This window comes from Brienomyrus brachyistius, chromosome 7 (genome assembly GCF_023856365.1).
Source record: "Brienomyrus brachyistius isolate T26 chromosome 7, BBRACH_0.4, whole genome shotgun sequence".
In the NCBI taxonomy this organism is placed as follows: Eukaryota; Metazoa; Chordata; class Actinopteri; order Osteoglossiformes; family Mormyridae; genus Brienomyrus; species Brienomyrus brachyistius.
Window position 1 is genome coordinate 7,466,302 of NC_064539.1, and position 141,573 is coordinate 7,607,874.

Here is a 141,573-nt window from a genome sequence, read left to right on the forward strand (position 1 = left end):
GAACCAATCCTGTCATGTAGGAGAATTGCCCAAGTCTCGAGCCATGCAGCGCCACCTGGTGGTAAACTGACAGACAGCCCTTGTTTTGCTGTTTTTGTCTCCACTGCCTGGATGATCTCTGGAGCCCATTAAAATAAACATCTCCAGATGGGAAGCTAAGATAGGCTGCAACAAATGAGGTAACCTCACACCTCCAAGCCTGATCTGGAGTTTGCCGAAGGATTTTTTTTCCTCCAGACCAGTTGGTTTTCCCCCCACAGCAGAACAGTGTGATATTGGGTTTAATTGATGACTGTTTTAAATAGATGTTTTAGTGCTTCCTGCCTTCACCCTGTGCTTCCTGTAGAAGGCACTTTTCACCATGACCCTGGTTCTGTAAACATACATCCATTTTTTTATACCCACTTGTCCTGTTTAGGGTCACAAGGGTCTGGAACCTATGGACACAAGGCAAGGAATAACCCAGGATAGGGTACCGACCCATCACAGGGCACAAGGCAAGGAATAACCCAGGATAGGGTACCGACCCATCACAGGGCACAAGGCAAGGAATAACCCAGGATAGGGTACCGACCCATCACAGGGCACAAGGCAAGGAATAACCCAGGATAGGGTACCGACCCACCACAGGGCACAAGGCAAGGAATAACCCAGGATAGGGTACCGACCCACCACAGGGCACAAGGCAAGGAATAACCCAGGATAGGGTACCGACCCACCACAGGGCTCACTCACACACACAGACAATTTGATAGCTCCAGTTAACCTCAGCATGTTTTTGGACTGTGGGAGAAACCAGATGAAACCCTACAAGGACACGAGGAGAAGATGGATACTCGGGAGTCATGGCAGAGACTCGAGGCCCTTAGCCTCAGAGGAGTGAGGCAGCCGTGCAAATCACTGCACCACTCTGCCCCCCGTCTGTAAACAATTATTTATAATGGGCTGACAAGCCAGACAGAAATCACAAATTGGTTAAAAGGTAAACAATAAAACGGAGTGAAAGGGTGACTTTCTTTTGCGCTTGAAGGATCCCACTGGTGTCATACTACTGTGTGGGGGGATGTACAGCCAATATTTGTGTCTCTCCTTCCAGCTTTGGTTACGATCATCCTATAAAAAATCCTGCTTAACAACCGGGGGCGGGGGGGAGTGGGATTTAAATGGATGGCCGCACAGCGTGGTGAGTTTGCCCTGCAGCCCAAACAGCTGCCTGGTTAGAGTTGCTGCTGCCCATATGCTCAGCTCTGGCCAGGCTGAGACAAAGTGAATCTGTTGGGGTCGTAGTTACGATTCTGATCCACCACTTACCACTATGGAGAAAAAAATCAGTATAGAACAGGGGTGGGCAATCTTATCCCAGAGGGCCGGTGTGTATGCAGGCTTTTGAGATAATCTTTAGGTCAGCTGCTCAAACCCAGGTGTGAGGACTCTTCAGCGAATCAGTCCCCTAATTAGCAATCTAATTAGGGAGTTACAGAAAAAACCTGCATACCCAACGGCCCTTTCTGGGTAAGACTGCCCACCCCTGGTATAGACCCTCATGGTCTTTGTTAGCGTTTAATACAAAATCAGCACTTTTGTTTTGCAAGGACCACCCAATAGCAACCCGTTTCCAGGAAGGGGAAAAACCAATGTTTAAATGTGTCGCCCACAGCTGGGATTGGTAGCCGTCTCCAGCTACGGGCAAATGAAAAGGTTAAGTGATATTTGTTCTGTGAGCACTAGAGGGAGACAAACGTATCGAACGGATAATGTTTGCTTTTCGTTCCTGTAGCTTTACTTGGAGTTAAATATCAGGACGTTGAGCTGGTCCGTGATTTAGTGATGTCAGCTGAGTCTAATTTTTAATCATTTTAAATATTGAGATGTTTTATTTAAGGATACACTGTGTTTCTACTTAATAAGTATTTATTCTATAAATATCGTTCATCTTTGTGTTAATCTTTTATGACATATTTCCACAAATTTATTTTCTGATTACTGACATTTTATATTAATGTGATTCCGGCCTATTATTCTTGATTGTTTCAAATTGTTACATTTGAGAATTTCACAATTTGTAGCCGCATAAACCCAGGCTGCTGGGCTGCACTCAGCCCTCTGTGGATATTAGTGAATTCAGATTCAGGATTCAGATTCTCCTGGGTTTCATTTTTGTCCTTTAAACCCCCCCCCCCCCCCCCCCCTCCTGTGCAATTTCTATATTTGTGCCCCGGAGTCCATAATGTGTCTGTAACTTCACACTCTTCGCTAAGCCTGTTTGTTGTTGATTGTTGCATTTTAGCCGGGATATTTGTGTGGAGATCACCGTATTTTTTCAGAGGTAGAGTCTAATTCTGGCAAGGCTGCCCCCCTGTCCCCTGTGCATGGCGGCAGTAGTGATTAGAGTTTCATGTGTACTGTTCATGCAGAGAAGTTGTACCCTAGGCACTGTATACTTGCAAGGCATTCTGGGAAGCAAACGGTCAATGTCATTCGGCATAATGACTTGGTGTTAGATGCTTGGTTTCTCGCTTTGTTTCATTTCTTCTGAATCTCTAATGATATTAATGTAACACATATAAATAGTCATTCGCAGAGAGTTTTCTCTCACCATTGGTGAGTGGATTAGTAGGCCAGTATAGCTTGGTGGACTGCCATTTTACACGTGTACTCATTCATTTATATCAGCTTATGGAATCTCATTTCTAAAAATGTCCATCACTTGTTTTAAGTGCCAATGATTTGGTGAATGTTACTATGTATTTTATCAATGAGTTGAGGTGTGATATTGGCTTGTTAAGTGAAGCTTGGTCAGTAGGACTTTATGGTTCATGGGTGTATTAAAAGTGAACATTGAATTCATTGAAGGTGTCAGTGACGAGCATCTGCTGTTCATTTCATTCAGTAAATTGCTTCATGTGTTAAACACTTGAAAATACACAAGTATCTTCTATGTGCCAGATTTCCTTCCTCTTCAGGAATGGTTGTTAACTGGCAAACGTGGGCGTTCTAACTGCTTCCTGGTCAGATGTTTTTAGGTGTATCTCTCTCTCTCTTTTTTAGAAGGCTTTGTGTATTAAGTATTCTGTTTACCAGTACCAGATGATATGACGTAAATGTTGTACTTTATTATGTGTGTTACCAAGAAGGAAAACCACATTCCCCTTGCAAACAGCTACTGTTTACTCTTGAGTATCCTCATGAAGGAAAAATTTGGACTTTGATCACATGTCGTTTCGTATTATCGTACCGTGGGACACAATAATTCAGGGAGCAGGTCTGCTTTGTTAAACGGCCTGTATCTGTTATATATAACAGTGGTTTCATGGAATGAGTCTGTCAACAGATACTAGATGAATGTCCGTAAGTTTTGGGGATTTGTTTTTCCTTTTCTTAATTTTTCAATGGAAACTAAAATAAAAAGGTAAACGTACATTAAAAAGTAGTTAGAATAAGATTCTGTTATTTATTTTTATTCAGCGCCATAAACAGGAAGTTAAGACATGGCAATATTGCACACATGTATGTTACATAAGCACGCAAGAGGTCTTCACTATGGGCGTAAATTATGGGGGAATTGGGGTTTGTATTAGCCGGTTTTGATGTTTTTGTTTTTTTTTTTTTTGGGGGGGGTGAGGGTTACGCCCATGTATGTACATATCCCCATTGTTCCTTCTGTGCCTGATCATCGATGATCCAAATAACTGGGACGTTATTCTGGTCTGGAAAAAGACGTGGAAGTGCTGTCCCCGTTGGTCTGTTTGGCAGCCCTTTGTCTGACGGGATTGGTTCCAGAGAACAGATGTGATGGAAATGAGATGGGAGATTCCCTCTGATTTGGGGGGGGGGCAACAGCGGCTGGGCAAGGTGAGTAAGGATAATAATCTGCTAATAAACCATTAAAGGAGGCTTTTTTACTGGTCTAGACTCTGAGTCATCTTCCCACAGGACACCCCCCCCCCCATTCATGCCAGACTCGCTAAGATCATTACCGCTAACTTTTTTTTTAATCACTGAGATCCTTTTTATTTGTGCTATGATTTCAGAGTTCAGAGTTTGACTCTGACCACACAGAGAGAGGAGGCTCTTTTGAAAATGGATCAAAGTCCGTAATCGGTCTGCTCTATAGTTTCAGATGGAGACATCACTAAAGTGATCGCTGGAGTGTTTCATGTAACAGGGGTGTCCGCTGATCCCGGAGGTGATGTTGAAGCTTTAGAGCTGCTGTGTCCTTTTTTTTCGTTTGATTTGTGTTGGCTGGGTCAGGGTCAGCGCTAGCAGACCTCAAGATGCAACAAACTCTCCTTAGTTTGACTTTCAGCTTTTCCTGTGCAGGAAGCAGGTACAACGGGGGTCCTTCTGTGATCCCAGCGAGGTGATACACTATGGTGGGGAGAGGGTATATATCCCCCAGATTAGGGACGGGTCTATGGGGTGGCCTAGCCCCCGCCAGATTGACAGCTGGGCCCCCCATTGCGATTAATGAAAAATTATTATTATTATTATTAGTATTGTCACGCCTGGCTCGTATGATCCTCGTGTGTGCCACGCCCCCTGATTATCCACGTGTGCTTCCCCAATCGTACCCAGCTGTACCTTGTTATTTCACCATGTCTTCCGTGTGTTTAGTCCACGTCTTGCCCTGCCTTGTGGTCGGTCATTGATGTTAGTTAATGTTAGTGGATGTCCTGTTCCTTTCTCCGTTCCGATCCCTAATAAACCCTGAATTCCCTGCCTGCCTCCTTGCCCGCCTGATCCTTCCCCGCTTCCTGCTCGCTTGTCCACCCGCAACCCTGACAATTATTATTATTAACTAATTACATTGATTGTGAATTGTTTTTTTTTCTTGGGAATTATTATAATTATGTATTAATAAAAAAATGTATATAACTAACCAAACCTTATTATGTCATTCTTTAACTCCTACTCCTAACTATATAACAGTGGTCAATATGACTGAATATGTGAGCTCCCTCTTGTGGTGCTTTTCAGGTAGGACACCATGGTCATGGCTGCAATATTGTTGCTGTCACCATGTTGTAAAGATCCAAGACTTTATAAGGGAACGCGTGGTGATGAGCTTCACTCGGGCCCACCCATCAGCCACTTTCTGTATCTGCCACTGCCCCCAAAGACACTGGGGCATTGACCTGTCTTTCTCACAACCCTTACCTGGGGTCCTCCAAGTTTTCTAATGACGTTGCTGAATGCTGAATCCAGACTGTGCCTTCCCCGCCGTCCTCTCTATGGTAAAGCCAGGGCTCCGTGGCTTAGTACTACTGCGTGCTTAGCTGCGCGACTGTAATTCTCATTTTTGCCAACCGAAAGGCTTATTACGGATGTGATCTGCTGCATTTGTGTCGGTGCAAAGGAACAGGGATTACGCAGAGTCAGGGATTCTCTGGGCACTTCTGGTTACCCAGGAAGCTGTGGTGAGATGAGTGGCAAGATGGCCGCCTTCACCTAGAGCGACGCAGGAAATAAGTGAGGGAGGACTGAAGGGTAGACATTAGCTTCCTGACAGCAGTGGTAACTTCATCGTTTCTGTATACGTGGATACGTGAATAATGCTCCGGTTCTATGCGTGAACTCTGCTGATGTCCTCTCAGAGATTCTCTGGACCCAGAGGTCAGTGCTGAGGTAGAGTTGCATGCAAAGCGTGGCCTGTAGGAGAAGGATTAAGTCAGTGGAGGTGAGGAGTAATTTGCGATCACGGGGCTGGTTTTCTTTCTCTTCTCTTTAAGGAACTTGTGTTTCATCAGATGCTGAGAACAAAAAGTAAACAATGGAGACATGTGACAGAGACCAGGGAAGACCGGCGGTGTCCCGGCTAACAGGCCAGACCTGTGACCCAAACGTTAAGCTACAGGACTTCGGAATGTGACTGTGCTCGCATGCGTGAGTCAAGTAATCGTCAGAATTAACGTCAGGCGAACGAAGAATGTAAATAGCGGAATGAAAAGTCTGCTTTAGCTTTCAAGGACTTTTCGTGATCTGAACACGGCAGCACGCCCTCGTCCGTCTCAGGGTACATGTCCGTGTGGGGTGGGTTTGGAAGTAACAGCTGGCGAAACAGGCTTAACCGTGGTGCCAGAAACTCCGTCAGGAGGCTCTCTGATGACTAAACACATCCGGAAAGACCTCACCGGCACTGAAAGGCTAATTCGTTCCCGCTTGGTCTTCTCCGGTCTGACTCAGCCACCTCCAAGCATCCCCAAGCTGGGAGTGCATGCAGTTGGCGGGCCGGAAAGATGGCATGGGCCACCCTCTTTGATGGCAGGGACTGTGCCCTCCACTGATGGAAGGAGCGCCCCCTACCTGCGAGGAATACCTACAGCAGCTAAGGAACTTAAAAAAAATGGTGGTAGGTGGTCTGTTTTGGGTTGGGGTCCAGCACTCAGATAGCACTGAAATAAACAGATGCGGAGTAAGTGACACCCACAAAAGTGTGAGCCAAGCGATGTAAGGGTTATCCGGCCTTCATTTGAGCCACTGGAATAGTATTCCTATGACTGAATTATGATTTCTATTGTGGTGTTTTGAGACATGATTTGGGGCCATCAGAGACATGTGACATGGGGATAGGAGGAAGAAGTGAGGGCTTGATTATACCATGGGGATGGGCTTTTAGATGGGGGGGGGGGGCTGGGTTCGAACATCAAGATATGTGGGCACATTTTCTGGGGTTGAGAGAAACACACAGTCACATGACCAGAAAGGCGCAGGAGAAGTGAAGGGATGTGATTGTCAGATAAATTAACCCCCTTCTTACGAGCATCTTCTGACTGCCAGTTATGTGGGTAATAAGGTCCTGAGAGAAGCAGTCCACAGATGTAAAGTCTTAAATCCCCCCCCCCACTGAGGATCACACACATAAGGTAGCTGACTCCAGCTACGTGAACGATTAAGGTTATATCAATCAACGGACACAACAGCAGAGCTCGTTCTGAGGCTGAATCCCTTCCCTGCAATTAGATCCCTTCAGAGTGACATGCAAGTCTGTTAGGCTAGACGTGAGCCTGTTCCCGTTAACACCACTCCTCATTCTCCGTAACATCGCATCTTGTCACGCCTCATTTCCCCAGCCATGCAAACTTGGTCACAATTAGAAGGCCATTTCTAGCAGAGAGCGGGCAGCAGCGCTGATGTCCCTTTTCCATCGGAGCCTTTTGCTCCGACAGCCAAGATGCTCACCACCCCTGCCCCCCCCCCCCCTTCCGCACGCTGTCCTCTTTGCAGCTGTTTATAAGATGCCGGGATAGCAGCCCGCCAGCGAAAAGGACCTCAGCCAGGAGGTCACTTACGTAAACGGGAGAGCGCAGCCTGTTTACAGCACACACCGAGTGCCGGACGTTCTTGGACGGGAAGGTAATGCACCTAATGTAACCTTTGTTTACCGCAATGCGTTGGTGATGCTGCAATGGTACGCTCCAGGAGAAAACCCCCCCATCGCCGCAATGAAGTCGGGCTGAACCACTTTTTGGACAAAGGTGGGTTTGTGGCTCACCCTGAATGCTGCTCGGTTTATTGGTGATAGTGATATTTTGCTATTTGTATGTAGTACTTCCTAAGTTTTCACATAACCCATCTTTCAGGTCTGATCCAGATCGGGGTCACAGCCAGGGGAGGACACTGATCAGAGAACAGGGACAACGATTTTTTTTTATGGAGGGGGGGTTAAGGACCTAACATTGACTTGATCACTGTCAACAATTGGATTCAAACTGGCAATCTTCCGACCATCAGTTCTGAATTGTAAAGTTTTACACCACATGAATGTTTCCATCAAATGCAATAAATCGGCATAAAATCCTACAACATTACATTTTAATTTTTCCTCAATGTAATGAATGTCTCTATGTCAGAATTAATCTATATAAATAATGTATGGGTATGATTCAAACTGAGAGAAATGATTTGACTTCCTTTTGACCTATTTCTCTTTTTTCCCTTGATTTCATTCAATTTGAAGAAAGAAATTCAAACACAACAGATTGAACAGCTCCCCAGTGTCCTTTCCTCTGAATTTACCCTAATTGTGTGCCTCTTTTCAAGCAGTTAAAAAATGGTGATAATGTCCCTTTTACTCTGAATGGTTTAGATGGTGGTACAGAGATCGTACATGTTTTACAGTCTTAAAGATATTTTATCCTTTTAAAACAAAACTCCCATAGCAGCTGTAGACACTCATAGAATTGGAAACGGAAAAAAAAATGTTCTCCAAGGAACATTCTGGAATGGTAAATTATGTTAATGTAATTTAATTTTATCTTTTGTAGAGCCAAACCAAACTCCAATTTTAAGGGCCTCCATTAACTCTTGGCTGCATTCGGAGACCATAAAGCTACAGCGATGACATCCTTTGATGGAAGCGAGAGATCACGGCAGGCGATTGTGCTCCACTTTGAAGTGCCCTTCAATAATTTAGCTAATTAATAGTCAGAAGTAAGAGTGGCTGGAATGTGAGGTAAGTGCCTGAACTGCAGTACACAGCCTGATAGCACAGATGGCGATGGCAGGTAAGGGGTCAGTGTTCGTGTTTTCTTTCGTGACCCCCTGGTTTTCAGCCTGTATTGCTTAGCTGCTGCATAGACGAGCTAGGCAGGGGGGGGGTGGGGGGTTGTTGAGAGCCCCTGTGTGAGGTAGGTTAAGGCAGGAAGCCAGGATGCCCTGGATGGGGTTTATATATATATATATCAGCGGCGACTGCTCGAAGACTACCAGGGAAGCACCACCCCTAAAGTGTCACAAAAATTTTTGTCAAATATGTACTGTTCCATTTGTATCGCTATTATAAAGAGCGTGCTACAATATGTTCAACTTCATGGTTAGTTTGTTCAGGATGAGCAATAATTTCTCGCGGGTCCTCTAGCATGGCTTTTTTCTCACGCATTACATTCCCGTCGTGGCACGATCCAATAAAACCCATTGAAGTGCAGGACGTTCCAGCAAAGCTCAGTGTCTCTGGGAGTAAATGGGGCAGTGGGCGGGGCAGGACCCCTGGGCTGCTGCATGATAATTGGAGGAACTGTCAAAGGGGCTGCACCTCTATGTGATTGACATTTGATTGGCGTTTCGGAATTATACTTCGGCAACAGAGTATTTCAAGTTCAATTCCATGCAGATTTTCAGCAAATGACATCGTTTCATTTTTTCCATTTTCATTTGAACATATCATACTGTAAATAAAAACATAAATATAGCCTCCTTGAGTTTGCTCCTTTTGTTAGTTTCGTTAGTAAGACTTGTTCAGTAGTAGGATAGTAAAGTTCGTTTCAAAGTAGATCTTGGGGGGGGCTTGCCCTGTTTGAAAGACCACCAGCCGCCACTGACTATACAATACATATCCATTATTTATACTTTCTTGCACTACCTGTCACTTTACTGCTACCTGTAATTGCACACTATGAATATTTATGCTGCCCCATCCTGGGTTTGTGCCTCATCCTGGGTTGTTCCCTGCCTGCCTTGCTGTATTGGATAACAGTTACAGTAAACAGATGGATGGATATTTAGGACAATTGTTTAATGTTTAATCCCATGTCTTTTAGTACATGTGTCTCTTAAACGTACATCCCCTGTTCACATCCTGGAGCTTCGCATCTCACTGCAAATTGTACTGAATTGTGTATATGACAAATGAAACTTAGAACTTTGTCAAGTTAGCTAGCAATGATGATCTCAAATAGCCATTGTGACACGTGTGTGGCCAGTGGATAGATCTCCATGGGCTGTGACCGACAGTTCAGATGTTTCACTGATGCTGTAATAGAGTCATACCGTACGGTATGAAAGCCTAAACTCCTGAATTTGGTTTGTGTGGTTATGACTCGCGCTGCCTCTCTCACTTCATCAGCTGCGCGTTTCGGCACTGATCGATTGAGTAAAATCCAAAGGAATGTTGAGTGTTTATGAAAAGAAGCTATTTCTCGGCCACGTATTTACCCGAACTGTCGCTATCGGGAATGCCTGCGCTTTTTCATGGAAAAAGTTGCGTGGCTGCGTGCAGGTTCCTCTATCTGCATCGCATGTGTCCTGTATCCTTGGTTACTGTTTGGATTCCGGCGGAAGCCAAAATGCACATTTTCCACCGGCTAGGGAATGTGGACATACATCATCCTTTCGTTTTTGCGTTTATTGCACTCTGATGATCCCCACAGCAACAGATGGAAACAATTTATTTTCTAAATTAAGACTTACGCATAAACGGAAGGATTATAACTGGTCATCCTGTGCATTACAACCAGATTGATGAGAAATATACTGGTGGTTTTAAGGCCCAGTTTATGTTTTCAGATAATTGCTGCTATGACATGGGAACTGGAAGTATATCTAGCCGTCCAATGGCCAATAAAAGACCTATGACTAGCTGCTATTAGAAGATCATCATCCCAACTTAGCTGCCAATGGTTGGCCAGTACTTGTTCGTTATAGATCTACACTCCTTTTTAATAAGATCTTGCAGGAATGATAAATATTATTCTTGCGAAGGGACGTCTCATTTTCTGGAAAAAACGTAACAGTGATTGCTGTTGACTACTGGGTTAATACAAGTCGCATTTCCTAATCTATGTTGATATTGATGTCCGTTAGTTATATGCAGCTGGAAAAATTACACTCAAATGGAAATTTGTGACGGACTGGCATCCCTACCCTGCTGTCACTCTGCAGTTCATAAATAATAATAGGAAATGGATAAGATGCTGGATGAGTGATGGCACATGTTACTCCTTTTGTCCCGTCAGTTGCCAGAAATTTATTACTGATGTGCTTTTTTAGTCAAATTTTCTTAATCATCCATCCATCCATCCATCTTCCAAACCGCTTATCTTACTGGGTTTCGGGGGGTCCAGAGCCTATCCCGGAAGCAATGGACTGTGGAATACCTGGAGGAAACCCCACGACGACATAGGGAGAACATGCAAACTCCACACACATGTGACCCAGGTGGAGACTCGAACCCGGGTCCCAGAGGTGTGAGGCAACAGTGCTAACCACTGCACCACCATGCCACCCCCCTTTTCTTAATCATTTTATTATTATTTTATTATGTTTCTTGCAGCATGATGGAAGCATTTACAAATTGTAAACCAACTGAAATAAATAACAATTGTTTTAACAAATTGTTCCCAGTGCTCATTATCTCTCATTTTTCATGTTATGATAACGCATTCCAATTCTGCAAACAATGCCCCTTTTATGCTGGTAAAGAAGACAATTATTGTTAATTTAAATGCAGATTGACTCAGCATTGATAGAGAATTTGGTTGTGAGATGGGGTTGTAGTCATCTGGGGGGTGGGGGGGTGGAGCTACAGTATGGCCCTGCAGCTGTTCATGATTGATTTATTCCGCCTGTCCCTCATTTCCCTGTACACTGATTGGCCAGAGCAGATATTTTTAAAACTAACCAGCAAATAAAATCACACCGCTCTGTCATCAAGAAGATAATCCATTTTACTTCTCACTCACTATTGTTGAAATCTATTTGATTAAATTGATCAAATAGTATTAATGTGTGATGGACTGGTGGCCTCTTCAGCGTGTCCCCTGCCAGGTGCCCACTGCTACCCTGTGTTGGATAAGGGGTCATGCAAGATGGATGAGTTCTGTTTAATATAGTCACAGCCAACCAGATGGCATTTTCAAAAGCAAATCACGTTTGTTTAACATTTGCGAAGATGTTTAATAATACAGAACTGCTGAGTGAAGTGTGTATACACATTTATATATGCCGTACCCAGAATGAATGATGAGTCTATTAACCAACTTTCTATGTTTAAGCAATAAGTGTGTGTGTGTGTGTCTGTGTGGGGGGGTGGGGTGGGCGAAGTAGGGCTGGATGGAAACAGAAGCTTCTAAATCTGAGCTAGACAAAAAAAAAAACGTACAAAATGAATCATCACATAGGATGGCTTAGGAACAGGAGTGTTGCCATGGCACCAGGGATGCCCCATCATCTGCTCCCATCAGCGTGGTTTCCAGCACTCACCCAGCCTAGCCGGTTACGTACGCCGTCCTAGTTCAGACCAGCTGGGGTCATTTCTCTGGCTGGAAACCCCCCCCCCCCCCACTGTGGAGTGGATGCAGCGTGATGGAAACGGCTAATTCGGCCCTGTGTTTTGGTATAAAGCCTTTGGGAACAGGGAGGTTCCTTTCAATAAATGAGTGATTTGACATTAATGCACATCCGTCTTTCAGCAATTTTTCCCTTGATAACTGTTTACTTTGGGGCTTTGGCTCCATTTGCTGGGAAACATACATGGGGAAGGTATGACGGTGTTCAGCTCATTCTGGTTACTAGAATTTCCATGTAAAGGCCCTGATCCTGGGGGCCGATGCCCATGTAAAGGCCCTGATCCTGGGGGCCGATGCCCATGTAAAGGCCCAGAGCCTGGGGGCCGATGCCCATGTAAAGGCCCTGATCTTGGGGGCCGATGCCCATGTAAAGGCCCTGATCCTGGGGGCCGATGCCCATGTAAAGGCCCTGATCCTGGGGGCCGATGCCCATGTAAAGGCCCTGATCCTGGGGGCCGATGCCCATGTAAAGGCCCAGAGCCTGGGGGCCGATGCCCATGTAAAGGCCCAGAGCCTGGGGGCCGATGCCCATGTAAAGGCGCAGAGCCTGGGGGCCGATGCCCATGTAAAGGCCCAGAGCCTGGGGGCCGATGCCCATGTAAAGGCCCTAATCCTGGGGGCCGATGCCCATTTAAAGGCCCTGATCCTGGGGGCCGATGCCCATGTAAAGGCCCTGATCCTGGGGGCCGATGCCCATGTAAAGGCGCAGAGCCTGGGGGCCGATGCCCATGTAAAGGCCCAGAGCCTGGGGGCCGATGCCCATGTAAAGGCCCTGATCCTGGGGGCCGATGCCCATTTAAAGGCCCTGATCCTGGGGGCCGATGCCCATGTAAAGGCCCAGAGCCTGGGGGCCGATGCCCATGTAAAGGCCCTGATCCTGGGGGCCGATGCCCATTTAAAGGCCCAGAGCCTGGGGGCCGATGCCCATGTAAAGACCCTGATCCTGGGTGCCGATGCCCATGTAAAGGCCCTGATCCTGGAAAGGCACCCTCTTGTTCACATGACCTATATGTACACTAGGCCTTTCCATAACAACTTCTGACACCTGGATTGGAGTTGCACCAGAGCAGTAGCCATCGTCCACACGTGGACCTTTGGGTCCCAGGTGTTGACAGCCCTGACCCACCAGGTCCACCGTGCTCCCCCCCCTGTAGTGGGTAGATGGTAAAAGTTCCCAGAATCCACTCTGTCTCCTGACCCACTCTGGCATTTCTAATGGATAATAGATTGAAGTTTCTGTCTAATGTTACTGCTCATTTTCATTTTTGCCACATGTGCTGGTAATATTGCCTTGCTGAGAATAGCAAGGATGCTATTAAAACAGTAATATGTAGCTCAATGGGTTCTTAACCCGTGACTGGAAGGTCATGAACTCTAATACCCTGGCTGAGAGAGTGATTTTGCTGTGGGATCTTTGAGCACGACCCTTGACCCTAATTGCTCCAGGGACACCTGATGATCCTCCCCCTCATCTTACTTGTTTACATTTCTGTGAACAAAATCTCAACAAAACTCCAAAAGGAAAATATAAAGCAACAAGACCCAGTCATATTTGTGACTGGTGTTTTATATGTTTATCAGCCAATGCACAATATGACATTTATCATTGATAAAAGCAGGGGCTTTTAAAAGATGGGGCTTAATCATTATTGCTACTACCCAGCTAGGCTATTTCAGTAAAAAATGAAGCCTGATATACAATATTTTTATAACCAGCAGACTAGCATTCTGTCTTTTGTACTCACCCTTTCGTCTGAATGACTTGGGCAAGTGGAAGATCTTCATTTCCAGCCCTGGATATAAGGATTCACTTCAGCAATGCCTGGTTCTGCTTGTGATGATCTCATCTTTGTCCTTCTCTTGCCCCTTAGTAAGAGAGTAACACACCGCATCTTTCTTTAGATCCAGTGCCTGACGCAGCAGAATTGAACAGCTATGGCAAGCAGTGAAGCCTCATTGCAATCAGGTCAGCAGAGCCATGAGGTCACCACCCTGGGGTCAAGGGTCAGCTCAATAACCAATCAGGGAGCAAAGGAGCAACAGAGACACAGTGTCCCAGCTGGATGTGTCTGTAATGTGGTCTGATATCTGTATTAATGGTACTGAGCCTCTGTTCATGTATTGCAAATGCTTTGGCGATATTGTATTAACACTGTATGACAGGGCTGACCAAGGGAAGACACTGAAGTAGATTGAACAAAATCCATCCATCCATCCATTTTCCAAACCGCTTATCCTACTGGGTCTCGGGGGATCCGGAGCCTATCCCGGAAGCAATGGGCACGAGGCAGGGAACAACCCAGGATGGAGGGCCAGCCCATCGCAGGGCACACTCACACATTCACTCACACATTTGCACCTACGGGCAATTTAGCAAGTCCAATTAGCCTCAGCATGTTTTGGACTGTGGGGGGAAACCGGAGTACCCGGAGGAAACCCCACGACGACATGGGGAGAACATGCAAACTCCACACACATGTGACCCAGGCGGAGACTCACACTCAGAGGTGTGAGGAAACAGTGCTAACTACTGCACCACCATGCCGCCCCTTGAACAAAACCATTTTTCTTATAATATTTACTTTAAAATCCCACCAATGAATGTACTCCATGTGGTATAGAAATTGAGCACGCATAGCACCACCATAAACAAGAAAAGGAGGGAAAAGGTGTATGAGAGCCGAAATCACACACCAATTTCCATTAAATGAAGAATCAGACAGTGGAGTTTGTAAGTCTTCATTCTTTCTCTGTTCCCATACACAGCAATATTTGTATATGAAAACATTTCAGTGTAACTTATACAAATCTCACAGTATCTTATCCTTTAACATCATAGACACAAATGCAAAATAACATAAACAGTTAAATATAGTGAAACAATTTCCTTCTCACTTTTCCATTTGAAACATGATTGATGTTCTTTAATAGCCCAAATTTACTCAGCATGTGACAATTTGACTCCCGCCATGTTTATTTCTGCAGTCCAAGGCTCGGATCCAATCGTATTGTAGCACTACAGGTATCAGTCGGGCAGTACGGCATGCTGGACCCGTGCCTGTTGTGTATGTAATATAGTTAGTGTCTATTGTGCTGTTATTGTGTGCTCTGTAATGTATAGTGTAGATATACACACTTAATGCTGTGTATTGTGTATGTGTGTGTGCGCCTACTAGTCTGGACAGCATGGTAAGCAGAACGTGTCAAGGAAAAGTCATAAGGACCTAGGGAAAGACAACTGCAGTTTTAAAAGTGTTGCACTTACACTAGGCTATGCAATTATGTGACGCCGGATGTTATTGACGTGGGTCTGCTCTGTGAGGATACAATGCTCTGATGATGATGAACCAGCAATAGGGTGTCATTGCCCTGTGCATTCTCACTTAGTTGTAATTGATGACACAGCGCACAACAATGAAATGTGTCCTCTGCATTTAACCTGTATGTGACATAGCTGTGGGCAGCTAATTCAACACCCAGGGGGCTCTGCCTTGCTTAGGGTACCTAAGTGGTACTTTGCTGGTTGGCCATCCAAACTAGCACTCTTTTAATTACAAATGCACTTCCCTAACCGTTAGGCTACCACTGCCCCATTTACATCCCTTGTCACTCCTAGATTGTTTCAAGTGTGAATAGTGTGCTGATGGTGAGTCACAATGCTGCCGCCGCAAGGAACTGTTGGATGGCATTATCTGCGTAAAGGATAGTCCAGTGTATAATCTGCTAAGGGAGATAAGATAGGAAGCAGTGAAGCACCATTCCTGGGCATTTTAGAGAATTCGAACAACTCTTACTCTGTCTGCCACTTAGATACTTCTGGGTCATTTCACTCACTTAGGAACCTTCGTAAGCTAAAATTACCATTCAATTGGAGGCAGGTTTCACCAATTATTACTAAAGAACTTCATTACCCATAAGCCCTGTTTGGTTCACCTGGTGTCACTTCCATGCAGGTAAGCACACTGCATTTGTTTGTTAGTAAACTGTTGTCCTGTTTATTATGGGTTATGATTACACCCCGAAATCATATTGTAAATTTCAGCAGTCACCTTAGCTATCATCTCCTCATTAATAAAGAGGCCTCCTGCGGTCCTGGCTGCAGCATGTCATTCACATGGCCTGTATTGATTGTTTTCACCTTATAATAATAGCAAAGTGAAGTGCTTATATTTTATAATTGTGGGTTTGAAATGTCACCGTGTTTGCTTTGCGTGTCAACATTCATATTTTAAACGTGAAAGGAAACAGCACATTTCTAACATACCAAATTTCAGATCTGCAAAACTATTCATGCAGGTGAAGAAGAAAAGTTTGGCAGACAACCTGGAGATGTGATTTATGTTTAGGGGTTTTGTAAAGGTCACCAGTTCAGCATCACTGAAATGTTTTCTTTACAAAGATCCATGTCAAGTGCAATGGTTGAGGAGAAGGTGCAGGTGAAATCAGTCAAGAGTCAAGTAGCTAAGTCTACTGGGCTGATTGGTTCCTCCTGGCCCTTCTTCCCTGTGAATTATTGTGGCCATTCTTCAACACCTAACACCTTGGAGCCCGATCTTATTCCAAGCCCTTGCAACCCTGCAAGCAGGAGACTTCTGTTCTGGTACCAGAGCTCGTCAAACCCATTATGCAAAATAGGCAGCCGTCTAGGGCAGCGTTTCCCAACCCAGCCCTCAGGGAACCCCGGTCCACGTTTTTGTTCCCTCCCAGCCAATCAGGACCACCGAATACCTGTTACAGGTGCGCTGGGAGCTGAGAGGAAGCAAAAACGTGGACTGTCCAGGTTTCTGCGAGGGCTAAGTTGGGAAACACTACTCTAGGGTGCCATTTTCTGAGGAGGGTGGACTTAGCAAACCCTGCAAGAGGATGTGCAGTTTACCCACCAAATTCAAATACCTTTTTGTGTTTGCCTGTGTGCTGTCGGTTTTGCACCTACCTGACTCCATTTTACCAAATGCCCTTTGTTACGCAGTCTTGTATCACATGGGTCAGTTTGCTGTCCCACTCAAGCTGGTTCTCACATACTAGGGCCAAAGGTAAGTTTTAAAATGGGCCACCAATGTCTGTGTTTATTTTTCTTTCATTGGGATTTATTGGTTCTGCTTTCTGTAGCTGCCAAGACTGGTAATTGAAGGCGTCATGCTGATTGCAGGATGTTCTGTATCCTTACTGGATCTGTACAGACTGTGCTTACACTAAATACCCTCATTATGATTAAAGTTATTGTACAAGAAGGAGGAAGCAGCTGACGTACTGAGGGGCTTCCAGAACACGCTATTGTGCGAGTAAAATGTTTTGTTTAAGGTCCAAGAATGAGGAAAGTGTTTATTTTTTCTACTGTTAACTGGATTTGGTTATCAATTTAACTGATCCCCATGAACCTGACTGGTATAAGCAGCTGGAAGATGGGTGGATGGGATTTAAATTACTGATATTTGACAAGTGTTTTGGTAAAATATGAGTTCCTGTGTTTTCAAGGATGTGGAGTTTGCAGTCGCTAGGCAACAAGCACTGTCGCAAAGAGGACGTTCCCTGTGCGGAGTGTAAATGAGAAGCACCTTGCGTGTTCTCCATGGACATTCCCTTTGGACAGCACTGTCATCTAAGTGAACAAAAGACTCTCTCGCGTGAGGTTGTGGCATAGCGCCCCCTGCTTCCTGCTTGTGGATACAGCACGTTCCACCTGGTCTAGGCGGCCTGAATGGGGAAAATGATCCATCCATCAGTTTTCTTTCTGCTTTTCCTGGTCAGGGTCGTGGGAAGATTGCTAGCTTTTCTCTCCGAGAGTGGTTCCCATGAGCTATAAAGGGTGGTCTTGCTTTTCTGGGTCACCGGTATTTTTGCTGTCTCAGCGTTCCATGGTTGGGCTGGAGGAAGTGAAATATGGCGCCACAATCGTGTGTCAGCTGGCTTGGTCCAGTGGGCATGTTCACAGAGCAAATGCAACCCCCTCTGGGGATTGGTGCCAGCTTAATTTATGTACAGCTTGGTGATGGCGTCAACCAGCCTTCAGCCACTAGAGACCAGTGTTCGGAATTCACACCAAAGTGCTCATCTGCAACTAGTCATTCTGTCTCATCGTTTGACATTGTAGAGAGCGATGGTGCAATGGTCTCTCCATAAATACAATACACTAATGACTTCTGATTTTACCGCTGATCTGCTCCATGGTTGGGCAGTTTGCCTGCTCAGCGGTGAAATCAGTAGTCATTAGTATATTGTATTGTTACCGGATGGTTGCTGTGACTAGTCACCGATTCCTCACTAACGTCCATTTCAGTAACGTTTTGATCCCAGCTACACCAGCAGCGGCTGTCCGTGCTGCCTGAGAGCGGGCGGGGTAAGGTATGGTTGGGTTAGGGTGGAGGGGGGCTTCAGCTTCTAAGGGTAACACTTTGGACGCAGGGTTTCATAGAATAAACATGGACTCATTGTTAAACTTTGACCTTTATACTTTATATACAATTTTTCGCTGGTCTCGCAGGTTTTTTAACTTTTAAGCTGAAATGTGGCTGCATGCAATGAGTCGTTAGGTAAAACTTCAGCAAACCCTCTGTGAGTCATTGTGCTTTCCTCACACTTCAGGTAAATGTCGTCCCCATGGCGAAACGTGCCTGGGCTTGAGAACCATTTTAAAGTGCTTTATGGTAGCCGTTGTGTTCATTGGTTGTGCGTTTGCTAATAATCATTATTCGCATTCAGTGAGAATCGCTCTGGGAAAGAGTTTGGTTAGAGTTTTATTCGGGGTGTAAAGGTTCTGGAATCTAAAGAACCCAAACAGGCTTTGTGCTGCAGTGAAACTTGGGGTTGGACTCAAAACAGTGGATGGAGTTACTATGGGGGTGGAAAAACCGCAGCAACCTATACATTAGATTTCTGTTCAGAGTCAATTTTCAATCGCAAAACAACATTTCACGAACTTCGATGAATTAACAATGTTACGTAACTTAACGTAAAGACTGGTTTAACACTCGCTGGTAGGTTTGGCTCTCTGTCTTGTGGGGGGTATTGTGATGAGTTGTGTGTGTGTGTGATATTTTGCAGTTCTACATTGTACATTTGTACTTCAAGCCACGTTCAGCCCGTTTACAATAACCACATAGATTCATAAAGTGCATTTTCGGCTGCGTCAAACTTATAACTATGTTAATAGTGACAGCACTGGACACCCTGATCCCATCCCCATAATTCCATTTCTTCTTCAGTCTATTTTCGCTACTCCCACCAGCTGTTGGAACATGCTTGGGTTTGTTCCGGTGAAGAAGCACTTTTTCACAGATACCATAGCGTTTTCATTCCATAGTGTCTCTTTAACTGTACTTTAGTCATGTCTTCCTCATCATAACACAAACCTCAGCTGGTATTATTTATTACATGGATTAACCAGGGGATTTCCTGGTATCCTGGAATGTTTTCTTTGAAGAGCACATTCTTGGAAGATCATTGAAGATCACTTCCTGCCACCCTGGCCCCCCCCCACACACACAACTGTAGCATGCCTTGTTCCCTTGGCAACCAAACACAAACCCAATGTAAACACTGCAATGGCCGTTCTGATCCGATGAGTCTTGCAGGTGTCAATTCAAACAAAATATGAGTTTAATTTTCTACAGAAATATTGTCTTGTGCACTGAACTCCATCAATAGATTTTAGTTTATACACAATGTAAAAAGTTCTATTGATTACATTATTTTATGATTCTAGCTATTAGACTAGGGTTTGACAATGTTAGTTCATCGACCAGAATATGCTGGGCAGATAGTTTCTTGGGATTTAAATTCTCCCCAGTAAAGTTTGTGGGGAATTGAACCACAAGTCGATGGGATGTGTTTTTTAAGTAGACGCACTTGTCAAAATGTAAAATCGAATGAGTGCCTTTCCTGTGGTTGGACTTGACCCTATATAGTTAGAAACCAAACCCCAATTCTTCATGAATGAAATCCGTGGCATATCTACACTTTGTATATACCTTAGTAATGCTTTCTGGCAATAGCAGCCAATCTAATGGAATAATGATTACGACATCGTGGGAGGAAGGCAGGTGCTTCACTTGACAGATGTCTGCTTGTAATAATTCCCTAGAAGACAAATATCAGGCTTGCTGGGACCTCTTTGCTTAGATCTGCAGGAAAATCCTGCCCACAGAGCAGTGAAGCTGGGTTTGGAAAGGCAGACTTACTGCCTTATTTGAGTCATTTCCTAAATCAAATACTTTTTTTGCGCCCCCCCCCCCCAAAAAAAGTAAAGCTGTCAGTCTTTACAGTCTTAACAGAGTACAGTTCTGCCTGTTTCAGACCATAATTACTGATATCAAACAGTCTTTGTATTCCTGTGGGAGAAAACTTGCACAGGAAGTTTTTAGAATTTACCATGCTTTGGGGTTTCATGTAAAATAACCGGTTTACTTTGGTTTTCATGGAGAATTGTTTACATTGTTGGGGGGGTGGGGGTGCAGGGATGTGGGGTAAATCTTATACAGACAGTCACTGGCAAGGAGTTAAATCATTATCTGTGTAAACGGGGATCAGAGTGACCAAGGAAACCTTGCTAAAAATAGGGTTAAGCATTAATGTAAACTTGTCTTTGTTTTGACTAAATTGAAAGCAAGTTCCTTAAATAGATCTAAAAGTAAAAGTTATATTTGACTTTTTAGTGAAAATAAGTGACATTTGGTGCCTTGCTTAGAGGTTTCCATGGCAGCACATGGAGTGGTAGTCGTAGCCCTTTTGGTCATCAGTTCCGGTCACTAACAGGTTACCTCGAGTATCACCGTCCAATAAGGAGGGTCCTTACTGCCAACAGGACAGAGATTCCTTCAATTTTGTATTGAATTTAGCATAAATACAGCTGAGAGGTGACTGACTTACAGACACCACGATGTCAAACCAACTGATTCATTTCTAAATACAAGCCTTGACATTAATGCTATTGTGCATTGCCTTCTCCAGGGGGTATGCCAGGCACAATATACTTAATCTGTGCAGTTTTTGTATGTTTTTGGGCTGCATGTCCAGCCCAATTCCTTACAATAACAGTTAATAGATTTATCTGGTATACCTGACTCCGACAATGATCATGATCTCATGGAGATGCCAGTGGAGACCAGTGGAAGTTTGCAATAGAATTTTGGCTGCTTTTGAGTGTTTGATGTGAAGTCTACCGGGGTGATATTAAGCTGGAGTCAGGTTCAAAGCTAATTTAATTGCCGACTGCAGAGCCGAAACCTTTAGCCTAAATCAATTCAGGATGTGCCGCACTAATAATGTTCAAATTTTAACTACCCGGGATCAGCTGTGGGCTGAAATGTTGTACATGCTGGTCACCTGTTCTGTTGCATGCTGGGACTTCTCGATATTTGGCAGGAGGCGAGAGGGCGTGCAGCTCATCTGTAGAGTGAGGAGGTTTGGCTTTGAGCGAACTCCAATTATTACCTGTTTATTAAATTCTCTTTGTTGATATTATTAATGTAGACTTAATGGTAAATTAATGGTAAAATAATGTGACTATGTTTTGGGAGGATGCTGTTCAGTTGTCCCATGTGGTATTTTTCTACCTAAGGCGCTAGATTCACCATTGACTATATAGACATAGTGAATGGGGGTCAAGGGGGGGGGGAGGGTCAGAAAGCATGAGCTGTCACTTTGCCCCAGCTCTACGTCCCTGATAAACACCGGAATCCTGCATACTTCTCTGCACCTGGAAAATCACAGCCAGGCTTGTCTCTCGGGCCTGGTAGGGCATGAAAAGTGTTAGTCATATTATAATAACGATAAAGCAGCATTAAAGTCGGCCCCTAAGGGCCTTCTGGCTGTGGGTGTGTACGTCCTCAGTGGAGCAGGGTTTGACCGAGAGGCACATTTGCGAGCCTGGTTAATGCTCAGTGTGGTCAGGGGTGATTGAGATTCAGACGCTGCACACAGACCTTGTGGCTGATGTTGTCCTACGGTGCCTGGTCACATGACAAAAGCAACTCAGTTTAAAGTAAGGAGAGAAGAGATTAAAGCAGAAGGAAGGAGACAAGTGGAAATATAAGAACAAACGGAGTGTTTACTTAAGAAAGAGGCACAGAGCACCGGCAGCCAGCTGCTGCTTTTAGTGCCACACATGATATTTAGATGTTGTGCAAAGCCCATGAATCGCTTCAATGACTGGGTTACTAATTTGAGGTCCGCATATGAAAGCCGTGCCCTCTTTTTGTGTCACCTGCCCCGATCAGGTTATTGATCTGTGTAAGAAAGCCTGGGTACATGAGGGCAATGAAGAGCATGCTCCCCCCCCCCCCCCCCAAATAAAGTATTGTTTTTTAGGCAGTGAACAGTTGAGCGTGTCAGTGAGCAGGAAAGTGACTCCTCTCTCGCCTGTGAGGCTGGCCTAGTTATCTCCTGCTCTGTGTCAAGCTCATTCGAAAGACCCACCTCCCCCTCCCGGCAGACTTTGATACCCAGACAAAACACACTTCTGCTCCTAATGTCCCCCCCTCGCACCCCCAGTGAGAACGGCAACCTCCCAGCTAAGAGGAAGATGCAGGTTTGGCTCGGCCCCTGAATATACAAGGTACGCACTCGCAGTCTTTGTCGCTTCTGTTTATTTGTTTATTGGTTGAAACTGAATTGTTACCAGTGAATTGTCAGTTTCATTGACAACTTTGAACAGACTGAATCTTTTTATTGTTAGTCTTTTTGTCCTTTATCTAGTCTTTACATCATGCAGGAGTTGTCACAACATGCTGATGAGTGAGGGTGACATTTTCCTTATGTGATCACGTGATAACATTGTAGGAAGGCCAATCATAATCTCAAGCTTTATGCATTTAATTAGGTTCTAAAAGCAAAGAAGATTTATAAAAGTCATATTGCAGTATTTATTTATCTGTCTGCAAAATCAAATAAATGTGACCTACAGTATGACTGAGCTATATAAAATCTTAGAACTGATAGTCTTGATAAACAGGAAGTAATAAGACTGACAAATCAAATGCAGAGAACTGCAGCTTTAATTCCAGGCAGTATATTGATCTCTGCAAGGTCCTGAAACGTCAATGTTGGGCATTTCAGATCCAGTAGGATTTTGTTTCTATGAACCAGCTAAGCATAAAGAGTCACAGTCACAGAGTACTTAGTAGAACTGGTTAGTAGAAGGAAATTGGTGGTCTGTAGCTTCTGGACCTGAAATGCCCAACACTGTGAGATGTTATCTTTCCGGCTGATGGCACAAGGCTGTGCAAAGCTAGCTTTATTCATTTTTGAAAACTCTTTATGCCGGCCTTGGGGTGTTGTGAGGCTGACTGTTTCCCTAGTGGGGAATGATGGCGTACAGGGGTGAGTGAGCAAGACAAGAACTGGTGACGCAATCTAGATGAATTAGCTGGTTTGACAGGACATTGAAAAAATTTGAAGACAACAGCTGTGGGATGTGTAGAAGTATCCGGACTGAAATGGCTTCGCGTTCCCCTAATATTTTTGCTGGAATTTTTTAATGAGTTGTCATGGCGTTAGTGTTGGGAGTTACCCTAGTTCTGTTCTGGTTTCCAAAGGTTTTCGATTTGGACCCATGTTTTTCATCGCGTTTGGGCGGCACTGAGTATGACACAGGGCAGGGAAAGGCCCAGGGACCCCCCCCCCCACCCCCCGCCCTGTAGGAGGACCTGCCATCACTCTCACACCCTGCTCCCAGTACAGCTTACATGTATTAGATAATGCTTTTAACTTACAATTTGTTTGTCGTTTTTTTTTTGTCGTGCGGAGTAACGATGCGTGAAAACTAAAATTTTATATTAGACGGAATTCTTCTTGACAAGTTTTTCCCCAACTCGTGCCTTGCAGCTGCTGTTCGCTGCACGTCGTAAACGGCACAGCGGGAATTTGATCAGCGGCTGACACTTGGAAGGCAACGATGGACTCAGTTTCATAGCTCTCGAGCGACAGGACATACTCTGTGTCCCCGCAGTTTCCTGCATGTTTCGCTTTGTATCTCCCTCAGTCCAGAGCAAAAGCGCCCTTTAGCGACGCTGGTCTTGCCACCCGTCCCATATGTAGTGCTTTTGCCCTGTCCTGATCCAATGCAGAACATGACTTGTCCTGTATTTTTGCATCCCCCCCCCCCCCCCCCCCCCCCAATTTTATCATTAGAGACCCAGGCAGGTAGGATATTCCTTATTTCTTAAGATTAAAAGTGGCAGTGCAAAGCACAGCAGACGTGTACATGAACCGAAAATAGACAGGGTGCCTGAATGAGATCAAAACTCTAGCGGTTAACTTTAACTCAGTTAAATAGTGGCAGGTGAAACAATGACTTTAAATAACTTTTATTTTCCTGTACATAAGGCATTTGGTGTGTTCTATATTCTTTCAGGGTAAACAAAAAGAGACATACAGCAAACAGATGTAAAAATGAGGAACATGTGACTTTTGAGAGGATTTGGCTTTCCTCATATTTATGGGCATGAATATTTTTGTGTTTTTTATTATTATTTTCAGAGAACAAAGGGGATTGAAATGCTACTTTGGAGTTCTCTAGCTTCACAACACCTGTACCATTCTCTGACGCGGTGAATTCAGAAGAATTCTGTGTGTAATTCGTAGAGGTTACACACACGTGTACAAACGGATGACCTGCTGCTCTTCGGAAATGTCACAGCCCGTCTCCAATCTGACATACTGCTCTGCTTTGTCTCTATAGCGACTGGAATCCTGTAGTGTGTTCAGGCCACGTACAAAATTGAAGTGTTTCCATTAAGGTCGGGTCCTGTGATGACCTTGCTGGGCGAGTGAGAGTCTGGGCGCTTAGTGCCCTGGTTAGAATGCATCGAACTCCATCTTCTACTCTATCCATTTATTTCAGCCGTATGCTTTGAAGTCCAAAACAATTCATAATTAATTAAGCAATAACTGCCATCGTTTTTGCTAGCCTTTTAGCCTGTCGACAACTCTGGATATCTGGGGCAGCAGGCATCGTCACTATAGTAACGCAGATCGTTTTAGTTGTTTTGATCAGAGGGGCTTTGTGCCTCTAGTTTGTTAAATGTTTGCCTCACAAAGTCCAGATTTTTTCCATGGCACATTCATCCATTTGGCATCTGGGGGGGGGGGGGGGGGGGGGGGTAGTGGGGGTACGAGAGAGCTTCTGTTCCTTCGGACAGGAAAACACTTCGTTCCTACCCAAAAGTAGATCTTGGCAAGTAGTGATACAGTCAGTTCCCAACGTCAAATATTCTCATTAAAGTTAACTAAATTATAGAAGTGTTTCTCAGAGTCTGAATGAAAGATTATGTGCACCTTCTGACTGGCGGGACTAAACAGCCGTAAGTGTACGGCTGCAAGTTAAAGCCTCTTGCTTTGAATGTTGTGAGTTACTTCATGAAATACGGCGCTGAGAGACGAGTGTCAGTATAGAGTGAGAAATCACCACAGTGAAAAAATGCTGTCAGAGACGTAATGATTCACTGGAAATTCACTGAAAGTTCGTTTTAGGTTATGTAAGAAAGGGGGAGCATTTGGAGGTACGGTGCCTGAAGTGATGTTTCTGGACACTGTCAGTGCGATTCTTGCTTGACTGGTGCTGAAGAGGAACTACCCCGTAAAACAGCTCAGTGAAATGTCTCCTGTCTTAGAGCAAACGTTATGGAAATGGAGGTTGACTTATGATCATTTTTTAAAATATGCCTGGCTTTACAGTTCCCGTATTTTACCAGTTTCTTGCTGTATTTTAGAGTGTTTCGTTTATCTTGGTCAGGGATGATTCTAGGATTTTTTTTTTTTTTTGAAGCAGGGGCCATAATTTTTACAGAAGGGCCAATCTTCTCATTAGCGAAGGATGTGTTTTGAATCAGTGAGGGGACAGGAGAGGGGGGCACCCCGGGGGCCAGTCAGCTTTCGGCCGGGGCCAGGGCCCCTGTGACCCAGTATACAGATACAGATCTTGGTGCCTTAAACTGCTATGGTCGATATCGAGGCCCAACTCTGTGTGGGTGGTTTCTCTGTGCTGAATCAGTAACACTAAATTGACCTTTGTCTAAGAGGGACATACTGGTGTCCTGACCGGAGACCCACCCAGCCATGTTTCAATTCAGCTTCTGTTCTTCCTCTCAGACGTGCCTTACAACCATGATTTCGAGTTTTCAAAAAAGGTAAAAAAATGTCCGAAAGGTTTTATGTCTTTTACCATAACGGTTCAGAGTCATTCCCAGCTCTCGTTACAGAAAGTTAACTAGATCTCGGGCAGGGATTAAGTCACCTGATAAACATAATTAAGTGCTCTGAGGAGCCGTTAAAAACGTGGATGGAACTGAAAATGAAGGTAGTTATCAGTCATGAGGCAGCTGGTACCTGTGAGAGCCCCAGGGATAAACTGGGGCGTGAGTCACATTCAACTCTCACATTGTCCAAATAAAACCAAAATTGGCCGCCTATTCCATGTCTAAGGTGACTTAGTGTGTTTATATGACTGTATCCCCGGTCGTGTTCCCGTAACTTCAAAATCTAATTTCCTACACATTTGTTTCCAAGGTGAGAGGAACATAAAATCCTAGGAGTATTTAGTTGCCATTGGGCTGCTGTGAAGGTACTTTTGTGGGCATCCTGGTTTGTTTTCTGTGTTTATCAAGTCAGCCTGAAGTGGTCTATCCAAGTTATAAATAGTTTCCTTAATGCTCAGTTTATTATCAGGAGATACTCACTTAGTCATGGTTAGGATGTTTTGTTTAGTTACTGGTTTAAACCACCTATGGAGTCTAATACTCGTAACTTCAATAAGAGCCTAAAACACATTATAAAATGCGGCACCCCTCTTACTTCTCATCAGCTAGAATACATTATGCAATTGATTGATTTCATCCGTGAAAAACTGACTTAAAATTCAAGTTTTTTCAATGTTCTTTCAATTGTCCTCAACACTGAATAACAATGAGATCCATCCATACTTGGAATTTCAGTCTGATTCTTGAATTTGTAGGGTCCCGAGACTATGATCCTGCTACATCCTGAGCTAACGCTGCTTAGCTTGATAAGGCTGCCTAACCCCCCTAGGGTTCAAACAAACTGGGCCAGGCCTCAACATGGGCCACCTGTTTCGCTTTGGAGTATAATTTGTGGTTAAAGGAGAATAGACAGCTTTAATCTGCCTTTAATCGCCTGGTTACTTTATTTCCTCCATATTGCGCTCCTGCTAATCTTCTAATGCTAATGCTCTAGGGAAGGCACAGGACCTGCCAAATGGTCGATCTCCCTGAATGTCGGCTTCTTCCCAGCTCATGGAGCAAACACTCTCGCTATGTGGGGGCTATCCTGACCCCATGCTGCTGTTCCTCTGGAGCAGTGGTGTCGTACCCCAGTCCTGGGAGTACGCCACCAGGAGCTGTGTGGTAATTAGCATAAGGAGTTGAATCAGGTGTGTTAAATGAGGGTGAACCAAAAACTGTGCAGGGCTCCAGCCCCCCCAGGACTGGAGTTTGATAGCCCTGCTCTAGAGTCTTGTTGCTCAAGAGGGTCCCTGTGAAGGCATGATGCACTTGGTTAGCAGTGCGGCCGTAGGTTCGCCCCCAGAGCTCAGGGTTTCAGAGACGCTTCATGGCCTGGACTGTAATTTTGATTTTTATCATGTTTCGTTCCAGTTTTCTGTGCTTTTTGATTGTTTCATTTTTTGTTTTTTTTCTGCATTTGCAACATTCGAAGCATCCGTATCTGAAATGTGTCTAAGCGAAACGTGCCACTCGAATTTCCACTATGCTCTGGTGTTTTCGAAAATGAAATGGTAAGCATTCCGTATGGTAATTAGTCACAGTCCTTGTGACTGGTACCCAAGTGATCCAAGGATGGTCCAGCTGGTGGTAAGGGCACAGCCGAGTGCCATAACCTACGCTGCTTCACTTTTGATAAGGTTGTACCCAGGGCTGGATTAAGAGTATTAAGTGCTGCTGGGCAACAGATGACATCCTGCCAGAAAGAAATGGAGCTGATTGGTGGCTCACGATAAATCGGTAATGTATCAAACATAAGGAAAACTTCAAACAGACTTTCCAGTAAGTAGCATATTCAAAGGACAATATACAGACATATCAAATGTGTTTGGCATTAAATGACATTTTCTTAATAAGAGATGTGAATGGGACTGGTGGGCTGGCTTGGGGTGGGGGGGTGTTATCCTTAGTGCCGAGGATGTGGTACCCGCTGGCCATGTGCCCAAATGCCCATACGGTTTATCCAGGACAGGAATAACGTTGTTTTGTTTGCAACCCATGACTTTACATTTACTTTACATGTACTTGTATTTAGGAGAAGTTCTTCTCCAAAGCGACATACAAGTCAGGCAAACAGCACGTCATAAACATACAGTATGTCGTCGAAGGGTCACCCAGGCAGGAGTCGGGTTAAGCCTAGTTTCCGATGAAATGCCCAGATATAAGTATAAGCAATGTGGGAGCAGGAGCTATAAAACATCTTCTAAACCTAGCAAGAACCTAACAAGACTATTCATTGACCAGAAGTGGAACATTAAGAACATTCAGGGAACATAAGACCCATCTGTGGTGTTTCTTGAAGATGGAGGGAGAATCTGATGACCAGATGTGGTTTGGCAGCTCATTCCGCCATCGGGGAACCACACACAAGAAACGGCTGAAGTGCCACTTCTCACGTCTAACGGTTGCCATGGCGTTGAGCCTTCTTGGATTTCGATCTGGACAAGAAACATGGTGCTGTGTCAACAGTGGAGACCCCACAGGCTTTTATCTCAGGGATTTTTCTAGATGAGATGCTGGATGCCTGGGTTCCCACGATATGGGCATACTGAGTAAAACAAAGCACTTATTGTAAAGTTAGGGTTAGTGTTGCTTTTGCTAGCTGGTTGTTGAAGGACAGCATATGCATATGAAGATGGTCACGCTTGTAGAGCAAGGGAGGTTTTTACTGTCCCATGTTACATAAGCTTCCCTTCAGTACATGAGATGTTCATCATGAAGAACCGCAGCGAATATTAATAATAATACTTATAAACTTCTTAGTGTATTACTTAATTAAAACCATACCAACCAGCCCTGTCGATTTCTTTTTGTTCCAGTGTTAAGCTGAGTTGTTAGTCAAGATTTCAAAACACTAGAAGGAAAAAATAATTCCCATCAACAACTACAATTAAATATTTATACTGTTTGTCATGTTTTGTCTCTGAAAAAAAAAATGTAGTAGCCATTTATATTGCCATTTTTCAGAAATTTTGACCCAACGAATTGTAAAAGTTCTATTTTCAGCTAAGTGACTTTTCTCATGTTTTATGTCAATAATAATTCAATATTTGAATAAACAGCATGCAAAAAATTAATCGGAGAGAAATGATGGATTGATTGTTGACTTGACTTGACAGGAGAGCAACCGCTTGTTCGGTTTGTGTCAGGATGTCTTAAGATGAATCACAGCTGATGACCCTCTTTTGGCATAAATATTTAGATCCAAAATAAATCCTAGAAAATTTGTTCTCAGCAGAATGGCATGTCATTGAGTCTCAGTCTAGGCATGTATGAATGTCTCAGATTGAGCAAACATGACTGAACCGATCACCACGGGAGGCAAGACAGCTACCAGACACTGAAGATGATTTCAACACAAGGTGCCAATGCTTAGTATGGCTGTCTTGGGAAATCTGATTCTTTACCAATCCTCACATGGCAAATACTAGAGAAGTGCCCAGCAATGAGGCCGAGAATAATAGTCTGATTATGCCAATTTTTAATAACAAAAGCTACAAGGGTCTGGAACAGGATTTGTTGATTTCTAGAAGCCTTCAAGCTACCGTAGCAACAAGAACCACGATTCACAATTACGTGACCCATTGTCATTCTGTTTGGTACCCCATTCCACATCCAGATGCTTGCACTTTCGTCCATTTTAATATGTATGCTGAATTTCCCTCCATTGTTTGTCGAATAGTCATAAGCTCTTCACAACCCTCATCCCCACAAGGCATGTGAAATCGCAACAGACATCTAGTCTCCTCTGTGACACAGATGGACAGGGCACTGGCGGAGATTTCTGATTTCATGTCATCCAAAGCTCCAGACTCAGCAAGCTTCTCCTCTTTCTGGGAAGAATGCAGTCACATGCTAGTTGGCCTCTACTTGGGTTGTACCTGTTTTGCATATGAACAGAGGGTTCTTGTAATGTAATAATGGTATTTGAAGTTCTCTATGCTATACAACTGCTTTGTTGAAGCTGTACTGGGAGTTTAAGGCCTTGAGTGCACTGGTTAGTTGTCCTAGTGTAAAGGCTAAAACCCAGATTAGCACTTCAATTGGCAGCACTGTTCTGGTTGATGTTATCTTGCCAGCATATTCTCTGTGTTTGCAGCCTTGCGTCCACCATTTTTTGATGATATCCGACATGTTCGGCATTCCTGTTCATATACACATTCCATACAGGGCTAGCAAAATGTGAGTATTTGGGGTTACTTAGTAATGACTTCCACCAAAACTCAAGAATTAAAGTGAAAATGTGATGCATTATGAAGTTGCAGTTAAGGTGAAGTTTTACCCACTCTTCTTCACATACAGGTGGGGCTTTCGCCATATGGGGGTCTGTAAAACCAAGCTAGATTTGCATCCCAGTCTAAGAGGGGGGTGGTGGTTAGTTAGCTTTATTTAGGTAGGTCTGCGATGGTGAGCCACCGAATCTTGGAAGGCTTGTCCACGACGGCCCTCTTGAGCTGTTCTTTCTAGGGCTTTTTATGACGTTGCTCAATTTACATCCTTGCAACTAAATCAGTTGCCTGACCTAACCGTTTGCCCAGAGAGAGCAGCTGAATGATCTGCCGAAATGGAGCCTCCTCAGCCCTTTGCTGTCATTCAGCAATGGGTTTAAATCGGCTCTCTGCAGCCAGGCCTGTTGAGCAGTTCTTTGATGAAACGGTGGTGACAACTGCACCCAGTGCAGGGATTATTCCTGTATTTGTTCCTGTAGCCAATCTCCAGTGATGTTATTATTCCTTACCGAAGTGCTGGAGAGTGAGAATCACCAAAGAACATGGACTAAATAATCAATGTTGAAAATGATTCTACCCTGAGCAGTACTGATCCCATCCAATGTGGCGTTCTAGGCGAGCATCATCCATCCATCCATCCATTTTCCAAACCGCTTATCCTACTGGGTCACGGGAGGTCCGGAGCCTATCCCGGAAGTAATGGGCACGAGGCTGGGAACAACCCAGGATGGGGGGCCAGCCCATCGCAGGGCACACTCACACACCATGCACTCTCACATGCATTCCTACGGGCAATTTAGCAAGTCCAATTAGACTCAGCATGTTTTTAGACTGTGGGGGGAAACCGGAGTACCCGGAGGAAACCCCACGACGACATGGGGAGAACATGCAAACTCCACACACATGTGACCCAGGTGGAGATTCGAACCCTGGTCCCAGAGGTGTGAGGCAACAGTGCTAACCACTGCACCACCACGGGCGAGCATCATTACAAAGTGAAATTGGCTGGCAAATTGGCATACCTTCAGAAGCTGGCATCCTAGCAGGCCGACTATATCACTAGAATGAAAAATGATTGGCTTAGTGAGATAACCAATCAGATTGTAGAGAGGGTGGGTCCAAGCAACTGGACCCATTATTTTTCGTTCTGCCCTCAGAACATTTGTACATAAGTAAGACTCCCACAAGCTTAGGATTGACTTGCTCTAACCCAAAACAGCACCAATAAAATACCATATTAGTTATAATCTATAGCCCGTTAACCAGGAAGTGTCTGATATCTTCTGTTTTTACTATAGTTTTAGTTAATGTCAAAGTCAAGCGCCCATTGAAGACTGTGGCTCCCCACTTAAAGAGCGTTTTGTTAACTCCACCTGCTCTTGCCCCCCCCCCCCAAGACTGAATCTTACTGTGCTGATATTGCAGCCCCAAAATGTGGAATGTCCTGCTTCCTATTTGAAATTTTTAATTAAAGACCCTGTATGGAGGGATGTCAGGGGCTCCTAGTTGGAAGGGGGGTAAAAACTGTGTGTTACAGAAAGGAGAATCTGTGTTCCTTAGTTTATCTTCATTTATCACTAGATAATTTATTGACCCATTGACATTAGTGTGAAAAATCCCTTGTACTTTGATGTGCGGTGGACATATAGACACAAAGACGCCTAAAAATATCAGACTCGCTGAAAGAGCCCTTGATCCACACCAGATAAATGTTTACTGTTGCATTAAAATTGCTTTCTCAGTCAATTCAACAGAATACTATAGCGTCTGGTGTGGAAAAAGCCAGGCGTAATAAATTATTCAAAATATGTAAATATTTCTCAGCTCCAAGTCTGTTATTCTCTTACTTAACTAAATCTTAGCTCTGCACCTCTTTATATTTGTTAAGTCTTTAATGCTGCTTGTCCCGCAAACGTTTGTCTTTGTGGTCAGGATTGAGGAAAAGGGTGGAAAATGATTGCAGGAAACAACCTGAGGAGAAAGAGGTTCTGTACTGGACCCGTGTGTTTGACTGGTTCAGGTTTGGGTGGAATCTCTGCATGTGAGCAAGAATATAACTGGTTAAATCTATAATAGTGCATCATTAATAATAAAATTAATAGTTGTGTGTCTCCTGGCCCAGTACTGCTTACACTTGTAACTGGGCATTAATTGGAATCTCAGCCTACCTGTACTTGTGCCTGTAGTCGATTCTTTGACAGCCTCAACGTTTGTAATGTGCTGTTTGCCTCACTTGTATGCTGCTTTGGACAAACGCATCTGCCAAATAAACTAAATGTAAAAGCTATCAAGCCCGGTCTGCTTGGAATTTGCCTTGTGTGGCTCTTCTGTGTTTCCTTCTAGACCCCTTGGTTATAAGTTCTGTGCCATTAGAAGTTCCATGGAATTCGGTCTTGATGGTTCTGCCGAGATGAGCCCTCAGCCGTCCTGTAAATATTTAAATGCTTTGCGGCGTGATTCGGGCTCTCTCCACCGGCAGAGCCACTTAGAAATAATATCAGCCGTATATCTAATTATTTCCAATGATGGGTGTTTGAAACACAGGTGTAAATCTAATGGTTGCTCTCTCGGTGTTTTGGGAATATTGTGATTGTAGCTCTCCAGAGGCCTATAAAAGCAGTGCGAATCACTCTGGAAAAAAGTACAGGAGCACATGAATGGGCCTATGTGGTAATGGAGGCTCCTGTTCCGTGGTATGTAGTAATGACAGGGATATAAGAAGGATGTGGCTGAAATGTGCAAAGCTGAAGTGCCGTTTTAGCGAGTGTGAAAATGCCCATTAAGTTGCAAAGGCAATTTGCCCTTGATCCACTTGGTCTTCACTGTTGAATGATTGCTGCCTTGGCTGTTGTAGCCAATGCTTTTACATTAATCTTTCTGCTTGGAACATGTTCGGATAGTGTCTGGATCAAGTCCAGAGCAGATATTTATATCTAGTCGTTAGTTGTGTGAATGGGGTAATATTGCATGTACATATCACCCTTATAATTAAGCATAATATATTGTAAGGGCACGGTCTCCACACCAGCTCCAAGGCCATTTGGATTCCTGTCCTGGTCCTGGGTGTGTCCTCCATGAGTCAGAGGTCCTCTCTTTCTGGCAAGACGCCGTTGGGGTCTACACACCTACCGTATGGAGCGTACCTCCAGAACAATACTTCACCCATCTCTGAAGGAAATGAAATGCATAAATAATGTTTATAAGGTTCCTTATAAGGTTCTTAAAAAATGAATAACTTAGTATGAAAATTGAAAGAAAACAATAACATTATAGAGAAGGTTTTTTTGGATTTTTTTGGAAGCGCTATTCAAAGAAAAGTATTTCCAGAAGCATTAAATATAAGATGAATGGAGGAATTATTGTATTGTGCTACAAGCCATGTTGTCATGATCAGTGGTGAGATGTTCTCTATCCCACACCCGGGTAAATAACAGCTGTAGATTTGTGTGAATCAGCGATGTCCATGACAGAATTGTTCTCCTTTGTCTCTAACTACAAGGCACTGGTACCAAAACAAATCAGAGGGACCAAGAAGAGACAGCGAGTCTAACCCTCTTCACACCGACATATGAGAAGATCTGCAGTGCTTTTGGTGGACTGCTCACCTTAAATTTTTTCAGTTATAGGACAGGCTCTGGGCAAGTTTTTTATTTGAAGGATTATAACCTTGAAAAGAACCAAATGCTAACAGAGAATATTTATTACTTGAAAGGACAGCCACACATGCTGTGGCTTTGCGCACTGCAGATCACGGCTCGGACTGTTTTAATTCTTTGTTGGATCGTTCTGATGAGGGCTGTTGTTGTTTCTCTCATGCTTCTTTGAAATATTACTGTTATCGTAATATTTCTTTAAGAAGGGCCTGGATGTATTCAGCTGGCTGACATTTGCCTTTTTCGTTAGAGGCGCATAAACACCTGCTTATATACTGATAGCTGCCCTGGAATGTTTGGGTCTCCAGGCGGCTTTGAACCCCTGATAATTCCTATTCTAACCGTCTTCTTTCCTCCTCTGTTGTCTTCTTGTTCCATGTTAATATTTAGCATTGAATAATATTGTCTTGAATTAACTTTTTCTTTTTTTTTTTTATGTATGTTGCCGATTTTGTCATAAAATAAGCTTGTAAGGGTAATTCTAAGTGAAGCACTTTACGGCCACTATGTATTAAAATGAAATTGAATTAAATGGAATGAAAGAAATATGTCTTTTGAGAAACATTTTGTGCATAATTTAATAAGGCTCCTCACACAAGTATTTGTTCAGCGATATTAGTAGCATGTTTTTGTTTAGCGTTCTTTCCAAATGTCGCATGCATCAGCTGAAACGTTTTTTCCTCTGACATGTTTCTAAATGCCTTTTGTCTACAGAGAAGAAGGGGAGACATGGACCAGACGTAGACCTCAGCTTGTAAAGCCTCCGGTTCCTTGTCGCTATAAAGACGTGAGCTTAGGTTCACTCCGTGATTCGCCGGTTACTCTTATCAGTTGCGTGTTACATGGGAATCATATGGGAATCAATGCACGTCAAAAAAAAGACCTTGACAAAGAAAAGAGAGAGTGAACTACTTGGGTTTGTTACGTTTGCGGTTCGGTTTTTTGCTCCAGGGTTGAGAGGCAGAGAAGGACGGTATCAGTATGAGGAAGAGGAGGCCATAACCACAGCAACACGGGCGCTGTAAACGTCAAGATGAAAAGCATAATGAAAGCGCTCACACACTGAACATCAAGAACTAGAATCTAATATTTGGGGCTTAATGGTCTAAGATCACCAGGCAAAAACAGATATCAGCTATCCATCTCTGTTCCATAATGTCTTATCTGATGCAGGGTTGTGGTGAGGCTGTCGGAAGCCCATTGCAGAAGCAGGGCTTCCCCCGGATGGCAAGCTGGTCCATTACACAGCAAACACTGGCACCCAAAACTATAGACATAACCCGGCTGTCATATGTTTTATGCACCTAACCTCCAACTGCTTATCCACAGAGGTAATTCAGGTCCAGAGAGTAAAAGTCCAGACCGGGATTTTATTTCAACCAACCAGTTGAAAACTCTGTGACTGTGACTCTTTATGCTCAACTGGTTGGTTGAAACAAAATCCCAGTCTGGACTTTTTCTCTCTGGACCTGAAATAAACATCTCTGCTTATTCAATAGAGATTTGTATCTGTGTGTATTACATGTGTATTACATATTATATGTTTACTTCCTCCTTTATCTGCTTCCTGTTCCCTAGCAGCTTTGGCCAGTGTGTGGATGTGCTGCTTAAGACACTGTTAATTGGGTCAAAAGGTCAGCAGTTGCCGGTACAGTGATGTCACTGTCAGACCCTTAGCTCGAATTTATCCAGGAGCACTGGACAGTCTTTGACCCTGTACTCTGATTCCAAATTTGCACTCACTTGTATACATGTCTGTGTGTCTCATAGGGAGCGAGATATAAGGGTGTGGGGAAATCAATGAAATTTCCCTATTGGGAAGAACAAAGTATCGCTATTTTATTCTAATATTATTTAGCCCTGAATGAAATGTGGCTGTTGAACCACAACCCTTAGCAAGATAAGCAGTTCAGTTCTGCAGATGATGGATGAAAGTTAATATTCTCAAGCTGAGATTTGACTAGTTTAAAACTGGTAACTGTCCAGGTAACTGTCGTTTCTGTCATAAAGTTATTTGTTTTTTAATCTGCTGACCCAACAGCTTTTCCATGTACATCATGCACTCTAATATAAATGATAAGTCCTGGGGCTCTGTGGGGGTGTGTATTGATTAAACTCAATGTTCCCTTTTCAAGGATGCTGTCTGTAAATAGATGTGTTCATTCGATGAATGCAGAACCTTCAGGGTCTCCCCTGTTCCCTGGTGTGAGGATCCTAATTTTATTTGTCTTATTTGTTTGTTTAAAAGTTATGAAGCTCATTCCCCCTCCCAGTAATTTGCGAAGAGACTGATTGGTCACTCCAGTGCTGCAGGTTGCCAGTCATGCAGTTTGAGAATCACTTACGCTTGCTTACATTAGATGCCCATTAATGGTAATGCTGAGGTGTGAAGCAGACTATGGAAGTGGCCGGGTAAACCCATCATACCAGTTTAACAAGACATGAAATGTTCTATCTTGAAAATTCATATGACAGCAGCTTTCCCCTTTCCTGCTGTGAACATTAATCTTCCTCTGCTATAGAGGACTATTACAAAAATATATTTTTTTCTGAATATTTAATGCATTTGTGGTTTGATTTTTACTTTTTTATTTTGCATGTTTATTTTCACAGCAGGCCTATCTGACAAATTCAACTCTGCCATGAAGTACTTTAATAAGAGCTATTGCACAAAGTTTTACCTTTGCAGTTCACAGATGACTGGGGTCATTCCTGCTGAGTCCTTTTATGTTTGTCTAATGCTATAAATCGAGGTGTTCTGTTCTTCTTCAGTCCTTAGTAACATAGAATGTAGTGTTGATCCCTTCCCTATACAATCTAAACCAGGAAACCCCATCAGCATTCAATATGTGTCACATGTTCCAGTTTGATGTCCTGATTGGAGCAAACCATACAGACATATTTTACTAGTTCTTACAGACTTGCAAGATATTTTGGAAACCTCTTTCTACATCATTGATTAAATGGAATGAAAAGCAAAGTGCTGCATTTTAAGAGCTGCAGTAAACATGACATGGTTTAAATTTAATAGAATTCAAATGGAGTTGAAACTTCAGAATGAGGCACATACAGGCTAATCACCGGACCCAGAAATGTGCCTGTGTTGCATTTTTAAAAAAATTTAGGTTTTTTTTTTTTACATGTTGTTTTTAAGTTGATCTTCTATGGCTGAAAACTCCCTGTTCTTTGATCTCCTGTGTCCCAAGGGCTACCTCCATGTGGGACTCACTGAAATGTAAACAGCTGTGGTGGAACTCCAAATGTTTTCCTTTTGTTGTCCACTGGAGCACTTTGCGTTCTGAAAATATCGCCAGGGCCGCACACTGAAGGAGTTCTCCTGAGCTTCAGGGTTCACGAAGTGAACAACTAAAGAGATTGCCATATGAGCAGATTGTGTCGGGCAGTGTGTGTCTCTCTGTGCCTGTGTTCGCATGGTTGCCGGTTCAAATCCCATGGTCAGAAGGCTGCTGGTTACAGCCCCTTGATTGGGATTGGCACTGGGCCCTTAAGAAAAGCCCAAATTGAGCCTTGTATGCCTCTCTGTATGAAAGCATTTGCTAAATAAATACATGTAAATGTCAGTCCTGTTATTGTTGTGATAATTTCTTTAAAGCTGGTGAGGCTTAGCATAGTGAACATGCATGAGCATTATCCTAAGGATTTCATGGCTGGGAAAGGAACCTTAAGGCTCTTTTCCACTGAGGTCTCTATGGATATCAGTGAGGTTTCATTAGTAAGTATACTGGGGTGTCACACTCACCATGTTACCCATAATTTGTTCTGCAGGCTACAGTGGATGTGGCCAAAATGTTTCACCAGCTCACGTCTACCTGATCTCACGATTTGGACTCAAAAAGTCTCTAGTCCACATATGAATGGCCTTGGTCTTGTCATGCTTTCGGTTCAATTTACACTTGCCCTCCCTTGACTCAAGAAACCTTCCTAAGTACATCCAAGTCCTCAGCGTATGTATACGGTCCCCCCCCCCCCCGATTTCTTAGATTAGCTTCGGTGTTCTGCAACTTTATCTATGCACCCACATAGTTAACTCACAACCTCTTCATGCCTGCCAAGTTAGCAATTATCCATTTCCCTTGCATAAACCACAAGTGGCTTTATGTGGGATCTTCCTTTGCTCAGTTGGTTGGCATGACTTCCAATAGCTATTGACATCTGGGATCGAAGCGCAAAGACAAATACGCTATTTGCCAGTGATTTGTTTGTCAAGAGGCAATGACTGGCCAAATGTCCAACAAAAAAATAGTTTTACATGGTAATCTAGCAATATCAGCTAGCTAGTCAACATCTTATAAAAATAGCTATTGTATTTTATACAGCAATAGTTGTTGTTTATTGGACTAGAGAGAAACACAGGTGAAAGTGAACTTTGCAGTCAGAATCTGTCAATGTTTGGCACATCTGTGGTAGTTATGTTTAACGTATACTTACACTTATCCATCATGTACATAATTTTCAGTTCACAATGCGCACAGTAAATGAATACATATCTCGACAGGGACAGAACCTAAATTCACAAGTTCAACATGGGAAATGTTATGCTATTTGTGACTGTGAGTTGGTTGCAGCTAATGCTGGTTACAGTGAGTCATAACTGCCAAGAGAGTAGTTGATAAGACGAAGACTGTTGACTATAAACTGCTGGAAACACATACATCTCCTCACAGCATTTACGGCGCGTTGGCAGGACATTCAGACTGAGCTAAAAACATAAGAAGGGTGTTTATCACTACAGATTAGTAATGGGTGGTACCACTGGTTTTCTTTTTGATCTGATACCAAATATTGGGTGCCTGCCCAATCTTGACGATAAAAACTGAGGGGTGGCTGGGGGGGGGGGGGGGCACCAATCATCACTGGTAACACATTACTTGACGGGGCACAGATACCTAGTAGTAAGTTAGTTATTACCAAAAGTACAAATCATGAAACACATACAGTAGCTACTTGAGATAAAACATCAAGATTCGTTAGTGATGAACAAACGTAAGATCAGTATTTCACTTATTACTTTTTCCTTCAGTAGTTCTTCGGTAGTTTACAAAGATGTACCAAATTAACAGATGCAGTATCAAATATTGTATCTGCTTGGGATAAAACGTGTCATGATTCATTAATTATGAACAAATATGAGATTAGTGTGTAACTTGTGTTATTCATGACTTGTTCCCATGGTAGTTCCTTCAGTTCACAAAGGTTTACAGAATTAACAGATGTAGTAACAGATATGGTACCTGCTTGAGATAAAAGATGCATCACAATTTATGAATGATGAACATGAGATCAGTATGGAACTAAGAATTAGTGGTTAATTAATACATAATAACATAAAATGTTAAATCTCAATGTTACCTCATTTCTTAGATCTTCCCCATCGTTTCCTTTCTTGCTCCATGTGCAGCCCTAAAATAATCTAAACATTTATTTACCAGGTAAGAAAATAGTTGTTCTAAAGTTAGAATCGATTCTCAAAATGTAAATATTCTGATTGCAAGAATCAGTCCTTTATCACAGATGTGCATCCTCGGTATATTCAGTATTTAGGCAGGATTTGGTTTATTATTATTTTTATAATGTTGTCTTATTTTTAAGTTTTTATTTATTTTACATGCACTATATGGATAAAAATATTGGACACCTGGCCATTACACCTGCAGGAACTTTAATGACACCCCATTCTAAATCCATAGGCATAAATCTGGAGTCGATCCCCCCTTTGCAGCTATAACAGCTTTTCTGCCAAGGCTTTCCACAAGATTTTGGAGTGTGTCTCAGGGAATTATTGCCCATTTATCCAGAAGAGCATTTGTACAGTCAGGCATTGATGTTGGGTGTGAAATTTTGGCTCACAATCTCCATTCTCATTCATCCCAGAGGTGTTTGATGGGGTGGAGGTCTGGGCTCTGTGCGGGCCAGTCAAGATCTACCACACCTAACTCTTTGTTGTGTCTTTATGGACCTTGCTTTGTGCACAGTCATGTTGGAACAGAAAAGGGCCTTCCTTCCCCAAACTGTTCCCACAAAGTTGCAAACAGAGAATTGTCCAAAATGTCTTGGCATGCTGAAGCATTAAGAGTTCCCTTCACAGACACTAAGGGGCCTAGATCAACCCCTGAAAAGCCCCACACCATTATCCCTCCTCCATCAAACTGTACAATTGCCACAACGCAGTCAGGCAGGTAATGTTCTCCTGGCATCCGCCAAACTCAGACTCGTCCATCAGACTGTCAGACAGAGAAGTGTGATTCATCACTCTATAGAAGACGTTTCCACTGCTCCAGAGTCCAGTGGGAGTGTGCTTCACACCACTTCATCTAACGCTTGGCAGTAGACTAGGTGATGCAAGGCTTCCCATTCCATGAAGCTCCCAGTGCACAGTTTTTGTGCTTGGGTTCATGCCAGAGGCAGTATGGAACTCTGCATTTATTGAGTCAACAGAGCTGCTGTAACTATATCGGCAGTATGACGCACTATGTGCCTCAGCACTCAGCAACCCTGCTCTGCCGCTGTGCGTCGCCTGCCGCTGTGTGTGGCCTGCCGCTGTGCATGGCCTGCCGCTGTGCGTGGCCTGCCGCTGTGCGTGGCCTGCCGCTTTACGTGGCCTGCCGCTGTACGTGGTCTGCCGCTTTACGTGGTCTGCCGCTGTACGTGGCCTGACACTATACGTGGCCTGCCGCTGTACGTGGTCTGCCGCTTTACGTGGTCTGATGCTTTACGTGGCCTGCCGCTGTACGTGGCCTGCCGCTGTATGTGATTTGCCGCTGTGCGTGGCCTGCCACTTCATGGCTGAATTTCTGTTGTTCCTGAATGCTTCCACTTTGCAATAATACCGTTAACAGCTGACGGTAGACATTTCACAAACTGACTTATTTCACGGTGGCATCCTATGACAGTATCACATTTGAATTTACTGAGCTCTTCAGAATGACCAATTCTTTCACAAATGTTTCTGAACCTGACTGCATGGTTAGGTGTTTGACCCCTATACACCTGTGACAATGGGTCTGAATGAAACAACTGAATTCAGTGATTCAGAGGTGCATCCAAATACTTTTGTCCATATAGGGTATTTATTTTTATTTTGTGCAAATAGGTGTCCCTTAGTTTCAGACCCATGGACAGACTGATTGCTTTTGGTTTTCTGGTTTCCAATCATGTCAAAACAAATGAGTCTTTTCCCTGCTGTACAGAAATTGCACGTAACTGTGAATCCAAATGCGAGGTGTGAATTTTGTGCACCATTGTACCTCTCGTTTAAAGGTCCGGCTCAAGGGCCCAGTGGTGGTGTGACATTGCGTGCACTGTACTTACATTCTGTGTACTTAAACAAATCCAAAACATTTAAGAAAAACTTTTATAAGTACAAAAGACTTTGAAAGAAACTTTGTGTTTAACTTTAAGTTTTAAGCCAGGAGTTGTGTTACACCTCCTGTCTGGCTTTTCTTTGGTTCCAGAACCAAACTCCGTTCAACAGAATACAGTCATAGACTGTGAAATTAAAAATTATTACAGGATGCAGTGTAAGTACGTTTCTGTTATCTTTGTGTTTGACAAATGATTTATTTCTTAGTTGAAGAACAGCATAAATGTTGGTTTAATAATATTCGCAACTCTATCGACTAATTCTGTGTTGAAAATTAATGAGCATTTTAATCAAGATTGATGCTGTACCTCATCCACTGCTGTGGGGCAGTGTTCCACCGTCAGTCTTTATGATGACTTTGATCAAAGAGGTTCCTTACATATGAAGGACAAATTAGCAATGATATCTGGACAAGGAGCCACGTTTGCACAGAGGCAGGGCAGAATCGGCTCTGGGTACTGGCTGATGCGACTGGACGCCGGGGGGGATGAACTCTCCACAGCTGGATTTGCAGCATGACCTCAGCGATGAGGAATGTGCTTTTTATCTAATGACCATCCAGTAAAATCTGTAGTAAATACACAAAATTAGGTTAATGCGGCCATATCAAATTGTTTGCATCAGTCGCTAAGAAACAGAAGTGGTTTGGTAGATGGGCACAGAATTCTGGGGTTATTAAATTCATATTAGACCCATTAAATTTTAAAGTCTCTCTCTCTTTCTCTTTGATGTGATTATCGTAGTGTTTTCTGTGGAATTTCACTGCCCAAGCTTGATTAATGTTTTTTATATTTTGAGGCAGAATAAGTGTGCATTAGAAACAAAGCGTTTTCGTTGTAACATCGGGATTGACGCAAAGCCACAGTGTGAGATGCAGCACCTGACCTTTGACCTATGCCATCAAAGGTCACTTTTGCATATTTTAAAAATCCTACTCTTTCCCCTGATGGTTCGAAGCAGGTTTTGTCTTTCCAGTTGCCGGTTTTGGAAAGCAGAGCTCTGTGGGTCATTTGTTGTCTGGTTTTATGAATAAGATAAAAATAAAATATTATGCGAAGGTGGGTTCTTTTTACTGCAGGGCCGCTGAAGGGGGGAGTGGAGATTCTAGGGTTTCTTATTAAATTATGTAACGGGTGGGTGAGAGCAGGGCATGAGGTGGTCAGTGGCGATCGTGGGTCTAAGGCCATGATGACAGTAGAGTACCATGAAAATGGCGTAGTATGTCAATTGCTAATTATTTTGTATGATGCATCAACATGCTTTTTAACACTCTTTTTGTATCATTGGCATTGAAAAACATTGTCATTTTCCCCCACAAGATGGCAATGCAGCAGTAATTTGGTGGGTTTACACTGTCACTTGTCGGACATGTTACCCAGAATGTTTGGCAAGCCTGTGCTTCTCTGTTTTCTGGGTTTAACTAAAGTATTTCATTCTCGTTGTGCTAAACCCACTGGGATTCACCCTTCCAAGAATGTCAGTCTAACCACTGGCATATAGACCCATTTTGCATATCATTGTTATTCTTTGCACTTGGGCAGGAAACGCAAATAATCCAACAACGTGTGTTGAGGAATAACTTTTTTGCTGAGTGAGGGGTAAGAATCACTGAAATCCAGCTGGGTCTCGCTTGGACTTAAAAATAATCGAAGTGTTTGGTTTGTGTCTGGGTACTAGACTGTTGGAGCCTGATGGAAATACGGTGTAAATGTTAAGGTACAACTTTAAGCCAGAAGTTGTGTTACATCCCCCGTCTGGCTTAGTGTTTTATCTTGCTAAGTTCCTTATAGAGATCTTTAAACCGGAGATTTAACTTTGGGGAACCATTTGTTGTTAATTAAAAGTGCTGTCTTGTTAGGTAGACACAGTGATCGCGGCAGGTTGTTCAGATGAAATTATGCAACACACTAGAAATCTAATATAAAAACTTCATATGTTTATTAATGACTTAACAAAATATTAAAAAAATATACAAAGTAAGACTACGTGGAATAATAAAATACGAAAAACAATCCTTATGTAAGCACCTTGCTTTCCCCATCCTGTAGCTTTAGTTCAGCTGGTTTTAAGGAGCAGAAATCAATCTTGGAATTTCGGGTCTCCTGAGAATTATAATCCAGGTGAAAAGGGATTCAAGTTCAATCCCATGCGGTTGTTGAACCTCCCATTGACAAGTGTGTAGTAACAAAGAAATAGCATGAGTCTTTACATTTTGTTAAAACCATTTTTGGCTGCATTGTTACACGATGAATAATCCTCTATCTGTCGGAAAGGTCCGTCTGCATGCCACCCTTTAAAAAGAGATCCATTCAATGGATCTTTATATAACAGAATATAGTAACAGATATTCTGTTTCAGATTTTACAGTTGGATAACGGCCTGCATAATTTCGAAGATAGTTAATTATTTTATTTGTGTTTATTTTTCATCAAGTGCCAACATGTGTTCCCAGCGTAGACATAGTAGAGCTGGCAGCGTCCTGATGAATTGAGGTCTCTCAGATGGGAAATGTACACGACTGGTACTCAGTAATTGTATTTGTAATATTAACAGCTGCGGGGGGAAATTCTCCTGAAGGTGTAATATTAATTTCCATGACCTCATTCAGTCTGAGCTGACTTGGGGGGATGGGGGGGGGGGCACAGACAAACGGGCCAGAGGGGGCCCTCGGCCAGACTTCGGCTGCCTCTCGCGCCTTTTGAAGTCATTGCTGAGTCATTGTCTTGCCTCCGTGGCTCGCGTCAGGTCTGCTTCTGCGGCTGTCCGGAAGTTGCTCTGTTGCACAAATGATCCCTTTGACTGAGGGGCTCGGAATGCGATGGCGGGCAGGCGGCTCCACGCTGCACATCTGTCAGTGTTACGATGCAGACTGGCAGCTACGTTACGACGGGAATCTGACGATGCTGGCAGAGAGATACGAGGAAGGCTCCTCGCCCAGTTCTCATACTCTTATGCTTTAGTACGACTTTCGCTCCCCGGTGATGTAACACAAAAAGGAAAAAACAAGCTAATAAAAATAATAAAGGTATAACCATGGAGGTAATTAATATCAAAAGGAGACATGAGACTAAAATAGAACATATGTATTCATGACATAATTAGCTATTTGGAGCGAAAACTGAGGTTTTATATCTCATGTCATTGTTCCTCACAATGATCTTCTGTTTTGCTTTGTGCTTCAGCAGCGCCCCGTAGTTTAAGTGTGTATAAAAGAGAAAGGATCCTACACAGTTTCTCTGAATAGAATATTATTAAATTCTAGGAGGCTGGCATTTGCAGACTGGAGGCCGACTGGGACTGTAACTCACTAAAGGTTCGGTTTACGTATTTTTGTGCTTTAAAAACATGTGGATTCTTTCTGAACTAATATATCATTGGATCAGAAAGCAGAGCCCCAATGGGAGGGTCTGCTTTAACCTGATGTTGGGGGGGGGGGGCTACAAAAAATATAGGCAATATGGCCAAAGCTGTATTATATATGTCACAAGGGAACAGGAAGATGTGTATATCACTCCAATGTTACCCTGTCCCCACAAACACAGAAGCTCCATTATGTTACCGTCTACCTCAGCCAGAATTAAATTGGACATACCATTTATTTGAACTAGTAAAAAATAGGACCAATAAATAAAATATACAAAGGCCTGGTGTTTCAAGCTCAGTCAAGAAAAAAAAAAGTTTTTTTTCTTGTAATTTAGCTGAAAAAGTGTAGCATCTGAAAAGATGGAGATGGGAAGGAGCTCGAACCAGGCCGTCCCCAGTTGGGCTGAACTGTGTATGAGACTGGCCACTGCCAGGAAACGGGGCTGCTCATTGGCTGGGAGGATCTGGAGTGATGCGTGCTGGGAAAGGATTCAGATGCAGGTGATTGTAGGTGGGGGCCGAGAACTGAAAGACAAAAACCAAATGGAGAGGTTATACAACTGAAGCACTGACCTGAGACTGGCTAGATGGGAACACAAGGCATCGTGCTGTAGAACACCAGTCCCAAGTGAAGACCAATCATACTGCATATCAAGCCTGGGACTTGTAGTCCTGAGGGACACAGGCATAGCTAGCCAAGAACACTTTGTTGAAATTCTATTTGCAATTTCCCTTTAAACATACATGCAATTTTTTTCCCCCAATTTAATTTGCCATGGCGTTTTTTTTTTTGATAAATCGGGACCCGCTGTTTCACATACGTCAGCTTTCGCTGACATCTTTGATCAGTGAGGAATGCACATCACTTTTGCCTACGACCGCCAGCTAAACGAATCAAATGTAAACCTCGCACTGAATCCAGCTGGAGTCCAAAGCCACTGCGATGAGTGAAACGTGTCTTTTGGCCAAACTGAGCTGAGGAGACATTGTGGCAGAGCTGAAGTCCGGCTCGCCAACATGGCCGAAATGTGCTGGCTTCAGGTGCGGACTGGTACGCGTAGCTCGTGGCTCCGTTCCCATGTTTGTCCGTGTTTACAGCCGCGGTGACAGCACTGCTCTGCTCTGTGTCTCTTGGGTAACAGAAACATTTTTTGGAGTTGGTCATGGGCCACGTCGCTGTAGCATCGCGTTTGGAGTGTTTTTCTTTCGATTTTTTTCTTTTCCACCAGCTTCTTGGATCTACGTTTGCCGAGCTGATGTGTTTCCACTCCTAGAAAGTCCCTGATATATTGTGTTGCTATTTCAATAAGCCCTTTCTCTGTTTCGCTCTCCCTGTTCAAGCCTTACCGGTTTGATGCATTGTCGTTTATGACAGTGGTAAATGTGCATTACTTGATTTGTGCAGTTATTCTTCCAGAATGATGTCGTAAAAGGTTCTGGAATTGTCCATTATAAATTGCCTTCCCCCCTAGTTTAACCCAAGTCTCTGGGAGAAATGCTAACAGTTTAGAACAGATCTCACTGGAATTTAATCCATTGTACTACTGTGTGAGCGTGGATTTGGTCAAACAGAGGAAATCTATAAAGACCTTGGGGATGGATTAGCCTTAGGGGGCGTGGGGGAGGTTGTCTGTGTGGGTTTGAGGAGGTGTGTGTGTGGGGGGGGGATTGGCAGCGTGTAGGGGTGATGTCATTCGCCTGAATTGAATGCAAAATTAGGTGTGAGGAGAAACAGAGGGGAGACTGCAGTACATGCAGAAAGGCTGATTGATGCCCAGTATTTGGTGGAAGGGGCTCTGGTAATCCCTGGCCAAATTAAAACCTTTAATCAATCCTCAGCTGAGCTGATTTCTCGTTCACACTCATCAGCATGCAACCAAACAGTTCTGTTTTCTTCAAAGACCTTCAGCTGCCGGCTTGGTTCTCACTTTGCTTGACGGCAGGATTTGCTCACATCTCATTGAGACGTGCATTCTGGTCCTGTGCTTAATACGTTTCCCTGCTTTGCTGTGAGGCTGGTGTATATCAGTATGCAGGTCCAGTGATGGGGAAGGTTTGCAAAATATGTTCCATCATCATACATCAAAGCCTGTGTTGGGTGTTCAGAGTCGGCTGAAGGTAGTTATGAGGGTGAACTAAAACATTAAGTTTAGAACTAAGGACTGTCATGTAAATCTGATCACTGACCCTAGAGAAACCAAATGGAAAATCGAATGACAAAGTGCACCACCAAAATCCCTGCTTTCTATAAGTATTCCAAATATTCATACCAACTGGTTTTAAATTGCTGCCAACCAGTTCTGCATACTCGAACCAGCTGGGTGTCAACATTATTCATATGGGACTGATATACAGAAATGATGCATGTATGATGGTGACCCCAGGACTGTGGTGTACATATTTAGGGAGAGCTCACATGTGAAGGTTTGTCTCCCAGTAGTGCTTCAACATCTCCTGCTGCTTGCAGTTCTCTAAGCCTCGTTCTTAGGCATGACCAATAGAAGGTCCTGGACTACAACTCCAGGTCCCTCATAATTTATACAATGTGTATGATTCTTAAGCAGATGGACTCGTATAGAGTCTGCAGTAGGTACATCTGTATGAGAATATAACAGCAGTAGAAAGACATGCACTGCCCTTCTGGGAGTATAACCTACAAAGAGTACATGAAGCAGAGCTAATCCCAAAGCAATTATGGAATTTGTGAAAGACATTCAGTGGTACTTAATCTTGACAATGCAATTAAGTGATGTGGCAATTAGGCTTCATCTGTGGGTGACGTTTCCCAGATGTTAAGAATGAAACGCTGAGGCATCTTTCATTTATGGAAACGCATCACTGGCAAATCTTACCTGCTTAGGTCTTTAACCTGAAAAATATTAGCTGGACTGGGGGAACCCCCCCCCCAAATCAGCAAAAACTGAGATTTATCATGGGGATCCACCCCAGTCAACAAATTCCATTGTGAGGGTCCTCAGTTTCCAGGACCGATTTTTAATCGCAGGTCAACCCTGACCACGGAATGTATCTTTTGGGTTCTAGGCCTGCTATGCCAGGTCAGAGACCTTCAAGGCCAGAGCTCTGGAACAGCTGTGTTTTCTACTCCTGTGGCCCAAATTAATCATACATCTGGCGCCTGTAGTGGAGAGACACCCCTGGGGTTCCCGCATCCCCAGGGGCCTCCTGCAGAGGGCATATCTTGAGCAAAAGAGCCGACTCATTGGAGGTGAGTCACTATGTCTCACTTTGTATGCTTATGTTACATTGACCACAGCGGGTAAATCGACTGTGCATCCCAAATAGGCTGCATTTGATGCTTCAAAAAGTTTTACCCCTGCAGTCGCCTTCATCCTTTGGCCCTCAGGGATTTGTTGTTTAAATCCTGATCTCTGACCAGCTAGCTTTAATGTCTGTGGGTGTGTTTTTTTTTCCTACCATTTTCTATTTATCGCAGCATGGCAGAATTTCTTGCATGAATCATGGTAGCCCTTTGTTTATGCACAGGCCTTGTTTGTGTGGGATATTTACAGCAGATCTTGGCAGATCCAGGCAAGCTGGGGTAACCCTGGGATCATGGCCGTCCCCAGCGCTATGCTAAAACACACACCGCTGATGGATTTTGATAATGAAATGGGTGAACTGGAGGGGTAACACCACATGGCACGGCTCCACGTGGGAGAAGGGCGGCACTGTTTCAAGTCTCGTATTTTCTAGCCCAGTGTTGAAAAGTTAAATGCTGAACAGGATGTTGCCCTGAAAGTGCCCTTAGTCCACCATGCCAAACCATTCAATACATTAACCATAGACGCCAATGAAAAAAGGTACTTGGGAACAGTCCTGGAAGTCTCTTCCTCAATAATTAAAGGGTGTTGATTTTTGTAGGTTCACCTTTTCTTCCAGAACTCTTTTTTTTACAATCTTTTTTTAGTTTTTTTTCCTGTTGTACCTTTGTATCTGGAGACAGTCGATGATGTTATCTGGAGTGTTTTTGTTAATTTTGCAATTCAGTTGTATTTACATAAAGAGATGGGAAATACTGGAGAAAAATGGCTTTTGTTGACTGCTTGGGTTCCGGTACAATTTAATTCCCAAGAGAAAAAAGGGTTTGTTCACGCTGCCATCGGGATGTTTAGGTTTGAAAACCTATGATAGGATTGAGTTTGATGCTCTGACAGTCTTGCATTGTTCCAGTTACATCTCTAAAGCCTTGTAACTATGTTGATTTTCACTTCAGTGATTTATTGACTCTTAAGTAATTATTTATTTGCAGTGATGGACTCCTTTGTGGAAGAATAAACGCCCAAGCCGGCTTGGTGCCTGATATGTTGCCTTTTCGTTCTGTGATAATTTTCATTTCATGGTATTAAAGTGCTAGCCGACATATCGACGACACAGAAAATTAATTTAACTAATGCAAACCGAATCTGTTTATTTGTTCGGATGCTGAGGTCATGTTTGTGTCTGGAGCACTGATGCCCCGAGGAATATGCTATGATGTGTGTCTTGTTCATCGCATCAGATTTCCCGTTTCCTGTAAAATTCTGAAGGAGCTTCTGAAGGTCGTCTGTACGCTTCACCTATTACTTCATAAGATGGAGATGGAGCAGGTGGAGATGGATTAGACTGTCTGGAGGCCCTAGGAGGTGCTGCAACTAATCAGAGAATCTGTCAAAGAGTAATTGAGATCCCCAGTTGCTCAGGATGGAATGAAATGAGTGTGTAAGACGGACTGCGGATGAGCAACCGAGATGGGGCCCAAGGGTCCATGAATCACAGGTAATCAGGCAGACGATGGGACTTTGCCTTTGTAATTCCTTTAGGCTTCCACTTATGACAATTCACAGCCTTCCCTGTATTCTTTTTGAGTTCAGCCATATTGGCCACATGCTAGTGTGGAGCATTAGGTCTCTCTTGTCACGCTGCCATCCACAAACGTAAGGAACAAAGGTGGATAACGTGAGAAAAAGACCCACCAAAGGCTGGAAAAAGCATCCAGCCTTCGTTACCTAATTACACGTCTCCATGGATCGGCGTGGTGTGACCACTTTCCAGCTATGTTGGTCTGGAACACATTTCCCAATGGGACTTAGAAGTGTTTTTGTTCAAGTAACCAAAACAAGAAGATGATTTTTTTTTCCCATCATTTTCATAATCTTTTTTAACCCCATGATCTCCCAATTTTCATGGCTTCTATGGCTGCCGTTTCTGTTTCAGAGGTGGACAGTGATTTGAGTAATATATTTACGTCTACGTCATTTGTCAGGCACCCTTAGTGAGAGCGACTTACATAAGTGCTTTGGTAATATAGCCAGAGTTACCTTCAGCCTGGTGCCAAGGATGCACCATTACTAAATATGGACCTATGGAGTAAGAGATGGAGCAGAAAATACCCAGAGGATGATACCTCTAACATTAATCTCGAGGAGGGCCAGCCCAGGACAAAGGACAAGCTAATGGCCACCAGGGGGCCCCCATTTGATCAGCCTGTCAGATTGGGAAGGAAAATGACAAATGACATCTTGGTTAATTAAATCGGTTATGCGAAAGTCAATCCTAAATGGTAGCTTGGTTCAATGTTCTGTGTTCCATGGTTACTATGTTTCAGATGCTGTTGCTTCCTAACATTTAGCCATGTTTGGAACAGGAGCCTAAAATCAGGTAGCGGTTGGTGCAGCATTTAGATAATTGGGCTCATGTTTGTAAGTTTATAGGTGCAAATCCTGGAAAAGGTCCTAAGTCGCTTTATTTAATGCCCAGTGATGAATAGATCATTAAGCCAATCAAATTAAGGTATTTTTCTGAAGGGAAATTAATAATACGATGGTGATAAAATAAAACCTGGCTGTCTTGGCACCAGCCCCATAAAGGAATAGATTACATTTTATAGAGCAGGTAATTGCTTTGGCTCCAAAAGTGAAAAACATTCCGTACAAATTGCAATGCATTTAAAGTTTATAAACGTGAGAATAACCAAGACTACAGCACACATGAGGATTTTTAGTCTGATAGACAGTCAACGTGTCTGATTTATTGACATAATGAAGCGTTTATAGTTGCGTTATTTGTGATTTTTATTTCTTATTTTGCTGTCCTCCCGGAGTACACATTAGTTCCAGTCAAATCCCACGTCTACAGAAAACGTATCATCTGCAATATTTCTCCAGGTGCCACATTTTCTTTTTTTTGTAATATGTTTGTGTTTTTCTCCCATTTTTAATTTTAATCATCCCCAAGGATCGGCTTTAACACACTGTTAAACCAGACAGTCTCGGTCCCCGTCCACCTTCCCACCTCCTGTAGAATCTGTTTCCCATGATCCTTCGGTGCCTGCAGTACAGCCTCGAAAAGAAAGGCAGATCTGCAGGTTGCCAAACCTGAGCCGTTAGTTATAGAGGGTGCGAGGATTAATCCAGGAGTCGTCAAAACACGTCGGCACTCGTGTTCACCGGGGCTTATGGCAGAGTAACATGAAAGGGGACTGATGTCTACTGTCATGTCTGTGTAGATGAAGTACCCTTTGCCGTGGCAGATTGGCCAGCAGTACAAATGAAAACATTTCTTTCTTTTTTTTTGTCTGTACTAGACAGGTTGTATTCCATCAAATTAAGCCGCTTGGATACATCTGCTGCTCTCTGTCCCTAAGCTTCGACGTCGCATCCCAAGGGTTTTTAATCCTGTTCTTGCTTCTCGCTCGCCAGCTGGTCGCCACATTTTAGACACCATTCCTTCGGTTGAAATTCTTGTGAAATTCTCACCATTTTCAAATGCTGCCCCCCCAAGAGGTCACACAGAGCTTGTTTTACAGAATTTAACTGGGTGCTGGGTATCCCTGTGGGTCGTAACCCACAGAAACCTCTTAGCATAACAAATATTTTTGCGTTATCCGCTTGGTTCTGAAGAACATAAAAAGATTGCTGCTCAGAGTGTGTTTTCGCTGACAGAGTGTGAAATAATGAAAATCAGTATCAGTAATTTTCTGGAAGAGGTGGGGAGAGGGAGCCATATTAAGGTATAAATGAAAGGTTCTTCATTAAGGTCTGAAATATCTTAATGGTTATTAATTAGCCCCTTTGGCAATGAGTCAGTCAGACATTAACTTTTTCATTTAAAAAGCAAGCACTCCGAACAAAAAACCAAACCAGGAAATTAAACGCTATTTCATGCCACTGTGTTCCCTGGCGGTGCTTGGTGCGATAACAGAGCTCACTTGCAGTATCTTTCCATGTGCTGGTGAATCTTCAGTAGGTCAGATACAAAAGCAATTCTAGGGGAGCTTCAGCTACCCTATTTTTTTATTTCACCCCCACCTGAAAAATTATTATTCAAAATCCATTCACAGATTTGTCCCATTGCAATGTACACATTATGTAATTTTTTTTTTGTTGGGTGGCGGGGGGGGGGTCATCTTTCTTCAGATTGAAAGTGGCACCCCCCTAATCATCAAGCTGAGCACCCCTAATGGTCAAATCCTAGAAGCACCCCTGTAGAAGAGTACAATTTGTCTTTGTAACGTCAATGTCTGAGGATCACCTTTGGTGAGGTGAAGATTGTGAGGCATTTCGGGGGGGGGGGGGGACGGGGGGGGGGGACGGTGTGGACCATTTATTTGACTTCACATGTTCTCATCAGCCCTCTTTGTTTATTGGACAGCTGGGGCACAAATATTTATGTCTTATTTACGATGAGCTCAATACTGGAGCAGAATTGCTCCGAGCATCTAGCATTTCATGGTCATTGTTTTCCTTATGTGGCCTGATGTGGCAATATTGCAGCCCCCCAGCCCCTGCCCATTGTAAAATTCTCTTTGAAAAATTCGCTGCGCATGTTTTGTTTTGCTGTTTTTGTTTTTGTCTGATGGGCTGGGTCAGAAGATGGATGGTGCTGATGCGTGGAAATATAAGCATGTATATAAACCTTGGACCAAATGGCTCATTAGGAAAAGGAACTAAACCAATCAGAGACGGGCTCTTCCGTCATGTGACGTCACTTATCATTGGTCCTTCTTAAAGACAGGAAGTGGGGAAATGGTGTAAAGGTAAGGGCATCAGCATGAAGAATGATGCCATCGCCTTGGGGCAGGGTAACTTGCTTAGCAGGAGGTCCTTCAGAAGCGGTATGCAAAGGAGCAGTCATGTCAAATAATAATCTAATGAGGAAAATCTATGTGTACAAATTCAGGAATAACGTGAGAGAAAATGTTCACTCGATGGAGCATGCGATTAATTTCTCATCTTATCCTGAAGGCTGAGTTTTCACGGAATCTCCATGACCAAGAAGCCAAAAGGCACTCAGCTTCTGCAGCTTCACACCCCATAATATCACTTTTGACCATCACTTTGATGACACCATTCAATATGAAATGTGTATGAGAGTGTTTACGACTGATCAGTTGCGTTTCCATGCATGAGAAGATGATCGGTAACATCACTTCATTGTAGGATTCGTTGTATCTTTTAGTGGGGGCTGTTTATGTAACAGGACAAGCGTGAATACCTGAGAGCATGACCACGGGGGTGTCAGCTGATGACCCACCCCCGAGTGGCAGCCCCTTTCACATACACATTCTGCAGTTCAAGGGGTGACCAAGAGGAGGCAGTGCGGTGAAGGAACCACTAACTGCACTTTTTAACACAAATTTTGATACTTAAATAATATGCAACAATAAATGATCCCAGCTCTAAGGTCCTGTGTCTTTCCACAGGAACCCGCCATTCCTTGGATGACCTACAATGCCTCGTGCTGCCTTGTATTCTTCTGACGCCGTGGCCCCCTGGAAACACTGACATCCAGTCTCAGTCACCTACTTAGTTCCCACTTGTGTTTCTTATTCTGTAAATACTGGGTTTCCTAAATGGCTCCTTTTCCTTGGCTGGCTGCCTGCAGTCGAATGGTGCTTCTGCAAAAGGGGTCAGGGCACGAGTGTCCCAAAGCCCCCCAAAGCTGATAGGGAAATTCATCACAAGGGCTTTATTGTTAATCTGCTCCTCGCTAACGTATTCAGTGGTGTACAGGTGTACATACATCATAGGCCGTAAAATGTGCATGTTTGTAAATAAACCCTGCAGTGACTGGTCTCAGCTTGGCAGGGAACTGGTGGATTTTTGTTGTGTAGGCATGTTTCTTTTCACCACGACACATGTGTGGCAAATGACGCTATGTGTTAAGTGTCCCCAAAGCATCCACACTTATGGGAATTTTGAAACCAGGCTTTAGGAATTGTTTTGCTCTAGCTCGCCCCACTGTGGCGGGGTGTGAGGATGCAGCGATTACGCTCTTTTCTTCCCAGTGTGTTCATGAATACCCGGAGGACTTACACTCACGTGTCCATTTCTGCCTGACGTGTCCCCTTTGCCATTTTTATTGGAAGCAGTAAACCTGATGCCGGGCATTCTTGTGGAGGGGAAAGGATTTGGTGAGTTGAAATGTGACGTTTTGGGGAAGGTGGCATCCATCTTCTGAGCCTGGTCTTCATCTCCTGTGCTGTAGACAGGGGGCTGGAGCACCCCCTGCTTGTCATCAGAAGTATTGTTCAGAGACAGATAACCTCTTGTAAGGAATGGCATTCGTGGCAGTCAGTTTTCTGTCAGTGGGCTGTAGGTACATGTGAGAGTTTTGCTGACATGCAGTAATTGTCCCAAAAAGTTCTAGAATCACATTTCAGAGCTGGAAACTGTCTCAATGACTGTTATAGTTTCCAGTTCTGATTATTATTTAAAGCAAATATTGTAACTTCCATCGGATGTGTGAGGTGAGTAGGAGATGGTGTTGCCCTTATCTGCACTGTTGACTCTCCCAGACGTGGCTGTCACTTACTTTATTAGTGGAGTTTGCATGTGTGCATATGTTCTGGAGGTTTCTTCTGGATCTGTCTGACTGTGATTATATGTCCTGTGATGTGTGTGATTCTGTGTATGTGTCCTACAGTGTGTGTGGCTGCGTTTGTGTCCTACTACGTGTGTGATTCCATGCATGTGTCCTGCAATGGGTTGGCATCCTGTCCAGTGTGTCCCCTGCCTCGTACCCTCTGATGGACTGGCATTCTGTCCAGTGTGTCCCCTGCCTCGTACCCTCTGATGGACTGGCATTCTGTCCAGTGTGTCCCCTGCCTCGTACCCTGTGATGGACTGGCATCCTGTTCAGTGTGTCCCCTGCCTCGTACCCTCTGATGGACTGGCATCCTGTCCAGTGTGTCCCCTGCCTCGTACCCTCTGATGGACTGGCATCCTGTCCAGTGTGTCCCCTGCCTCGTACCCTCTGATGGACTGGCATTCTGTCCAGTGTGTCCCCTGCCTCGTACCCTGTGATGGACTGGCATCCTGTTCAGTGTGTCCCCGCCTCGTACCCTGTGATGGACTGGCATCCTGTCCAGTGTGTCCCCGCCTCGTACCCTGTGATGGACTGGCATCCTGTCCAGTGTGTCCCCTGCCTCGTACCCTCTGATGGACTGGCATCCTGTCCAGTGTGTCCCCTGCCTCGTACCCTCTTATGGACTGGCATCCTGGCTTCCACAAGCTGCAATTTCACTGTGACCCTGCACTGCATAAATGGTTATTGAAGATGGATATATGGGGGAAAAGACAATACAGGCAGCTTTTGGTTTATGTAAAAACCAGACTTATGCAAAAAATATCCATGATACATAGCATTAATGGTAGGGCTAACACAAAATGGCTACACACGTCTGAAAGTAAACTCATACTTTAACTTTTCATTTATTTAGTATGTAATACTAGTATATTATGGCTTATACACGTTTTGCGATAAACTGTTTTGAATGGTATTGGAAAGTACATCCTATTTATATAAAATCGTAATGAATGCGTTAAAATGCCTTTTAAATGATTACTTTGGAGGGCAGAGACTCATCTGGTTGCGTGTTTGAATGAGGACACAAAGCCTCATTAATCAATCCTGTGACCTGCTGTGTTCATTAATTGTCGCTGACAGTCACCCCCTCATTGTCCCGCTCCTCTCAGCACCTCTTATGCTGCCCCCCCCCCCACCCCCATGACCCCACCCCCCCCCCCCCCGCCTACTTCCGCACCTGTGCCTTCTCCTCCTCTCCTGGGGATCTGGGTCTCATGTTGCTCCTCCACTTTCTGTCTGCAGCGACTTGGCCGCCTCCTCCAATGCGATGAGGTCAGATCCCGCAGACACATGCATCGTCTCATGCGTCTCCTGAAACCGTAACCTGGCAGGAAACCTCACCTGTTGCTTCTTCAGCTGGGCCCGCAGCTGCTGTTTTGCCGTCTGTCTGTTCTGGATGTCACTCACAGTCCATTTCTCACAGAGATGATCCCAGCTATGCTACTCTCATCAGCCGCTCCACATCACGGCCGGCTGCCCATCTACAAGGTCTCGCTGATGGATCTAACCACGCTTTCAAATGTTCCCTCTCCAGGTCCAGGATCATCTTTATGAAAGTGAGACAATCTTGTAAATTTAGTCAGAGTAAATAATTAATGAAATGATTTCCATTGAGGGGGTGGCATGGTGGTGCAGTGGTTAGCACTGTTGCCTCACACCTCTGGGACCCGGGTTCGAGTCTCCGCCTGGGTCACATGTGTGTGGAGTTTGCATGTTCTCCCCATGTCATTGTGGGGTTTCCTCCGGGTACTCCGGTTTCCCCCCACAGTCCAAAAACATGCTGAGGCTAATTGGACTTGCTAAATTGCAAACCGTAGGTGTGCATGTGTGAGTGAATGGCGGGTGAGTGTGCCCTGCGATGGACTGGCCCCCCATACTGGGTTGTTCCCTGCCTCGTGCCCATTGCTTCCGGGATAGGCTCCGGACCCCCCGCGACCCAGTAGGATAAGCTGTTTGGAAAATGGATGGATGATTTCCATCGTTTGCAGTTGTTATCAGATGGGTTAAGCTGTAGAGTTTTGTCACCTTTTACACTGTTCTTTCCAAACAGGAAATGAAAAACAAAATGTAGATCATCGCTATGAAATTGTAAGCCAGGAAGAGGTGCCAGTATGGCTAATATACATATGACATCATCTTATTGATAGATAGATTGAATGATTTATTGACTATGAAGCTGAAAATCGCTTTTCCTTTATTGTCGTTGGGGAACTGTGTGTCTTAAGAGTGAGTGATCATTTTTAACTGAGTTGGAGCCTCACGTTTACAAAGGCATTTCTCCAGGATCCCACTGCTCCAGGGTAAAACTGTAAAGAACTACAGGAATTCTGGGTCTTCCTTACCATGGGCGGTCCAACTATCCGGAGGTACAATCGCCCAAGCAGGTTGTTCCTGGGCATTTTATGGACTGTGACAGACCCTTATGGAATGACACGGCAAATGGATTCTTCATGCAGATGCTTTTGTAACAAAATAAAGGCCGCAGGTGGCTTAGTCATTAAAGAACCAAATCTGTTGCCAAAACACGTGCTTAAATTGCCTCCATAAAGCATCCAGCTGTGCAAATGGGTTCAGGTGTCAGCCAAATGGTTTTCTTTATCTTTTTGGGTGAGTGAATGGCAGAGTTACTGTCTATGTAATATCTAGGTGGGGGGGGGGGGAGTAGTGTGGGTAACAAATAAGGTGTCTAGACAAGAGCAGGGGAGAGATTTAGAGAGAGCTCACTGTTTGTTCAGGGGATGTTTTACATTTAGTCATCTCACCAACATCTAAATTGACTCATAGTAGACAGAACAGTTACAATTATTATGGGATTCAAACCCACAACCTCTCGGTTATTAGGACAATGTTCTTCTTGTTGAGCTACAGGAGAAGAACCTGGACGTTCTCCTGTGTTCCTGATACCCGACAGATGGACAGGCCACCCATCCGCCTCCTTGTCCAATTACACCCCCCCCCCCACCGCTCTCTCTCTCCCTCACTCCCTCTCTCTGTCATCAGCGTGTTGTGTTAGTAAGGAGAGAGGCATTCTGTCCCAAGGCAGTGGCAGCTCCCAACTTCTGTGTGTGTGTTACTACAAGGAGGGGGGGGGGAGGTTCTGTCAGGGAAAGGGATCCTTCCACAGCCAGCCTCCTACTTAAAAGAGAGGCAGTTCTCTGCTTGCTCTCTTTCACTCGCCCTCTCTCTCTCAGCACGCTGGGCTTTGCTCCTGCTTTAGCACCAGCTGCTTCTGGAGGTGGAAGGGAAGACAAAGAGACAGAGAAGGCAGGAGCCCGCACACTTCGGGGAGAGAGAGGAGTGGCTGGCCAGCTGTTGGGGTCCTCCACTCTGAGCCCCCACCCTCAGTGATTTGTGTTTCGGGACACCGGTCCCACGTTGCTCTTGGATTCTCCAGCAGGCTCCCGGGTTGGTAAGTTTCAGGAATGATTTTCTCCACCTGTTAGAAGCGTGTTTTATTCCGCGGTAAGTGGCCGTCCCGCGTCAGACATGCCTTATTGGATGTGAAGTAAACTCTGTCTACGAATGAAAAACCAAATATTTGCTGGTTTCCATTTAAAATTTGCGCACGTCGGACTGGGGAGGAAAAACAGTATCTGGAAAAAGTGTGCACTTCTTACCAACTGTGGAATTAAATTGTTGTATATTAAATGATTGTGATTTAACAGGCTTTTATACAGAACGACAGTTCTCATTTTACTTTTACTTTTGCATGTTAATGTCATAAAAAAAATCTGCATGAAAATGAACTACTCCATATTTTATTTGATGGTAAAAAAAGGTTGCTTTGACTACAGGTACATGTGGTTGAAAAGTTGTATATGGTGCCAAAGGGGTACAGCAGCAAGCTTTCTTATCAGAGATTAAGTAACAAAATGTATGGTTCAGTCCTGCACAGTTTTAGGTGTCTAACGAGATTTTTCAGATGCTCTTTGGTTGATTTACTGCTGACTCTCTAAATAAGACTAATTATGGTTTATGCGGGATGTTGTTAACATATTTGGTGAATGCAGAAACTCTTGTGAGCCAGGGGCATGTATGATTTTAAGGGAAGAAGATGCACATGGCGTGTGATTTAATGAGCTGATTTATGCCCATACGTGATGGAGGGACCGCCAGAGATTTGAAAGCCTGTTCTAGTGGGGGGCTGGCAGAGGCAGTGATGGGCTAAAGGTCTCGCTGTTCACATGGGACAGGGTGACCCTGGGGTGCTCACCTCCACCTGCTGGGATGTGGAATCCTGGTTCCCGAGATTTGAAACCCTCCTGCCCGCTTTGCCGGTGCACCAGAACCTTCTGTCAGGAGCTTCTTAAAAGGGGAAAGAGAGAATGAAAAAGGTGCAGAGTCTGTTTCTGTTACGGAAATGAAGTAAATCTGAATGTATTGGAGACAGTCTGCTGATAATATTCACTATGAGTTGTTTTTTGTGACGGTACTGTTGACACAGCGTCCCTGAGGTTAATACGGTCAGTCTGGGGTCACCCAGCTTTTACACACTAAGCTTTGTCTGCTGTGTATAGTGTGTGGTCCTTTCTAGTTATGTTGTCGTTTGTTTGACTTTCTGTCACTTACATGGTTTTTTCGGAGAGCATCACACTGAGGTGGCCCAGCGATACCAGTTTACCTGTCCTCGGACCATCAGATGTCCGCGTTCCAGTCTCGGAGCTCCAACGTTGCCACGGCGACTCCTTTCGAGTGCTTACCGCTCTCTGCTGGCTCGGCTCAGCGCGCGATCCTAATAACCAAGCAGGGCGGGCACTGACCCACCTCAGACTCCACCTCCCAAAGCTTGTTTAGACACCCCGGTCTCACCACGCAACCTCTTCACTGCCAGGCGTGACTAAGGCACCAGGCACCCCGGCTGGGCCCTGAAACCGAGCACCAGGGGTGTCCGAGGCGAGTCTGTCGCGCAATGTGATAACGGTGCCGCCATGAGGGTGATTATTTACAGGTTAGTGCCATGTGAATTTGAGCTGTGGGGGCGATGTGCCGATTTCGAGGTTGTGTTGGTGCTCGGGTAGCAGTTTCTGACCATGGAGGTGTAACAAATCAGCTGGTCCTTTGACAAACATCCCACCTTCTGTTTCTGCGACCGGAGCAGTGAATGTCTTGGCAGCTCAATAAACTGGACTAACCGCCACTGGGACCGAACCAAAGTTTTATCTGAATTGGATGGCATCAGGCAGGCAGGTGTCAGTCAGGCAGAAACAAATATATAAACCCCCCCATCTGTGATCATGCAGCAGCCTTGGTGGTTTAGATCAAAAATACTTAAACATATACAGTATCATTAATGAACAACAAACTCTTGATTCACTGTCTCAATTGTTCCCCTAATACTCACTGATCGTTACTTTTCCAGAACATGCAAGAAGCGCGACAGACCCCGTTTAAAACAGATGATTTGGCCCTTGACGACAGGGACAGACGGCAATCACTGGGGTAGCTGGGGATATTTCCCATGCTTGTTGAAAAGCATCGCATGTATAAGCCGGATATATGACGGTTTGTCTGGATGGCGAGTTTAACTCCGCTGCCAATAAATCTGACAGCTAAAAATGTCCTGACAGGGCCGACTAATTTGTTGCATGTGTGCCTGGGATATGGCTGAGGTCACTGCGCTCATGGAGAAGCCTTTCTTCCGCCGGGCGCTCGCGTCTGGCAGCGGTCCGAAACGGTAACGCGTGAGGAATAACCTTCCGGCTTTGTAGCGAGCCCCGCGTTTTCAAAAGCGCCCCATTTCCCAGCAAATCGCCCTGCTGTTAGCTGTTAGTCAGTTGCCATGTGGCTGACCTAAATTCCTGCAGACACAATGAGTGGAAAAAGTGAAATGGACCACGTGTAGAACGAGTCACAGACGGGTCGAGCCTCATTTACAACATATAGCAGGAGAAACGTTTGAGGGACTCCTCATTTTGATGATTATTTTTATAAAAAGAACCTGAAACTTTCTAATTAATTTCTTCATTCGTTCACTCATATGTTTGTTCATTTGTTCGTTCACTCATTTGTTCATATTTCGACATATTTGTTCGTTCGTTCATTCATTCATTCTCATTGCATTGGAGCGCAGCAGTGTGCCTAGTTACTCCCGGTGAGCATAAGGATCTGTTTTGTGGCTATGAATGAATACAAATAAAATACAATTGCTGTAATTCAGTGGTGATGGTGCTCCACACCCGATCCTTAAATTCCTGGCTGGACGACGTGTGAAATGTTCACATGGGTCTGATTCTGGCTCATCGTCCGCTGCACTGCTCCCGTCAGACGCCCAGGACTGACTGATTACTCTCAGACTTCCTTCGTTTTCAAATCACCGGTGCCTCGGAGCTCCGGATTTCTTCTTCTTTTTGCTTTTCTTTTCTCCTCCTGGGACGTGGAGAAATTCTAAGAGCTTCTCCTGCATAAACTGCAGAAGTTAGTGGCTCTAACTTCAACGGCCTCCGACAATAAGTAGAACAAACACAGACATCTCCATTTTCAGAAAGGTCTTTCCCGTTCCTGGGAAAGTCATATCCTGAGAAATCAGCTGTTTTTTGGGTAGGAAAAAAAATGAGGCTTTTAGCCACTCAGGTGGGCTTTGAATTTGATCAAGCTGCAAATGCTGGAAGAAAATTGAATGGAAGGGATTCGGGACCTTTAGACGTGTCTCGTGTGTCAGGTGCCTCGTATTCCTAGCCCCAGGGAATGGAGAGGTGAAGCTCTTCAGTGTTTCCCAGAGTGGCGGCTGGGCTCAGGAGATCTCAGTGGGGCCACTGCAGGAAGGGAGGGCTGTTAAGCTTATCCCCACAGCCAGAACATCAACTTACTGATGGACAGGCCTGGATGTACCCCTGCCACACTTGTAGGGTCTTTTTTTTTCATCGGCGAGGCAAAACAGATGTTGTTGGGTTATGGGCCAACATTCCTCACCATTTCCATGTGAGGACACTTCTGCTGAGCAGGGTAATGAAAGGAATGAAACGGATTCTGGATTATGGCTGAGATTCCTACTGTTTGTCAGATTAGGTTCTAAAACCCCGTTATTCGGTGTTGGGTTGGGTTTCTTCAGCCTGCCTCATACAGGACAAGAATGCATACCAGGATAGATTAAATGCGTTTGAGAAGCGGATCCCGGCAGAGAAGTTAAATGTAATATTTTTTCCTTTGCTTAATTTATGAAGCATGTTTCAAAGGCTAAGTGATGAGGCAGGTACTTATCTGAAAATCACAGAGTCTCCATCCTCACCATCACATTCCGAACCTTGAACCCGCAGGATTTCCATTTTCTGCAGTCCGTCAACTCCACTTCTATCCATGTGTCTTGCAGCCCATTTTCCAGATGGGCTTTCCATGTCTACAGCCCTATTCCCCAGCCTGCGTTTGCTCTGCTGGGGTATGTGGTGTGGGCGGAGTTAGGAGTGAGGACAAGGTAAAGGTGAAAGATGGGAGTCGGGCGTTGCCCTGGGATTTTTGATCTCGGGAAAGGAAAGGAGTAAGAAGGTGTAGTGTCACATGACAGCAGGGCATGATGCCAACGTTACGTAGCACAGTTTCGTCACAGCAATGTACCATGACCTGACACTGGGGTCAAAGGTCAGCAGGCTGTGAAACTGCCACAGAGAGACAAATATTTTTTGTGAGAAACACATTAGAGGGAATCTATTGAGAATGAGAGCTTAAACCTTTTCCCTGAATGAACTCGCAGCTAAGAACAGCCATTCTGATAATGTGTCTCATCAAAGGGTGCCCCGGAGGGGGTCCAGGGATGCTGTTCTCTGAGACAACTGGACTTCTCCGATCAGAAAGTCATTTTTTTTTATTGTTTATTTTGCCGTATCTGCTTTCTGGTCTGCCCCCCCTAGACCATGGGCCGAATTATGAACTGAGGGAAAATTATGAACACAAACACTTTTTTCTCTTACATGTTTCACTTCTCAGGATATGAGACCTCAGATGTCTAATGCTTAATAATATAATCTTATACAGAGATGCACAGTAAGAATATGGCTGGTTCTGAAGGTAGCTTTGCACCTTCTGCCCGTCTAGTGGTTCGCACTGCTGCCTCACACCTCTGGGATCAGGATCTGCGTCTGTGCCGTGGCTCCATGTGTGTGGGGTTTGCATGCTCTCCTCATGGGGTTTCCTTTGGTTTCTGATTACAGTCCAAAACCATCCTTTTATAGAACCCTAACCCTGCCTTGTGCCCATAGCTTCTTGAAGCCCCTGAGCCCTCTGAGCTGTGTTTACTTGGATGGGCTCCCTGGGTCCCTGTATTGGATAAGCAGTGATGGATGGATGGATGGATGGATGGATGGTAACTAATACTGGAAACTTACACTCATATTGCAAGAAAATTTCAGCTTTACAAAAGTCCCGTATGTTCCATCACCTGCTCTCTTCTCGAAGATCCACTACAAAAACCTGCAGCGGTAATCTTTTAAACCAGCCTGTGCCGATGTCACGAGGACTTAGCGCCCCATTCGCTTTTGTAATCGATGGTAACCCGGGCGATGCGTGCATGGACAGGAAGTAGGTGTCTCTTTGCCTAAGGCAGCCTGAAAAAGCAGGAGGGCTTGATTGATCAGCTGAAAAGAACTAAAAGGCTGATTTTGTGAACTTCTACTGTTCAGATCCACAGAGGGTTGAAGGGTAGCTGTGTTTTCTGACAAAAATGACGGACAGCCTCGGGACTGGGGAATGAATTGTTCAGTCAAACAAATTATTAGTAATCACTGCCTTAGTGTGGATTAAAACTTGCCTAGAGACCTTACATGCCGAGATTGTGACAGATCTGTCTTGGTTTAAAGTTACTCATCATTCTGTGAATTGCATCCTTAATTACCATTTATATATTTGTTGATGTTTGAACTAAGAAAGCTAAGCAAGACTGGGTCTGTTCATGTGTCTGGCTTATACCAGCAGGTCTGAGACTGAACGTGCTTTTACAGTGTCGTTATCGATTTGGCCGAGACCCCTGATCTATCATTTCCTCTAATTGGTCATTAGTTTAAAGAGGACCTCTGGGGGTCAAAGGTCATAGCCTCACTGTCACTGAAAAATGTTCATTGCCGGCACTGCCACAAGGAGGCCCATTGCGTTACAGCACTCCGAAGGAGGAGTTTCCCCGCCCAGAGCTGAGCCGTAAGGAAAATTCAGACTATATTCAGACCCGGAACATGGGGAATGTATGCCATGAGCGCCAACCCAATTAAGGGCGAGACAGGAATGGAAAAGAGGAGCTGGGAAAGCTATCAGGGAATACTGGCTCGCCTCGCTCCCGCTGCTTTCCATGAAACGGAGAATCTGTGCGCAGGCGGAGAGCGGCGAGGCGGACCGGCTTTCAGAGCTGATTTTGCGGAATTTTGATTTGGCCAGAGACTTAACCCGCCCCCTCCCCCCCCCCCCCCCCCCCCCCAAAGCGCTTTATTATGTGCAAGAAATCGATGGTTTAACAGCCAGTCCTGGGCTCTCTGCTTGTGTTCGATCACTGATCTCCGGTAATGGACTGCAAACATACGCAGCACAAACTCTGGTGGTCATGGAATTCTGAACCTCTGGATTATGGTGAGGCAGGATATGAATTATATTTATCATAAATGCAGCAAGGCCAGTGGTGCCTTATTCTATATCTATATTATGTGAGACTAAAAATAATATATAAGTACAGGCATTTTGTTCATGAATCAAATGAATGAGTTAATCACACTCCATTTGTGGGTTACAGTATGTTAATTTACACTTTGATGTAACACTATCCTGCAAAATTCTGACCTTAGAACCTTTAACTGTTATTAATATGTTTGCTGGCGACATATTATCTTGTTGATAAAATATATAATAGATATTTTTCAGTGATCAGCCAAATAAAGGGAATTAGTTCACTTGGATAGATAGCGTAAGGAATTAATCAGGCCAGCATTAAAGCTTAATTGGGATGGAGCAGAGGTAGAGAGTGATCAAGTGTCCCTGGGCATCTCCAGTTAAGTCTGAGAACAGGGAGAGGTCTGACCTCAGCACATCAGACTTCTGCTTCATGGAGAACCATCACGGGATTCGGTTACCATGACGTTTGCTTGGATCAAGTGGCTCTCGTGCCATGTATGCGAGGCTCTAGTCAGCAGAATGAAAGGTCACCTCGCTGGGGTACCTGCACTTCCCGAGTTTCTGCTCTGATTCGCGGTTAAGTGCTGAGACACCCTCCAGCCTCTGTTTGACGTTCATCACACTCACCTTCCCAGCACTTTGAGTACGTGCCGATGTCTGGCCAGACTCGGCTGCCTTACAGAAGGTGATTTTTATCTCCAGTATGTGTTTAATTAGTTTTATAATTGTTATACCTGAATGTGCCATAAGCTAAATTTAGTCCAAACTGAACCATTTTATACAGAAGGTATAATGTAAGCCCAAATCCTAGTGGATAGGTGCCACCATTCTTGAATTAGATGATGAGCTTTAACATCGGCCCTCAGTACGACAAGCCTAATTTACCATATTGATTCATAAGGTGCATTATTGGCTAAGTCCGGATTAACTTGCGTTTCGAACCCCTGATCTATTCAGTTCAATTCAATCCAATTCAATTTTATTTTTATTGAAAAATATACAGCATGGTACTGGATATATTACACTAGGAGTAGTTTCCTTCCTGGTGGGGTCATTTTTGTTATTTAGAACAGTGTCTCAGTGCCATAGAGTGTAGAAAGAGAATCTGATAGCTGACAAGGAGATTGAAATGTTTTCATGTCAGTCCCTTGTTTCTGTGTCTCAGACTGAAGCCAGACCTTCACCCTTGAACGGGGTAATTCACCCTCTTTGTGGCATCATGGGAAGGAACCTGCTGCTGTGGGCTCTCTGGGTCTCGGTCGTCCTGCTCCCGCTGACCAGCGCTGGGCTGGTTCAGAAGATGTTCAGGTCCCGGAGGGGGAGTGCAGCACTGCCTGCCTCTGGCAGCGGCAACATCAGCCACCCAGACAAGGCCAAGCCTATGGTGTTCAACCACATCTACAGCATCAATGTGACCGCGGGGGCCCTCTGCGCCGTGGACCTGCAGGCCCCCGACGGCTTTGAGCTCCAGCCCCAGGCCACACACATCTCAGAGCACGCCGTCGACGGCGAGAACCAGATCGTCTTCACCCACCGTATCAACATCCCACGGCAGGTGTGCAAGTGTGTCGACAGCGTCCCCGGCCTGAAGGAGCTCCTCAGCCGGTTGGAGGTGCTGGAGGAGGAGGTGTCCGCATTGAGGGACCAGTGCGCCAATGGTGGGAGCTGTTGTGGAGCCCAGGTCACCGGTAAGTTATAGGGTTTAGGCAATAACGTTAACTAAACCCATGACCCAGTTAAGTGCTTATGTACCAGAGTAAGGCTTTTAAGAGTTTGAGGTCCACCCAAGCGATTTGGGATCCAGTCAACATTATTTTTTGAAAGACGATGTGAAGTGTATTGACAGAGAATCCATCTATTTTTCCCTTTTTCTGTATCTTCCTGTTTTCTTTATACATGAAAGATTTTTGCTAATGGATGCCAGTTCTATGCTCCTTTGGGTTATCGACCTTCCCAAACAAACAGTAGGATCTGAAAGGGACCCCAGTGAGTAGGAAGCAAATATCCTTTGATGTTCTGGCATGACTCTCAGATTTCTGAATGGACACTTCAGAGGCTGCCACTGCTTTCTTCTGGCTTCTTTGCTGCAATCTCTAATCTATATATTCATGCATCTTTCACACTGGATCAATCGCAAGGCTGTCCCCAGTGACAGGGACCCTCCTTATTTTTTTTGTCAGCTGACCACTGATCGATTTCACTCCTCAGGGGAGGTGGGAACGAAGCCCTACTGCAGCGGACGTGGTAACTACAGTACAGATACCTGCAGCTGCGTTTGTGAGCCCGGCTGGAAGGGACCCAACTGCTCAGTGGCGGCCTGCCCCAACGACTGCCTGGACCAGGGCCGCTGCGTGGATGGCGAGTGCGTCTGCTTCGAGGGCTTCTCCGGGCCCGACTGCGGTGTGGAGGTGTGCGCGGTGGACTGTGGGGAGAATGGGCGGTGCGTCAACAGCATCTGCATCTGCGCAGATGGCTATGCCGGGGAGGACTGCTCTGAGACCAACTGCCCGAACAACTGCTTGGGCCGGGGCCGCTGCGTGGATGGTGAGTGCGTCTGCGCCGAGCCCTGGATGGGCGTTGACTGCGCTGAAGTCATCTGCCCCAACGACTGCTACGACCTTGGCCGCTGCGTCAACGGGACCTGCTTCTGTGATGAAGGCTTCATCGGCGAGGACTGTAGCGAGCGTCTATGCCCGGGCGACTGCAATGGCAGGGGGCGCTGTGTGGATGGGCGCTGCGAGTGTGCGGCAGGCTACGCCGGGCATGACTGCTCCATGGCCACCTGCCCCAACGACTGCAACGGCAGAGGCGTCTGCTCCAGTGGCGTGTGCATCTGCGAGTGGGGCTACCAGGGGCCGGACTGCGGAGAGCTGGCATGCCCCGATAACTGCAATGATAGGGGGCACTGCATGAATGGCAAATGTATCTGCGATGTCGGTTACCAAGGGGAGGACTGTTCGGAGCTCTCCTGCCCCAACGGCTGCCGAAACCGGGGTCGCTGTGTCAACGGGCTATGTGTCTGCGACGAGGGCTTCACCGGAGAGGACTGCAACACACAGGTATGCCCCAGTGACTGCTATGGCCGTGGCAGCTGCGTCAAGGGTCACTGCGTGTGCTACGCAGGCTACACGGGCAGCGACTGCAGCGAGCTGACCTGCCCCAATGATTGCCACGGCCACGGACGTTGCGTGGACGGCCAGTGCGTCTGTCACGAGGGCTTCGCTGGTGACGACTGCCACCAGAAAACATGCCCCGGTGACTGCCTAGACCGCGGCGTCTGCGTGGACGGCAGATGCATGTGCCAAGAAGGCTTCACTGGCAACGACTGCTCCGAATTCACCTGCCCGGGCAACTGCAACGGCAGGGGGCGCTGTGTAGACGGCCAGTGCCTGTGCGACGAGGGCTACATCGGCATTGACTGCGGGCAGCAGGCGTGCCCTGATAACTGCAACGGCAGGGGGCGCTGTGTAGACGGCCAGTGTCTGTGCGACGAGGGCTACATCGGCATTGACTGCGGGCAGCAGGCGTGCCCTGATAACTGCAACGGCAGGGGGCGCTGTGTAGATGGCCAGTGTCTGTGCGACGAGGGCTACATCGGCATTGACTGCGGGCAGCAGGCGTGCCCTGATAACTGCAACGGCAGGGGGCGCTGTGTAGATGGCCAGTGCCTGTGCGACGAGGGCTACATCGGCATTGACTGCGGGCAGCAGGCGTGCCCTGATAACTGCAACGACAGGGGGCGCTGTGTAGACGGCCAGTGTCTGTGCGACGATGGCTACATCGGCATTGACTGCGGGCAGCAGGCGTGCCCTGATAACTGCAACGACAGGGGGCGCTGTGTAGACGGCCAGTGCCTGTGCGACGATGGCTACATCGGCATTGACTGCGGGCAGCAGGCGTGCCCTGATAACTGCAACGGCAGGGGGCGCTGTGTAGACGGCCAGTGCCTGTGCGACGAGGGCTACATCGGGGAAGACTGCTCTGAAGGTAGGAGAGCTTTGCCCACCTACGGTGAAGGAGGAGGGGAAGAACTGACTGTGGATTACCCAAATTCTGTTGTTTATGGTATGATGTTTTTACCCATAGGGGAAGTAACTTTAAATATAAATTAATCATAACAAATTTATGAATTGCTTGTAGGTAGATAATTGTGGGTATATTTTGCCATGATCAAGTTGACCACTTGAGTGGTTTGTTTAATATCATTCAGATTTTCGCTGAGGAATCTGTATTAACGATTTAGATTTTTGTCTCAAAACCAAAAGTCATTCTTCCTTTCATAAAGACCCTCTAACTGCTTGTAAGAGAACATGCAGAAATTCTTCACCTGTATATTTACAGAACTTGACTAAAACCTCCAACAGCTATCGCTGACATTCATATCCAGCATGAAAACCCATTTACTGCACTCAGTATAGGAGGATGGTTATGGGGTCTGAACCAGGTAGTATCAGGAGGCACTTTGACCTTTTGAGTCTTACCACCCAAGGGTCTGCTGCGTTCAACTGCTAACCTGGGTTTGATCCAGGTGAAATAAGGTAAAAGACCACATTTGACATAAATCCAGAAGTCCTGTTGGAAGGGACCGGCTGGCATTGTCTATCTTTTCCAGGTTAGAATATTCCTCAGTGGCCTCCAAGTTGTTGAGTGTGATACTTTCATCGTCTATCCATCATCCTCTATAGTCTCCCCAGCCGAAAATCTGACTGTGATGGAGGTAAACCCAGAGACGGTGAACCTCACCTGGGCCAATGAGATGCTGGTGACGGAGTACCTCATCACCTATGTCCCAACGGCCCCCGGTGGCCTGCAGATGGACTTCCGGGTGCCGGGCGACCAGAACACTGCCACCATCATGGAGCTGGAGCCAGGCATCGAGTACTTGGTCAACGTGTTCGCTGTGCTCAACAACAAGAGGAGCATCCCTATCAGCGCCAGGGTGGCTACACGTAGGTCAACCCGCATGTCACTGGAGATATCAGGCCTCTTAGTGGTGCCAAGAGGGCGAGAAAAGTACAGCACTGCTCTGTCTCCATTCCTGCCAGATCTTCCCACACCTGAGGGCCTGAAATTCAGATCTGTGAAGGACACCTCGATGGAGGTGCTGTGGAACCCTCTAGACATCCCCTTCGACAGCTGGCACCTCACCTTCAGGAACACGGTGAGCACGCTAATTCAGGGACTCGCAGGCAGGGGGCGTCTTTCCTTATTTACGCCGGTAGATAGCAGAATTTTGGTGGTACAGAACTGTAGAGTTAGAGGTAACAGGTTCAGATCTCCCTATAGAAGCTGCCGCTGCCTTTGCGTTAACAAAGGTTAAGACTATTTGCTTTAGAAAATATTAAATATAACCCTACTTACCCTGCATTTTAAAAATAAAAGTGAACTCTACCCCACACATTTGACAGATTATCAGACATACGCAGCTGTGAATGAATACAGCATTTTCCTTCTTATAAAAAGTAGCATTGTAGAGTGCAAATTTGATTCAGTGATGGAAAGCAGCTGAATTCTGTCTCCTGTACATAAGAACTGGCCAGAGTCATGTTTAAGTAGGTGGGTAGTAGGCATTTTGTTTAAGGTCTAGCCCCTCCCCCTGTGGCCCGGACCATCTCTCTGGGCCTGCGGGGGTGGGGGCCGCTGGAATCATGATGTGGGTGAGCGGAAAATTCTTAAACACATCCAAGCTGAAAGGTGCACAAAGCGTCTGAAACTGTTTCTGGAGTCTGGGGGTTTATGATCTCGTGCTTCCTGAGTAGCAGCTGGTCTGGGCCAGAGCCTCCCCCCCCCCCCCCCCCCCGCAAAAAGGGGCCTCCGCTTGTTCTTTAGCTTAAAAAAGCACTTCAACAAGCACTTGAAACACCACTGTGAGAAAAGCTCGGACCAGCAGTTAATGATCCCATCCTCCATTGTCCCCATCCTGTCCGCCTCCCCCCTCCCACCCACAAATGTTCCACTTTATTAGCCCCAATAAAATTTAAGGACCTGCTTATCCACAATAAACATGACGTGTTTCTGTGTAAGAGCCAAGCACGTGTCTACATATTGGCTGTTTAAGCAGCTGTGACAGATATGGAGTAAGTTACGACAAATTAATTAGTTCTGGTGGTTTAAAAGACTATTAAAAATGTCCAGCCATAAGTAGATTCTGGACCTGACACACACTGATATCTTCCACATGTGATCAGTAGGTAGTAATGTAGCCATAGGCTTTGGGTTCGATTCCCACCCTAATCTCTGTGTGTGGACTTTGCTCAGGTGCTACCGGCAACTCTGGCTTCCTCCTGTACTCTAAAAACATGCAATTAGGTGAACTGGTGCATATGAACTGCCCTGTGGAGTCTGTGTCCACCTATGAAGGACACTATGTCCAAAATGTCCCCTGTCTTGTGTCCTCTGCTTCTATGGAAACGCTCAGGGCTGCATCTCTCTACTGATCACGCAGTTATAGAGGATGGATGAAAGCATATGAAACAGTCCAATATTTATTCATGCAAACTCCCATAAGTTTCATATTTTTATTAACTGCCTAACATATTAATTTACCTGTATAAGGCTGTATATTCATTTAAGAACATAAGAACTATACAAACGAGAGGAGGCCATTCGGCCCATCAAACTCGCTTGGGGAGAACTTTAGGTGAAGGTGAAATGTTTTTATGAAGCATGTTTAAAATCAACCAAAGTGCTGTACAGGGTAAGAAACAGGGTAAGAGTGTTTATTAAAAGAAACAACTTTTTTTAAAGTAAATAGAAAATAAACACAAATTAAGCAAAGCCATTAAATGGACCGAAAGTCAAAGGGAGGGTAACCTAACCTGAAGTGGTAGTTTACTCCGCAATCCCAGAGCAGCAACAGTAAAAGCTCGTCTCCTTTCATCTGGATATATATTAAACAGCTGGGTGAAGTTTGAACAGCTAGATGTCTTTGCCAAGGAGCTATCAGTTGTAGGCCATGCTAGGAACCCCCAGGGCCTCCTGTTTATGTAGCTCCCCCTGTCTACCGCCGCAGAAGGAAGATAACGGTGCGATCCGGAACACCCTGCCACACAACACCACCGGCTTCCAGCAGTCGGGGCTCGCCCCCGGCCAGGAATACGAGGTCAAGTTGGAAGCGGTAAAGAACAGAACACGAGGGCCCGCCGTCAACAGGAACGTGAAGACCAGTAAGAGCCTTCTCTCTAAGACTCTATGTTATGGCCTCCGCTGTGCTGAATCCTTCCAGAGCATCCTAGGAGATTCCCACAGAAGGAAAAAATAAATGGACCAATGAATGAGAGAATAATAGAATATGTAGCGCATCACACTCCAGCACTCATTACTAGCCAATCAAAATGGCATGCTATTATTTTTTGGTTCCCTTTGACTTCTGGACAATGAATCAGTGAAGAAATTCAAGCACCCTGCAATTGAAAAGAGCTTGGGGCTTGGGGCTCTGTACTGAGGGCCCGTCCTTTCCAGATGGGGAGGCGCTAACAGATCCAAATTTATTAATAGTAGGGTTAGGGTTACTCGATTTAGGCACGACTTTGCACACACAGCCCAGAGATCTTTTAAAATGAGCCCATTACTGTGAAATTTCTATTGTGGAACAATGTTAATGCATTTTACGTCTACAGACAAATTGTTTTAACTACTGAAGATCTGATTTGTATGAAAAAAATACATGTACAGTGATCGATGTAGTTGCATTTACGATTTAAATCAACAAACAAAATAAGTAAGGGACAGACCATAATAAGGTGTGTGATTAATATTCGACAACAAGAAACTTGAATAAACTAGTCATGGTTAATGTTTCGAAAGAAAATTCTTAGCTTTTAATAATGGTCCAGGTGCTCTTCAAATATAGTCCCCACAATGTCTGGTCCTCTCTGTTTGTGACTGTCTGCATTCCAGCACCTATTTATGCAGATCTGGTTAAAAAAAAAACAATAACATAAAATAAAAAATAAAGTAAAAATGTATTTTAATTTACAAATTTAATTACATTTTCATGCCCATTTCACGTCCATTATTAGTTTAGAAATATACACAGATTTTTTAATTAGCATGTTTAATAAAACATTAAAAAGCATTAATAATGAACTGCTGTTGCAGCTACTGCTGAAATTATACCTGTATACTTACACAAAAAATAATCAATAGTCATGTGACATCTCTGAACCAATAAGGAATTTGCCAAAGCTGTAGTATAAGATTCAGTAATCTTTCCAATAAAGTCAGCTTTAGTCCCCATAAATGTGAATAAAATCCTTTTCGATGACATATTTGGAACGGCTGCAATCTACTATCGAATTGCATTTTTAAACTCATTAAAGACTAACACCAGCCTTAAAAGAATAAAAAGTTGAACTGCTGATTCACGGGAGTCAGTTATAGTACATCGGACCAGCCTGTTACCATCTGAAGGTTCCAGATCATTAGGAGGTCCAGGAATGGATAAGCAATCCATCAGGGAGCCCAAGCCGGTGACAGTGTTGGAGCTGGATGAGATTTATCCAGGGTGTTTGGCACCTAAAGCATTAATTTTGAGGGCAGAAACAGGGTAGACTCTGTAGTAAATGTCACGCTCAACTCTGTGTCTCTGGAGTTGTGGAACCTCATTTGCGCTGTAACTCACAGCTGAGGTCAAGATGAAATTTCAAAGGTGTTACCCCTATCTAACACATCACAGCCATCAACATCCCACTGCCCTGCTGCACCATGCATATGATTTGCAGCTTTATGGAGGGTTTAGTGAATAGAGGCCATTTACCCTGGTGCATACTGTACCCATTGTGCTGTGAGTTTTCTCTTCATTCGTACGCAGCATCTCCTCCTCAGAACAACCCATGGGTTTCTCAGACGCTGCTGAGCTGCTGCTCAGACGCTGTGTGTAGGTAGTAGGGCCAAAACAGGGATTTAAGGCAGCCTATGGTGGCACTATCTCTCCAGGGACTTCAGATGAAATGAGAAGCTAAAGGCTTCGCCCGTTAGCTTCTTTGCAAGCTACTCAGCAAGGTGCCACTTCTGAGATGGAGGCTGCGGTGGCCTGGATTTCAAGACCTTCTGCTGTGATGAATTCATAACTTCAGTTTGGCTAAATCCATTCACTTATTCATGCATTGTCTTTGTTCTCTTGGCACCCCAGAGCCCAATGGAAAAAAAATCACTGGGCGAGTTTCGTAAACATAAGGACATAGCCAGAACAACAACAGTTACATTTATTTATGTCAAAGAAGCAGCTGGTCAGTTAATTAGTAATGAAATGGACAAGGTTCTAAGGCCCCCCCCCCCCCCCCCCCCCCCCGGCCGGGGTGAGCTTTCGTTTTTGTTGAACCAAAAGGGATCTGGGTTTGAGAGCGTTTCCTGCTGTGGGATATATTTGAGAATGAGGATTCTTTGCATAGGCCAAAATCAGCATAATTTCAGCCTGGTAATTCTCTCCAACATCTACCCCCAGAGATCGACGCCCCTAGCCAGGTGGAGGTACGTGATGTGACCGATTCCAGCGCTCTGATTAGCTGGTTCCGGCCTCTAGCCCGGGTGGATGGGGTTACCATCTCCTATGGGCCAAGCAAAGATCCGTCGGACAGGAAGACGGCAAACCTTATCCCCACGGACACACAGTATCACATCGGTGGCTTGGAGCCTGACACAGAATACCATGTGTCTCTAAACTCCAAGCGAGGAGGGGCAACCAGCAGCCCCATAGCGAGCACCTTTACCACAGGTAGGACCCAAAATACCCTGTCCATAGACACCTTCTATATACTCCAGAAAGTGAGCCCTGTTTTCTGGAATTTTCCATTCCACAAGCCATGTTTCTCCAAGAATCTGAAAAGCTCACGAATGTCTTTAGATTAGGGTTCACGAATTGCCAGAGTTCCCCAAAGACTTAATTCCATCATAAAGACAAAACCGAAGGCCACTGTCCTAAAATTTGCCCTGGGTCAATTTAACGGGCCAAACATTTGATTCTGATGTGAATTTTTCTAAAGTTCCAAAACAGGGATTTCATTTTGAAGGCTATGTGCCAGGTGCTCCACCTCAGAAATGAACCTGAAACCCATTGTTTCTGGCCGGGGGGGGGGTACACACTCTCCCCTGGGGTACACAGCAATTTTTAGGGCTTGCGTAAGACTGAGACTGAGGTATAATGTGCATTGAAAGAACCTGTCTCGTTTCAGAGTTGGATATTCCTCAGGACCTGCAAAAGGTGACCCAGACTGACAGGACTATCACGCTGGAGTGGACAAACAGCAAGGCCGATATAGACAAGTACCGCGTGAAGTACGGCCCCATTTCTGGGGGGGTGCACAACGAGCTGCTGGTCCGCCCTGGACCTGGAGACACAACCAAGGCCACCATCTCTGGTGAGGGCAGCATGAAGCAGGTTGTGGGAGAGCTGGCCGGCAAATTGCCTTCTTATAAACATGGAAATCTACGATCTTGTGCTGTCATAAGGGCCTAAACAATTGGGTTTAAATTAAATATTATGTGAGTGTTAATTTAAAATGAGTTATTTTCCATTCAGTACTTAATTTTGAAAGATTTCTTTGCTGCATGCAGTTATACCCAGAAATCTGCCCTGTTTCTGCAACTGTGCGAGAGAGTATTGATACATCAAATTAAACAGGGAGAGAAAATGCAGGGGGGAGGGGGGTAAGATAAAAACAATGGATAAATAAATAAATAAACGGCTATATATGACAGCACTACACAAAGACAGTTGTATTGTCTGCAGCACTCCTGGTCACGCAGTCTCTGCCTTTGTTTTTAGTTCCATGAAACAACCACAAATTGTTTGCAGATGACCAGTGACCCACCTGCAGCATGTTTCCTTCTGGTTAATGTTTGCGAGATGAAAGTGGTGGCCCAGGCTTTGTACTTGCATTCACAGAGTTTTGTAATGAGGCTGATGAGAGTTGCTTGCGATTCTAAGATGGCCACCTGTCTCTCTTCAAACCGTGTAAGAGAGGACTTTCCTGAACTTTGTTGTTCCACCGTGTAGGCCTGAGGCCTGGGACGGAGTACGGCATCGGCGTGACAGCTATGAAGAGGGAACGTGAGAGCTTACCTGCCACCACCAACGCAGCCACAGGTGAGCTGCATCACAGATGCCTTGAGCAGACCAATTACTGCACGTCTTGTCAGGAAATACGTTCCTACTGACATTTCCATTGTTTACTCCATATCTTCCTGATTAAGAAGTCCAATGGGAGAAGCCATAATATCAAAACAATATTCTCATTGGTTCCCGGTGACTCGCATCAGTTTATAGGGGTGGGGTTATTGAGGTTAATGAGATTTAAAGATACAGGAGACAAAATGCACAAAACAAACCACGACACCCCTTCACTTTGCCCACATTCAGACCTGGATCCACCCAAGGACCTGGAAGTGAAAGACTCCTCTGAGACCAGTGTGACCCTGAGCTGGAAGCGGCCGAGGGCCAAGATCGACCGCTACCGGCTGGGCTACGTCACCGACGGGCAGCGGGAGGAAGTGGCAGTGCCAGGCGACGCCACGACGTACGTTCTGAGCGGCTTAGACCCCGGGAAGAAGTACAGCGTCAGCCTGTCGGCGGAGAGGGGAAAGCAGAGAAGCGACCCTGCCAGTCTGTCTGTGTCCACAGGTGAGCATGTGGGGGGAAGGTAGGCCACGCTAGGGCCCTCAATGCATGCAGCTTGAGCTGTCTCTCAGTGAGCTGCGATCTCTCTGATTATGTTTTCCTAAGACAAGGGTGCAGAAGTTTCGGTAGGTGAAGTTAACGCTTTCAAGATATCAGCAGTAACGTTGGAGATAAACCTCTTACTGAATAGGCTGCAGAGTCTACTTGTACTTTCTTTCCTTCAAGAATCTTTTTATTTCCCATTTAAACATATTTTTATTTCCTACCACAAATCAAATGATAAAGAACCTATAGATATGATGCTAGCCTCCAATCTACTCCAAGTACACCCGTACGATGATTATTTTCCTCTGGGGAATGCTACTGGTTTCACTGGGGTAATAGTCTTCCCTGTGTTGGGAAAGCTTGGGCTGAGTTTGGGAGAATCCTGGGGGCGAGGAAGAGACCAGAACGTGTTTAGGAAAGGGAAAGAAAATAGTCGGAGAGGCACAGCAAATCCCACAGGAACAGGAGGGATTAAAAACCACACAATAACCGGCTAGAATCAACACAGCCTTACATATGTGCTTAACCCTGGACTTAACCTATTTCTCCCAAGAGAGGTAGTTCTGATATTCATTGATATTTCATAGAATCTAGAGCATGAATGTTTTCATGGGGTTGTGATGAGTAAAGGAGACCATTGTAAGGCTGAAGCTCACAGATCCACGACATGGGCACCTTATTCTGAGCCCAGATCTGTTTCGCAAAGTGCTTGGCCAACTTCAGTAAATCTGCTTTGACTTGCTTAGAAAACAGTGTGTTGAAAACCATATTAGCTGAGCTACAGGGGTCACACTTCTGGAAACATCCCATGGAAATATTTGGATAATAAATTTTGCAGCTGTAAACACTGTTGCCTCACACCCTCAGAAAAGTTATGTTCAGAATCATTGGAGTTTCTACGATTGCTGCTGCTTTCGGGGGCAGAGGACAAGCAGGCTGCAGAAACTTCTGGAATTGATTTTCGGCTCCTCGCAGCCATACTGCTGGATGGAGATTTTCAAGCCAAGATAATGTGGTAGAATTTCAATAAAATTTGGTAGCATAAAACTGTGGACCGCATTTGCCAGGATGCCGGTGATGCGAAGGTTCATTAATCCGGCCAAAGTGTTTAGATTACCTCAGCTAATCAGTCATTCTCGGGATCGACTGCATCTTGTTTGGTTAAATTAAGCTGGGGGTTGGCAAGTGGCCCTGAGGTCCAGCAGCTGAGGTCACAGACTGAGGAAAAGCTGACTGGTCGTGGTTTTGCCCAAAGCAAATGCTGAGAAAGACAGAGACATACTGAACACTTTCAGTGTATAGTTAAGTCCTTGAGCTACCAAACATGCAGAGAAGGATATCTTGACCTTCTGTTCTGCTGATGTCCCCAATTTCAAATACTACCAACATGGTCAGACACATCATCTGGATTTCGGATTTTGTGAGAGTCAGAGACACACATCAAGTATGATAACCGAGTGGTAGTATGCAGAGAGGTCATGGGATCGTGCAAGAGAATGGAATTTCATCTCCATGGTGACGTTACATGTTTTATGATCCATGGGGGCCATGACAAACGGTACCCAAAGATTGTCATCGTTTGAAACCTTTGCTGTTACAGGTATTTACTGTTTAGGCTGCCTTACAGCCACCATTATCTTCCTGCTGCTAGTGTTCCTTAATAAATCAATGGCCAAACATGAACTGACATTTTGTTTCCACATTTGAACGGCAGTGAGGAGGTCTTGCATGATGGATTCATTGACCTCCGCATGCACCAGTGTAAAGTTAGTGCAGCGTGAATAAAGATGAACTCTTGGATATGTAGGTTCCAAGAGGCTGCAAATATATCCTTAGGGCGGGGGGGGGGGGGAGTTGCATGTCATCCCTCCCAACATCATCTCCATAAGCATGCTGGAAAGGCTAAACCCGAAAAACAGTGCCAGTTGCTTTTCAAGGCAGAAACAGGGCTAAAGTCAAAACTATTAGCCACTGGATAAAAACTGCTGACCAGCAGAACCAAAGCTCTTGGAAGGATATCTGTCATTCCACAGCAAGGCCCTAATAGGAAGTTACTCAACTTTCAGTAACTTCAGGTTCAGTTTGGCTCACACATTCAATGGATTTAACTTTTTGAATTTGTAAAGCAAACAGTGAAATGTCTTTTTCCCCCCAAGTCATCACAAGAACTTATTTGTTCTGTAACATAAGGGTTGCTATCCGTTTCATGACTGCAGACTGGGCTGTGTGTAAATTTGAAGGACCAGTAAAACTTGTTGGCTAGGTGGGCCAGCGGTGTAACTTGTCAGCGCTGCCAGTGGCAGATCGATTGGCGGAACAGATAAGTTTAATAAGTTTAACCAGTCAGTTTTTTTTATTTAGATATGGTCAAAACATAAAAACATCAGGCGTTGTTAAAAAAACAACCCCCATGGACTGGGAACCCCTACTGTAACAGACCAAATTTTTGGTTTGTCTCAGACAAATAAGTTCAATAGAACATATACAAAACCAGATCTTTCACTGGTGATTTTCTGATAGCATTCTACAAGCTCCATGATTACCAAGCCCAGACCATAATGTGAACCAAATGGTTAAACTTATCTGAGTTTTACAGAGTACATCAACAAGAGTACATTGAGATACCTCTGTGGATCCAAAACCCATAAAAGCTCATTCTCCTTTTAAATCCTCCTAACTGAACTTTGAAAAGCAACCAGGAGATCTGTAGCGGGAGTGCCTCCATCCCTTCCATCTCCATCATGCATCTCACCATCATGATTGTTTAAACGTCGGAATGCGAAATCCCGGAATGCATGTCGGAGAGGACGTCGCTTCTTGCTTGCGCCGTGCATCTCGAGAGCCATCTGCTGCACTCGTGGCTGATCAGAAAGTGTGGTTGTGGCACGCAGAGTTCTCGTCCCACCATGAAGCGTAGCATGTACTTCCGCCGAGGCGGACTACGTGGTGCCTTCAAAAATTAATGGCTCTTCCTCGGAGCCATTAATAACCAGAGCTTTCTGGCATGAATGAGTAATGCTGCATGCAGGCCACAGAGGCCCCAGAGGGGTCAGTTGTATCAGAGACAAACTGTAGGGTAAATAAACACATGCATGGCTATGGGCAGATGCCTTCCATCATACTCTGTGGGTGGAGATGACTGCAATGTAGAGCAGCAGATCTCCAGACCCCTCAAGCAAAATGGTATCTTGTTGGGTGAGCCTTGAAGTGTCCATGCATTTCATGGTTTTGTCATTTTTTCTTCGTCTTTCACTAAAGGTATCTTCACAGGTATCTTCTGTACTGCGGGAGAACTTTTATTTCTGTTCCTTATCTGTTATTTTTCTCCTGCCAGAAGTCATCCATTAATTGTTCAAATGTGCTTTCATTTAGCGTCCAAGTCCGCCCCAAGTCCAGATGTAGTTGCTTTGAGTATCAAAATCGCACCCACTCCTATCCCAAGCCGGGCTCCAGACTCTACAGTGGTTCCCGCCACTTCCTTTAGGACAAAAGTCCCCGTGACGCATTTCCTGTCAGGGGTCTCTGTCATGGAACCCGAAGCATCCACTTCAGAACTTCCGAGAGGGCTCAACCTCACCAGCGTGACCCAGATGACGACGGGTGTGACCCAGGTAGCACCCAAAAGATCGTTAGACAATCTCTTGGTAGAGCTGGATGCTTTGACAAAGCCAACGTGGGCTCATGAGGTCACTGTCCCTGGAGCCACCAAGGCTACTGGGGCCACCGCGACACCTGTTGTAGATGACCGGTCGCTTGGCCCTCCTTACGAGGTTTCTCCGCACAGCTTTTCGGAGGGGGAGCCACCTCCAACTCAACAGGGTCCTGCCAATACAGGTACTTTTTCAAGTGACTTCATCCATCATCCAAACCTCCATCATCCATCCATCCTCCCCAACTTCATTACTCTACCTCCATAATCCATCAGTCTGATCTCTTTTTCCTGCTTTCCGTCCTGCACTTCATAGGACAAGATAATATTTGAGGGGTTTGAAGGGGAATTCTGCAGGGATTGCAGGAGAATGTCATGGCATCATTTTTGACATTATAAAAAGTCAATATAGGGGAATATTTTGGTTCATAGTCAGGGATTGACAAGAAATTATGGTGTATTTTAACCTCTATACCACAAGTGAAGTATGAATTAGCATATAAAGGTTAAAATGCAGGATAATTTCTTGTCATATCGGCGCAAATGCACATAAAATACGTACGTATTCACTCTGTTACGACAATCGATTGCCGCATGTGTCACTTTTAATGGTGAATGCGTACTTGCGTACTAGTTATGTCAATCCCTGTTCATAGTGATTAGAATTATCCTTTCACCAGTATCCTACAGAAAATTATGTTCTTATGTACCCTTGTACCAGATTTTTATCTAAGCTTATTCCAAAAAAAGACTGTATTACTATTTAGCGTTGCAATTCATTTTATCTCAGAGAACATAGATTTCTTGAAAGGGTAAAACTGCAGGCCCCTTATGTGGATGTGCTGGTTATTACTCCCACTTGCTGCAGTAAGAGAAACACCCACCTAATTCTGCGTCATGGCGGAGGCAGGAAAAGAGTAACGATCCACTGGCAGTTCTACGATTGCAAGGGGTTTATTATAAAATAAAAACACACTACAAAGCCAAATGGATCACGAGGGATCAGAAAAACATGGAATAACTAGAAATAAACACAACTAGAGAAGCAAGAAACCACAGGGAACGAGATCAGGCACGGAAAAAAAAAAGCACCGCGAATAACAAACCGCAACAAACATTTCTGAATACTAGCATGCAAATAGAATGAACAACTGGAGAACAGAGTGGACACACACACTTAAATACACACAGGGAATCAGGGCAAACAAGGGACAGGTGTAGCTCAATAATCAATTAACCAATCAGGGGAGACACAGGAATGAGAAACAGGTGGAACTACTGAACCAAGATGAACGCAGAACTAGGAGGCTTCGATATACTCTGGCACTGGGAAAACAAAGCGAATCGATTACAAAATCAAAAGGTACAAAACAAAACCAGATCTGAACAGTAGGAGGGTGAACCAAGCACAGGAATTAAGACACAAAATAAACACCAAGGAGCAGAAAAATGACAAATATAAATAACTGGTGAGGCTGGTCACTGGCCAGCTTTAAACGCATCACTGGAGGGAATCAGCGTCAGAGGCACACACTCAACCCAGTGAGCTAAGCCGCAGGCCAGGGAACAGAGAACACACAGAAGGATCATCAGATAAGGGGTGACAAGACGCGATGGCCAGCGACACCTGCTGGCCAAACTGGGGAACGACACGAAGGGCAGGATCAGACAGGCACTTTGTACTTACGTTTAAGACTAATTCATTCCTGTCATTTGTGCTGAACAAACACAATGAAGAAAACATTTTCAGCATAATCCTTTTCCTCATCATCATTTCCATCTGTGTCATCTTCCTCATTACACTCATCCTCATCATCTTGCTATACAGTACAGTACTGTGCAGAGGTCTTAGGCTGTACATGTGTGAATTTGCTCAGTAAAAGCAATATCTAACATTAGAATAAATACAAATAGCAATACAACTAGAAATAACAGGATTTTCTCCTTATCTTGTTAGATGGCTGGAAGACCTCACCTTGCGTTCCCAGAAATCCCCATCAGTGGTCTCTTAATTAATGGCTTTGTTATACTTAACCACTGTCTCACTTGATTAACTATATTCACTAATTTCTTAAAGTATTAGTCATACAGGGTGTGCTGGTGATTACAGCAAAGACACAGGTATTTTGGACAGTAACTACAAATATTATGGTCACTTGAGGAGAGGTTTTGAAATGGTAATTTTCTTTGGCAGCCTAAGACCTCTGCACGGTATTGCATATGGTGGAATTGTGTGGCCGGGAGGCACGTTTAACATGAAAGACCTACAGTTTGACCACAAACTATCATGTCCACTAGCTGTAACATTAACCTCCAAAGCCAGTGGTGATTCTAGCTCCACAAACAGTCCATTCAGTCCCCAGATATCACAAGCAAAAGCTGACTTGGATTGCTAAAGAACTTCTGCACACACCAGGACCACAACCATCGCTCATGATGCAACACACGCCGGCATTACTGGTGAAAATCGGAGATCATTTCTATGCAGCCTAAGATCTGCATGTTCATGTAAAATATCTACACACGATCACTGGCATAAAGAAATGTTCATTCTCAAAACTATTTTCCCACCAAGTATCTTACTGTAATATCATGTCACTGTTTTTTTTTTGTATTTGTTGTATATTATATCGTACCTTGTTTACCTTTCTGAAGGAATCGAGGTGACATCATTGCCTGAATGCATGGGATACATGAATATATTCAAATTTGATCAATGCATTTTCTCTTGACATCTGCTCGTGCATGCCTTGGCTTGTCTTAAAAAAAATCATCACAGTTAAAAATGCTCATTTGTTGAAAGTGATGTTGATTTTCTTGGGGGAAGACCAATAGAAACACTGCACTGAGGTTCTGAAGCTGAACCCTGCAGATGTAAAGTCATCCCCTGCTGCTTAGATACATTTCCGGTCTGTTTTGCCAACCAGAGGAGGCGGAGCCCCGAGTGGTGAACCTCACTGTGTCTGACGTGCTGTGGAACAGCTTCCGCGTGTCCTGGGACACATCAGACGAGGTAGCCTTCAGTGGCTTTCTGATTGAGGTTGCAGATTCAGATGGTTGGGCCAACAGCCAGAACCACACACTCTCCGGTGACGCCCGGAGTGTGGGCATCGCTCAGCTGAGCCCCAACTCTTCGTATGTGGTTTCAGTGCGTGGGTTCCACCGGGGGTTGCTCTTAGAGACGGCCCTTGCCGAAGTCACCACAGGTATTTCTCTCTTCATGTCTCCTTCTCACACTTCTCCCCCCTGCCCCATGGTTTCTCGCCACACGTCATCGGAACAGAGTTTTTATTCTGTTCAGTGGAGACCTCTTTCACGTCCCACGTCAGTCTGTTCAGCATGAAGCATGAGCAAATGAAGAGAACAAAACTGCAATGCGTCGAATCACTTCCCATCGTTGCCATTTTAACAACCATCTTGTGTACTTGCCTTGGCACCTCCCACCCCCTCAACAACCTGTCTGTATGGTTCCCGCCCAATACTAGATCACACAACACCAGTTTGGGCTTCTTGCATCCACCAAACCAAACCACATCTGTTGACGTCATTCCATCTTAATGCGTAGTAAATAAACCAGGTAGACCATAGATTTGCATGCATGAGCATATCTTAACCATGAGATAAGCATAATCTAGAACTATTTTTCCTGTTTGCTAATTGTGCGTAAACAGTTGTGTCTCTTGATTAATGCTCACGTGCTTGTGCTTCACCCTCAGTGCCAGTTAGGTTCATAAGCTGGTGTTAGTTCCCTCAGTCTTCAATCATATGTCTCCTAATGACTGTACTTATAAAGCTCTTGGTGAACCTATACATGTAGTTGAAGTAGCATTCTTTATACCATGCATCTTGACCAATTGCCTCTAGTGGACAGAACAAAAATAGACAGTAATATATACAGAAATAATTATTGCTACTGATATATTTGCCAGTGAGTGAGTTTATATATATTATTCTGACTTCTGGTCCTGGCTATGTACATCCACCGCATGTGAGCATTAGCTGAGGGCATCTGCTGTTCCCTCTTCCCTGGAGTGTGTGTCTCCCTTGCCCGCTGTGTGCTTCTCAACTTGCCCTTTGCGTTGTCATGACAATGCTTCTTTGGTGTCATCATCTGCATGCCAGCTCTAGTCACTGTGATGTGATGTCAGTCCTGGGTGGAAGAACTTCAGAAGGTTGTGTAGAACCTTTTTCTCATGAATTTCTGAACATGCAGAATTTGTTCATTAAGCCAAATTGTTTGATTCTAGAGGACATATAAAGTAAGTGTGTGTGTGTGTGTGTGTGTGTGTGTGTGTGTGAGACTTATGTATATTGACCCACACATAGTGGCACGAATCTGTTATTTTGATGTTGTGGGGACTATTCTTTCAGTCCCCACAAGGTTAAACTCAATTTTATAAAAATCTGTGACTGCATTCAAAAAACCGAAAAACACAAGAAGTCGTATATTGTGTTTGGTTAGTTAGTTAACATTAGGGCTGGGTAGGAGTGAAGGTTGTCATTGTTGGGAAAATGAATGGATGGATATGAAAGGAGCAATTAAATACTTGACTAAATTGTTTAAAAAAATATATAACATAAAATTACATCTTCCATTAAGAAGAAAGACTCATTTGCAGTGTGTCTGGCTGACTAATCTAGTCTCTTCGTGAGCCATCGGTTATCATATCACAGTGCAAACAAGCATCTACACGTCACCATTAAACTCTAACAAGTAAAGGCAGGGAAAGCTTTTCATTTTAGTAACAAACTCTTCCTTCTCCTTTGCCTTCTTCCATATTTTCTAACCTCACCCTTTGAATGTTGGCATGTGTCTTTCCTTCTCTTTTGTGCATTTTAATGCTTCACTGTTAAACCCACTATTAAAGTGGATTTTATGGAGTTATTGAAGCCCTGCTTTTTACTACAGCGTTCCCACTGCTCCAAACTGCCATCTCCGGCAAAACTGCCAGATGAAGGCAGTGAATATTAGTTATGTGTATGCGTAGTTGTATTAACCTGACAGTTTAACTAGATTATGGTTTTAATCACATTTTCTTATACAAAATAATACTCACATTGTAAACTATAAATAGTTTATAATGTCGCTTTACAAAAGGTTACAATTTAAAGAGTATTAATACCATGATCTCTGTCTGGTACTATATCGATGGCTGTACTCCTAGCTTTATCATAACCCTTGATGTTGCACAGTTCAGATGCATGTAGAATGCAGAACATTTTCTTAATGTTTTGTTGAACTACTGCTTCGACTGTGACTCCTTATAGCCTCCCTCGAAAGGAGTGTAGACTGAAAACACGTTCTTCAGAAATTATTAATTGGGGTTAGCCTTTGATAGCGCACCTTTGAGTTAGCGTTAGCTTCATTACGAAAAAAAAGGAGCTCAACTGTGAGTTTTTTGGCTTTGGCCTGACTGCTTGTATAGTGTATGACTATAATGAGTGAGTAGATGAGTGCATGATCCAGACATGACCTTGAAATGATGTCACACTTGTGAACCAGCTTGAATTGGCTAGAAGAGGTAATATTTGCAGTGGAAAATTATGTAAATCAAAGTGATACAGATAGAACACAAGTCATAAAAAAGTTAATGTAGTGTTACGTCTGCTATGATTGTCCTGGTGTGTTAAGTTATGAACCATATATATGCGAGTCTAGGCACCTTCTGTGGCTACGTATTCTTCTACTACTACTGTGTTCAAAAAGCCAATAATCATTCCTTCCTTCAGTGCCAGAGCCCGAAGTTGGCACACTGCTCGTGTCTAACGTAACGTCAGAAAGCTTCACCATTTCCTGGAATGGCACAGAGGGAATCTTTGAGGGCTTTGTCCTGGAGATCATTGATTCCAACTGGCTGTTCGAACCAATGGAGTACAACCTATCCCACAATGCACAGTCCCATGAGATCACTGGTCTGAGCCCCAGTACTGACTATGTAGCCTACCTCTATGGGGTTGTAAAGGGGGTGAGAACGCAGGCTGTCAGTGCAGTTGCGACGACAGGTACTGTTGCTCCTTCCCATTTTATAATGTCATAAATGCATTTCCTGTAATATTTTAGTCACTACTCACCATGCTTTGAATGTCATTGGTATTCTAACCTCTCCATTTCACGTCTTGTGGCATGTAGATATAATCAGGGGCATAGCTGTAAATTCTGGATCCCCAGATTAAATGTTACCTTGAGCCCCCAGCTCCACACCACTTCCCCAATACAATGATTTTATGTATTCAAGGCCTCTTGAATCCGCCAACATGTTCGTGCAAGTGTGCTGAAAGGAAGGGGAAATTAGGACAATTCCAATGGCCCCAAGCATAATTGAACGGGTCTGGTTGGGGGTCCAATATCATATGCCTGCACAGGGCGCAAAATCTGTAGCGACTTCTCTGCATCCATGTTCCTGCTGTGCTCTGGGTGAAAGCAAATATATAAGAAAATTCCTTTGGAGTGTCAAATCCATGAGTATTTGCGATACTTACTTTCGTCGTAGATCTTCCTGGTGTCCTGCACTAGGCAGTTTGAAGAGAGAAGTGCGTAGGCTGATGGAGTGAGATTACCTAAACAGAAAGCAAACAAATGGGCTATTTTGTTTTTAATGAACAAACGCTGACTGTCTTCTCCTCCATAGCTACAGAACCTCACTTGGCCAGGCTAGTTGTTTTTAACGTTACCTCAGACAGACTCTCGCTCTCCTGGCGGACGAGTGCCAAGTCCTTCGACAACTTTGTCGTGGAGGTCAGGGAGTCGGCGGTACCATCTCGGGCGATGGGCCGCACGCTCCCTGCGTCGGCCCGCTCCACGGAGATCTCAGGGCTGCGTGGGGACACGCAATATGACATCAAGCTGTATGGCAACGTCGGCGGACTCAATACGCCACCACTAACGGCTGTAGCGACCACAGGTACTTCCTGTCCACTTTCCCTCCCAGCTACATCTGTAGCTACATTCGTTTGGTTTCATCTCTGTGCTCGACCACCTTCTTAAAATGTATTTGCGACTCTGTGGGGGAATCAAAATGGAGCTACTATGATCTGGATTATGAATTATGCATGTGCCATGGCTGTGAGTTGTGAGTAAGAGGTCATAGTAACCATGCAGTAGATGTACATTTATTTGAAGATCCCCATAACCCTACCTGGATCAGTGGTTCTAAAAACAGATAAGGAAACATATCAAGGTATAACAGCCCACACAGCACACAGATAGTCAGTATCTGCCCAACACACACATGTCTAAACAATGTCGTACTCAACTGGTTTGATAACTGACAAGACGTCTATGCGGAGACAATTTCTGACTTGCAGCCAACACTAATCTGAGGTAATTACTTCACAGATACAGGTGAAAGATCAAAAAAACAAGATAGCATATTATTTCAAATTATCCACTAGCTAGATGTATGTGTGCTACGGATAGGATATAAGTTCTTCTACCCTACACTTTTGTCAGCTACATTCAGCGTTTCGTTTGTGTCCTCTGTAGAGGACATGTTTTTGTCGATATGTCTTTGCACGTATCTCTCATATTCAACATGCCATTTTATTAAGTCCTGTTGTTCCTTTAAGACGATAGTTAGGGCTTAACGACGACGTCCCATGTATGGGGGTGTGACCCTGCCAACAACCTCTTCCTGCCAAATCAATATTTTAATCAATATTCAAAAAGACCTGTGCTCCCTGGATCTTGGCAGGATACACTAAGGCACTGCACAGTGGCTCTGGGGTGGCACTGTAACCTCACACCTCCGAGGCTAGTGTTTTGAATCTGGTCTGTGTGTAGAGTTTGCATGTTCTCCCCATGTTATGCAGGGACACAATCCTGCCACAATCCAAAGATGAGCAGTTAGGCTTAAGTGGTATCTCTAAATTTCCCATAATGCACGAGCGTCTAGATGTGTGTGGACAGGGAAGGTCTGACATACCCCTGTCTGGTGCCTATGCTGCCTGGGATAAGCTCCAAGCCTAAAGGTCAGACAGCAGAACCACAACGAAAGATCAGACCTGTTTAGCAGAGTATTCATGTAAACAGGCCAACACCAACTCTTTCTCTGTTCAGAGGCTGATCCTCAGCTGGGCTCTGTAAAGGTGTCTGACATAGGCCCAGATAACTTCACCCTGTCTTGGAGCACAGTGGCAGGTCACTTTGATGGCTTCATGGTCCGGGTCAGTGACTCGGAGCAGCTGTACGATGCCCTGGAGCTTTGGCTCCCTGGGGGGGCTCGGCACGGCAGCATCGCGGGCCTGGTGGACGCCACCCCTTACGACATCGAGCTGTACGGCATCTCCCACGGGCTTCGCACCCCCTCGCTCACCACCCATGCCGTCACAGGTACCCCCCCCCCCACCCCCACCATTTATACCTGCCCCATCAGACAGTGCAGGAAGCATTCATTTGGGGATTTGATTAATCTTCCCCGTGACTCGGCACTGCCACCTACTGGTCAGATTATTTCTAGCTTTTATAGCGGATTAAGCTATAAAAGCAGCACGCTTGAATGATATCCAGACTGCCATGCGACCGCCTCTTCTTAAGGGAGCTCTTTCAGGCACCCCCCGAACACCTCTGCATGCCCTTGCCTGCTTTCTGACATTTTCCCTTGCCCCGGAGTAACCACAGTAACGACAGCGACAGACTAAAAACCCACCAGCCCCACCTTGCATGCTGATGCTTACAGGGCAGGATGTCTGGTGAGTAACATTTGGCTCAATCCCAGTCCTTTGAAGCATTTTCCTAGCACTGCTGCTGCTGACTCCGGTCCAGTCCGTGTGCTTATTTGACCTGGGTGGGTGTCAAACAGGCCTTTGAGGTGACGTCGCATTTCAGACGACCTCCTCCTGTAGGACCGTAATCCCAATAATGCTGAAGCCTACTGAGGTAAAGGCTGCTGCGTGTCGAGAATTCCCGAGTGTGACTTTGAGCACAGCGGAGATTCTGTCCGCTTCGAATCTTGACAGTGGGAATTCTGGGCTTGGGAGTATAAAGGCGAAAAATAATTAGTATTCTGACCTGTCTTTGAGATTTGGATCAGTGTTTCTTTTGAACTTGTCTGGGGAGGAAGATCAACGGCCGGCCACTGAGATCCAGACTGAACAGTCCATCCCGATGCTCCAGGGAGACTCAGTGGGATGGCTGTTCAATTCCTTTGAACTGTGTGTCTGGATTTTTTTTCCACCCCCCCCCCCCCCCCCCGATACCACCATCCCCAGCTGTCCACCGTTTTGTCTCTTTGAAAGTGCCAGCCTGCCAACCAGTCCCCAGAATCTATCGCGTAGCACCTTTACCCGATTACATTGGCATGATTATACAGCACTTTGTCCCACTAACAGATGAATGTCTGCCTGTCATTCTGTTTGAACTCTTTGCTCGCTCACACCTGGGTTGTCCAAAGAACCTGGGTGTATTTACCTTGTTACACTGTGGTCAGAACCCAAATTTAGCACAGAGGCAGATAAGAGTATGTTTTTCACCACTGAATGTGGATTAATGGCAAAATGAACTACTGGACCATTTATCTAAAGTCTGAATATCATGCTAACCATTCATAAGCCTCCATGCATGCAATTATCAAGACTGGATTCTTCCAAGTTTGTAGCAAATACTTCCGTCTTATGCCTTGAATATCTATTCTTTAACACAACTGCTCTTCTGCTGTTCTAATTTAATATTTAATGGCTTCTAACTTCATTTCTTGTATGGAAGCTGGGTATTTAGGCTACAGAGACTGAGCCAATAGTAGATTCATACTGGAATTGATTTAGAAGCCAAAACTCTGTAATTAATTGATGGTGGTTTTACCTTGATAAAAGACAGTCCTGTTTAAAAAGTGTGTACTTCATATTGTTTGTATAAGCACTCTTACGTCATGCTGGTATGTCTTTAGGTGTTAGATATGTGCTGATGTTTAGTCTCCTGAGGAATTAAATGGAGCTTGATGGTTTGTTGGTGTAAATATTTACCAGACCATGCATTAACCTCCCATTCACAACTGTGACCCCCAAATCCTCAGTGCCCCCTTTCCTGCTGCCCTCGTAATATGTAATAACCCCCCCCCCTCCACTGTTTCCTCCAGCGGAGTTGCCCAAGGTGGAAAACCTAAATATTTCGGATGTGAGCCCGTTCGGTTTTCGGGTATCCTGGACGGCGCGGCACGCCAACCAGCCTGGCGGTTTTGACCACTTTCACTTAGTGGTGACGGACTCCGGCTGGCTTCTGGAACCTCAGGAGTTCATGGTGACGGGCAACCAGACCTCGCTGGACATCCGGGGCCTAATAACAGGCATAGGCTACGAGGTCCAGCTGACCGGGGTCACTAAGTCGGGACAGCGGTCCCGGCCCCTGACCACGGTGGCCGTGACAGGTACCATCATTCCTGACAAACAGAGGGCTCTCCACCAACGCACTGCGACATTAGAAAGGGGGCCGGCTCATAGGGGACTGAGTTGACCCCCCCCCCCCGTCAGGAAAACAGCAAACGCTGGTCAGTATCCTTATTAGTCAGGCTGCTGAATTCCTGTGATCGTTTTAGCTTCCAAACGCAACTATCTTATTTTTTAAAAAAAAAACAGAAAATGCTTAACTCTAAGGGAAATCATCCCGCGGCTGCACGTCAAAGGACCCACCGCTTCTCAGCTGAGCTGCTCCGTTTCTGTTTCTCAAACAAAAAATGGGGAGTTTCAGGGCTGGTCTTTTCACGTGGATTAGAGGTGCAGTTTACTCTGTTGCAAATGTTCAGATGTGAAACAAACACACATCTGGCATTGAATGCTTTGGTAGAGAAACCTCAACAGTACCCATCTACCCCCTTCTTCCTTGTCTTCTTCACCCATGGCCACTCTCTCCTTTTTATGTTTCACAAGAAAAATATAGGCAAGCAGCCCGTTTGCCATATTTTCAACTGTGTTTTCCAATCTCTCCATTATACGACCTCGTTTCCTGCGCTTCGTGAATTGTCGAGTTAAATAACCGAAATGAACCTCCTCTTAAATGTCATAAAGCATGTGTCTCCTTTTTAACACAATTAAACAGCGGGGCCTGCGTTTGGTTGAAAGTAGAAAACCGGCTGTCGGTCACCTCTGGCAGGACTGAAAGTTTTGTACATTCAACCAAAGTCTCCCTAACCCTTCTAGCAAAACAATGGGTAGCTGTGGTTATTTACTGTGAAGTAACGCGCAAACGTAAAGTAACGCCTTGTGGTATTGTTCATGTTTCTGAGGACACTATTGCCGTTGAACCCAAAGATGACTGAGCCGTTGCTACCTCACGGCACAATGCTGCCATCTGGGAAACACAGCGGCATCAACGAGGCATTTTCAGCATGAAATGTCAGTTGATTTAGTAATTTGCTCCGTTTTTTTGAGCCGCTACTGAATGTCAGTTGATGTGTCAGACGGATGCATGGAGTTAGAAGGTAATGAGCAAACAGAGATCCTCTCCCCCGTGGATCCTGCTTTCATGCAAAGACATGGCGATGACATCAGTGGAGCACCTGCTGCAGACTTTGTGAACATTCTGGGCCACAGGTCTTTAGCTGCAATTTAAAAACCGCATGCAATATCGCAAAATTTGCCCATTGAAACGATACAACTGCAGCAGCTCCGCTTCTGTCTCACTGTGTCTCGACTAACGCATACCCTAACTTCCGAAAGCATGGTGGAGTCCTCAAGTTTGACACGGTTCATTAATCAATGCAACCACTGTTTGTTTGGGAACGCCGAGTTTTCATTCATCTAACCGTTATAACATTCATCATCATCTTCATCATCTCCATCATCATGCTCATCACCTTCATGCAATAACGTTCAAAAATGTTTAGAAATTTTTCATGGGACCAAAAAAAAGAAAGAAAGTTGTCCCCTCCTTGTCACGCAGAGGCTGAACCTGAGGTGGAACACCTTTTTGTTTCGGACATTACCTCCGAAAGTTTTCGCCTGGCCTGGACCGCCGAAGACGACGTTTTCGACAGATTTGTGATTAAAGTGAGAGACTCGAAAAAACTTGCACACCCGAAAGAGGTCAGCGTCTCCGGCCAAGAGAGGACCAAGGTCTTAACAGGTCTCGCCGGGGGCACGGAGTACGAAATTGAGCTGTACGGGGTAACTCTGGAGCGGCGCTCCCAGCCCATAACCGGTGTCGCTAGAACAGGTATCTTTTTGGGGCTGGAAAATGGGAGTGAAGAAAAGGGAACGGCTGTTGAACCTTCATATTGCTTCATATCATTACCATTAAACTTCTTAAAAATGCATAGTGGTTTTGCTTGATTTATGTTCACTTGCTTGAAAATCAGTTGCATGTGTGTGACCAAAGTCATACTGTTATCAATCCACAATAAACTACGCGTACATATATTGGGCATAGTCATATTTTACCCATAAGTGACGGGGTGTCATTAATTTGTATTTTGTTTGTTTGTAGCACGAAGGGTTTTGCATCAGTCGCTACTGTGTCGTTGCATTCATCTGAAGGACTTGTTGACTTTATTTCTCTATCCGCATGCTATTGACTTGTGCTAATGGAGTGTTTCTGTGCATTCGCATAAATTCCATTTGTCCTGCATTGTCCAAGGAACATAGTTTGTTTTGACTGCTCTTTGGTTGCCTGATTGGGTAAGATGACATCTTTGATAGCAGCATGACATTATCTCTCAGTAGCAACAGCTGTAGTCTAGATGAAGTCCAGCAACTTCCCCATCTTTTTTTGCATTGTGTTTTTTCTGTGGCCTTGCTATAATCACCGTCTTCTTAGCATTTTGTTTTGTGGTTGTTGCTGCTCCGGACCTAAAAACTAACCCCAGTCCAAAGTCGCCCTCAGACGTGTTCGGTTATGTTGCTCTGTATTTTGTTAATGTGTTATGGTTTGTGTGGTATTCAGAAAATCACACAGCTAAGCGAAAACCTGTCTGGAGAAACCAATATTGATGGACATCCACGTTCAAAATCACCATTATCTATTCTGATTTTGCCATATTTTTGTGTCCCCCCCCACGCACAACAGCCCTTAACTCCCCCATGGGCATCAGGTTTTCCGATATCACCGACACCTCCACCACCGTCCACTGGACTAAGCTCCGCACTCCTGTGGACAGTTACCGGGTCACCTACGTGCCGATCCAAGGAGGTAAGTATGCTAAATTTCACACAGCAACTCAGTGCTTGTGGGCATCCTGCTTTCTTTAAGCTGTTTGACAGTCTTGGCTTGACTTGTCAGCAGACTGAGAATCTCTCCATTTTTAAGTATAGTCTCAGGCAGTGTTTCTCAATCCTGTCCCTGCGGATCCACAGACAGGCTGCGTATTTGCATGCGGGAGCTTGGAGGGAGCAGAAATGTGGACTGTCTGGCAGGGAGCTTGGAGGGAGCAGAAATGTGGACCGACTGTGGGTCCCCAAAGACTCGATTGGGAAACACTGGTCTCAGGGATTACTATTTGTACTTCTTGGGTCAGTTGCTGCTGTCTGAAAGACGAGATCCACAGATGTGTCCACTGGTCTGTGCCAGGAGACCCATTACGTAACCCTATTCATCTCCAGGGCTGTCTCATACATAGGATATAATTTTAAAATTGGCCCTGAGAAGCCTAGATTTCTCTCAGCTTTTTCGGTTAACACAAAAAAATAGCATCCTTTCCATCCACTGTCCTATGGATCATTCTGTCCATAGGTAACACGCGATGGAAGGGCAGTCCATCACAGGGCATGTGCACATGGACTATTAACAGACACAAATCGGATTTAAAAGTCAATATTCATTATCGGCCATTGCATCGGGAGCATTGGAATCCTTATTTCCTCAGCAACACTGAGATACAAAAGACTAAATAAGACAGTGTTAAGCTGGAAGGAATGTAGAAGGAATGTATATAGTTATTCTAATAAAATATTAAAATTTTCTAAAATGGACTTTATTTTTGTTCCATTTGCTTTCATTTTCAATTTCACTGGATGTTTGGCGCAGTTCAAAGCCTGCCCTCTAGTGGTGTCTAGCAATAATCGCCAGTGTCACTGCATTTCTAAGCTGTGGAAAAAATGAAGAGACCACTCTGTTTTAAAACAAATCTGCGTTTTTAAATCCTGGTTTAATCTTTGTTCTGCTGGCAGCAGTCTACACCGAGCAGCAGGTTGCTTCCAGGTTCAATATTAAGGCAGTAATACGCAAGAATAAGGTGAAGCAGGAGACACTGGGAATGACCAGAAACCAGTCAGGTAGAGGGTGGAAGTGACTTTCTAATGGCAGAGAGACACTATTAACTCATCGGACAGTTTCTCATGAATCAGTGGATGACATCAAGTGACCTTCAACAGGAACGGGAAACATTAAGTGCAGGTGTGAAGTGCACTGCTAGGACAGTGTGTATCAGGCTCCTAGAAGCAGGACTGAAGTCCCATGAAGCAAAGAATCCCTTAATCAATGAGAAGCAGGGAAGAGTCAGGCTGGAGTTTACAAAGATATTATAGTTTACACAGGCATATACGCATAAATTATGAAATGTGCGAAATAAAAAATTACTGTGTGGGTCTCAATTTCTTCCCCAGCAGCATTTCCAGTGAATACAATTTTTAGTCAGAATACTTCTATAAATTTGAAATGAATCTACACAAAAATATGATGCATTTCAGTAAATTCCTTGCTGATGAATCCTTATTAACTATATTCGTGAAAAGACAGAAACTATGCAGTTTGAGTTAACTTGCAAAAATTGTTGATAGCTCAACCAAATCGCAAACTCGCTGACCTGTACTCAGGACCCCCAAGGGTCGTGATGGCAGATGGGACAGAATCCAAAGCTGAGCTTCCAAACCTGAGCCCTGGGGTGGCCTACCAGGTCCACGTGGTCGCCATTAAGGGCTTTGAGGAGAGCGAGCCCAGAACAGACACATTTACTGCAGGTGGGTCTGCCAAACGCATGCTGATCCTGACACACATCAACGATATATTTCAACATGTCAGCGACAGTGGGGCTGCCCTCTGCTTCCTGTACTGCATAATCATCTTTTGTGGGGGGAAAATTTGCATTTCCCCTCCAGCCCTGGACAAGCCGCGAGGCGTGACCGCCGTCAACGTGACCGACACCCAGGCCTTGCTGCTCTGGCAGCCAGCCGCGGCCACCGTCGACAGCTACATCATCACCTACAGCACGGGCACAGGTACAGGAAACGGAGGGGGATTCTGGGTAGTTTGAGGGCAGTCCTTGGAAGGAGGGTGTTGCCTTTGGGGTTTCTGAGCAGAGAGCCCTGTTATGCATTCAGAGCCCCCTACGGTGGAGCAGGTGTCCGGGAACACGGTGGAGTTCGAGATGACCTCTCTGAAGCCAGGCACGACCTACTCCGTCAGTGTGAAGGCGATAAGGGGAGGGCAGAGGAGTGAGCCCAGCGACACGGACTTCACCACCGGCGAGTATCACGCCTGCCGTTTCCACTTCAGCAATAATTTACCGCTTGTCCGAGAGGTGGGCTGCGTGTTAACTCCTCCCTCTGTTCCAGATGTGGATGCCCCCCGCGACCTGACCGTCACTAACGTCCAGGGTGACCACGCCACCCTCACCTGGAAACCCCCTCGCACCCATATCAACGGCTACATCCTGAGCTACGGGTCAGCCAACGACACCATGAGGGTCAGTGCCGTTGCGTACCCACTGCCCTGCTTACTGCAGATTCTGTATGGAAATGTTGACCTTCTGTGAGAAGGACATCTAACTATGCAGGTCAATTGTCAATCATTAGTATTTACACATTGATAATTACATCTTAAAATCTACTGAGGGGGTGGCAAGGTGGTGCAGTGGTTAGCACTTGTCTCACACCTCTCACACTAGGGTTTGAGTCTCTGCACTAGCTCTACGTGTGTGGAGTTTGCCTTTTCACTGTGGGGTTTCTTCTGAGTTATCTGGTTCAGTACAATCTAAAAACATATTAAGGTCAAATGGAGTTGCCCTGCATAGAACACGCAGGTATAGAAAATTATCAGATGAAAGTCAAATACTGAAACTGTGTCGTCCTTCTATACAATCACATATAAAATAGTAGCACCCATAAGTCTGCCTGGGATTTGAACATATACACTACTGGTCGCAAATCAGAAAAAGCATGAAGACCCTCTGCCAATAGTTTAGTTTTATCAACAGCCCATCTACAAAGTCCTGAGATCCAAAGTAACACTGGTTGACAGCAGCCTCTTTGTTCACGCCCGTCTTCTACAAAACACCGGCTGATAGGTTTGACACCCATTCTGTTTTGCTTCTTGTCTGTCCAGGAAGTGGCCCTGAACCCTGCAGCCACCTCGTATGAGTTGAGTGCCTTGATCCCTGGCACAACATACACAGTCAGACTGCGGGCCACTGCTGGGCCAAAGACAAGCCAGCCCATCCAGGTTCTCTTCAGCACCAGTGAGTTATTACAGATTCCTCCCTTCCTTCTTCTCCCATTGACAGCCTCCTTCCTTCTGTTGGGCTTCCTTGATCCTATTCTCCTTTTGACTGTCCTGTTCTTTCTCTCTATCCCAGTGTCTTCCAACTCAATCCTTGGGGACCTGTGGACTACATTTTTGCTCCTGGGAGGGAGCAAAAATGTGGACTGTCTGGGAGGGAGCAAAAATGTGGACCATCTGCGGGTCCCCGAGGACCAGAGTGGGAAACAGCGCTCTATGCTATGACATTAACCTTCATCCGCTGTGTATGTGTGTGTGTAGTTGGCATGCTGTACCCACTTCCGAAGGACTGCTCACAAACACTGCTCAACGGAGACACCACCTCTGACCTCTACACCATCTACATGGGCGGAGAAGGGAGCCAACCAGCTCAGGTCTTCTGCGATATGGTCACAGATGGAGGTGGATGGATTGTGAGTCACCAGCTGGTCTGTTACTAACAGAATACAGTATGATTCTAAAAGGTTTTTTCTTCTTTAAATCCGATAAGGTTCCTCTCACTTCAAACAGAATTCAAACACTCATGCTGTTGCAGTGTTCAGATGTTTAAGGTTAAACGGTCGACAGCTACAGGCCCCTGAAACGCATCACGTGAAAAGAGCAGCCTTTAATCTGACCAGCGCTGATAGTACCTGCCACAGGCAGCTGCCTGGATTTGAGATTCTGTATGTAAATGTACATCACTTGGACTGCTTGACGCCAGCCTGCTTTGCCAGTAAAAGAGGTGATTCATATGCAAAGCAGCTATGAAATGCTGTGACAGTACAACAAGCCGCACTGTTAGCAGGAAACATTCATTCATTACACAGGGTGACAGCATCCTGTTTTTTAAAAAACTGCAAAATTCAAGTTTATATATTAAATACTTGTGACAGGTGTCTTACCTAGTGACACCAGAAACTGACGTTTGATTAAATTCGTTATTCCATTGTTACAATGGATATATTATAATCTGGTTAATGTTGAGATTATGGGGACCACATTCTGGTAAATACATTTCACAACAGGTTAGCTGTTAAATGCACGTCATTTATCAGCAACTGCTGAAGCCTGACATGACTCAGCATTAAATAATTTTGGCTGAGCTCCCCAACGGCACATAGAAGTGACACAGAAGCTCACCGTCAGACCTTCCCCCATTTGCAGGTGTTCCTCCGACGTCAGAATGGTAAACTGAACTTCTTCAGGAATTGGAAGAACTACACAGCAGGCTTTGGGAACATCGACGACGAGTTCTGGCTTGGTGAGTTCCTGGGCCGCACCCGATGCCGGAATGTTCCCTCCCACTCCGCCACGCTAAATGTTCCTCTGTGTGACGTCCTGTGTCTTCCAGGCCTCGCCAACCTCCACAAGATCACGACGAGCGGGAAGTATGAGCTCCTCGTCGAGCTGCGCGACCAAGGCGAGAGTGCCTACGCCCTCTATGACGACTTCAGCGTGTCCGATCCCCGCAGCCGCTTCAAAATCCAAGTGGGCAGCTACAGTGGCACAGCTGGTACGCATGCGGACCCCAACCGCCTAGCCCGGGATGGGATGTTCATTCTGTTGAACCTTAATGTTGACCAATGGTCCTTTAGTGGCTGATCTTCATCTAAACCATTCATTTACACATCCATCTTTATTAAGGATTGAAATAACAACTCTCTGGTTGGTTTTCTGGGTATTTCTCAATTTTATCCCAAAATCACAAATTGGAAAGAAAGATAATATATCCACAGGCAAGCATAACCGTCCTTAACAGCCAGCATCAGCACTGGTAATATTTATGAAATCATGATCCATTATCAGTAGCTATGTATAATAGCAAACCATACACAGACCCCAGGTATAACATGGTTTTTGTGTACATACATATGGTACAGATTGATTCATAAATTACCCAAAGTACAACATTACCAACATTAAAAACAGTAATATTAAAGTACATTATTATACAATACTGTACTCTCTCTCACACACTCTCTCTCTCGAATGAAAGGGATTCTGACGTTTTAGACTAATTCTCAAGACATGATGGAAAAAAACTGCATGAATCAAGGGATGACAGAACAATGAAAATCATGGTTTTTATACCACTCAAAGGACAAAGGAACAATTAAACACTTATTGTTACACATTTCATAAAGGAAAAATATTGCATCATGTATACCTATCATGTACCTTCACCATGTTTCAGCCTGTTCTCACCTGGCGTGCAGTTTGAAACTTATGAACTGTTTGTTTCTGGAATTTTTCAATTTTGTCTCGGACCGCGGGAAATCATGGATACAGGGGTCCCGCTGTAGTCAAGACTGCTGCCCCACCTGAGGCAGCACAGATTAACTATATCTTAGGTGGGTTCAGGCTATTGCTGGGACTTGAGACAAGGGGAATAAATGGGGAATCGCCGATTGCAGGGACAGGGATACACAAACGGAGTCACCAGGCCCATACGCACTCTGCTGTCTACTCTTATGTGTCTCAATTGTCCCAATCTGAGATTTGGATGGTAAGTCCTCTGTCTCCTATCCCTCGTCCCCAACGCCTACAGGTGACTCCTTGTCCTATCACCATGGCCGCCCCTTCTCCACCTATGACAACGACAATGACATCGCCGTCACCAACTGTGCCCTGTCCTACAAGGGTGCTTTCTGGTACAAGAACTGCCACAGGGTCAACCTCATGGGCAGATACGGGGACAACAGTCACAGCAAGGTGAGAAGCCCTCAGACATCCGATTCCCCTCTGTAGGCAACCTGGCGGCCATCCAGATTAACATGTGACACTCGGCTCTGCCGGTAATGATAGTAACGGTCAATAACGGTAGAGCTAACTACTCATCCATCCATCCATCCATACATGTAAAATCCACTTTAACCGTGATCCAGAACTTGTGCTGGGAAACATAAGGGGGAGAGTAAACACTGGACAAGATCCCAATGTGTTAAAGACTAATTATTAATTATAATGTGACCCCTTTAACCATGGCACCTAAGCCTGGGGTACTCCCAGGGATACCAGTCTGAAGAATGTAGATTATTATACAACATTATACAATATATCATTTTTAACAATCTACTGTGCAACTTTTCATGTGTGTTTTACAGATTTGCACGTTTCATTTTGTTTCTCCCAGGGTGTGAACTGGTACCACTGGAAAGGCCACGAGCATTCGATAGAGTTTGCCGAGATGAAAATCCGGCCCATCAATTTCAGAAACCTAGAAGGCCGAAGGAAGAGATCATAGGGTGTCCGCCTCGACCCCCCCGCATTCCTACATCGAGCCCCCTCCCCCATGACCTCAGCCACTGCCAGGAGCTCGACACTCACTTTTGGACACCTTCCTCTTAAATGACCCATGTCCTTAAACCACCCCCCCTACCCATAAAGGGACAATGTCAACAGGAAAGAAGATGTCTGTATTATCACAAGCACACTCTGTTTGGAATTCCAGCACACAGACAGCAAAAAAAAGGAGAAAATCTTTGGGGCAAATCGTGAAGAATTCTGTAGGCTGTCAGACTCTGGATATGACAAGCTGTCATGAGTATTTACCTATTTCGTTTGGTTTGCCATCGTTGTTATACTACACAGAACAACTCTGCTTACTTTAGTTTTAGTTTGGCTGTATTACAGGTCCTTCAGACAAACGTCTGCTTGTCTTATTTTATCCGATTCAGTTCCTTCCCGTTACCCCTCCATCCCAGATCCTCTCCTGGGTTCTCTATGGATGATTATGGAAGAATTTTTTTTCCTTTAAAAAAAATGATTTTCATGGAGATTTATTGGTGTAATTTTGCTTGAGTTCAAGCTGTATTGAACGCGGGAAGCCTTGATGAAAAGGGGCCATTTTCCCCGCAGTCGTCTGAGTTTTAAGGGGTCAGTTTTTTATTTTGTCGTTCATTCCTCCCTCCTGCCTCATTCCCTCTTTTTTATGTGAAACCACATGACTAAGCAGCTTTAGAAAGGCAACAGAACAGTCATTGGCTGAGGTCTGGAGCTTGTGCAGTTGCGTGATGCTCCATGAAGTCCTACAAATACCGCCCCCCCCCCCCCCCCCCAAAAAAAAAAAAAAAGAAAAAAAACTCCTTTCTTTGTTCATACTTTGTTTCTGTCACAGAAATTCTAGGCAGGGCCTCCTACTCAATAATATATTACGTTTTCAGAATTGTACATGTTTTCGTTGTTTCTCTTTAAAAATTGTAGAGAAGTCGTCTTTGAGGAGAAAGTATGAGTTCTGAAAATTGAAATGTGTCGCGTGCATTAAGAGTAACATATGACGGCAAAAATAAGCCAGTCCTGTTGCATGACAAAAACACCCCAATTGGAAAATGAAGGGAAAAAAATTAAATTAAAAGAATAAGAGACGTCCCATTACAGGCTGCACCAGTAAAACTAAACCGCAGCTATGTAAATTACTTAATTGACTTTTTTTAATGAATGAAAAATGACTTTGTAGCCCTAATTATAATAAATAAAACTTTTTAACAACTTGGTTTGAAAAGTTCTTCTTAACTGCTGCTTTGCAGTAATGAAAGGCTTCAGTGGTCATTTACTGTACGAATACGAATGACTGAAGCAGTGACTCATGCTTTATGCACGTATATAGCTAATTCAGTGTGAAATAAGATTGCATTTTGTACCAATGAACTTGTATATACTTACAGTACATAAAGTATTTGCATGCAACATTTCGAAGATGACTTAAAAACTGTAAACAAATGTGTGTGTTACCCTGAGTATTTTTATCCCTTTTGTTTTGTATGTGTGGTGAAACCAATTACTTACTCATAAAATCGGCTTGTAGCTAATACATGCAACAGCCTGCATACTGATCCTGTCACACAAACACCAAAACTTTATCTTTGAGCAGCGCAATGGGGAAAACTTGCGATGACGTCAAGCTTGTTAATTCGCTGCTTTTCGAGTTTCCTGGTTTTGTATCCCGGAGCATATTCGCATGGTCTAATTCCCAGAATTGCCCTGCGCATTACTAACGACTTCCTAAGTAAGTCCACCAGGTGGTGCAATTTACAACTAGCCGAGTAATACGCAATACGGTCCCGTTACGTGACTCCACTTGTATTACAGGTCATATGCCATTTTTATTTTGACAGTAATGATTTAATTGTTCATTTACTTTGGCATAAATTTGCTTACATAGCAGGCAGATCCCAACCTTTCAAAAGCTTCGTGTAAAATCCAGAAAGACAAGACGTATATAGGCTTACATGACACAATCACATTTACCAAATTTTTCACAGAGCCTGTATAGGGTCTACGCTTGCATCATATGAGGCAGAGCTACAATTCTCACTACTGCATGACCACGACCGTCCCTGGTTGACTCACGTTGCAAACAAGCCACGTTACACAACCGCATTTAAATACTGGCGCAAAAACCATCTCTCTGAACCACTTTCTTTCTAAACATTAATACGTATGAAACAAAGGCTGTTCATTCGTATAATATATATATATATATATATATATATATATATATATATATATATATATATATATATATATATATATATATATCCTATGATTGAGTTGTATCATTTCATTATTTTATTTCAACCGAACATTTTTATCGTGTGCAATTTGATGCGTTGGCCCTACGTACTCGGTTATTCCATGCATTTCGCCTCGCGTTTCAAAAACGGGTTAGAATCCCCGTCACCCTGAAAGTACAAGCAGGTATTTAAAAAATGGATGGGTGCTTGTTTTTGTTGTATTTATTATTAGTGGTCTTGTTATGATCATTTTCATGATAGTTAGGACCCTTGGACTATGCTACCAAAAGAAGTGATCGTGTGTTCAGATATCAAAAATAAACTCGTGATTCACAAAGGCTAGACTGCGCCCCAGACTCGCCAGACGGCTGAGTGATAGATGTTAGAGAAAACGGCGGAAAACAGCACAGTCCGCTTTTATCTCCCCTCCCCGACACCTACGTCGGTGAGTCGCTACTTCTGTGCTACGGTCTGTGCTGGAGCGCAAACGTCCCTCCGCTTGCATTGGATGACATAAGGAATTTTAAACAATGTTAGATATTAGAAATTAGTCATTTTCTGTGACGGGGTACTTCATCCAGGTCATTCTCAGTGTCCAAGCTGCTACAGGTGGTGTCGCTTAAGAAAATGCACCGGCGATCAAGAAATCAAAACAGGGGATTTGACTGACAGGCCCGGCTGAACCTTAACCGTGGCCATCTCACATTGCGTACGGCTGATCGCTGTAGACGGGAGGCGACGTCTGTGTCGCAACAACATCCGATGTTCACATATATCAGTAGTGCGTAGCAGCTGCATGCGTTCATGCACAGCGATCTCTGATCGTGTCAGACCCCCAAGACAGCTGATCATCAAACCGCTTGGAGTCTGCTCCCGTCCTCCTTCTCCACCCCTTGCACCACCCCACCTCACCGAGACTAAAGCTGACAGCTCAGAGACGAGTGCATTTCTAACCAGGACAGGGAGACGCGGTCCGGCTTGCCTCGGTTCCGCTGCGATGGGCTGTCAGGCACGATCTCTGCGAAATTTCAGCTACGGTCGTTTGTCAACTTTGCTTCTCTGTCAAGGAACTGCTCCTGTTTTCAGCTGAATAAGCTGGAGGGCGGAAAAGCCTTTGCCCTGCATCGCTTCTTACATACGGTAAGTGCATCTTAATGTGCTTAAACTGGCTAATTCTCTTTAATGCGATGGACTGCTTGTTGTGCGACATTGTCAAACTATATTCCAAAAACATTACAGTTATCTTTACTACTAATAACTTAACAGCTAGAAGCTGACAATTGTAATCTAACTGATCGATCTAAAACGCAGTCAGTGATAATACGCAAACTAGCAGATTCAAGTGACATAATTTAGAAAGTACTATCTGTTTACACTGTTGTATAAGGCGACTAACATGTTGTAAACTGTAGCAACACTTATACCAAACTTAAGGCTGCTAATGTAGGTTCGAGCACACTAGTCCGTGCCGTAGTTGTGCCCAAACTTTAGACAACGTGGCGCTGCCTAATTAGTCTGATATATTGTCATGTGGGGTGCAGAGAAGTGTAACCCAAAGAGGAGTCACTTCCTCGGGGGAAATAGATCCTGGCAACGCGATCGGCTCCGGTGAATGAAATTCAAAACGTTATAGTAACATGAGGTTCGTATCTATGCGTCTGGGCACGACGGTGTTCAGCTGCAAATTAAAACGATTTAAAGTTTCTATGATGTGCCAAAAAAAATGTCCAGTTGTTGGGGATATTGAGATTTAATCCTTTAAATTGCTCAGGCAGTGGGTTTCCTGTGTATTACTGTCTGTGTGTCTGTGTACGTAACCTGTAAAAGGTGTCTCATTCACGCTTTTGTGTCCCTCCCCCGACTACTGGATAAAGGCAGTAACATCCATCCCTTCACTGTGCGTTTCTGCTCACCTTCAAGATGCACATGAATAGCTTGTTAAATCAACTGAGTAAGTAAAGCGCCGTCCCATGATTACCCCATTAATTACTTAATTTACTAATTCTGAATACATTAACGAAAGTCAATGTTAGAGTTTTGTAAATAACTTCTTCCCCGAAATTGGAGTGTGTGCTGCTGATTTCCACTGGACACCCGCAACACTGGGATTTGAGAGGGTATTTTAATTATCCTTGAAACCCAAGCATTGCAATGCTCATCAAAACATTCACATTATGCATATGCAGTGTGCACTGTGGTCCTGGTTTCCCATGTAGCCTAAATTTATATACCGTGCAATAATTCTGCTACATGTATCGTGGTTGAGGTTGCATGGTCAGGATAATGTCTTAAAAGTAAAAATTGCAGCTTGTGTAGTCATTTAATGTATGATTTTTGTGTGAAAGTTGTGAATTCCTAGGGTAGGAACTGGCACTGCAGTGCTTGACTAGACTTGTGTGCATAAATACTCTGAACAACTGCAAATAATGTTTAGCTAAATGTGCCTGCAAAGCCATTGAATGGTCATAATCTGTGCAATCTATAGATGCATACCAAAAACAAGCATAATCAAGCGCTCTTCTAGGAGGGAACTGATGTGGGGGGTGGGGGGGTGGTATCTTGATTATTAAGTTTACCTGCATACTGTGTTTTGGTTTTCTGTCACTGTCACAGAGGAAAATGTTGTCCGGGTCACATTTTTCGCACCATTTTGTTTTCGGTGGGTGCTTTGTTCTGCCAACACGGAAGCAAGTAGCGTGTTTTAAAACACCAACTTTAATCGCTGCTGCTGTACCCTTGATGGGTAATTAGCTATTAGGTATTCCGATGTTAATCGTCACTTAACAAGTAAGATTTATCTGTGATTGACATACCCTGAGGGTTTGAGATGGAGTCCTGCTGTTGTACTCTTGAACCTGTATTGCTCCAGCTGTATAAAAGGGTTACGGCTCTTTGGACAGACGTATCAGCTCAGCAGGAGAATAGCAGCGTGGGACCTTTGTACCCGGCCGTGGGCCTCTGTGTTGGTGGCTGGTGTGTTTTAGGCCTGCTTTCTGGAAAGACAGCGGGCCAAGTGGGAGGTAGAGCTGGCCTTAAACCAGCCATTTATATAACGGCGGGCATGTAATGGCAGGGCGTCCAGCGATGCTTGCGTTCTCGGCTTTTGTTTTCAGATTTCTCACAAGCACAAATTCTGCATCTTTGGCTCCCTGACTGTGCATGCATCTTGGTTTGTGTTTAGGGCCTTAAATGGCAGCTTCTTCAGAGCCACAACATCCTTCTATTGTTTGAAGTGGCGGCAGAATGGTGCACCGTGACCCTTGACCGTTTCCAGCGTAGCAGGCGGCCTACTCTTGTTGTGGGCCTGTCTTCTTAAGGTTAGGGGAACAGCACTGTGATATGCAAGCAGGCCTTTCAGAGGTTAACTTGGAAGGTTGGAAAATCAGCATGCATCATGTACTGTCCATGGATGGAAGTTCTCTCTGAATTCCTGCAGACGAGAGCAACATTCAGGAACAACATTGCATAGGTAAAGCAGTTTACCGACTGTATGTTATAGTTGTATGTTATTACTGGATGTTTTAGCGCTGTGGGGAGACTCCCCCCCCCCCCCCCCCCCCCCCATCCCCCGGTCTGACTGATGGCTTTGGTTAGGAAGACGGTTGTGGTAGTCAGCCTTGGTAGTAATAGTAAATGTTGAGTTCAAAAAGTTTAAATTAGTGAGAAACGCTGTTACCTTGAGTTAACAGCCTAGTTCACTTTACAGATCATGCACACTATTCCCTTAAAGGCAGCCGAATGTTAGCCAGATCTAGGTCCAGTGTCCACCTGAAAGGCACAAGCAAAAAGCCAGTCTCTGTGTTTGATTACCAAGCCTGCCCTGGTCTGGGAGGACAATTGGAAAATGCTATTGAGATGTCAGTTTGCTGTAAAAAAAAAAAAAAAAAAGTGTGACGTCCACAGCTTTCTGCAAAAGAAAACAAACAGAAGAAGGTCCGGAGAGGTTGAGCATGATTGTGAGTTGGTATAGTTATATAGATATAAATCCTTGAGCTCGTGTCACTGGGGGTTTTTCTTGGCTAGTAAAACCAGGAGCATTTAGCAGCTTAATCAAAATACCTGTAGGACAGTGGTTCCCTGTCACGGAGAATTGATGCTGTAGCCCAAGAACTGCCCCGGTGGGCGTCCAGTATCAATATCCGTGTCAGATTGCAGTTTGATTGCCAGGAATGAGGCAGCTGTTTTACTACTGAGGAAAATACTTCATCCTACCAGCTTATGAGAGAACTATATAGCTGTATAAATATTTTATAAATGCTGTGGAAAATCAGAAAGAAGCATAATTATTCAGTCTGTCGTCATGCCCGAGATGTGAAATGCAGAATTCATCAGAACGGAATTTGAGGCAAATGTGCGAAGGCTTGATTTCCACATTTATCTAGACTTCCTGAAAGGCCAGCTTGGTTTCTTTGGAATCTGGTTTCTTTATGATGTACCTTGTACAACTTCACTTTCTGGGAGATCTTGGCAGACCCGAACGATTGTGTAGGTGATCAGAAGGTCATTGGTTCAAATCCCATGGACTTGCAGAATGATATCAAGGTTGGGCCCTTAACCCCATTTGCCCCAGAGACTGGCAGACCCTGCTCTCTAATCCTCAGTTATAAGTCAATTTGGACAGAAGTTTTTCTAAATAATTATAACCTGCTGATTTAGACAGGAAATGCAGGAATCTCTCTCTCTCTTTCTCTCGCTCTCTCTCTTTCTCTCTCTCTCTTACTCTCTTCCTCTCTCTCTGAAAGGCACTCGGAGTCCCATGGGGGCTGATGTTCGTGTTTCCGCAGACACAAAAAGAAGCTGCTCTGTGTTTGATGGTTGACGACGCTGTGATGCGGTGGGGGCCCAGGAATGCTGCCCTGCCCACGTTCCATTCAGCATGGGGAATGACAGTGGGAGAGAACATATTGCGGGGGGGGGGGGGGGAAGCCAAATTCTGCCTCTTGTAAACAAACCCTGATGTGAAACAATACCTCAAAACAGTGGGCGGCTATTCGAAGCATCTGCAAGTGGACAGTCAGTTACAGAAGTAAGGGGCACGGCTGGGCTATAAACGCATGATGTCACACTAGCGCCCTGGATGAAATGTAGAAGGAAAAGGCATCGGCGATGTGAGAATGAGGCTGCCTGAACGGCACGTTTCACTGTGCAGGAGAACAAAGGGACCCTTGAGTGAATGACGATCCAATCCCACCCCACAGACCCCTTGGAAAATTCAGATGTGCACTTAAACTTTCCGCTTTAGGATGTTGAATCCAAAAACAAATTACAATTTACTGTCCTCTTTTCACATGTAAAAATACGTTTTGGACCCAGTGGCTTAAAGAAGGCTGATTTAACACGTGAAGGGTCATATCCCAAGAAGAGGGGCTTCTGTTGTACCCTTGGGTGATGATCAGCTGAATAAACCTGCAGTAAACTTACAATCGATACACAGAAGCAACTAATGAATATAGTGTTAAGTTACGGTGCAGTCGTGCTCCTCCTCAGAGCTCTGACCTTGGGGCGGGGGGGGGGGGGGGGGGAGTCTCTGTAGCTTTTTCCACTGTTGGACGTCTCCTCCAGCTCCCCCCCCCCCCCCGACATGAAATGTGAAAAGAGCAGGAGCTGGTACAGCAGCGGCCAGCCATTTGATACCGTTTGTGAAACCACCACTGTTTTTGCTGGAAGTTTCTGAAGCGGTTTGCCAGAGCCCTGCTCCGTTAATCAGGACCCTCCCCCTCCCCCGGGACGGTGCCGTCCTGACATATCGACACATCACTGTTTTCTAACATCACTCCTGTGGGAATTGTTGCCGGACCCTCTGCACATTAAACGGTGCTGAGGGTGGGGGTTGTCGGTCCGGTCAGGATGAAGCTCACACCCCCCCTCAGTCAACAACTGTTACTGGGGCCACCCCTGACCCCCGGGACAACAACTACACCATTAAAGCAATGGGGGGGGGGGGACTCTGACCATGTGGGCCACAGGCTGACTCTTGGGGCAGAGGTGAAGCCCAGGGCACACGTTGTGATATTTCGGGAGCCCAGACACACGGAGAAACCGGGTGAGCAGACAACCAGCTCCTTCAGGTGCCATCGCGAGCCAACAGCAGCAGGACGGAATTTCACTCGTGGTTTTACAGCACAGAAGTAGTGTCAGAAGCACTTACTTATACATTAATCCACTAATTACCCCTGCCCGTTTAGTGCTACCCAGTATGCAATAGAAACTGGCCAGGAATCGATCCTCTGTGGTCTGCTGGTTCTACTCTGTGTTCAGACCGTGTTGAGGTTTAATCTGCTTCCTCGGTCCGTCCGGAAACCCACGGAATGCCGCCGTGTCCGCTTTAAGACGGAGGTTTTGAATTCACTTCTGGAGTATTTCATGATTTTCACAGACGGCACCGCTGCCTTTCTGTTTTAGGTCCTGGCAAAATTTTAACACTGAAGTTAACGAGCTGCGATGATGAGTTACCATACGCTCTCTCATTTACATTATTTTCCCACCTGGATGTTCAGTAGCAAACAGCGTGGTGGGACGAGTCTGAGAGGCCCACCGTGTTCCCCTGAAGTGTTGCTACACACCTGTAAATAGTAACTTGTATTCACAGCTATTTTGAAGGCATCTTAACAAGGTCTTGACAAGGTCACTGGAACCCCTCCCAGATACAGCGACGTCGTGGTAACTATGGGGCTGGAACTGATGATCAACACGGCAGTAATCGGGATTAAATCCTGTCATGTTCAGGTGTTCCCGGCACAGGGGGAGCCTCCCTGGCTCTGAACACGATCTTTGAGGAGCAACCGGAGTGTACTGCCAGGATCCTGCTTTGGCCCCCTGGGGGGCAGCTTTCTGATGACACCCCTGTTTCGGTGGGATTTCGTTTCTACGGCAAAAAAAAAATTCGCCCCTTCACAGGTGTGAGGATCAAGGATCTCTGTGCTTCCAAAAGCCAGCAAGGATTTCACAGCACTTTCTGTGCTCTGGGTTCAATGCCCCCCCACCCCCCCCCCCCCATGTCCTTGGATAGGAAATAACCGCACCCCTGTGTGAACTTGAATAATAGCTACGAAGGCTGCAGAGTTGGCAGCGCACTCCTGTGGTGGGGTGAACTAAGGCTGGCGCTTATGGGAAATCCACTTAGGAATTCGTCGTCGTTGCAAAGGAAACTCATGTCTGGCACGAGAAAACAAGAGTACATGAGAAAATAAGCATGTTGAGAGTGGAAAACGAATGGGCATTAAATAAATGGCTGATGTGTGGGCCTTGTATGTAGGCTTGTGTTTTCTTTTCTGGGGAGCCAAAGGTCAAAGGTCTTCACATTGTATGATGTCACATGGTGAGTTTAGTTTTCAGTTGCAGTGTTTCTGTAACCGGAAGATTTCTCTATGTTCATTCTGCTGGATGTGTGTAAAGGAGTTGATGTTACAATGCAAGGATGGCACTGTGGGCGAGGGCCTTGGAAAGTGTTCTGGTCCTGCAGTCGGTCTCTGGCCCTGGAGGCCCGTTACATGGTTGACCTGGCCCAGATTGGCTCCCCGGGACAATAGTAACAGGGAGCACAGCTTGGGTGCAAGTTCCGTGCCTTGTCGAGAGTTAGTCAGACCATGTGACAGGGAAGAAAGCCTCAAGCAGCCAGTGAACAGGGGTATAAGCTGGACTGAGTGTGTGGACTTGATGGCCCAGCTGTATCTGAGGGGCTTTTTGAAGGGACTGAACATTAAGAGTCAGTTTCTCATTGGAACATGACTAAATAGAGGCTTTTGAATAAGACACCATGAGGATACTTGATTTCACTTTTGAAACTAGAAACTTGGATCAAAAAGAGTTACTATTTTGAACCTTTCAATTGTAGTCATTTATGACAATCTGTCTCTTTTTTATTCGAAGCTCACCTCATATAAAAAGAAAGACTTCTCAGGTGGTGTTATGGGATTTTAATCCCCTTGGCTGCAGCAGTGTAATTTTAATCGGTGTCTTTACTGGTGGTGATATGCTGTGGGACGCTTACGGTGGATCCCAGCTGATTCCTGCAAAGTTGAAGTGTAAAGTCCCCGTCGCCTCTCAGCGGCCGCCGAATGGAGTCCCTAGCGGCCGCCGAATGGAGTCCCTAGCGGCCGCCGAATGGAGTCCCCGTTGCCGCTTCATTCTGTTCTGTCCAAAAATAAAATGGGACTTTTCAAATTCAGGCTCATAGCACCCCCTATAACCCTCTCATTAAAAGCTTCCCTGACAGTTTCTGGGCTACAGGTGAAGGTGAAGCCATGCGTTTAGCCTTGAAATTAGCATCTATCCATCTTCCAGCTGCTTATTCTTCTCTGGCGCGGGAGGGGTATTCTGGAGCCTGTCCTAGGCAGCATAGGGTACAAGGAAACAGTATACCCTGGAGAATGCCAGTACACACACACTCACACACTGTGAAGTGAGTTAGCCTAACTGCATGTCTTTGCACTGTGTAAGAAAACCCACAATTGACTGGGTGAACATACAAATTCCACACACAGAGCAGCAGTGGGACTCGAACCCCAACCCCTAATGGCATTAGGCAGCAGTGCTCCCCTGTAACCCTAACCACCCAAACTACCAGGAGTCCTTTATTTCCTATAAAGACTCCAAAATTGACCCTGTCTTGCACCCATAGACTCCAGGGTAGGCTCCGGCACCCCAGCAACCCTGAACAGGACAAGCAGTTACAGAAAATGGATGGATGGACTCCAGAATTTACAGTGCTCTTCACAAGTCTTAGGTACTTCATGTTGGAGTAAAACTATGATGTTATGTCTTGCGAAGTGTCCCATTCCAGAACCTCTCCTAAAGTCACCCCAGTGTTTGCACTTACCATCCAATTCACCTATTTGGTTTGTTTTTTCACTCGGCCACAAGCACACCTTGTATGGGTAATCAGTAGGTCATTGGCTTTTTAAAAACAAATTAAGTGAGCTGGTGGTGAAATTTAACGAATACATAGAATGGCTGGGATGCCCCTGAGGAGAGGTTTGGGAACTGAAGCGGTGTTCTTCTAGCTATCCGGCAAGATATAGTAACTTTTTAGAAAACAGAACAAATTCTTCTTGGTCTTTATTGTGTTACTCTTAATTTGCAAATGTTCCAATGTTCACTTCCTACCCAAAAAATAGCTTTGAACATTTTTTCTTTGTATGGTACATTGAGAAAATTGTCGTTTTATTTACAGTGTATGATATTCTTCCAAGTGCAGCTTAGGACTTGAATTCCTAACATACGGCAGTACTTACACTACCCCTGTTTCCCACGCCAGTTGAGATTCCCGCTATGTGTGAGGTGGACGTGACCCCAGAGCCCACCAGCCCCACGCTCCAAGCTGAGTCCTCCGATTGCTACGACCACGCGGACCGCTGGCAGCGGCTTCGTGCCACTGTGAGGCGCCTGGAGTTCTGGGAAGGCTTCAGCGCTGAGCTGGTGGGCACCGGCTTCTTCTCGAAGGTCTACAAGGTCCGTTGCCTCGCCTCACATGGCCAGGGTCTATTCTGCCGATGGGGGGATGCGAGAGGGTGGTGTTCATATTGCTCATTGGCCAAAGTATCTGAAGGAGGTGGGACTAAGACATCTGATTGGTTGGTCCCATGTCCTCTGCAATCTGATTGGTTGTATCTCTGAACCAATGATTTTTCTTTCTGCTCTCAGATCATTTTTGTGTACATTTTGTGTACGTTTTGTCCATTAGGAGAACCTGTCATTAGGCTGGTGTTGGTTGTTGTGGTTAAGCTAGCACTTTAGCTATTCCTGAGTTAGCCTTTTTCCAAAACGATTAAAACCCTATTTATGTCGAACAATGAGGACCACACTTTAATTCCTGTTTGTTCCATGCTGTTTGGCTTAGCAATGAGGAATCAAATGGACAGCCACAATTTCTCTAGGCTTTTATTATCATTATTGTTGTTATTCATGTTTGGCAGCAGGCATCTTCAAACCAAGCCTGTTTAGCATACGACGCTACAGGCTGATATTCCTTCAGCGCCTCTCGTTTTTACATTCATCCCCCCACAGCGCAGATCTGCAAACTGTGCTGTATGGAAGAGGCTGAATATGTACTGCTGAAGTGCGAGCAGAAAATGTAGCCAGTGGTGGGGTCAGGCAACGACGGGAACGTGTTATGGGGGGAGCCTGCAGCAGGGTAGGCAGAAGCAAGTGGTATAAATGCAGAGTATTAAAAATGCCTGAGTCAGAATTAGTGTCAGCAGCTTTTTTTTGCGTAATTGCTGCACATTTGAATCGGCATGCAAGCGTAGGAGTAACATGTGACCCAAGTGTTTTCCTGAAATGGTGATGTCCTGCGGTCCTTAACTAGCACCACGAGAGCACGGCTGCATCCTGATATGGGTGTGAGCTTGTTTTCGTTGTAATTGCTGATTTAAGTTGTAGTTGTAATTGCTGATTTAAGTTGTAGTTGTAATTGCTGATTTAAGTTGTAGTTGAGGAAGGATCCCTTTAGTCATCCTACTGGAGCATGAGAGGAAAGATGTTGTCTTGATCTTCTAGAGAAGTGTCTGTGTGTTAAGGGGCAAGTCAGTTCTTTGATATTACGTATGGAATGGGGGGGATCTGGGGGCCATGTTGGGTTGTGTTTTAAGGCAGCACAGATGGCTGTTTCCCCCCCTTCTGTTAACACATTTGCATTGAGCTGGAACCCTGATTTGATCTCATGCAGAGATAGTCAACCCCGATAACATGTCTATTTACAGTATTTTCCACAGTGCCTGCCAAGGCGACGTGATTATCAAAGGAACATTTGAAACCATGGGGCTCTAGTCATGATCTGAAAAAGAAAAATGGATTGGTTGAGTTTTCGTGCTGAGAGATACTCAGGTTTACAAGGAAACATAGCAGCCTCAAATTAATTATATATACGCCTTCAGGTGGAAGTCAATCAGTCCATGACTGTGATGTGGGTGCAGGGATTGTGTCTCCTCACTAATTTCAGATGCATCCTTAGTGATTTTTTTATGAACCTGATACTCTAAACAGCACCCAGCTGATCAAAATTCCTGATTGTAGTAAGTCCTGTACCCAAATGTCCTTCTGTGCCTGGTAAAAGGCAAGGAGTATGAAGATGACAGCTTGGAACTCCTAGAACTCTGGTTCACAAGATTATTGGATTAGCATGGACTAGGTTCCCTCCTTTCATACTTGCGGTGTCCAAGTTGAAAATGAGCCTCCCAGCAATGCACAGACATTGCTGCTGCCTGAGATCCCAATGTCGCCCTCTGTTGGTCAGGTTGTGCACAACTCATCACGGAAGGTGATGGTGGTGAAAATCTACAGGAACGACGTGGACCAGGACAGCATCGTGCGTGAGATCACCCTCCTGCAAAAGCTCTCCCATCCCAACATTGTGAGGTCAGCCCCCAACAGCCCCACGCTCGTGCAAACCCTGTAGCTACTTCTGTGGTGCCCCCTGTACCACCTCCGATAAATAAATTACTCCTCTGTTCAGCCTTTTAACTGTAACTGACCACCCTCATTAAAGTTTAACTTCAATCTGAGCTTCACGCTGAAACAACGTCAACCCTTTGGCCTCTTCATGGGGTCTTCACGTCCCAGTGTTCATATGCCTCGTTTCACGATACAAAAACGAAAAAAGTGCACTTGCATTGAGGAATGTAACCCGAGAGGGTTTTTTTTTTTTTTTAATAACATGGCAATGCAAGGGCTACACGCCATGAACGTGACAAGCCCTCACTTACCCTTCACAAAAGCTGCTTTATCAGATAATGAGGTTCCAGCTGTACGGTCCTTCACACCTTTTCTGTTTATCCATCCAATCTGACATTCCTCCCGCTTGGCTCCCGTGGCACAAGGTGTCAGCATCCTTATCAAACTCTGTGCATCAAGAGCAGATTATGAAGAAAAGAATCGTGTGAGATAAAGACTAAATGCTGCCGTGCAAATAATGGCACTGATGCAAGGAACAAAGTACCTGGGGCAGGGGGGTGTTAACCTTAGAACAAGGTACTTTTTGGTTGTTTTCCAAGCTGTATATTGAGCTCTACAGGTGAATAAAGATCTCCTCATGTGGGACTTTCAAAACTGCAAGCAGCAACTCTACCTGTATCACTAAAACCGACGCCATACTCGTATGTCTGTTGTTCTTTCTACGGCCTGTATGGTCCTGCCTGTTGGAGTAACTGGCTTAGAGTGTTTAATGAATAAGTTCTGGCAGGGGCGGATGAGGAGCGGGGGAAATGCGGAAGATTCCAAGGGCCCCCAAGTGACTGCGGTCCTAAAATATTTGAAACATAATCTAATAGATCTGGGTTGGGGGGGCTAATATAATGTGCTTTCATGGGGTCTAAACATCTTTAGCGGCATCCCTGTGTTCTGGTGTGACGGAAGTTGACTCTCATAGAAACTTGGTGTACCTGCTGCAGGTATCTTGGAATTTGCGTGAAGGAAGACAAGCTGTACCCGATCCTAGAGGTGAGTTTGCTTATTCTGGTTTTGCCTCAGCGAGCCGTGACTAAGGAGCTTTCATGTGAGACATTTTGATGGGGGGGGGGGATTTCGGTGGTGCCAAGGCATGTTATGGGACTGGTCTGTCCTGCAGTACGTGAATGGTGGATCCCTGGAGGAGCTCCTGGCTCGGAAGGATGTACCTCTCAGCTGGAGGGAGAAGGTGGAGCTGGCCTGTGATATAGCCAGGGGAATGAGCTACCTGCACTACAAGAACATCTACCACAGAGACCTCAACTCCAAGGTGAGGACGTGGCAGAGGCACAAAGGGGTGATGTGAGCCAAACGCAGATCGTGTTCGGCTTTTGGTCAGAGAAACCCTTCGTGTCCTGATACCCAACCTGCAACCTCAGGGAAGCTGTAGTGGTTTTATTTTTTTCTTTTAACTTGAAATTAAAAGTGAAACTTGTAAAATAAATTGCCCCACATAAATAGAGTGTGGACATCCAAAAGCTTTAAACCAAAAAAAGCTTTTTTACCAAAAAAAAAAAAAAAAGTATTAATCTTGCCAGAACCCACATCTAACGTGGCTTTTGGCTGCGTCTGTTAAAAATAAGTGAGCTAATGAGGTAATCGCTAGTAGTTAAGAGGCTGTGACGGAAAGCTGAGGAAATCCCGGATTGCGAGCTGCAGTTGAGATGGAACGTTACTGCCAATGAACACGAGGACTTGCTTTAATAAATCTTGTGCAGTACGTCATATGAAATAATGCAAAGAATATATTAAATACAACGATATAAGGTGATATACTTTTTTCAGGTTTTTTTGTGCAACGAAGGTGTCTTTATGGTGTATGCACAAGACCTTTATCCCACGCGGTCTACTCCTGCGTCTGCCAGATGTCTTTATGGATGCTGAAAGGCAAAGCCGGTGCATATTTTATGAATTGTGAAAGCGAGGAAACACACGCACACTGCACCAGGGCCGTGGCGCAGTTGCAGCTTTCAAAGGGGACCACGGCGCCCGAGGGGGGCTCACACCCGATGAAATTACAGGCTACCCCGCGGAGAGCGCGGAGGCGGCGCTTTGCGCGCTTAACGCAAAACACATGGCGACTCGTGCATCGATTTCTATCCTGGCTTTCTCGTTGCAGTAACGGAACATCACTGTGATTTTTACCCTGTGTAACTCAGATTTGCTGACCAACCTACTTATTGTGCATTCGCTTTTTTTAGTGAATCTGAAGAATAGGTGTGCCTAAATGCAGAGCAATCTTAAAGAATTATTAAGTTAATTTTACAGTGATGAGATGTCATGGGGTATATAAAACGAGTCTTTAAAATGCTAGTATGTCTCTTATGGTTTTCGACTCAATTAATAAAATTGGCTGAATTAAACAACTATTCTGCGGGTCAAGGTATCTAAATCTAACTATTCTCCTTTTAAACGTAATCTTCATTCGTGTTGTGTTCTGTTGTGTAATCGGTCGGATGACTGCATACATATTTAATGCATCGTTATTGTGCCTTATATTCCGCTAGCTCCCTGTCCCCCACATGCGCCAGTAATCGCAAAAACATCGACTGCCTTACAGCGCCCACTTTTGTTCAATTTGGGAAAATAAAACAAAACAGGCGCCGAGGGGCCGTCGTGGTTGCATTTACTGTTCCTGTTAAGGAAAAAAAAATACTTGCCTATAAATGTAGTCAGATGTGAATATCAGTAGCGATTCGACGTGTGTGTAAGTATTGACGATAAGCAGGATTGTATTATGAATAGTATAATATGAATAAAATATACCAGCAACAGAGTAAAAGCCAGGGGATATTGATTTCCATTGACTTCCAGAACTGCCTGATCAGAGTGACTACACGGGGCAGAGAGGCCCTGGTGACGGACTTCGGCTTGGCCCGGGAAGTGGCGGAGCTGCCATCTAAGGACCCGGGCAGGAAGCTATCTCTGGTGGGCTCCGCTTTCTGGATGGCCCCGGAAATGCTGAGAGGCGAGCTTTACGATCGCAAGGTGATTCAGCAGCATTCTAAGTAATATTGTCTCGTAAAACTATAAAATAAATGAACTCCTGCACAGGTAAGGACAGCCCCTGACTGTAGTGACAGCTGCCTCTCTGTCCCCTTTGATCCTTCTAGGTGGACGTTTTCTCCTTTGGCATCATGCTGTGTGAGATTCTGGGCAGAATCCCAGCAGACCCAGAAGTCCTTCCAAGAACACAGGTAAACAAATAGCTGCAGGTTAAAGAACCGGGCTTCTCATAGCCATTTACCTTATTATTATTCATCTCTAAGACAGACCTGACCCTTTTTCTAAATTAATTTGAAGGGCAATGTTGCGTATACGCATACCGATTTTTCTACATGTTGACCAATGGGGGGTGCTATTGTTACTGAAAGTAAACATTTTGACAGTTTAAATTGTATTAGATTTTTTAAATAATTTTTTAATTCCTTTTTTCATCCCTTATTCAGCTCTAGAGGTATTTACCTGTCTTTGTTTATGATACAATGAAGGTGTCAGAATCAATTACTGTGCATAAGTCACTCTCCTGAGCGTACTCCTTGCCTTTTACCAGTTTCCAATTTGAAACAATCACAGTCGTCCCAATGCACGGGCTGCCTGTTTTGCACGCATTTGTACAGCACTCTGGGGCACTAGTGCTTTTGCACGGTGAATTTTACACAGATTGGCCACTAGAGGGAAGCAGTCCTAGAATGCTGGAATTCTCTGAAACTTGCTGCGTGAGCCGAATGAAGAATGAATTAAGATGCAGTTTCCTCCTGCCCCCTTAGGGATGCTATTAACTGAATTGTTCGCTGGATAAGCCCTCTTCCTGTAAAATGCACAGAAAGAACATTAATAAATGAATTTAATAAGAATGGAAGTTATGAATATAGCCAAGTGCTGTAGCCATAGTGTTACTGCTGTTTTTCCTGTTGATTTTTGATTAAGCTAAAAAATGTAATCACTTAGTTTGGGGGGAGAGTGGCTGTCAACTTTCCAACAATGAAATCCCTCATGTTTGTGTATTGATTTTGCCACAGAAAAAAATACTTATATCTCTGAAACCACAGAACCAAGCTACATATAGAACACTTTAACCATCACATTTTAGAGAGAATTTCCAAAATAAAATAACCGCCGCATCTCCCCATCTCCTGACCTGTTAACCATTTCAGCACAAAACGTAATCTGGATACCTTAGTCTTTCCGAAAACGTCGACAAATGACAGCCTTGCAGGCTAAATAAAGACGAGCATAAATGAAAACACATTTATAAAAGCACATTTATGAAGACTGAGACATCTGGCTTCAGTCGAGTGGTCTGGGTGGAGCTTAAATTAAAAGTCTTTTTAAAATAATGTATAATTATGTGGCTGAATGTCTGTGACCTGTACAATCTTGTCGTTCTCCTCCCACCCCACCGAGCTCACAATCAATGAGTCGTTTTGCCTGGCGAAGAGGCCGACTTTGAAGCGTCACTTAAAATCACTTTAAGTAAATCATCCAGTGGTTTAATGTACCTGAATGGATGCATCAGTGCACCTGAGAACGGACACTGGTTATCCTTCAAGAAGAAAGAGAGAGGACTAAACCCAGGATTTCAAAAACTGCGTCGATTAATCTTTGCCGTGTCACTCGTGTGTCTGAAAGCATCAGAATTTTAATCACCTACTTTAATAAATACAGAGGTTTCCTTTCAGTGGAGCAGGATATTTGTCTTTCTAAAATCATTTTCAAATGTGGTCAGATTATTGTCCAAAGACACCTGTATTGTAATAATAGAATAAGCTATTTTCCTTGAGCAGTGGAGCAAACATTTCTTCAATTATAGTCATCTATGTAAATAATTAAAACTGTTCGCCAGGCAGCTATTAAGCAAATATTCAGTGGAATCGGTTTTCTTTCATAGAAACTACAAGAGGGAAAACCACTGGACGTGTTGGTTTCAGAAGAATTAAAAGTTAGTGCGGCATATTAGAATGCCGAATTTCTGTTTGGGATCATGTTGCAGACAAGCGGTCGGTCTTTCGGATATGACCAGGGTGAGGCTTTTTCTGTGAATTTGACGCTGGGTCCTTGTGTGGCACATTCGATGCCTCTGGTGATTCCACTGGCGTCATTCCAGTGTGTGCCGCAGTGGGGGGGGGGGGGGGTGATTATCTGCACATCTTCCCTAATTCACACAGCCGGCGCGGTTGGCCGGTGCCAAGCCGGCCCCGTGATCCCTACAGTCCTCTGCCAGCGGCTTTCCCCCTGATGCAGTGCTTGTATCCATCAGGATTACGGCCTGGACGTGACCGCATTCCGGGGGATGGTCCAGGACTGTCCGCAGTGCCTGCTGCATCTGGCCGCCTGGTGCTGCCTAGTGAGTGTGCCGGCTTATATATTGTTCCCAAAGTGGGGGGGTTGTGAGACAATTTCCAGAGTATATTGATAAAAAGTGAAAAAGGAAAAAATAAATCCATTGTTACTGGGGCTGGTTGATTACTGTAATAAACTGGCCCCTAAATGTTCATGTTGCTTTGGAAGAGGGAATGATGGGCAGGTCAGTGACAACTTTGAGCTTAAGGGGTACAATGATAAATCCAATGAGAATTACAAGGATGATCATCATTCTCATAATCATCATTTGTCTTTGTATTGACAATTTACACAATACAAAAGTCCTTAAAAGCGTAGGGTACTGATTCAGAACCTTCCCTTTAACAGCTCTTGAGTTGCATTGGGTGTAGAGTGGCTTACTGAACCTGGTTGGTTGGGTAGAACCCAAAGAAGCATCAGAGGTATCTTGTCTTTTTGGGATAGATGGAGGCCTTCCAGAGACCTTCCTTCACGGAGCTACTGGAGAAGCTGGAAGACACTGCGGAGGACCTTGGGCCTCCCGACTCCGAGCTGACGAGCGGGTGAAGGGGGAGTCGGGAGGAGGTGTGCAGACCTGGACCTCACCAAGTCTGTGCTCTCCACGGGGGAGCATATTTCGGGCTTTGTGGGCTGCCGGAATGTTCTTAGACACCGGTGGGTCACAAGGATCTTCTAAAGATTGGACAGGTGTGTTTTCCTGTGACTTCAGGGACATGTGTCTCAAGTGGGAAAATGAAGACCACAGGCTGGAAGCCGGCAAGCCTGAGACTCTCCTTCCTGTGTGCGTTGGAGCAGTCGAACTCCTTTTAAAATGAGCTGAACTGCTGACCGCTCAGGAGCGCGAGGGCGACCTTCTGTAACAGGCATTCAAACCCAGAACCCAAAAACTGAGCTTATTTTTGGTGTAAAGGTTTTGACTCCAGATAATACAGGAAATTCTCATTTTGCAACCTTTCATCACTTCCTGTTTTTTAAATACAGACACGGTGGTCCGTCACCACCGCTGCCATGCGCCCAGCAGTCTGAGCTGTGCCCTCCCATTATAGGGTAATTACCTCCATAATATAAAATAATAACCCCATAGTGACCTAAAAACCTAATGGAACAGGAGGAAGCAGAGATATGGTGACCAATGTGCCTGTACGCTCCTAAAAGGCAGTGGCATTGTTGACTATTATTAATTAATTGGTGAAATGTCTTTACCTATATACAGAATGATTTTTCATTATGAGAATTTTATAAAATAGTCAACCTCAAATGCGGGTAAAAAAACAAAACATTCTTAAAGGGTTTATAGTGTCAGTTTAAACTGGCTGTGATCGTAAATGGTTGACGGTTTCCATCCACTTTTTAGGTGGTTTTTTTTCAAGCCATGTCTTAGTGTGGACTCCCGGGATTTTGCACCAGGAAATACAGTCTCCTACACCACTTTGTAGCCACCTGACGTAGCGTGACAGGAGACGCATGCTTTCCGGTCAGACGGGTGGAGGAGAAACCTGCCCCCCCCCCCCTGCAGTGTGGGACATCCTTCGCATGTCTACGTCAGTCCACATATCTGTGAAAGTTTAGCTATTTATGCTTTGATTCGCTTAGCGGAGAGAGATGAGGAAATAACACAGTGTTCAGGCGGTGAGGTGATCTTTATCGGCTTTTTCAATCTGAAATTAAATCTTGAACTCCTGTCTTTCTGTACCTTCCTGGTTCTGCATACCACAGTTATTTTTTCCTCATACTGATAAAAAATATTTCTGCTTTTGGAAGGTGCCACCTGCATATCTTGAGTGTACTCCTCTCTCCTTCTGCCTGCTATCAGAGGTGTTGTGACATTTACTACGTTTATATCCAAACTAAGCTGGGAAGACCCTAAACATAAAATATTAGTTTTCAAATGCAAAACTGAATTGACTTATTTCGCTTTTGGCTTCTGATTTTATATTTGTTCTGCAAAGAGGTCATGGCTGTTTTTACAGTGTGATTGAGTGTGTGTGGAGCGAGGTTCTCAGCTGACAGACGTGCCCCCACCTGTCGGCAGCCCTTAATCACAACCAATTGTTTGCAGCCGCGCCTGGTGGAGTTGTAGCTGCGTCGGCGGCCTTTTCGGAGCAGCCTTTCTTGCATCTTGCATTCTTGCCTGTGTAGCTGCTACAAGGTCAGGAACTGCGAGAAATTTACTAGGATCAGTCCCTTTTGGAGTAGGGGCCGTTGCAAGTGGGAGGCTACACATATCCCCCATCACAAAATTTCACTTTGACACAACGAAAAAGGAGAAAGCGTGAGATGGTAATTTATCTCCTAAGCAACACTGCATCCTCGTAAGAATGGGGGAAGGGACCCCCGCAAGTAACCACGGGTGACGCCTCGGGCAGAAGTATTGGCTAATTACAGTAATAACCATAATAACAGTAATACTAATAACTGCCACATTGTACAGCACATTTCATGCTAAGATCTATGGCCTAAGGGACAAAAAGACCCCTGAGTTTTACTGCACTAGTCTGCTGTTCTGTGCATCTGGTTAATATTGGTAAGAGTCTTGATAACCCTCATTTTAGGTCTATGCCTTTCCAACCTTAAGACAAAACATTTGGTGCATTCTTCTGTGCTCATTATAGTCATTCTTCAATCTTATTGTAAGTGGGAATCTTTTTTTTGTTATTTTAACAAAGCTACCTGATTGGCGGCTCTTGTTGTGCAGCTAACCAGAGGGGGCGCCAAAGTACACTGACAAATTGGTGTCCAGGGGCCAAATAGATTCTTAGGTGTTTTGCTGGGGGGTGTGGAAATCCGGGTGAAGGGGGATATTTGTTCCTGGTCAAGTTTATTCTGTGACCTGAGCTCCAAACATTCATGGCAATGCATAACTCCTTCATGAGTAGATTATGTAACACTCTATTATAATGATTTGTATTTTTAAAGCACTTTTCATTATACAGACTCTGGGGTTAGAGAGGTGCAAATGTTGGGCACATGAAAATAAATATTTGTTTCCCCCTTATTGTCTTTTAAGAACAGGGGAAATGGAGTCTGCAAATAAAACATATGGACAGAAGAGGACTTTGGAACTGGCTCTATAAATGGGAGGTTTTGGTTTCACCTTCAAGCGCTGGTGTAGGGACTTTCAAAGGTCTGAAAAGGCTGGAGACACAGGGATTGGCAGTTCTGTCTCCTTAGGGGGTACTAACTTTGTACTTTGTGTCATTTGTGGATCAGGGAGTGCTGAAAGTGCAACACATTCTACAGGAACATTAAAACATCCCCTTAACAGAAAATTACATAAAAAAAAAAATAACAAAGGTCACTTTGTTCGCCAACACGTGATTGTCAATGTATCCGAACGTACTACATGCACCGTGAACAGAGAAGCAGGATTTTCGTTTTCATGAAAAAAGCCACCCTCTCTCAATAGCAGGAGACATTGTTTTCAGTTTTGCATTCAGAGTCAATGGAGTTGATTTACGTGCAGAGCAAATGGTCAGAACTTGGATTTTATTCTCTCTTCTTCTTCAATGGTCACACCCACTGTATGTTTTATTTTCTCGTGTCAGCATGTGCGTTACGTTGCACCAGTAGGACCTTTGTATCTTGTTGGGAAAGAATACTGTTAATGGCTCTCGCTTTTGAAAATGCGTCAGGCAGAATAGATGACTTGCACGTAGGTTTTGAGTTCATAATTTCATATTTAACGAGGGGAGTACCTATATATTCTGGGCCCCCTGGCAAAATGTCACCTTGGGGCCCCCTGTCCCCTGAAATTATATGATTTTATAATTTTACATATTCAAGGGCCCTCTGAATCTGTCAGGGTATCCATGCCCCTGCTGTGCCTCTGAATGTAACAGCCAACTGTGTAAGTAACAAGTACTGGGATAGGTGCAGAGTACTATAGTTTCAAATGTTACACATATTATGTTAATGGGTTGTACTGTAGTGGTCCGGGAAGCGCGCAGTCATTGTTTCTTACCAATTTCCGCTCGTGTAACAGGAGAAACGCTGTTCCACGTAGAGCGCCATGGTTCTCTGGCAGGGTTTTCCGCATTACTGCCACCCAGTGGTAAGTCTTCAAACTGAATTTTCCAGGATTTTGCTCTGTGTGTGTGTGTGTGTGTGTGTGTGTGTGTGTGTGTGTGTGTGTGTGTGTGTGTGTGTGTGTGTGTGTGTGTGTGTGTGTGTGTGTGTGTGTGTGTGTGTGTGTGTGTGTGTGTGTGGCGGCATGGTGGTGCAGTGGTTAGCACTGTTGCCTCACACCCCTGGGACCCGGGTTCGAGTCTCCGCCTGGGTCACATGTGTGTGGAGTTTGCATGTTCTCCCCATGTCGTCGTGGGGTTTCCTCCGGGTACTCCGGTTTCCCCCCACAATCCAAAAACATGCTGAGGCTAATTGGAGTTGCTAAATTGCCCATAGGTATGCATGTGTGAGTGAATGGTGTGTGAGTGTGCCCTGCGATGGGCTGGCCCCCCATCCTGGGTTGTTCCCTGCCTTGTGCCCATTGCTTCCGGGATAGGCTCCGGACCCCCCGCGACCCAATAGGATAAGCGGTTTGGAAAATGGATGGATGGATATATATATATATAAAAAATCTCCAATACATATATACAATCACTCGGATTTGTATAGGCCTGTATCTTATTTACCGGACATATTATACTGTTCTGCCTTATAATTCAGTTCCAGTGTAAGAATAAAACAATATTAAAGATATAAATTAACTTTTAAATAGTGATATTGTTACGTTAAAATTCCGTAATTCTGGAGCAGAATTTCATACAAACCGAAGACATTAATTAAAAATGAGACCGACTGTTCTTAAACGGATCACTTAATAAAAAAACGTCATTATAAAACCGCAGTAAAATGTCACTTATTGGGGGCAGGCAGGTGATTTAATGCGGCGGCGCCCCCTCCTATAATAACGGCCCGCTAATGACGAGCGGAGCGCCAGCTGCCTCAGGTTCACGTGCTGCGCGGGCATGAGACGGGATTCGTCGTGTCCTGATGTAACTCAAAGCTGACGCGCTGCGCGGGCATGAGACGGAATTCATCGAGTCCTGATGTAACTCAAAGCCGACGCGCTGCGCGGGCATGACACGGGATTCATCGAGTCCTGATGTAACTCAAAGCCGACGCGCCGTGCATCGCATACGTTTCATTGTTAAGGTGTGTGTCATTGACCGGTGTCTCCCTACGCTTTTTATGCCGTTTTCCTATCTATAAATCTGCGCTTCAAGCTGAGCAAAGCGGGTCGCCTCATAGTTATTACTGTCGCCCCCCCCCCCCAGTCCTGGTTGACAATGTGACACTTTCGCCTTTACATTCAACAAGAAGTGCATTAAATCATCGTAGCTGTTACCAAGTCTCTATGAATCATCCACGAGTTATATTTTGTAAAAGCTTGGAACTGAAGGTTAATCTCACTATACGAAGATCTGGGACACCCCTTGCTTTATAATTTGTATTCCAGGTTTCACTCGCTGCGCTTTTCTGTTACTTACTGTGGCCGTGGATTTACGGCTTCGCTAACAGAGGCCGTTTTATAGCCGGATCGATGCCCCCGAACCGGTTGGATGCTTGGGGGGGGGGGGGGGGGGGGGGTGCGTGACGCAGTTTGTTAATTGATGACCTACACGAAATCCATTAAGTCTCTGGTGGCAGCAAGGCATGCAGAAGTGCAATGCTACGTGCCAAAGCATACGTCAATGTACTCGAGAAGATTAAATCTATATATTATGCATTATTAATAAATACGTTATGATAAGCTTATGGATACAAAAATATGTACAACAATCACAGTGTAGGAGGTTCTATAATACCACATAAACCAAAACCATTCAATTGTATCATATTATCGAAAATCATTAAATGGAATTTGCTATTTCTTTCAAAGTTGACAGTAATTAATGGTAATTTAGAAGCTGTCTGTTTTACCGAAAAAATAATTATCGCGGCCTCTTCATGTATGGCCTGTTTCAATGTTTCCTTAAATTTGCAGCATCAAGTCTAAAAATATAAATTTAACAAAAAATCATGAATACGGGGAGCGGCATGGATTAGCACTGTGGTTAGCACTGTTGCCTCACACCTGTGGGACCCAGGTTCGAGTCTCCGCCTGGGTTAAATGTGAGTTTGGGTGTTCTCCCATGTCGTCATGGGGTTTCCTCCGGGTTCTCCGGAGTTCACAGTCCATTGCTTCCGGGATAGGCTCCGAACCCCCAGCGACCCAGTAGGATAAGCGGTTTGGAAAATGGATGGATGGAAAATAAATACGACCCGACGACCATGATGGAGGATTTGGAAACTTAAAGTGGACACGGACCGCACACCGCAAGGATAGCGCTGGTAGGACTCCCCCTATCTGCAAGCATATCGGAATGCCTTAAAAAGCTCTTAATACTCTATTATTCTCACTCTAATTGCATTACTATGCGGTTACTTTAAGTAGGTTATAACATGCCGAGATTAACAGATAACTGCCTAAGCAGGGGAAGGCATTGGGCCTATTGTTTTGTTTCGATGCCGATAGGAAATTAAAAGGATGGATGTTTTGATACCTTCGGTATTTTTTTTATACTTTTGTAAATCTGCGGGTGTGTTTACCCCTCCGCTCATTTCCAGTTAATTTAGCCAGTGTGTTTTTATGACGGATGCCAGGCAAAACTAGTTAGTGTCTTAACAAGCGGAACAAAGGACATAGCAGCATTAAGCGGGATGAACAAACACAAGGGAGTTTATTAAACTAAACAGGACAAAATGACCAAGAGAATTACAAGGGATCCAAACAGGGAGAACAATGATAGGCAGAACACAGGCAACGTAAAGGTACAATATTAATGAGAGAACTGGGAAGCACTTAAGTACAAGACTCGCTAGGGAGCAAACTGGAGGCAGCTGGGAGCATCAGGCGTGACTCATTAGAAATCGGAGGGGCAGAGAAGCCGTGGCAGATGGAAAACATTACAAAAATTTTTACTTTTTTGAATACTGATGGCGAGTAGTGATAGCAGTGATAGACTCGCATAAAGTTTATCTCATGAACCAATAAATCGATTGATTGATTTATTATTGAATTTTCATGTTATGTAACATTCCTACCAGCACTCAGTACCACTACTGGCCACTGGGGGATAGCAGACAACCACAATGTCAATAGGAGGAAAAACACACAGGTAAACCATGCTTGATTAGCGTAACAGTTACCGTTACATTTCCCAGACATACCACAGCAAGTGTTCTCTTAAGATCTAAACCTTTTGATTCCAATCCCAGTTAACAAACGGTGTCCCTCTGCTGGATTTAATTTTAAGTCAGTCGATTCACAGACAATGCAATTGCCGTTAATGGTTTTACAGTTTGTTTCCAGATGTTAAATGTGCCGATATCCAACAAATTACTCTGCGATAGCAAGGCCACTGGTGTGTGAATGGCACAGAGGGAAATGAGGAAGATAGGCAAGGCGACCATGTTTTAAAGTGTTGGGAAGGCGTTTGATGTCGCAGAGTGGGCAAGAAGCTGCTGTAGGGAATTGGGTAACATAGAAATACTGGGAAACAGCCAAAAAAAAAAAACTACAAACACAGCAAGGCAAAAAATGAAATGTTTAAAAAAACGAGATTGAGGTCCTTCAGCCCGTCCTGCTCCTTTGGGAATCTAATAACTTTGCGTGAGGAGAATTTAATGTAGTAAATCAAGCTGACACAAGCAAGGCTGAAGAAACAAGTGGCAGGAGACCCGGAGATGTACTGGGACCGTATTTTTCAATCCGCACCACAGCAGGAAAAAAAACAGGGAATGGCGTGATAAATGGGGGGTGGTGTGCGCATGCTCAGTTCCTGCACCAATTTATAACTGTTAGCCTGTTATTGTGTATGAGTGAGAGAGGATCCGTTTTGCGGTCTCCTTTGGGTCTTTTCCCCCCCAAGATCTTAATGAGCCTTATTTATTTTAGGTATTATTCATTATCCATTTTTGAGTTACTAAGGATACCTAGGATTAGGCTTAATTGCATCACAATAGGCGTCACTGGTAAGACCCCACTAGGAATGATGGCGTGCAGCTGAAATGGCAGGCAAGCCTGACAGTGAGGTGATTAAGTAATAAATATTCAGAATGTTTCCTCACCTTGCTGACATGATTCTTGTTCCTCGGAATTTGTGAGCTGCTCAGAGGGGGACTGGGAAGCCTGATGCCATTACGGTATTGAAATCTGTATTGAAAGTGGAAACGGTGGACAGATGAGTGTTGGTATGACTGCCGGTGGAGGTTTCATTCACTGTCATGCCAATAAAGGGAGATGGATCATTTTCTAGTAACTCAGAGGTACTTGAAGGTAAAATAGAAAAGGTAAATATAGCAGAATCAGCTCTTCTTTTATCAGGAAGGACATGAGGCAATGGGGGGGGATGCTTGGACCCCCTTGGATTAAAAGGACAGGATGATTGGAGGCTGTAATCTCCAGTGGCATATAATCAAGCAAAAGATGGTGGTGGGTGGTGACCAGGATGGTCGTCAGTGTTTTTCCATGCGGGCTCATCGTGTAGAATATGTGCCGAATACCAGGAGGACTGTAGCTGCTCGACAGATGCGTGTGTCTGAGAAGTAGCAGCAGGGAAAGTTCTGGAGGTAAAAAACTACAGAGATCGAAAGGAAAAGATTGCGGAGCTGAGATGTTGAGATTTTGTTTCAGCCTAGTCTCTGTAGTCTGCAAAGCCCGTCTGGCTCCTACAGACTCAGGTGTAGAGCAGTAGCTGTGTAGTGCTGCACCACGAGATGCATGCATGCCCTTCACGTCCGCTTTGGCCTTTGTCAGGCGGCAGCTGCACACCTCGCAGCTTGGACTTGCCGCCCACTTCCAGCACTGCTTCCACGACCCCTCAGGCTCCTCATTATGAAAGACGTTTCAAGCCAATTAAATGTCAAGCGCATCACGCTTCACTGCCGCGGTCCGGTCTCCCGGCTCCCCTCCCCCGATTGGTGGTTTACGGACGGCCAAGAATCCCCCCTCTTCGTATGGTGTGCTACTCCGTCAGTGTCCCCTCCCCCAAGGTGACACCGGTATTTCCTGCCCCGGTGAGTCATCGGAACGGCCAAACGCAGCCCTGAAAAACGCTGACTCGCCGCAGGTGACAGTCCCTAATCCTCTTGATGCTTATGCATTCTTAATATCAGCCGCTGAATATCGTACAAATAAATAAATAAAAACAATCTGTTGTTTAAAAGACTGGATGCCACCTAGTGGTGGAACCTCATAAAGATGTAAATATGATGACTTAACTGGTATAGTTGATGCAGCAGTTGCTGTTCCATGTATCCATGCATTTTCAATATCGCTTTTTATGAAAAAGGTCGTACTGGGTTTGCTGCCACAGGGCTTGAACCTCAGGATACCATGGATGGGATGTGAGAACGTTGTATAGCTGGCACTTTGCCTAATCCTGTATTTTTGATCTGACAGTTTAATCGAGTCGTCGATAGGGGTGGACTTACCATATGTTAAATACAGACAGTCGCATGGGGATCCCACAAACTAGGGTCACCATAAGGACAGAATTTCCAGAAGTTACATTTATGGATATAAGATAATATGCTCATTTTTATGACAGTGACTTGTCTATTGTTTGCATTATTAGCAACAGCTTTCAGGAGAGACAAAATTCCCCTCCTGGCTGTAATGGACTATTCTGACTTTGAGACTTTCACGCTACCCAGCTTTCTTTTCACACTGGAAGTCTAGTTGTAGGCTACCGGTTGTTTCACTGCCAAGCAAACTGGCACAAAGTAGCCTAACAGAAGAGGAAAACGGTGCAGACATACAAGGCTAACATTACGTCCCCTGAGTGTTTGATACTGTCTTGCTAGGGTGGTAGACAAATTGTGAACAGACGTGGAGAGAACAAAATTAAACAAACGTATGAACGAAAATGAAGACTGACCAGATGGCCCGCTGCATACCCTGGGGTTCCCGCAGGAGTTGATCTGCCCCGATTTACTGCTGTGTGTTGACCGAAAGTGCCTTCCGAAAACCCGACAAGCAACAGTTTCCCCCTTTTCTCGCTGGGGTTTCGGTTCTCTGACTTATGAATTACGAAGATGATTAATGGTGTGGATGTGGCGAGCCGAGCATTAGAGGCAGCAGACGTTGGCGGCGACTCCTTATTTTCCAGCTCGCTGATAACGGAACGGGCTCGCGGTCAAAAGCTAATACAGTAATCATTCATAAAAGGCCCTTTACCAGAAAAAGCCCATCAGAGGTGCTTCCTTGCCACGGTGGTTCACGTTCTGAGAGGAGCCTCAAGGTGATTGGGCGCAGAAAACACTATGTTGCCTCTAATGATGCATAAATTTAAAGCGTCACGCTTGGAATGCTGGGCGAGGTATGGAGAGTGACTCTTATCGACTCGATCCTGCCGGGCTTCGACCGCTGATCGATACGGACGAGGGCTGTGTCCATCACGCCAGCTTTCATGAAGCACAAATAATGTACTTCATGGCACGCTGCCTCTGATATTACCCTGCTGCAGTTTAGCGTTGGTGGGTCCATGGAGGGAGGGGACATTCATTAAAGGTTCTAGTAGTTATTGTTAAACTGCGCAAGTCAGAGCAGAACTGGAGTCCTTGATGGAATTGATTTTAATGCCTATTCAAGTCAAGTGTGCTTTATTGTCTTACAATCCATATACAGGTATACAGCAGGATAAATAATGTTCCCCCAGAACTACAATGTAACATACAGACATCATTGACTGGGGGAAGGTTTTCACAGTACTTAAAATATAGTATGAAACTGGGGGGCTGAATACAAGGGTGGTGCAATGAGTATGTATGTAAACAAGAAGAAAGACAGTAGCAGAATAATTAGGTTGGATGAATATAATGGCTAAAAGCTGAAACTATGGCTAAATATATACAGTAGCAATTCATTTTAAATGTTATTCTTTACATCTGGTTGCTGGCTGTTATTCGGGAATATCAGGCTGTGTGTACCTGATGTAGAGTGTGGAGGCGTTCTGCATGTTTGATATGGGTTTTTTCAGCCTGGCCTCTGTCAGCCTGTGTATCTGCGGTCCTGATGTCCAGTGCGAGCTGACATTATCTAAAAGGTCAAATGGGGCCTGAGTCGATGGCGCGGTCAGTCGATTTGCACTCACTCCTGCTTGTATAGTGCTTTGGACTGACATCTCGCACCATCTGTGGAATAGTGCGCTGAGGGCGTAGACAGGAGCAGATGGAGACGTCGAAGCTGGCAAGTCGTCCTGCAGCCCAGACGCCGGAGACTTGAACATCCAGTGCTGCTTTCACTGTTCTGTGACACAGAGGGACTGTTTTTTGAAAATGTAGGTTTTCAGAAAAGTCTAGACGTCCTGTAGCAATAGGCTGGGAAAAGCAGAGATCTTTGGTAATTCATTCCTTGGCTAGCTTGCCTCTGTGTGGATGTGTTAACGGGAGGGAAATTAGGTGGCAGCAATTACAGAAATTAATGCAATTAAAGGGGGGAGTGGTAATTAAAGATGTGACACATGGAAGTGAACATCTGGAGCAGGAATATAGTAGTAGGTCCTGGTAAATGGGGAATGAGGCTTTGGGACTGACAGTCTGTGCTGGACTCTGTCCTGTCACTTACTGCCTGCCCACGGCAGATAATGGGGGGAGCCAGAGAAATGGACTGGGGGGGGGGAGGCAAGTCTTATAAATATTTCATTTTAATATAGTCACTTTTCACTAAGTGCATTAAATAGATTTTTTTTTCTGTCACGTATTCAGAAAATTGCCAAGTTAAATTAAAATGCATACATAAGTAGCATCTAGGAGTGAATAACAAAAACTGGGTGCAGTTTAGCTGTATTTAATGTTTTTATTTAGATGACGGGCACCTTGGTTGTTTACCTGTTTCTGTGAGCAGGTAGATAACACCCGTTTAATTACATTGAATGTGACTTCGTTTGTGGGCATTGAATGATATGTATACTTTGTTGATCCCAAGGGGAAATGTGAAAATTTTGATCAGTTAGGCTGTACCATTCATGCTCTAAAAATGGGGGGGGTTCGTTAAAAATTGATGTCTTAGCATCAACACTACTAAGTAGATTTAATTAACAGGAACCACTGAATAGTAGGTTAACCCAGTTGGTGACTTACAAGTCAACCAAAATTCCCCAGCAGTGTTACAGTATTCTGGAAGCTTAACACCATAATGGGTAGGCATCATGTACATCTGCAGTGTTAACTTGTAAAAGATGCTTTGGGGTTGGGGTTGGAGTTAGTGAGTTCATGCCCCCTATAGGAATAGGTTATGGTTAGCATTATGGTTAGTGACACTGAAGTTGTGTTACTAAGGTACTCCAAATCACCCTACAGGAGTGGGTTCTGTGACAACTTTGCTCTAAGAGGTTCACCCCAGTGGGTGCGTTCACCTCAGCAAACTGCGTCATCGCAAGTGTCGCAGTCAGCGTGTAGCTAAATGCTGAGCGTGATGAGAGGATGCTGGTGAAAGCAGAACACACTGGGGGGCATTGAAGGGGGGAACAAACAGTCTGAGTAAGCTGCTTGGATCCAAGCTCTTCTGGAAACAGTTCCGCTCTGCACCATTCCCCCCAAGTCTCGCTTTTCTTTTTATTTTTTTTAAACGACAGATTTAACTTTCCTTACAGTCGGCAGGTGAGACGTAAGTGAGTCTACGAGAGTCACAAGTCAAAAAGGAAGGAATTTAATGAATGGCTCTTAAACTCTCCTATAATAAGGCCTTTCGGAAAGTGAGACCAAAATACTGGGTACTTTTGTCAAATCCGAGAGCAGCAAACGAGGGGGTTTCTTCTTCTTACGACAGGATAAAATCACATTACCCTTAATTACCCCAAAGGGGGAACAGTATTCTTAGTCCAGCAGTAACGATAAGCAGAAAATATACAGATATACAGACGATAATAAAAATAAGCACCAGATCATATGCGTAGTATAAAGGGTCGATAGTATATATACTAACTTTTACAGAACACTGAGTAAATACAATAAAGTATAGTGAATACAACTGGGGATATAACTCTGCAGAATGACAATATGGTGCAGAATGTATACAGCAGTGTGACATGCACTGGAAGTACAGTGCCTGCAGGGCAGCAGTAATGTGGACTGCAGTCCAGTGTTCCGGGTGGGGAAAAGATACTGATCGAGGCTTAGACATTAAAGATAGGAGGTTTGTGAAGTTCCTCCCAAACGGCTGGTGTCGGACGTGTTGGAAGAGGAGGCGCTGAATAGCTGAATGGGAATAAAAGAGCGTCTGAAGCTCTCGGATTTTGGGAGAGGAGCCTATGGCGGAACGTGATGTATATATAGTCTGTGCTGCAGCGAGTCAGCCTGTCAGCATCCTCTCCGCGCAGCCCACAAAAGAGACCCCCAGTCCGTATCCTCGAAAGCAGTCCTGCTGAGCCTGCATGCAGTCCTGCTGAGCCTGCACGCAGTGCTGCTGAGCCTCCACGCAGTCCCGCTGAGCCTCCACGCAGTCCTGCTGAGCCTGCACGCAGTCCCGCTGAGCCTGCACGCAGTCCCGCTGAGCCTCCACTCAGTCCCGCTGAGCCTGCACGCAGTCCCGCTGAGCCTGCACGCAGTCCCGCTGAGCCTGCACGCAGTCCCGCTGAGCCTCCACGCAGTCCCGCTGAGCCTCCACGCAGTCCCGCTGAGCCTCCACGCAGTCCCGCTGAGCCTCCACGCAGTCCCGCTGAGCCTGCACGCAGTCCCGCTGAGCCTGCACGCAGTCCTGTGACCACATCGTCACAGAATTGGTGGTGATGGGGTGCAACTGAGCAATGCATGGCTGTGGGCATCGTTGATATTAGTATAGAACAAGTGCAGTGTGTTTTGGGGAGTTCCAGACATTCCAGATAAGATCTGTTTCCCCATCAGCACACCATCGTTGTCAATAAAGGGTGTGATGAGTAGCCAGTTGGCTTGAGTGTTTCGTTTCCCTCAGGCAAGTGTGCTGGTGGAAAAATGTAACAAATCTTTAGAATGAATGGAGAATGAAAAATGGGAAAAATATTGCAATGTTAGTGCAGTGAGGTGTCTGCACGACCACAAGGAGGCAGTAGTGGGTGGATGAGTGCATGGCCCAGATAGACAGTTATTATCATGAAAAAACACCTGGGTGAAATTTGGAGAAGGGAGGGGGGAGGTAACCGGAGGTCAGGTGGTAGGGACCGAGTGATGCAGCAAGGGAATTCCGGTGATTTAAGGCTGACTATCGGCATCCTAACTCTGCCGAGGTGTCAGTGAATGGAGGAAGTGTGGACACTTCAGAAAGTGGTCATCCATACAGTCAGTGATTACAGCCGGTGTCTCTCGCAGTAATGTCAGGTTAGACCTCCTGGCACGATCCACGGGGCAGCAGTGACTGCCTGGCAGCTGGATGAGCCGTCTCCTGGCGTGCGTAAATGAGGGCGGGGCCCCACGCTGCCATGTTGGCCAGCTGTCCAGCACATCGATCCTGAGGTTGACAGGTGGCTGCTGTCCAGGGTGCCGCAAGTAGGACAAGCCACCTGTGCATCAGCCGGAGAGCTGATCTGTCTGTCTTCTCTATCTTATATATCTATCTATTCTAATGCATAGACTGACAGATAGATTTTATTGATCCTAAGAGGAAAGCACATCACTGCTAGTATAAGAGGAGTTGATTCTCAACACTTTGATGTCACAGAGACTGAAATTTAAAAAAATACTAATTCTGGACATTGGCATTACTGTTTCCTGTAATTATAGTGTTATTTTAATAGACTCCAAGCGCTATATTGACTAATCATTACACATGTGCGATGTGTATAATTATAATCTCATTTTTCAAAGCATCTGCACTAAATGAATTACAGTGCAAGGAGTCATTAGCAGCAGAACAGGAATGAGAAACGCGCTACGCGGGAAATAACCTTGTTTTGTGAAAGAAGGGAACATAATGAGTACGGAAAAGTAATCTACACCAAAAGTCCCGATGTACAGAAACCAGCTTCATGATCCATAATACCAATAATCCATCAACCGTGACACGGCTGGGAAGTGCTATTTGTACAAAACTGCTATTATTCAAAGCTAAAAGATTTTGTAATAAGAATAAAAAAAAACTATTATACAAATGTCTGAATGATGGTGAGAGAAAGAAAGATTTGCAAATTTTTACAACATAAAAAAGGGGTTAGGTACTGCATGTGAAGCTTTAAAAAAATCGATTCACTTTAGTGGTTGCTAAGGAACCAATATTCCGGAGCAGAGTGAGTGGCGGGTTCGGCTCGGAGAGGGTCTTTCAGATTCCGGGAATCCATTACAAACGGAGCCACTGGCACTGAAACTTCCTCAGAACCTGAAAGCAGATTGATTTACCCCCAGCGTGAGCTGAAGTAAATATCACGAGGCCCATCGGGTTGGGGGCCTGCTATCCTGCTATTTCTGTCTGTCTCTGTCTGTGTCGTCAGATAAGTAGCACGGAGGGACATAGACAATTTGGTGGTGTGATGGCGAAACAGCCCGTCCGCGCCATAGCGAAGCATCGGCAGGAAAAACGCGGTACACACTGATGAGCCGGGTTGATCTGTAACCGGCCACCACCCTCTTCGAGAAAGTTTAACTCTGCCGAATTTACCTTGAATTAGCAGAACAGAGTATTATGTTTTTATTGAATCTTAAGTTCACAGCCGTGACTTTTATTGTATATTCATCTTGAGAGAAATGAGTGTGGCTTTCCTTCTGATTAAAGTACCCTCAAAAAGATGACCTTTTCTCTGTTATATCATCGTCCTCTAATCCTGGATCCAATAGAGGCGTTGGGAAGGCATAGCAAAAGTGTAATTTTATAAATGGGACAGAAATAGCCCAGGAGAAGGAACCGGGAGTCCATTGGCTGAAACCTGGAGAGTTTTACAGTGTTTACAAAAGCGCATCTGTGTGTGGATAATCTGTTAACTGGGACAGGCTACTGAAAAAAGTGTTATCGAAGTGTGGGTTTGATCAACCCGAATCATGAGACAGGCAGTACACATCGCATTCCGTAAATCGGGTCATGTTGCACTTTTCCTCTCTGATCCCATCTTAAAACCAAACTGAGGTGAGTGACCTCAACATATAAATGAGTTCGGGCTCATTTATATTCAAATGTGAGACAGGTAGCGCAGAGGAGAGGAAATGGCAGAGGGGGAAAGTTCACGTTCCCATAATACAAATCCAGACCAGGATAATGTTTCAACCAACCAGGGAGGTATAAGGAGTCACATTCACACAGTACTAAACTGGTTGGGTAAAACAAAATTTTGGTCTGGATTTGTACTTTCTGAACCAGAACTTTTCACCTCTGAAAATGGGCAGAAAAAAAATATCAATAAAAAAGCAAAAGAATGAAAGTTCCACATCCAGTCCATGTTTAGTTTCTCTGTTATTGCTCCACAGTTTCTTGTTTTTAAGCCCATCTGACATACTGTGCAGCACCTTACAGATTATACTGCAGTTGTGGGTTCATGGGTTGGTTTCCTGGCTTTTTCTATGTACGGAGTTTCTATGTACGGAGTTTCATACTGCTTCCCTCCTGCAATCCAAACTCATACAATTCGTTGACGTGATGTCTGTGAATCAACCACATGTACGTGTGTGAGTAACTGGGTTTGTACCCTTGTGTCATCCTTGTAATTTATGGGTCGGAACAGGCCTGGCATCCGCTATGACACGGGAGCCGAGAAGAGGTACTCATTTGCCGGCTTTTTTTTGAAGGCCAGCCAAGTACAGTTCCCACTGTTTTCCAGGATGGTCCAGCTACTCGTTGCAATTGCCAGCGTCAGGAAGAAAGCAGTCTGCTGTGGAGGGAGGAGTGTGCAGAGTTTTCATCATGCCTACGAATAATTGATCACTCCGCAGGTGGAACTGTGTCATGTTTCAGCTCATAATAGAACAATCCTATCTTTTTGCCAACCAGGCCTTGTTTGTTTCCATATTTGTTTTCGGATAAATTGTGTGTCTTGGTGTTTACCAGTGCTAAACTTTCAGTGCCTCTTTCTCCACTCCCCAGACACATCTTCTTAATAGGATCAGACATTTTTAGGACGGTCTCCAAGTAACTGCTATGCCTCTCTTCCTCTCGTAACTATAGTGATTTTTATCATGGATTGTTGTCACAAAGTGGCAAAACGAAGTGGTCCAGTGCACCGACTGCCAAACACAGCAACACATATGAGACATTTCCAGTTTTCACTTCTGCATTAAGACCCACATCGCGCTGCTTTCAGTCGCTGCCCGTTACCTAAACACTTCATTAGTAATAATCCTGGGCGTAATGACCGCAAATACAATTGCGTTTCTAATGAGGTTATCTGACTCATTTTTAACGAGTATCTGTTCAGGTTCTTTGATTGTTCCTTCAGAAATACCTAGTACCAATTAATACACAAAACATATGAATATTTGAAGTAATTTTCTATCACGACTTTTTGCAATTAAGGATTAAAGGAACTTGACCTAGATTTTTATCCCTCTAATTTTTTGCTAACCGTTTGTACCCAAGGCAGCGTTTTGTGTTTTTCTATTCTGTTTATATTATTAGTGTCTATTTTCAGTGTTAGTAATTTAAGTAATTTCATCATGGTTTGTTTGAATTAGATTTTACGGGACTGAATAGCATAGCCTGCGTTAATGGTTTACAGGGAATAGCACTGTGGCTTCTTGCTGTTGTAGCACGGTGAGGTTATGCTAAAAATGGTAAGAACCCTCACCTAGCCTTACTCTGCGAGGAGGCTGTCTCCCCTACATTCTCATCTGCAGTGACGTGATAAATCTCACATTTACGCGAGAGATAGGAGGGAATCAGATTTTAGCTCATAGCCTCAAGGTGCATTGGGGGGGAGGGGGGTATCGCACAGAGGGCAGAAAATTCAGTGTGACAGGTGTAGACAGTTTATTATCCCAGGGTGACAGGATGGAAAGATTATCGGCGGCACAGGAAGTGTGGTGCCCCCAAGAACAGAGAAAGGCGCATCATCGCCATTTGTCATCCGCGATTGTCATCTCGACGCTCGTCGCACGTCTCGTGGCCCAGCCCTCTCTCACCACACATTCATCCTCATCCTCCCGCATCACCGCCCCAGCCCATAAAACCAAGAATATACGGCCACTGCAGAAAAGGACGGATGACCTTGAGACGGGACCCTTCCCATAGTCTGGGACCTGATGGTCCGTTGGCGCGCGAGTCTCGCTATGGGCGGGGGGGAAACAGCACAGCACCAACCTTTGTTAAGCTGAAAATGGAGTCCGTTAGCCTCCATCCCGGCACGATGACTGTCAGATTGAACCTCATTCAAATGCCGATCTTCATGTACCTGAACATCTGCAATTTTATCAGGAAAACCACCAACTGTTCTGCAGGCATTACTGTAGAAAAATGCTCTCAGTACCCTAGAGTGCATGTTAGCCAAAAGCCTGTAAGAGCCAATGGTCGCACTCCTTCCTTTACTAACTTCAGAGGAAATGGAGGAACATAAGAATTTTACAAATGAGAGGAGGCCATTCGGCCCATCAGGCTCATTTGGGGAAGAGCAATGACACAGTCTAGTTTCTGAACAAGATCTCTGATCTGGCTGTCTTCTGACTGCCCTCTACTCTGTGATGTCTCCAGTGATGGATCCTTTCACTACTACCCTGCTAAAGCTAAAGAGGATCTGGTTGATCCTTTCTAAAAGATTTGAGTACTATGACGATCAAACATATCGGTCATCTCGGGACCCACAACTTCACCCGCTTTCCAATATGTGACTTAAAAGGTTGTTCAGCAATGGTATTACAGGGTATTTGTTGTGGTAATCTGCATATCATGTAAGCATCTGCACAGCTGTAAACACACACAACTGGAAGGTAAGAAGCAAGATAGACACACACACTTTCGTTTAAAACTAGGTACGTTTTATTGGGAAAAAAAGAATGCTTTAAAAACATGTCCGTGTCAGTGGCGTAGTATGAAGCACACTGAAGAAGGCGAGAAGCAACGGCAAGATTGACCCTTTTAAGTCACTCTAAGACAATACTAGCACTAATAAATGATTAGCTACAGTTGTTTGTTGATTAGCAATGGTTTAAAATAGGACCATAAATGTAACCATTTGTGATATTGGTTGTATTTAGTTGTATTATAAAGAGGGTTGCTTTAAATCTATCATATTCCTTGTACTTGGAAGCTTGTTTCTATGATCTTAAGGTAGTCTACTCACTACTAAAAATGTTCAGTACTAAAAAAATTCAGAACGATGTATTCCAGAATTTGACCATGGCCGTAGGATGCACAATGCAATTGAACATGTCAGACCACCCAACCACAGCAACTCCCCTGCCAAGAGCCGATCAGTTGGACATAAAAGCACATAATGGTGTGTCTCATCATCCGACCCAAAGGGCTTTCTGGACAGCTTCCAGGCAATCTGACAAGGTGCACCAGGAGTCTTGAAAAAACCAAGAAGACAATAATCTTTTGGGTTAAAATTAGGTGCGAAAGCTAAATGTTTAGCCTCACACAAATTCTGTCAAAAAGATGACCCAGGAAACACTTCAGGCTTCAGGAAGTGAGGTCATATGTCTGAGATAATCCGAGTGTTTCTCAATACCAAGAATGCAATGATCGTACTTGTGGTCTTGGCAAGACCAGCCTTGCTAACTTGCATTCCAAGAATGAACTTGGGGTGCATTGAATGACGGAACTGGTCTAATTCGGAAAGGATGCAACTGACGTGTACTCGATATTTGGGGTGAGGTGAGAATCTGGGGATTTTACCATCCTCTGAACATCTGTTCTTAAGTATTGGAACTGGTCTTCAGCAGTGGAAGATGACGTAAAATGGGTACATGAGAACGCAAGTACAGTCAAGTACGCATACTGAGAAACACCCTTCGCTTGATAAGTCATGACGTTTGAACCGTGTGACATTACTGTATCTGGGGCCAACCTGGGTACAATCCAATATGTTTTAATCCATCTGAAAAAAAAAATGGAAAAATTGTTCCTAAACTGTTTTCCATGCAAAGAGAAAGAGAAGAGGGAGTTGCTGCATTAATTAAACTTTTTACATTTTTTTTATGATTAGTATTGGGGCATGCCGGTACACAAAATTCAAAGTTGGGTACAAACCATGGTTTTGGGTTCATGGTTTAGTGCAATTTTGGTACAGCAAGGACAACAGAATTTGTTCTGAAATTACTATTAAGACCGCAAACACCATTAGTAAAAATTGTAAACCAAAGTCAAGTCTGAATAACAAAAGATGCTTATTTTCACATTCTAAAAACATATAAAATGTATAAATCGAAAGTCATCTTATTTGTAGCTGAATTTGCTTAAACGCCAAGGAGACACTGATGCCACTTTTCCTCTGGCATACAGGAACTGTGCCGCCCTGTAAAGAGCCTCGTTAGAATGCGGATGGATCAAGCTTGCTTTGGTTTTTCACTCATTCACTGTGTAACCAGACAACATGTAGCAAATTTTCACTTCATTATGTAATAGCACCCGCATTTTGTAATAATCATATTTTGTAATTGCTTGAATGCAATATGGAATAAATTTACACGCGTTTTGTAATAAATTATTACATATCGCGGTGGTTATTACAAAGTGCTGGAGCTGCGCTTTTTAATGAGGAAAATGTAATGCTGTGCATTATGTAGTAAACAGCCCAAATGGACGTCAGCTCTGACACTTTGTCGTTTTGTTACATAATGTGGTGATTTTGCACAATGCGTTGTTACAAGAAGTTACGGTGAATAATGTTACCGGTTCAACCATGATGGTCGTTTTGCCCTGGAAACAGTTTTTATGTCACGCGTTTTATGTCAGACTTAACAAGCGGATAAACTTTCTGCATCCCTCCAGCCTCAGTCACCGGCATCTGATTTCTCTTACACCTGTCCTTCAATTATCCAATTGCACTAGATATTTTGTTACTGTGCAGGGTTTCATATGCAACAAGAGTCCTTGTTCACAGTTAGAACTGTCGACCACCTGAGATCTGAACCAGTCAGCTTCCTGCTGTCCAGTTCATTATTAATGCTACACTAACGAAATTCCACAGGTCACAGGATCAGTGGCCTTAGTGATCATAAGCAGATTAAGGTAAGTGTACTGGAAGGATGAAGTGGCAGCGAAAGTTGTATTATGAGAGACCGAAGACACTTTGGCCATTCTGCAGACATTCCTTAATAATCCGTGCAGTTGTGTTGACTTGAATGAAACTGTGTTTCCTCTATATGACTGAGGCTTAATCGAAACCTCCATGTCCTATTTGTGTCCCTAAAGTCCTCGAGGAGGTGCCAACTAAGCAGTCTTTGGGAATTTACACTCATACCTCCCGCTCAGTCAATACTCAAGACTTAGTGCTTGCAACAGATTCTTATGCGGCAGCTGTTTAAGACCCACCCAGTGGCGGGAGCGTGTTAATGTAGAAAATCCCCGGTGACTTTATATTGTTTTGCAGAGGCTTAACAACATCTTTGCTGCTGATATGACCTGTAGAGTATGTTATAGTCCAGAAAAACAATGGCCATAATTTGAGATCATCATGCGATTGGTGAAAAAGAGATTGATTTGAACTGTTTGGTAGAGATGTGGGTTATAATGGTTTGGGTCCAGTCTGACCTCTGGAGTAGTGGCCTGGCTGCTGTCCTGCTCCCTGACTCTGCATCTAGTTCAAAGGGTACTGTTTCAAGAAATGGGTCAAGACCACTCCTATTAAAACACAAAAATGGCCATAGGACCACACCTAGCAACAACATGGATGATGTCATAATACATATTGTTACCTAAGGATGGCTCTGAACAATAAAATGGAGAAAAATATTCTGCCAACATGGACTTTAGATCAGCACCAAAGCAGGACATAGCCACAGTTACTGTGGCATGCCTCTCTGTCACAGGGATTCCCATATCTACCCTTGGGGGCAAAAGCACCGTAACAGGTCACCACTTGGGCGGCGCCCTAGGGCCACATACACTGGAACAGTAGATGTTCCTTCCCCTCTGCTCCAAAAGCTGAGCTCTGTGAGTAAAGTGGGAAGGGTCACCAGAAGCAGTTGGGCTAAGCAGGCGCGGGTGGGATAGCAGGTGGAAGATAATCTGAGGTTTGGGTTAACATGGTGCCCAAAACTGCCTGTCCTGGGACTATAAAGCCAAAAGTGGGAAGAGTAACGGCAGGAGCAGTTAAAAGAACATGATGCAGACTGACACCAGCAAAGACGCCAGGTCATAAGACGCTCTCCTGTAGCCGCCAGCACCCGACAACTGACATGTAAACGTATTGAAAACAACTCCCTCACAGCAAACCCCGAGAGCCAATCGGCAGTCAGTGAGGACGCTTGCTGAACACGCAGAAGCGGATGGCTTTCACCTTTTTAGGTATCCAAACAGTCACAAACACAGGCCGTGGAAAAAGGCAGCACATGCATCAGAATTAGTCACCTCTGTTTCCTTCCGTCAGGGTCTGTGCTCTTATAGATAATGTTAAAACCAAGAAAATCAGAGCCGTACCCCTGACAAAGCTCTGTAATTTCATAAAAATATCCATGCAGCGTTAGATTCCACCAAGCTCCGATTCACGGTCTGGACGAAAAATCCCACTGCACCTCTGGGGTAGCAAAATTACTTACAAATGTGTATGGAGAGTTGTGTCATTTTTCGCTACACTTCTGCCGCATTTGCAGATCTGCCTGTGGAGATTTGTCTGTGTGTGGAGGTTTTCAGGGCTCAGGGTTTAGCGCTGTCCCAATGGCAAGCTTTTGAGTGTGGGACGTCATCAAGTGTAAGGAGAGCCAACTGAGAGGTCCGCCTGAGTTGCAACTTATGACTTGTCTGTATTTCCAGCTCTTGGAGCAAAACACGACTTAGCCATTAATAGCTTTGTACGGGTTTACAGATTTGTTTACGCATCGAGAGATCTATGCACGCACTTACAGATTTGTCTACACACGTACAAATCTCAGTACACTTTCAAATCTCATTACGCATTTAGAGATTCTTTTACAGGATTTCGAATCATTACGCACATGAATTATGAATGCAGATTTACAGATTCCTGTAATCTCAGTACGCATATACGAATTCTTTTACACATTTACAAATCTGATTACGCACACCCGGATTGAGTTACAGTCACACAACTTGTCATACACATTTTCAAATAATTTAGCTACAATAATAGTCCCATATGCACCT

At 44.7% G+C, this 141,573-nt stretch overlaps 2 protein-coding genes across 10 annotated transcripts; both read left to right on the forward strand.

Moving 5' to 3' along the window:
* The first annotated feature begins 57,801 nt into the window (after positions 1 to 57,801).
* LOC125746642 (tenascin-like) lies at positions 57,802 to 100,566 on the forward strand. Of its 5 annotated transcripts, XM_049020864.1 has the most exons (29): positions 57,802 to 58,195; positions 65,534 to 66,056; positions 66,577 to 68,078; positions 68,265 to 68,355; positions 69,054 to 69,317; positions 69,414 to 69,529; positions 71,381 to 71,534; positions 73,814 to 74,083; positions 74,541 to 74,726; positions 75,365 to 75,454; positions 75,728 to 75,988; positions 79,403 to 79,864; positions 82,607 to 82,885; positions 85,410 to 85,682; positions 86,309 to 86,581; positions 87,736 to 88,008; positions 89,750 to 90,037; positions 91,549 to 91,821; positions 92,671 to 92,793; positions 94,416 to 94,559; positions 94,698 to 94,817; positions 94,920 to 95,063; positions 95,154 to 95,284; positions 95,923 to 96,055; positions 96,358 to 96,509; positions 97,243 to 97,339; positions 97,430 to 97,591; positions 98,627 to 98,790; positions 99,212 to 100,566. In XM_049020864.1, exons 2-29 carry the CDS (start codon positions 65,588 to 65,590, stop codon positions 99,320 to 99,322), a joined length of 7,005 nt encoding a protein of 2,334 aa, XP_048876821.1. In that variant the 5' UTR covers positions 57,802 to 58,195; positions 65,534 to 65,587; the 3' UTR covers positions 99,323 to 100,566. The 5 variants fall into 5 exon arrangements, with proteins under 5 accessions (XP_048876821.1, XP_048876820.1, XP_048876822.1 ...); XM_049020863.1 differs by having other exon boundaries at positions 66,577 to 68,355; XM_049020865.1 differs by lacking the exon at positions 87,736 to 88,008 and having other exon boundaries at positions 66,577 to 68,355.
* A 1,449-nt stretch (positions 100,567 to 102,015) lies between these two features.
* On the forward strand, positions 102,016 to 121,689 carry zgc:113162 (uncharacterized protein LOC553743 homolog). 5 transcript variants are annotated; one of them, XM_049020894.1, is made up of 11 exons: positions 102,016 to 102,731; positions 103,466 to 103,542; positions 110,212 to 110,316; positions 110,848 to 111,041; positions 112,825 to 112,946; positions 113,978 to 114,026; positions 114,154 to 114,303; positions 115,848 to 116,021; positions 116,147 to 116,230; positions 118,294 to 118,380; positions 118,821 to 121,689. In XM_049020894.1, exons 2-11 carry the CDS (start codon positions 103,512 to 103,514, stop codon positions 118,920 to 118,922), a joined length of 1,098 nt encoding a protein of 365 aa, XP_048876851.1. In that variant the 5' UTR covers positions 102,016 to 102,731; positions 103,466 to 103,511; the 3' UTR covers positions 118,923 to 121,689. The 5 variants fall into 5 exon arrangements, with proteins under 5 accessions (XP_048876851.1, XP_048876853.1, XP_048876855.1 ...); XM_049020895.1 differs by lacking the exon at positions 102,016 to 102,731 and adding an exon at positions 102,753 to 103,233; XM_049020896.1 differs by lacking the exon at positions 110,212 to 110,316 and having other exon boundaries at positions 102,017 to 102,731.
* The last annotated feature ends 19,884 nt before the right edge of the window (positions 121,690 to 141,573 follow it).

What these genes read in the sequence shown, in the direction of transcription:
- LOC125746642 (XM_049020863.1), top strand. Translation starts at nt 65,588, where the DNA reads ATGGGAAGGAACCTGCTGCTGTGGGCTCTCTGGGTCTCGGTCGTCCTG. An exon ending in AACCGGTGTCGCTAGAACAG is followed by an intron (nt 91,822 to 92,670) that starts GTATCTTTTTGG and finishes CACGCACAACAG; the next exon opens with CCCTTAACTCCCCCATGGGC. An exon ending in CTACGTGCCGATCCAAGGAG is followed by an intron (nt 92,794 to 94,415) that starts GTAAGTATGCTA and finishes ACCTGTACTCAG; the next exon opens with GACCCCCAAGGGTCGTGATG.
- zgc:113162 (XM_049020894.1), top strand. Translation starts at nt 103,512, where the DNA reads ATGCACATGAATAGCTTGTTAAATCAACTGA. An exon ending in ACAGAGACCTCAACTCCAAG is followed by an intron (nt 114,304 to 115,847) that starts GTGAGGACGTGG and finishes ATTGACTTCCAG; the next exon opens with AACTGCCTGATCAGAGTGAC. An exon ending in TGGCCGCCTGGTGCTGCCTA is followed by an intron (nt 118,381 to 118,820) that starts GTGAGTGTGCCG and finishes TTTTTGGGATAG; the next exon opens with ATGGAGGCCTTCCAGAGACC.